Here is a 121,896-nt window from a genome sequence, read left to right as displayed (position 1 = left end):
GTCAAGATGTTTTGAATTTAAAGCTTACAATATGGAAAGTCAGTCCACCCAAGTAGATGTCATCAGTACAAATATACTTCGTATTCATTCAAGTGATTGATAAAAGAGTGTTTGTTTTATGCCTGGAAGGTGTCAATGTAAATGGTCTCTGCACCCATTGTTAATTTAGAAATGTTACTAACTGCTCTGATAACATTTATTACACAAAGGGAAAAATGTGATATACACAATCTAATTTTTTTTAAATTTCTTGAATACTCTCTACATATCATGCTAGAAATTGAGATCATTCAAATCTATTTTTTTTTGTCAGTCTGACCATTGTAAAACAAATGAAGTTAATTAAATAATGAGGTTTTGGAAATGTTTACTGATTAGTTTCTATTCTATTTTGAATTAATTAGGGGGGGAGAGGAAGCTGCTGGATATTTCTAAATATTTTAGGTTACAATATGGAACAAATGAAAAATAGTGTTTATAAAGTTATCACTAGAACTTAGATATCGCATATGTAATCATGCACGAAACAAAAATACATCAGTGTAATCCTTAACATTTTACATTGGTAATGTCTATTAGAATTTAGATTAGCCAATTTAGCTTATTTTCACATATAAAACACTGGATATTTTAACTTTGGAACAATCCATAGATTCATATCTAATATATATAAGTTTCAAAATGTGTGACTGCTCCCTTTACCACATTGTAACATATACTACTACTTTTTATCTTATCTTTAATTTCATAAAATACACATAAAAATCCATTTGGCATTTTCTTCTTTTTTTTTTTTTTATAAATTTTTATTTATTTATGATAGTCACACAGAGAGAGGGAGAGAGAGGCAGAGACACAGGCAGAGGGAGAAGCAGGCTCCACACAGGGAGCCCGACGTGGGATTCGATCCTGAGTCTCCAGGATCGTGCCCTGGGCCAAAGGCAGGCGCCAAACCACTGCGCCACCCAGGGATCCCTGGCATTTTCTTCTAAGCAGGAAAGTAGCTTTATATATATGTATTCTTAGATGTTCTTTGATTACCCAAGGATTGATTTTTTTCATAGTAAAAAATGTCAGAAACCAGAGAAAAAAATATAGATGATTCATTTATTACGATCATCTGGATATACATAAGTGCAGATGAATTTGGGACTTTAAGTATTTACATTAAAACGTGTAAAAATTTAGGAAATCACAGTAGGGAGACCAAAATTATTTACAAAGGATCATTTATTAAACACCTTTTTTTTTTTTTTTTTACAAAATACAAAGATTGTTGTTCTGCATGAATACATCATATATGAAAAAATAATGTTTTTACTGAATCTCATTTGAAGACATTCAGAATTTTATCTTCTACCAACGTGAGGAATCAATTTTTCTTTGCAACTTGTCTAATGCCAATACCAATCAAGGGGATACCTTTTTCGTGTTAATTAAATCATATAACAGCTAGCATTTTAAAGAAACAAAATCAGACAAAGTCTGTCATACAAAGCTCTTTCTGTAAGTTAACTGATTTGCCTATGATCCTAAATTTTTTGTCAAGCTATAAGATAGGAAGAATTGAGGAGCTAGGTAAGTTTTATAATAACATATTAGCAGCAGTTGATAGAAAATGCAACATAAGATTTGTTTTGTCTGTGGTACAAGAATATGTCCTATCAGACTCTAATGTATTTTTCTCTACTTGAACACAAGTAAGCACGTGCTGATTGTTTCTGGGATGACAAAGTGTATAAACAGACAGGAAGCTGGTTCTGGTTGTCATCGTGAGTGCCTGTTTTCATCAGCTAATATGAATGCATCGCTAAACTTAGTGAAGACAGGAAAATGACTTAAGGGTAATATATACAGAGTTAAAATACATTTTTTATCCACTTAAGAGTGATTTCAGGCACTGTGGCTATTCAGGATAAAATGTTTCATTGGTTTATTCTTGATAGCAATTTAATTGTCAGTGCAAGCAAAAGCAAATACCTGCCCACTGTCATACACATGACCTTGTACATCTGGAATGTTCAGGAATGTTCAAAGCAAGTTCATCTTCTGCATCTTCACTCTGGAGGCATCTTGAATTAAAATGTCTCATAGTTTGCTCTTGATAGCAATTTAATTTTCAGTGCAAGCAAAAGCAAACAGACCTGCTTACTGTCACACACACGACCAACACATCTGGAATAGTCTAAGCAAGTTCACTTCCATCTTCACTGTGGAAGCATCTTTCATAAGCGGCACTTAGTGTAAACCCTTTATAAATCAGAAAATGAAAAACAGACTGGAGATGCCTGAATTTAATAATATTAAAAAAAAATCACTGTCCTAGTGTTCTCTCTGTGTAAACGATGTTTGAGTAAGGCTTGCCATCACAACATTTCTTTCCTGAGAAGGGAGCCAATCCTCTCTGTGTATCATAAGTGTGCATGCTCTGAGCTGTGATCACTGTCGTGGCTGTCTTCATTTGCTAGAGAGTCCCCTGTCTGCTGGAGGGTGGCTGCACCAATCCCCGAGAGCTCTGAAGGGAGAAGTGTTCCTTTTTTCACATTCACCAGTTCCTTTTCTCGAGCAGCAGCTCCTTGTTGTCCTCCTTTTACTCTCTTCCATTTCATCCTCCTGTTCTGGAACCAGACTTTCACCTTTAACAAAGAAAAGGAACAAATAAAAGAAATAAAAAAATGAAATGGCATTTTCCCCTTCCTTTTTGGGTCGTCAATGTAAAAATAGCCCCTCATAGACTTGGACAAAGGACACTGTGAAGCAGTGACTATGAAAATAAATGAGCACTGAATTTAACCAGATACCATATTTATGATAGTAATTTAAACTTTCAGAAGATACTTACAAAGTGCTATATTTCATATTTTATGACATGCAATATAAAAAAAATAGATGGGAAAGAACTCTGTCATTTGGGGTTACTCAAAGGTACTTGGCTTTATAAAGAGTTTCTATGAATATCAGCTAACATCTAAATTATTATCATGGTCAAACTTTTTTTCCTCCCAAGTTCTTTAACCTCACATCTAGCTATTAGATGTGAGATTAAATTCCTGAACGAATTTAAAACATATTCAAAGAGCCACTGGTGAAGCTACATCATGAAGGACCATTCTGTGCCACTGCGGTCCACTGCTGCATTCACAAAGCTTTATGCGACCATTCCAGCTCAGTGTGAGTGCTCTTATACCCTATGTATTTCGAACTATATATATTTCACATCAGTTTTGTAAACATACATTTACCTTCTAAAATTTAATTGAATAAGTCTAATAAAGTACACATATCATAAAACAAAAAATAATTATGTATTAATTGACCATTTATTTTCAGAACCAGAATAGAATTGACGTCATTTCATCTTGTTTTGGAGGAATTTTATGTTCCTTTCACATTGCTTTGATCTGTCTATTCTACTCAAAGTTACCACAAGCCTGAATTTTGTGCTTATCATCTCTAAGCCTTTATGTAACAAGCAAAGATAAACAACAGTTTGTGTACAACATGTGATCAGAAAATGTACTGTTTAATTTTGCTTATCAAAATGGAATGTTTCTAACTACAGGCTTCTTGACTTATACCCATGTTGACTCAGGAGCCCACAATCACTCATTCTTTATGATTGCATACTCTTTTGCTGTGTGAATATACCAGTTTATCCATTCTTCTGTCCATGGACATTTGAATTCTTTTCTTTTTTATTCCCCTTTTATAAATGATGCTGCTATAAACATTTTCACATTTGTGTTCTGATAAACATATGATGGAAATTCTCTGAATGTATATCCAGGGTTGCATCAATGGTCGCAGAGTGTATGAACATGCAACTTAATATTATAATGCAGAAAAGTGTTTTCCAAAGTTGCATCAATTTAGCTCCCACATACACACATAGAGTCAAATGTGTAAGAGTTATTATTGATCTACACTATGTCTCTGTTTGGAGTTACCAATTTTTTTCCATTTTGACTATAAATGTTATCTTACCATGTTCTTCCTACTTTACATTTCCTGATTACTAATGAAGTAAAACAACTTTAAAATGATACATCTTCTGTGAAATGCCTCTATATGTCTTAATTGCATTGAATTTTTTAAAAAGATTTTATTTATTTATTCATGAGAGACACAGAAAGAGAGAGAGAGAGGCAGAGACATAGGCAGAGAGAGAAGCAGGCGCAATGCAGGGAGCCCGATGTGGGACTCGATCCCAGGACCCCAGGATCACACCCTGGGCCAAAGGCAGACACTCAACACTGAGCCACCTAGGTGTCCCTGCACTGAACTATTTTTAATTTAGTTTTTCTCTACAGATGTTTAAACTATGTTCTGAATGATAAATTACCGCTTTGCACTTAGATGGCTGCTACTATATTCTCTCAATTTATAGTCTTTTTTCTTTCCCTAAAGTATCTTTTGGTCAGAAACCCTAAAATTTAATATACTCAAATTTATCAATTGCTATCACTTTTATGTCTTCATTAAGAGCCCTCTTTCTGCTGAGGTTATTAAGATATTCTTCTATGTCTTCTTCTAAGAGTTTTAAGGTTCATATTTCAAACTGAAATGCTTAATCCATGAAATAATTGACCTTAGTATACATTGCAAAGAAAAGATCTAAATTTATTTTATTCCATATGGATAACAAGTTGCCCAAAACTATTTGTTAAAGAGTCCACACTTTTTCCAGTGATCACTATTTCAACTCTGTCATAAATCAAGTTTCCATGTATGCATAGCTTTATTGATGAATTCAATTTTTCTAACTCTATGACCAAATCACTGTCTTAATTTTTACATTTCATAATGTCTTTATATCTGGTAGATATAGTTCTGTTTTAGTCTACTTCAGGAATATTTTGAATATACTCCATTTCCAATGAAGAAACAATGTCAATTTCTGTAAATGCACAGTGCTAAAGAAAAGGTGAAGAGAAATAAATTTCCAAAAATGTATTTATTTTAGTGGTCTTCAAATCACAATACTCCTTCAAAATTAGTAGTTTCCTCAGATGTTTATACCAAAAAAAAAAAAAAAAAATTTAATTAACACATTTCTCCACTCTGGATTTTCATTATCTATGAGGCCATAATTGAACTCTTATAATCATACCTTACTCATACATATATATTAATCCATGTGGTAATTTTAAAAAAATAATAAAATATTGAAAAATATTGTTTAAAAACTCAGAAAATGTAGTAAAAGAAGATTTATTAAAAACTAGTTGATTGGGCTGTACAGCTGGCTCAGTCAATGTAGTATGCAATTCTTGATCACGGGATTGTGAGTTTGAGCCCCATGTTGGGTGTAGAGATTACTAAAAAAAATAAATAAATAAACTTTAAAAACAACAACAACAACTGATACTGGCTGATGGGTGTTCATGTGTTATTGTTACTTAATAACTGAATGATCAGTAGTTACCTTTTATTATATGCCTATTTAAGGTTAGACAACTATACTATAGGTGTTGTATATAAAATATTTCTAGGGATCCCTGGGTGGCGCAGCGGTTTGGCGCCTGCCTTTGGCCCAGGGCGGGATCCTGGAGACCCAGGATCGAGTCCCACATCGGGCTCCCGGTGCATGGAGCCTGCTTCTCCCTCTGCCTGTGTCTCTGCCTCTCTCTCTCTGTGACTATCATAAATAAATAAAAAAAATTAAAAAATAAATAAATAAAAAATAAAATAAAATATTTCTAATAGTCATGATTTTTTCCAGATATCTTTAACATTATTCCAATTTTATAGATAAGGAAGTTGAGACTCAAAGGTTAAGTAACTTGTTTAAGATTACTCAGAAGGGGAAATAGGGTGCCAGAATTTAAACCTGGGGTGGTTTGGTTTCAGATTAGGTTTTTGTTGTTACTGTTCCTGTTATATTTCTTTTTTTCCCGCTGTTATATTTCAAACTCCTACATTTTAGGTATTTAGAATAGAAAAGTAAAGCATATAAAATATGTGAACTCCATCCATATGATTACTATCATTCATGTAATTCTCCTACTTGATATAATTAGGTTTGTAAATATGACACTATTTCCTGTACTATAATTTAGGTAATTATACTACTCAATTTAATTACCTTTGTAAGCTTGACATTGCATGTTGTATTAGATCTTTTCCACATGAGTTGTGTTCTACTCCTGGCTTCACTTCTGAGTTTCTGTGTGAATTTGAGAAAATTATACTTTTCTCTACCCCAATTTTCATATTTGTAATATTGGCATAATGAGCCTTTCAAGATTCTCCATAGGGACATTTTCTCCATGGACAATTCCAGATGGAAGAAACACATCATCATCATTGTCACCAAGAGCTGAAACATTCAGTCAAAATAATCTTGGCAGAAAATGGGAGGAATAGATTTCTTTTAAAATCTACACTTATTTCCTTTTCTGGGAGAAGGGGTACAGTAATTCTATAATAACAGTATAAGATCTGTTATATGCAATTCTAAATGAGAAAAATGTAAGAATATGGTATTGATTTTAGAAGTTTTATAGGCTATTTTGTGTTGTTTTCTGTTATCATGTGAAATTTTGCCACTTCAGTTTTTAAAAAACAGACTGATAAAATACGTTTATAGTTTTCAATGGTAGCTATATATCTATACATACATCTATGAATATATGCATAAAGACACATATGTAGATGCATATGAAAAGCATTTGATACTTATACAGTAATTATATACTATTTTTCTTTAAAAATTAAATTACATATTTGATACCAGAACTCAATGAAATTCATAACAGAACAAAACACAGCAACAAATACATAATGGCTACATCTTATAAATATTGAAAGGAAGAATGCAAAATATCAAAAGTTAGTGTGTCCAGACTTATTTCCAAATATACTATAACATTTTGAGTTGAATTGGAATGAGAAAGATTTTGGGAAAAAGCATGTTTTTCCACTAGCAATATAGTATTAAAAACAAATCTACAACAGTAATAGATTATAAATCAATATTTCCATTAGAATATTAATACCAAAGTTTTATAAATAAACAAATTTAATTTAGTATCATTTTATATTCTAACTTCATTGGTTGAATTGAAAAAAATAGCTTTTGTTTTGTTTTATTTGTAAGTTAGCGAAAGTATTAAAATGTCTTCATTTTTTAAAAATAAACATGCTATTTATTTTGATTAAAAATTTCATGTGCATTTCATACAATAATCTGCATTTATAAACTAGACAGAGTAAAACTAATCTCACATTTCCTTGGTGACTTTTTTTAAGATTTTATTTATTTATTCATGAAAGACACAGAGAGAGAGAGGCAGAGACACAGGCAGAGGGAGAAGCGGGCTTCCTGCCAGGAGCCTGATGTGGGACTCAATCCTGGGTCCAGGATCAGGCCCTGGGAGGAAGGCAGCGCTAAACCGCTGAGCCATCCAGGGATGCCCTCCTTGGAGACTTTCAAGCTCCATTTATTCATTCATATAATTCATATTAGTGAATGTCTAGCAACAGCTACTTTGTTAGATCAAAAATAAGCGGGCTTAGAGTGAGAAATGTACAAATAAATAAGACAAAGTCCCTGCCCTCAAGACATTCAGAGTCAAGGAAAAAGACACATAAGTAACAGTTTATTGACTGTATATAAGAGCCTTTGATATGAAGATTAACTTCATATTTTATAGAATATCCTTAAACCATTTGTTGTTCTAGTTGGTATCATTGCTAATTAACTATTAAGAGATTCTCCCAATGGTCCATGATTAGTAAACAACTCTACCCCTACAGTCAATGTTCCACACTGCAATACTGCTGCATAATTATTATAGAAAATTATTTCTTTCCTCTGGGAATCTCATGTTCTTGATATTACTGGCATCCAAAATTTTTGTCCTAGCTACCTAGAGCAATACTGTAGGTTCCAGGAAATTGGGCCATCAACATTCTGCATATAATTAAACAAATATGTCCATCTTGGAGCATAATATGAAAATTTTGTGAATTTTCATTATTTTGGGAGTCCTAAAGCCAATCTTATATTGTAGTATACAATTTCTCCAGAAGGTACTAGATAAGTGAGGTTTTTGTTTTTGTTTTTGTTTCTTCAAATATTTCCTTTTTCAAGCTTGGATCTATGGGCAAGATTCCATACAAGATGCATTTTGTTTTGTTACAAAGTATGATTAACAACTCAGATAAAAATAAATTTTAATCCCAAGAATTTGAGTTATGAAAAAATACTACTATTCATGAAATCAAAGCAATATGAAACAAACTTGAGAGACTCCTAATATCTATGCATACAGCTAGCTTTCAAAAAATATGCATATTAAAAAGTAACAAATATATAATAGCCTACTGTGTTATAGTAGTGAATATTTAAAGTGCTTGGCTATACATCCTACTTTTTAGAACATTTGCTTTAGCATGAAGAAGTCATGATACTTGATATCCCTTAGTATTTACATTGCCTGGATGATCAAACTAGTTTAAATAAACAGAAAAATCATTTTTTCATATATTGACTGCTTTTACTGAAGAAAGCAGCCAAATGTCAATTTGTTAGAATGATGTATTTCAGAATTTGGAAATCATCTTTTTGTCCTTAATAACACTGTGAAATCAATGCTGCCATTTGCTAAACATTTGTTTTACCTTTTTATTTAATTTATGCAGTCATTCATATTACAGTCTTCTATATAAAAGTCCATAATACCTGTCCTTTCAGGGCTCACAATATATCACAGGATAACACAAATGAAATATGCATCTGCAACTGCCACACAATTTTCTAAGATGGCCAGAGGCAAAGAAATTGATAGCATGTTGGACTACATAAGGTCATAACCCATATTTATATAACACCATAAATGTCTGTCTTTTGAAGAAACAATCGTAACACCAAACATCTGGATGAAAACTGAATATTTCAGTGACATATCTAGAGGTTTCTAAACATCTGGAATTTGTAGATTTAACATTCTAACTGTTTTCATTTGTATCTGGGCACTTGAAATACTGTAGACATTATCTAACAAATATTTATTCACATCTTTACCACGTAAAAACATGTGAAGAATAATTTTATAAGTACAATTTTCAGATTTAATCACATGCCCTGTGATTAAATTTGGTCATGGCAGCTGATCTAGTTAGCCAAGGTAAACACACTCTAGAAAAACTTACCCAAGTAATTCAGTGGCAAAGTCAGAAGTTGAACTGAATAATTAGAACCAAGAATGCTCCATAAGGTAAGGATGAAAAATGAGGAAAATAAATACTCTTCCTGCTTGAATAGATTTATATCTGATTAAGAGAAGGAATCCCTCAGCTATTTCCAAGCAGTGTGTGGGAGCAAACAGTTGACAGTGCTGTTTCTACAGCCATGCAACATGGGGTTGGGAGGTATCAGTTTGTGTGTGTGGGAGGATGAAGGGTATTAGGATATATTCCATGGCCAAAGCCTGAATTCTTGTTTAGAGGGCTGCCTTTCATGATTATCCTCTATTTTAGTATAATGTTTATGACCAAATGAATCATTTCCTCGCCTCTCTAGTTTTTAGTTTCAAAGCCTCTTTTTTTTTCTTATTTAGAATACTTGAGAATTAGGTTTACCAATGTAGTCATAAAATATTTACTATTTTGCATATTTTGCATATTTTTAAACAAACTGGCTATTGGGAGCCATAGCAAATTATATATTCCAAAAAAAAAAAAAAACTTTTTTGAGGCAACAAATAAAATTCTCCATATTAAATTGTACGTTATGGGTATTATTACAAGCCAATAGCACAGCCTCCTTTCCAAAAATGCAACCAAAGTAGCCATTTACATGATAAGCAAAATTCTCAGAGGAGTGATTCCTTTTAATTGACTTTTAGGAATGTCATGGTAGTAATAGATGCTAACAACAATACCTCTTTCTGTCATACCTGAGGAAATTCAATACAAATGGCCTATTTCAATAATATTATAGTGAAAATTTATTATTTCCTAATCCTCCTTTTTATGCATTTTATTTTTATTTATTTTTATTTTTTTTATTTATGATAGTCATACAGAGAGACAGAGAGGCAGAGACACAGGCAGAGGGAGAAGCAGAGGGAGAAGCAGGCTCCATGCACCGGGAGCCCAACGCGGGACTCGATCCCGGGTCTCCAGGATCACGCCCTGGGCCAAAGGCAGGCGCCAAACCGCTGCGCCACCCAGGGATCCCTTTTTATGCATTTTAAAAGTAGGTATACCTTTTAGTTATTTTAAGTGAAATATTGTTTACCTAAGCATAGTATGAACATATGACTTTAGTAAATTTGTGTGGAAATATCAAAACTAAATTAGGCACCTTTGCCCTTTATTTGTGTTAAAAAATTCCTGACTAGCAAATCTTTAATACATAGAATTTGTGTATCCTGAGCCACTACTGGTATTTGTTTTGTTCACACCACTAAGATGAACTAGAATGATGGCCTTTGCTCTCAACGTTTTGCCTAATCTCTGGGATGATGTTTAACAATAGTAGAATATCACAACCAGTATATACCATTTTGATATGGTATATATGGTATATGAGCAGACTCTTCTAGTCATATCTAATTAAGGGAGACTCCTCAAATACAAATATGTGGTTGAAACATAGGAATACACTATTTTTATCAAGACAGTAGAATAATAGGCAACTTCCTATGGTTCAATCTAATGAAATTAATATTCTGATTATTTCCAGACAAGCTTAAGTTCATTATTATAATATCATAATATTTATGAGCCTTCACTACACTCATCATTTCATTTATTAGATTTAGGGATCACTTTCTTATATCTAATATTATTTTAAGAAAGTGTAATAGTAATTACTATCATATTCAAATGCACTGACCACAAAAAATAGTCAATAACCTAATATCTGGAGAAAGTTCAAAAATTTAAAAAAAGAAAAAAAAAAAAACCTGCCCAGAGGTGCCTGAGTGATTCAGCCAGTTAAGCTTCTGCCTTCCACTCAGGTCATGATCCCAGAGTCCTGGGATGGAGCTCCATGTTACCCCTGCTCAGCGAGGAGTCTGCTTCCCCCTCTTCCTGTGGCCCTTCGCCTGTCTATGCTCTCTCTCAAATAAAATAAATAAAATAAAATAAAAAACTTTCCAGCATTAAAAATGAGAAATGATAAAGAGATTTGAGGTTAAAAACTATTCCAAATTGAATGCATTTTTGAGGTTCTCATGACAAGTGATGGAACTATGGCAACCAATTGGTAGAAATTCTTTAACAGCCAGATTCTCTACAAATTGTTCTCTTAGGTCTGTATTTATTAGTTTATAGATGTCACAGACCATATGAATATACTGCCGTATAAACATATGTCAATAATAGAACATCTTGGGCAGCCCGGGTGGCTCAGTGGTTTAGCGCCGCCTTCAGCCCAGGGTGTGATCCTGGAGACTGGGGATCGAGTCCCACATCAGGCTCCCTGCATAGAACCTGCTTCTCCCTCTGCCTGTGTCTCTGCCTCTCTCTGTGTCTCTCATGAATAAATAAATAAAATCTTTTAAAAAATATATAATAGAACATCTTTTTAGAACTGAAAATATCCAGCACAAAACTGGCTCCTCAAAATTTCTAGAAGCTTATTAGTTTTAGAATTCCTTTAGATGACATGAAAAAAATCACATGTATGCAAGGACAGTGTGGAAAAGGAATAATCTTTCATAGTAGAAATTTCTTTCTCTAGTATTACATTTTAAAATGGTGATCCTGTGATGCAATGCATGCTATGTTTCAGAATGTTAAGTTGACTTACTGATTAAGCATAAATTTATACATTTGTTTCCTTATTGAAGAAATTGGGAAATAAAATGTGACAATTCTGAGATTAAAAAGAACTATCTTTATTCTTTCATTATATCAGTTTGATGAATGCTCATAGCAAGAATCTATAGAGCAAGTTTAATAAAGTTTCTAAAATTTTACATATATAAACATATATACACAGACATATATGTGAATGTATGTGTATATATACATATAGATACATATCTGTATTTGCTTCTCTATCCATCTAACATTTAAAAAATTGATTTGTTATATATTCTCAAGGCTATATTATGTTATTATATTCTCAAGGCTATATTATTTTTCAGAAATTTTTTCTACATTATTTCATGCTGGGTATTTATATTTGTAAATTATTAGAGATCAATTGCTTATTTCTCAGTCTTCTACTTTATACAGGTAATATCTCTAAAAATTGATTTAGGAGAGGGTTAATTCATTGAACTTTTCTTTATAGATCTTGTTTTATAATTGATTGTCTTACATTATGCTTCTTACACTATAGCCTTGGTTTTGTAGTATGTAAGATAGTTCTGCATTTGCCTTTTAGACTGTCCATTGTCCCAGGACTCCTGGGCAGTTCAGTTGGTTAAGTCTCTGACTCTTGATTTCAGCTGAGGTGGTGATCTCTGGATTGTGGGATGGATTCCTGTGTCAGGCTCCTCACTCAGTGGGGAGTCTGCTTCTCTCTATCTTTTCCTCTCCTTCTGCCTCTCCCCCTGCTCACATTCTTTTTCTCTCTAAAATAAATAAGTAAATCTTTTTTAAAAAGTAAAGATTGTAAATTGCCTATCTGCATTTCTTTAAAAAAAAAAAACACAATAACAGCAGTACTAGGCAATACCACTTTCCATTACAAATGAAATTTCTATCATATTCCACCATCAACTCCTCCACCTTATGCTAATTATCATTTTTCCAGTAAGAATCAACTCATGTTAATTTTTTATTTTTTTACTTTTATTTTTTTAAAGATTTTATTCACCTATTTGACAAGAGTGAGCCTCAGCAGGGGGAGGGACAGTGGGACAGGTAGAGAGAGAGAGAGAATCTCAAGCTGACTCCTTTCTGAGCACAAGACCTGACGTGAACAGTGATCTAACATACAACCCTGAGATCACGACCTTAGCCAAAGCCAAGAGTCGATGCCCAGCCAACTGAGCCATCCAGGAGCCCCACATGTTTAATCTTTTAGAATAGCAGATACCATAATTTAAGCAAAGAAATGCCTTATTGTTACTAGAGGTGACTGTTAAATACTACTTTAAAGAAATGAGGAAATATTCTGACATAATTGGCTATACATGTAGTCCTGAATTACCTTAAACAGACAATATATCTGGTCATTGAGAATAATTTATTAGCTAAATAACTAAAAGTATTTATAAGAATTTGTAGAAATAAACTTGCAAAGCACAAGTATTGTATAAATTGATGAGCAAAAGTCAAAACCAGTGTTTATTTGGCACATGGAAAATTCTCCTTCACAGTGATCCAAAAAATGGATGCCTATTTTGAAAATACTTGGCATTGAGCCATTTAATGATTTAGGAGTAACAAACAAAGCATAATCCGTCTCATTTCCACTAATGAAATATGATCCAACTAGGTGGGATTTTCCATTTATCTTGGCAGAGGGATCCTGAATTCGGTCTGTTTATTCCAGTAATCTTTGCTAGTTTACAAATCTGCAACATTGCACCTTTGATTAGCTTTGTGAAATGAAAGGATCTCCCATACTTTCTATGTTTGGCAGCCTTGGCCATATAAAAATGTCCATTTTGTCACTCCTGTTATAGTTTCATGCAGCTGCCTTCTCTCTTCTTCCCACTGTGAGATATTAAAAAATTGGCAGCAGCTTTCTCCAAGTGTGTCTGGATGGATGAAAAGGCCAGAATAAGCATGTCAAATGTAAAAATACCTTGGGACAGGAGGGTCTTTAGACTGACTGGCCTTCAAAATATTCCAGGTAGCTCTGCCAATTGAGGATTATTAGCTGTTGATTGAGAAGGGTAGACAAGAATATATTGTAAAATGGAAACTCTAAGTGAGAAGCTGGTAGATACTGGAGTGGTAACTGCCACACAACAGCATTATATAACTAAAAATATATGAAGCTCGACTGTGTTCTAGTATCTCCATTTTTATTTAGCATAAAGTAATCTTCTTTAATACTTAGGTGCTAAGGTGGAATAACTTCGTGGAATGAGCCTCTTTTTCTTCTTCTTTGACCAGATGGAGTTCAAAGGGGATTATAGACTTCCCTGACCTGTGAAGGCATTGCATTATGGGAGAAACAAACATTAAGAATCTGACTTCTTTGTAAAATTACAGAACTATTCTTCAGGGAGGGTGTTGAAAGTTCAAGGACTCAGTGATAGTTAAGGATTTAACGTATCTTACTTTTTCCTTAAAGGAAATCTAATCATCATAGCAAATATGTTTTATTTATAGTAAATATTTATAATGAAATGTATGTGGCCTAGAATAAAATGTAGTAAGTATATTGATTAGTGGTATCAACAAAGTAAGAGTATTTACAAATAACATATCAGTTATACATAGGTATACTTCATAGGCAATTATATAAAATTCCTACATGAAAGTATATCTAGAGACTACTTCTGATTATAAATTAAGTTTTCATTTAGGAGAAAGTTATTTCTGTAAAACTATTCTGCCATAAATTGTTATAAATTATTTAATATTATTTTTTTCTCTTTACATTATACACATAAAAGTTCTGCCTTTGCATTTGAGTTTTGAAAAGCTTTTACAAAGTCAAGAAAAAATATTTTAGGAGATTGAAATTTTTATTAAAGTTAAGGAAAACACTGCTCAATATGGAGTGAGATCTAAGTCTCAGGTTATTTTAAAGTATGGAAAGATAAATTTTGCAGAATGGAAATGAATAAAGTACATGTCTACAATTAGAATATTTTACATATGGTAATCCTGTTAAAGGGGTGCTATTTAAGAATATATAGGGCTAGGATAACAGATTACATAGATAAGCAGGCACTGCATTGATGAAAAATTAAAATAATGGAATTGCTATGTCACAACTAAAAGAAGATGAAGGAAATGGGTTTAGTTTATAATTCTACATTTATAACTTTAAAAGTCCAAGCTTCAGAAAATAAACTGAAAATATCTCACTGGGACAAGAGCTCTGGCATTTTGGAGAAATATGCATTCAGACTTTTAAGAATAGTAAAATTGATGACTGATAGCATACAATGTTTTTCTGATAAATTGAGCATAGTAAAATCCATCCCAGAAAACATACATAAAGTCTTCAGATTCTCAGCGTGAGATAGTTCATGTTATATAAAAGTCTAGGAAAAAAACAAACATCTGGCATAATCAGGGAATGTTCTCCCATTCAACTCTGTCATTCCTTTCTTATGACAGTCAACACTCATCACAATTGCTAGTATTTGTTTAATTTTTGCTTCTTCCAAGAGTTCTAGCAGAGACTCGTCTAGCTTATTTTAGCAAGATTTTATTTCTAGCATCTAGCTCAACAAATATTTGTGCTACAAAATAATTAATTCACTATGCCTTGAATGGCAAAAAGTTTTCCTTCCTCTGATTGACAGTTGTGTTTTTCAGTTTATGCTAGAAATTCTTTCATATTCATTATAACACATAAACCTGAGTAGAAGCAAGAGAAGTTAGCTTTAATTTCCATTTTGTGACTTAGGGAGATTGTTACTTGCCTAAGAATCCAAATTCCAATGGAAAATCTAGTTGTTCTATTCAAATTTTTATCATAATAATTCAATTTTTCTCACTGTCACATAGTGGCCCTCTGAAGACTTAACTTTGACTAGGAATTTAGATTCCACATGTATACATCTCTTTTTCATATTAATCTGAAAAACTGGAAATAAAGATTTATAGGATAAAAAAATCTTCACGATATAAAATTTCAATTCTTTCAAAATCCAATTATATCTCAAGATTTGTTTGTTTGTTTTTTCCCCTATGACACTATAGTTAGATCATTTCGGTAACGGCCTCCAGCAAATGTCACCTTCCTTCCATATATCCATTCCTTAAATGATCTCCTTCTACATTGACACTGTGCTTGGTCATATGACTTGCTTTAGACAATGAGTCATCAGTAAATATGAGATAACGAGAGTCCTTGAAAGCCTTGGTCCATTGGAGTTTTTCTTCTATTCCTGACAATGCTTCTATCCCCATTTGAAAAGTCTCAGAGAGCCTATTAGAAGAAAATGAAACCACATACAACAGAGACAAATGTCCCAGCTGAGACTATTTAAACCAACCAGCTCTTCAAACCCAAACCTGCCACGTGACTACAACTCTATGGGAGATTTAGGTAAGGTAAGCAGCTTAACCATCCAACTGAGCCCAGTCAAAATCCCCGACCCACAAAACTGTGAGCAAATTGAATGTCGGTTATTAGTTGAAACCACTATGATTTTTGAATGTTTGTTACATAGTCAAGGCTAACTGATAACAAAATTGAAAAGGGACCTTTGATAAACAAAAACAAAGATTAGAATTGTATGTGTGTGTATTTTGCTTAAAATTACATATCATCCTTTTCCATAAATGACAACTCAGGAAGACATATCCAAAATACCTAAAAAATTGCCAGACCAAATTTATAGAATTGCTTTTCTAAAAGAAATTATTTTAAACCATAAGGGAAACTTCTGCTTTATAATCAGAAAATCACAGGTAACCAAAGCCATCCCCAGAATAGCAAGCACAGAATCTTCACATTCCCTCTTGGCTAAGAGTATAGTACTGCATCCCATTATTTCTATAGCTTGGAAACAAGTCTTAGCTTGTTTCCTTTATGTACCATAGAAAACATGGTTGCATTTCCTAGAATTCACTGTCTATGGATAAGAACATTAAAATATGTAATTCTTTCCCTCCCTTCTTTTTTTATCTGCTCCCAGTTTAAAAAAAAATGAAAATAAAACAGATGTCCAATAATGTAGATTTTGGATTCTCCTTTCCAGCATGCCAAATGTTGTACACTTATGGAGAGGAGTTTGTCTGTGAAGTTCAAGGGAAAGAAAATGTTGTGCTTCACAACTTAGGCACTAGTCATAATATTTAATAAAATATAAACTGCCAATAAATAAAACCACATAAAAGTGTCTCTCTCTATATTCCCAATCCCCAGAAATACCCTACAAAAGCTGAAATCCAGAAATTAACAGAAGGAAAGCAGATGATTTAAGAAACTGGATAAAATAACTTGCTGTCCTAAGATAGTATTCATACGTCCACACCCTGTTGGTATTTCTTTGGTTCTGATGGGATCCCTGGAGGAGGTGCATACAGTGAAAGGAAATGAGACTCTAGTCCTAGGAGTGCCAATCATAACTGCACTGTCCATAAAGATGTTTGGATTTGCCTTTCAGGAATGTTTTCCTAAAGATTAGCAACTGTTAACCATCAGTAAGCTAGATTCTCCCAGGGCAAATCAGAATCCATAAAAAGAATGCACTGGGAGCACTACTGGAGCAAGTAAAATCCAAGAAAGGACCTTTTAGGTTTTATCAACTGGAGTCCACAGATCGTTCATAATTGCAAAGTGTTCTCTAAATGAGTCAATGTCAGAAATTTAAATTTTTGAGACCAATATCAGTTCAAAAATATTTGGGAAATATTTACGAAAGACCTATGGGCCCTTGCTCCCATCATTTCCCAGCCCCCCTTGAACTTAAGTGGCACCACGGATGATTTCCGGACCTTGGAGTATAAATGGAAGTGACATGGGTCATTTCCGGGTGAAAACATTTAAAGGTCAGTGCATGAACCTCCACCTCTTTCTTACCTCCTGTGGTTACCAAGGACACCACATGTCGAGATGCCAGAGAGTCAGCCTGGGTCCGTGAGTGACTGATTGTTTATAATGCTGAACTTGTAAAGTTAGTATGGAGAGTGAGCAAATAGTGAACTTTTTTGTTATGTCATGGAGGTCCGGGGGTTAATGTGTTACAGCAACATAGCAAACCCTGTCCTGAGCAATAGAGGAAACTAATATGGGGTTGCTGGCTTTCTATTATACCAAAATAAGGAGATTTTAAAATATAAGCAAAAAAGAATTGCTCACTATATGCCATCATTATATACAAGAAATACTATTTTAAACCAAAATATATAGGAAGGACACAAATACAGAATAAAGAATGATACCTTAAACTGAATAAATGTAGTTTTCCTTAAAAACACTGCTATCTTATCCTTAATTTTGCCATTTTGCCGTGCCAAAACTTCATCATGGAACAGAACACCTATCTTACAAATGGCATTTAAGAACCACAGATCTAGATATTTCAAAAATGGCGAGAGAAGATTGTTGACTCAACACAATTAAAAATACCATATCACAACAATGTCCAACTTTACCTGTCTTTCAGTGAGATCCAGATTCACTGCTATCTCATATCGCCTCAGTCTGGTCAGATAATTATGATGGGCAAATTCTGCTTCAAGTTCTCTGATTTGCTCTTTGGTAAAAGCTGTCCTTTCCTTCCTGGGTTTGCTATTGACTTCTGACTTGTAATTTCCTTCCTGGGAATCTGGGGGGAATGTAAGAGAGAATTAAATTGACTTTATTCATTCAAATGCATACAATCATATCATTCATACCAGAAGCATTTACTGAATAACTACTTTTTCAGGTACTATGTTAGATATGGAGAAACAGAGAGCAAAGGCAGAAGACTGATCTCACAACAGGATAAGATACATTTCTTACTTTTTCGATCTGCTCTCCTGTGACTCAGCCTAATTGGCAAAGTGTCTAATATTCTTTCAAAATATGAACAAAAAATGTATTTGCTCTTAATATGATAAAAAGATAAATAAATAAACCACCTCTAGAAAACAATTTCGGATGTAAAATTGTGTTTAATAAGTTGTTTAATATGTATACTTGGGATCTAGGTATGATTGAACTCTTTAATTCCTAAGAAAAAAAGTGTTGACTTAATATGTGAATATTTAAGCAATTTGAATGTTTAGCAACTGGACCATAAAAGTCAGTTCAAGGTCAGACAAAGCATACATAAAAGTGTGTGTGTATTTACTGACTTTTTAATTTCTATTTAAGTTTAGTCTCTTTGAGGGCAATAGCAATTCTATTCTCTTATTTTATATAATACCTATTCTAATGTGGAATCTATAAATAAAATTGTGTTCATAAGACTCAAAATATGAAACATTTTTAAAATGTTTGTTCACTATATATGAGATAGACAAAGATGCACAACACTGGAGGGCCGGGGTGGCTGAGTGGGTTAAGCAGCCGATCTTGATTTTGGCACAGGTTAATGATCCTGGGATTGAGCCTGGTGGCAGGCTCAGCACTTAGTGGGGAGTCTGCTTGAGGATTCTCTCTCTCCCTCCGCCCCTCCCTGCCATTTGTGTGTGCATGCTCTCTCTCTCTCTAAAATAAGTAAATAAATCTAAAAGAGAGAGAGAGAGAGATATGCACAACACCTAAAAAAGCTATCCAAACACCAAAGTTTATAATGCCATTTAGAAATAATAAAAATTTGGAGCATAGTGTTCCATTTTTATTCCTATGCATTTAAGGTATAATTAACATATAGTATTTTACTTATCCTTATCGTATCCCTGAGATGTAGGTTAGAAGACATTCTTAATATACTGAAGAATAGAATATGTGCCTATATTGGAAAAAATTCCACATAAACCAATAACAGGTAATCATACCAGCTCTAGTAATTCATGTTGAATCTATTTTCAGTGAAATAGCAACATGATCAAGGTAAAGTCTCTTAAAAATTACGGTCTCTTAAAAATGACTTCAGTTCTCTATTTTTGTGCATGTACACACAAATTGTGATGTCTTTATTAGGTGGGAGTACAAAGAACCCAAACAAGAAAAGCAATATAGGAAAAATGATGGTTAATAAAAGGTTACAAAGTGTGGGGCACCTGGGTGGCTCAGGTGGCTAAGCCAACTTAATTTTGCTCAAGTCATGATCTCAGCATTGTGAGATTGAGCTCCATGTTGGGCTTCACACTGGGCATGGAGCCTCCTTAAGATTCTCTTTCTCTCTCTTCCTCTGCCCCTCCTCCATCTCTTAAAAAAACCCTTAAAAAAGGGGTTACAAAGAATGACATTTTAAATTTTTTTAATTGACAAATGTAATATGGTATACTTTAGGAAAGATCTTTTTGGGCAACATTTGTTTCTTCACCCAGTGATGTTTAACTATGATAAGTAATATACATATTATATACATATATGTGTATATATGTGTGTATATATATATATATATATATATATATATATATATATATATTAGTGTTCTTTTCTGTCTGGCTAAGAAAGTCTAACTGAAGTCAAGAGGGCCCTGGATAATGGGAATCCACTAGACAAGGCACTCTGATGTAAACAGTTTCATTCTGACTCTTACTAGAATCTCTGTTGGCCAGATGTAAAGTTGTATAGGTCCAGCAGCAGCAGCCACTACAAAAAGTCTGCATCAAAATTTTGGCACACTGGCCATTACTTTTCCTCTGAGGGATGACCATATGATTCACTGAAGCAGTGGCACAGTCGGAAATTCCTCAGATTTCACTGACCACATTTCTGGGTGTGTCACTTACCCCTGTGTTGACTGGCTCCCCACGTTGGCAGAGCAAGCAGGGCTTTATTCAGAGCAAAAGTGGTTTGTGATATGTCACACATAGGCTTTACCTTATAATAAGCCACTAAGACCAGGTAAGTTTTGTAATAGATGATGTATGAACTCTCGGGTAGGGTATGCCTACACAATGCCAACTTACCTGACTCAAAGTGGAAGCTTCAGTCATTATTATTATTATTTTTATTTTTATTATTATTATTATTATTATTATTATTATTATTATTATTATTATTTAGCTACAGATTTACCAACCTCTACATTTTTAGAGCGTTTATAGCTATTAGGTGTAAGCAAACCTTGATGACTTTTTTTTTTTTTTAATTTAATGTTTCCATTGACTGTCCTGGCAGACTGCAAACTCAGTCATAGCCTAGAATACTCAGATAAGTACCTCTCAAAGGATCTATATTCTGTGAATCAAAAGTATTGATGCCAATTTGGAGCCATGCTCAGTCTGAAATCTGCAGCCGATTATTCTTTATATGGGGACAACACTCTTTTCCTTTCTGTAAAGCAACTCTGGAAACTGACAGCAAAGCCAGAGCATTTTTTCTCATAAGCAATTCAATTTGAATGATTCATGGTTAACACAATCCCTTATATAAGCATGAATGAACAAATTCACATGGAGGAAAGCCTATTAATTTATATTTATTTTTGAAATACTTTAACTTTTGTAGTATTCAAAAGTCCTTCAAAATCAGTACACACATCACACACAAATACACAAGCACACAGAACTTGGGCCAATACTTGTAAAAATGGTCATTTGGAGTGGATCTAAATACATGCCCATTATAACTAGAAATATACAACAGGAGGTTTATATATCCAGTGACTGAATTTAAACAAAAATCTGGCTATAATTCAACATTTAAATCCAAAAGCAATTTACTGAATGCCTGAGTTCCAGACCAAAGTAGCTCACAGAGTATAATCCAGTGACTAAAACAATGCAAACTGTGCACACTTACATTTACATTTACCATAATCACACATGGGATAGTTATATTGTAATTAACTTGATGAAGAGTGGGTGTGTGCTTCCTGAATTCATCACCCGAGAGAGAGTGCCAATACAGTTGAGGTATCACCAATGTCAATTAATTCTGTGTACACTTTCATCCGTGTATCTGTGATTCTGTTGTGGTTTTCACCCACATTGCTCCCACTTTTGCTTCCTACTATTGAAAACATGCTCCTTGGAACTACATTTCTGCACTTATATTTCCTATAATCTCAGATTTTTAAAAATTTGTCTTTCTTCTTTTTCCCTGTCCATGTCCTGAAGCCCATCATTTGCTAACCCTAAGGCCTCCACTCCTATCACCTGACTAGTTTTTCTTTGGTGGAAAATGAGTGGGACGCTTGAACAAGGCTTTTGGCAAATTGCACACCAGCTTCCATCTGTTTTCCAGCTGTTTCAACTGAGGCAAATATCCCTCCGTTTTCTTCAACCTCCTGTATCCTATGCCAAATGGTAGGTGTTGAGGGGGGAATCTGGAAACTGCCATACTTTCTTCCCTACAGCCACAAACAAAATGTCACCATCTGTACAGTATATTCCAATGTAAAATATTACAATAGTTGTTTCTCGTCTCAGATGCTTTAAGGCACATGTGGGTGCACTCTCACACTCCCTCGCTGCTTGGAGGAAATGTTGACTTATGTGTTCAGGTAGAGTTGGCAGTCCCAGTTCCCTAACCTTTTGCTCCCTGGGACTATGCTAATGGAAGAAGTCTGCAATACTTCCGTGGAGGATAAAAATTGCCCTCCAAGGATCATTTCTGTCTAGCATTTAGAACTTCTCCACATGTGACTTTTTATTTCCCCTAGTGCAAGAGGATGCCAAAAGATAATAATGTTTTATTGAAGACAAGTAATGTAAGGGCTTGGTCTGTTCACTAGTGCCATAGAATGCTTTTTAGCAAAAGAGAAATATTAAAGTATGATTGAGTATATTTTTTTGGCTAACCTGGGTAAGCTTATTAACTTGTTTAAATGAGGAATATAATTTACCTATGTCTGTAAAACATCAAAATGTAAAGGAATGTCTCTATAGCTTAGACTACAATGAATATTTATTCCATACTCCAAAGGAAGATTGAATACTAAGCCATTGTCTATTTTAGTCCTTTGCAACTTCTTGTATCAATGTTTTTGTACTCTATTCAAAATGATAGATATTCTGTTATTATTAACAAAGCTGCACAAATGGTTGGTATCGGAAGCTAATAATTATAATTACATGGGCATAAGGATTGTGGATGGAGGCAGGGAAATTTATAGAATAATCCTATTGGTGCTAGTATTTTCACATTTAAATGGGAAATAGCCTACCTTATGGAAATTTATCCAACTTGCTACTCCAGCTTCTTAATGACTAGGAATATCAGCTTCTCCAGACTTTTTTCCAGAATAAGCAACCTTCCCAGGGGTTCTTAAATCCTCTTGCCAATCCATGATCCACTCTCCAGATTTGAAAACCATAGCTTAGTGATCTACTATTACTAATGAATATTATATACTGAGATGTTACAGGAAAAAATATGATTGGAAGCCACTATACTCATTCTCGAATAAGAATTAGTTCTGAAAACATTCACTATTTCTTGCACCTTTGATGTGAAAAACATAGAGCTATAATAATTGTTTCTCTTTACTTATACAGCAAACCCAAATTTCAAAGACCATTTTTAGTTTAGTATTGGTAATAGTAATGGCAATTCAACATGCAAAAATAATTCTACAGAGCCTCCTTGCTCATTGCTCCTTTGATTATCAGTCAATAATTCATTTCAGTTCCCTACTTTTTGTGCACATAAATACAGGAATCCATTTTTACCTTGCAGCCTCCTCTTAGTGGAGTCCCTTTGTTTTTAAAGAATGACACGTTAACAATTGGTTTTAATTTCATTACCTTGCCCTTCTTATTATTTAATTACTATGTAGTTCTTTCTATAATAAGAGTATGTCAACCTAATGGTCCTTCCTCTATGCCACAGAAACAAAGTAAAATACAGAAAGAACTAACAAATTTTGATAAAATTAATATTGTACAATTCCAAATATTCTTAAACAAAAGAGTATTTTGGTTAAAAAATTAAACAGAGGCAAAGACACACAAAATGAAAATACAATGCAACTTACTCGAGTCAAATTTAGCATAATTTTAGTTCTCACTACCAAGTTCAAAGTATTTAACACAAAAACAAAACCAGCATATGTCTTCTGGGTAAATGTAAACTTCTTCAATCTTGCTACATACTTCTAGGATTAGAAACTGGTTACAGATGCCCAGAATTGACTTTATGCCTCTTGCTATATTCCAGAGAGAAAACATAAACTACAGAAATATCATGGCCATCTGTCCAGCAAAAGAAGGCACACATACATGTTTGAATTGTGCCTGCTAGCAAAGGACTTTACAATAATCACCATTTGCACTCCAATGGAACACCTAGTGAAGAGCTTTTGACATACATTTTCCTGATCTTATTAGTTTAAAGAATGCACCCTTCCTGTGAGATCTCATCAAATGATCTGTGCTCCTTTCTTCCAATGATTACCACATTCTGTGGTAGTCGTGGATCCTTTGTTTCCTCAAGTAGGATATAAATGTTTCATACATACTACTGTCCTCATTTATTCAGTAGTTGGAGGCAAATATAAAGATAATCCTAGCATCCACGTTACATCCCAATTCTTGCAGAAGCAATGGACAAGGGCATGCAGAAGATGCAAACTTCTATAGGCATCCCCCATTCACCTCCTCCTCAATTCTTATGTCAGGAAATGGCTTTGTGTTCCATGGTGTTACTGTAGCCTTGAGAGAATAAAGAGGGAAACAAACTCTTTTCAGAAGTTAGGGATAATAAGTAACTTGGCAGTGCCAGAATTGTGACATTTCTAGTTTACAGCTGTCAATATAGCAAAAAGGATGGAAATCTCTTATGGCTTCCGAAAACACCACACCGCTTTTGCAGTAAGGCACCAAAATTTTCAGTACCAATTCTGCTAGAAGCTTGGAACAGGAGAGCTTCTATAAAGGTTTTTTGTTTTGTTTTGTTTTGTTTTTTATTCTGGAAGACAAATCTATATCCTCTAACAGTGTGAGGGCTTGCACTTATGTCGTGATTCTGAGACTTTTTTGTTAAGCCACCAGTATCTCTAATGTATTTTTATAGCGGTAACTCATAATAAATTGAGTTTCTTATTCATCTTCATGTTTGCTTTGCTTCTCGGAATTCTAGACTCCAGCTAACTTAAGATTAAAAAATGTTCTTTACTCATCTTCATATTCCCAATATTAAGCACCTAATTCCGAGTTTTTGCTGGAACTTGGATTTTCATGCTGTTTGTGGATTATGATTCCAATGATAATCCTAAGGGGTTTTGTTCATTTATCAGAATTTAAATTATCTTCAGCTTAAAAAAAGAGAAAACACCACAGCAATATTACTTTATATTAGCTTTTCAAAGCACTTAATTAATAGGAGATGGGAACAAGGAATATTATTTACATTTTATATCTGTAATGATATCTCTAAACATGTTCAGATAGAAAAGCAGCAATTTAAATTATAAAATTTAAAACTGAGGAGGCTGGAGGCTTTGGGTGGCTCAGTTGCTTAAGTATATGACTTAGTTTTGGATCAGGTCATGATCTCAGAGTCGTGAGATGGATGTCCATGGGTAGGGCTCTCCTGCTGCGTAGAGCCTGCTTAATATTCTTTCTCTCCCTCTCCCTCCCCCTTTGCTCTTAAGGCCTCCCACACTCTCCCTGTTTGCACAGGTGCATGCATGCTCTCTTTCTAAAGTAAATAAGTAAATAAAATACTTAAAAAAATGAGGATACTAAATGTTATACAAATGAAGGAACAGACCGTACACAGATTATAATTACTATTCTTAGCACTATTAATTGACATATTGGACTAGATAAACCTTGTTAAATTTATATTCAGTGAAATATGAATATAGGGCATTTTAGGATGTTTGGCAGCATTCAGGTTTGTACTCACTAGATGCCTGTAGCAACTCTCAAGCCCATTTTGGCACTGTCAAACACTACACAGAACTTTCAGTTCAATTTAAAATCCAGATAAACAACAACAAAAATCAAGGTAGACAATGCATTTTTTAGTATATCCCAAATATTGCATGGAATGTATTTACATTAAAACTATCAAAAGTTAATCAGAAATTAAAATTGAACTGGGCATGATGTATTTATATTGGCTAATTCCTGGCAACCTGGTCCCAGTTATGGCATTCAAAAATGTTTACAAATATTGTCCAAGTCTCCAAAGGGAAAAATCTCTCCCAGTTGAGCCCCACTGCACACAGGTAATACTTGAGACAAGATATCAGTAACTCCGTGGTACACAACTCTCTCTAGGAGTGATCAGCTTGATTCAGAAGTTAAGGTGAATTTCTTGTGTGTAAATAATACCTTCTTTACGCTATGGCCAATCCTTGTCTCTTTCAACTCAACGACTGGATTGTCTCATGATAAAAATTGCTCAAAAAGTGTTTTTGCCAATGCTAATCTATCCAAATATATAACTGCAGAATAATAATTTCTAAGAATTTCTGAGATTCTGAGAATTTCTAACAATTTCTGAGAATTATCCAGACAAAACAGTAAAATGGTGCATATAAAATCGTTAAAGCATTTTTTTTGCCATTTCTCTAAACTATCCTGTTAGAGATGTGATGTGTCAATAGATTTCAGAAGAGAGCATTATGTTTCTCTAGCACATCAAAGCACATAATACTAATTTAATTATTCTATTATAATAAATCTGAAACAGCCTGACTTAATATGCATGAATTTTAGAGTCTGAACAGTCCTTACAAATCATCTATTTGGAAACCCGCTCTATTTATAGATGGGAAAAATGAGACTCAGTGACTGAGGGGCTCACTCAAGGTCCCATACTGTCATACAATGTTTCTGGCTTCCAGTGTCAGTTATAGAAACAGACATAAATCCATTTTACAGACCTCCCTAAATATCCTTTACCCCTTGCATGGCCTTTTCATAAGAACAAAGATTGAGAAACATCAGCATTTTTAATTGTGATACTAAATATGGCTAAGAGCACCATCTCTGCCACTTATCTGCTTATTCCACTAATCAAATCATCCCTTTTTCTCATCTTTAACACAGAATTAAAGTGAAGTGGATTAACTTAAGTAAATCATTCGGCACAGTGCCTGAATATTGTGGAAACTCAATAATCAGTTGTAAGTTCTAGCCATTATTAAGGAAGGACCTTAATACTGCATCTCAGAATCTCAGTAATTGACAATGATAGATTAATAGAATCAGGTTTTAGAAGTTTTTTTTTTTTTCCTTTAAACTGTAGGAAAATTTTCTCTCTCTAAAATAAATAAATAAATAAATAAATAAATAAATAAATAAATAAATCTTTTAAAAGGGGGAAGGAGAGTGCCTGGGTGGCACAGTCTTTTAAGTGACTGATTCTTGGTTTCAACTCTGGTCATGATCTCCGGGTCCGGAGATGGTCCTAGTCGGGCGCTGCCCTAAGCACAGAGTCCTCTTGGGTTTTTCCTCTCCTCTCCCTCTGCCCCTCCCACCACTACCTCCTGCTCTCTCTCTCTTAAATGAATCAATTAATCAATCAATCTTTAAACGGAAGGTAAATCTCATTCTGAAAACAAAACTCAATATAAAACCAAAAAAAATTTATAATTTGCATAGTAACTAGCAAGCTTCTATTTTACACTGACAATTAATGAATCCCTAAAAATACCTCTGTTACTTTTGATTAGTCTACAAATGAAATTAAGTTTAAGATTGAATTATGATTTTCCAGTGAAACTGTTGAGGTGACAGTTTATCTAAGTCCTGCGGGATCAATGTCTGAATTTTTTTTCTCTGAAAGCTTTTATTTAAAAATTTGATAAAACTTAACTGGCATATCCAATGAACTGGAGTCAGGTTGTGTTTGTGTTGTGTGTGTGTGTGTGTGTGTGTGTATTTCTTCTCCTTTAAAGAATCCTAGCAGCCGTTTACATGGATTGAGATAGTTTAGGTAGATAGGAGTCACATTCTGTTTTGATGTTAAGGCATACAAATGTTTATTAGCAAACACTATTAAATAGGTTTAAAAAAAACAGGTCAGGGGTATTTATTAAACAAATAAACATACAAACTTACTCTCTTAAATACTGTGCACTTATTTACTTCCTTAGAAATATTATCTAATAATTTTCCTCTCATATAGAAGGTTTGAAAATAAATTATTTGTTTCTTAACCTCAGATATAATATTAGAAGATTAATGGCAAATAATTTATAAATTGATTTTGCTTTAATTTCATAGTAGAAACTATAAAAAAATAAATAATACATTAAAATAATAAAATAAAAACAATCATAAAATCCCAACCAACCAGGGGCTCTGGTTCAGGAACCAAGCAGCAGTTAGTTTCCTTCTGATTGCTGTTGGTAGGGTTAAATGCTTTTGTCATCTATTTCTTTATTGCAGCTGTACCAGCAAGAAGGAAAACAGTCTTCGGATGACTCATCTGCATTAAAGTCAATTTGTGATTATTTTTGTAAAGGGATTTTCCCAACTGGAAGAAGTGTAAGAATTTAGAACTTACATTTATGGAACACTATTTAAATCCCTTCCACAAATAGAATTCTATTCACACTGACTAGGGAACACCTGCTTTCTATTAAATAAATAAATAGGTGAATAAATAAATAATCAGCTCTCTTATTAAATCATCTACTTGTGTGATTTGACAATTTCTCTAAATAACAAAGAATAAAGAATAAGTCTGATGTAAATATGCTTGAGCATAATATGAAAATGACACACGTGCTGATGGATCTCAAAATGTACAAGTCATATTATCCTCTTTCTCCTCAGCATCATTACTACTATTCACTACTTATATATATTTTGAGTTAAAAAAAAAAACAGCAATGAAATTCACTTGGAAAAAAGTCTGAAACATGAGATCTAAGTATAGGGATCAAATGGTAACTGAAAAGGATTTTTGACAATAAAATGTTTAGAACTTCTGGCCTGTGCCATAAAGAATATGCAAGCAAAGATCGTTGGTGGCAGAGACCAGTGAAGCTAGAATGGTTGCAAGAGTCTAAAAGACTATGAATAATAGGAAAAGATGAGGCCTCCATTTAGTTCATAAATATTATTCTGAGAGGTGGAGGAAGAGGTTGAGGCCAGAGATACTGATTCTAGACTTCTATTTCTTGGACAAAGGAAGATAAGAATGATACCCAAGTCCAGAATCTGCTTGCCTATAGAGAAAGGCCATTAGGAATTGACAATATTGTTGAACTGTGAGGCTAAATAATAAAGTGTCATTTACATACCAATTTATGCTATAATTCATTTTTGAACCAGGTTTCTACAGCCTATACTCTTATGTTGACAGTGGTGTGCTATATATATATATATATAAAATTTATTGTGTCATGTGCTAGCAAATGGGTCAGTCCAACATAATAATCAGTCCTAAAGTAGTTTATAATCAATTGGGAATAAAAGCTGATACAGATAAATCTATAAATAATTATAAATAGTTATTTGGGGTATAACATCACAAGCACCTGTTTATTAAATTTAATATTTGGGGATGTATAGCTTGTGTTTTCATAAGACCGTTTTGTGGAAATATCTGAATAATATCACTATTACTACATTTCATGGGGGGTGATAATATAAAGATATACATATATATTTGCATATATAACAGATTCTAACCACCTACCCATGAAGCCTTTAATCCCACATATGGTATGAAACATTCTATAAAGTCTTAATGATTGCTATATAGGAAACTTCTAAAAGACTTTTTGAAGGTCTTAAATGCAATTATACATTTGATATAGAAACTTAAGAACTTAAGGGCAATTATCATCTATCCATCCATAATAATTTAAAGACTAACTTGAACGTAAGACTAAAAGAATTACACTAGGAAAATTTTTACTGAAGTCTAAAAGATAAAAATTATCGTAATACCTCCTATATTATACTACATGTGAAAAAACTTCTACATCTATTTCTAATCTCTACCAAGTCAGTATACCGCTTTAAGCTAGGTTTGGCAGATAATTCATGGCTTGTAACTTTACATCAAATTGAGGCACTCCACCAAAACTCACAATTTAATAAAATATTTTATTTTTTTCATATGTCATAGATCACAGACTATAGTTTTTGAAATGTTTCAAAAGCTTTTGAACGTTACATATCAAATAGCATTTAGTATTCCACTACACCCTGGAGGGAAAGGGTGTTTCCCTTTTCCATTTCACAAACATTTTTGTTGTACCCAGTACTTGAGAGTCAACACCGTGTTGTACAGAAGACATGTATAGTTTGCTCCTAAAATGTAATTTTCCAACACACACATACACAAAGCATATCCTCTGCTTATCTTGTAATAATTTCAATCAGTGGACAGATCTATGTACACATTTTTAAAAGTTCTGCATTGATTAAACAGAATTGTGATTATAATTAGAGCTGTATAAGTTTACAGCTTTACATACTTACTGTTTAAAACTTTTACATATTTAGAAGGGAAGAATGACTTGGGGGAAAGTAGCAGGAGCTTTGAAGTCTGCCAACCTGAGTTGGAAATCCACTGTTGCTACTTACTGTGTGGTCCTCTGAGCCTGTTTCTGAAATTCAGATTCCCCATTTACAGAATCCACATGGGATTGTTATAAAGAGAAAAATTAGGGAATTTAAAGTGTGTATATCTAAGATATAGAACCAATTCACTAATATATATTTATTATTAATAATATTATTAAACTAAAGAAGTATCATGAATCAGACTTAATTAACTGAAATTTTTACTAAATCACATTTATTAGACTTTTAATTTTATATGAATCACTTAACTGTCATTTCACACCTAGCCTTTAGCGAAATGTATCTTGATGTGTTTTTTAAAATGAAACTGATTTGAAAAAAAAGGTGATCATATTTTTTTAGCTTTTTCTACCCATACATATTTTAAAAGACCCAGCTGTGCTCATAATTTCTTTGGCCAATCAGCAAGGTTTAATTATGTTTCCTTTAAAAAATAAATGGGTTTTGCAAGTCTGTATGATTTTATTTTTTTCATATTTTCTTTTTACAGCTTTGCTACTAAAAAGTAGAGTCAAAATTATACTTTTTTTGAGTATAATTAAATGGCACTATCTTTTATTTTCAAAGTAAACCAAATAAAAAGTGTACATTTGTACGTACGTAAGTAAATACATATATATGTATACTTTAAACATTTAAAATATTTTGTTTGCTTCAATCACCACTGGTCACATATGCATGTAGTCAAAGTCATGCACATATCTGGCACATAAATAAAACATTTGTAGATTTTTACATTTTTGATCACTTGTGCAATATTTGAATACTCTTTTTGAATGATTTGGAATGAATCACTCCCAGTTGTGTACTGATAGGAAGGGAAAAATCCTATGGTAGTTCAAGTTGCCACTTTCCATGATGTATATACTTTCACCTTAGGGAATTTCAAGCCACTAAGTTAAGGTGATATCAACTGGTTCTCAAACTTCCCCAAAATTTAACAATTGACTCCAGAAAGTCCCTCCTTAAATGGCCCCAGCACAGCAGTAACACCCCATTTCACAAACTAAATTCTGATATCCAGAAACTATCATAAAATCATAAATAGCGATGTCTACAGTAATAAAGTCTTAGAAAAGAAAGAAAGATCAATAAGGCTAAGAGTATATGTTTAGCTAATTTGGAAATGATCTCAAGGACTAGACAATAGTATTTACAACAGTATTCTAAAGTTCATCTATAAACTAATAGTTTGATCTGATAATCAATTCACCAAAATGTGTAAGTCACAGAAACTCTGCTCATGCTATTTTGGGCAAAGAAAGGCTAGGAGTTACTTTAAATAAGTAAAAAAGATTTATTTTTAATCTTATGCAATACATAGTAAACCACCACCAATCATAAATTTTTGGGTATCCAGCAATAATCACTACATCTAAGTATTTTGTTGTTTAAATGATATAATAACTGTGCCAAACCTAAAGAATACTATAAAATACATCAATAAGAAAGAGGACCATCCTTCAGTATCCAAATACTGGAAACTAAAAATATACACATAGTCTCATACCAGTGAAAAGAAACTCCAAACTTCCCACAACTGCAATACTTTCCTTTTAAGATGGAAATTGAAATTATTTTCTCTTGAATATATTTCTACGTTGAAATTACTTAAGGAACTTATAACTGAAAACAAAGGAAAATATTTAAGAATTGTTTGGAAAAAGACCATAGAGTACCTAAATTTGGGGGGCTGTCAACAAAGAAAAAAAGCATTTCTCAGAGGGTCTCTGGACTATCATGCTATTTTAAGTACCACACAATGTAAGTAAAAAATACAAAGTACCTGGTGTCTAGAAAGATGTTGGCTTACAAATAGCAAACAGAAGGAAAATTACACAGAGGGATATAAACCTTGTATTCTGAGGAATGCATATAAGTAATTTTGTGTCACATGCATTTAAGTGTGTGCCTGTGTGTATGCACATGTGGCAGTACTAAAGGGGAAGTTTTCTTATTTTTAAGCTTACATTTAATTATAACATCAGGGAATCTTCCATAATGGGCACTTGCTATGAAAAACTGGAAATGAAAAAGAATGTGTTTATAATTAAGCTCCATGTTAGCAGTCCCACAATAAATGTTCATTAATCTATTCTAAAACACTAAGCTTTCTGGGGATAGCTATGGAAATGAAAATGGCAACAGGCTTGGCATAAAAATCTCAGCGCTCTCATCTCTCTGCACTGACCTAACAGTTGTAATGCCGTTATTCTCAGTTTACTGCCAGCCTTGTAGATTTCCTAAACAGACTAGTGAGATAATAGACATAAAAGTACTTCATAAACTTCCCCATAAATAAATACTTTAACCAGAGATAAAGTTTCTAAAGCACTTTGAGATATGTTTTCACAATATAATTGCATTTTTTTTCTCCCCAGATCTCAGACGAAGTGACATTGGCTTTCTATTATCAGCTCTTTCACATACTACACACTTACCTCTTTCCACTCTGGAATATACTATTTCTCAACTGTAGAAGAGACTATCTTTGCAACATATGAAAGTTTTGAATTCCAGTTTGATAAAGTATATTAAGCTCAGTAAAATCCATGCTATTAAAGATCTGGGCTATGGGAAATACTGTATTTAAGCGATCATGTTTTAAATGCTTATTATATTACAAACAGATCTCCATCATGTGCTTACTTGGCTATCAAGCAATGTCTTATTAAAAGTACTCCATGGAACATGAGAAGGTTTTCATAATGAAGAGAAAAAGCTCTATAATTCCTAATTATATTTAATCACCAATTTGAGAACTCCAGTATTTTTCATGTAAATAAATCACACTGACATAAAATTAATATCCGAAGTATGAAAGAATAATAATTTAGTGAGTCCATGTTAAACATTGCTAAGATAATAATTGATTTAAATAAGTGTTTTCTCTTTACCCCAGCTCATAATCCTCAAGGTACTATACAGAATGTTGTTCATAGGTCAAAATGTATTTGCCATACTAAATGCAATTTTGTCACATATTCTATTTTTATATACATGTGGATACATACCAAGACACAAATATAACAAACATATTTATTATATGTTAAGCAAACCATAGCTAAACTTAATACTTTACCTAATGTTCATAAGACTCAAATATAAGAAAAATTCCTTAATTTAGGTATTTCAATAGTTTCATAAGAAGAAAGTTTTTAATAGCTTAAGTAAGGTCTTTTCTGATTGTGATTATGCTCTAAAAATATCAGTTGACATTTCTCCTGTGAAAAAGAAATCATCATACAATTCCCACAAACCTATGATACTTAGACATGCATAAAATGACTGTAGGAAGAACTGTCAAGGCTGATTTTAACCAATAATCCAGGTTTGTCTCATGAAGCCATGAGACATACCATGTTATGGTATACCATAACATTATCTCAGTGAGGTCTCTGTGCTTCCCACATTAAAATGGTAGGACATTTCCAGACATATGGCTCAAAGATATGTTTTAGTAAATTCTATAGCTAAATTCAACAAGCACTAAGATTCTGCTTGTTATGCAAAAGTCTGCTTTGATGGCTTGATTTCTTTGTCTTCTCATATTACACTATTTCCTTTCCTTAAGTAATTGTATGCATTAACATAGCAAAATCTCAAGGATCACAATCTAGGTTCTAAAATGTAAAGACAGGAAGCTCAATTTTATGGAACATGTAACTAAAGCTGCTGTGAACAGTTATTATATACTAGTGGCAATGCTATAAAACGGAAACTTTATAATTGTTTATAATAGCCAACAACAACAACAAATCACAAAAAGTTTATTATTGTACTTTTCCTTAAATTGCTAGAACATGAGCTCTCAGTTTTAAAAGATAATCTTTAATAAAACAATAAGATTTTTAAAAGTTAATTAACTTCATCTTTTTTAGGATTATCATGTATACGTTAGCTCATCTTCTTACAAAGATATCACTTCAGAACTGTAGTTTACTTTTAAAGCCCTCAATTTACAAACCCTGTTTTGGAGAACTCATAAGACAAACTCAGATAATGGAAACATAATAATCTCAAAAGAATTTCCTTTTTTCACTCATTGAAGTGGAAAAATCTGGCCTTCAAAATACTAAATATTAACATGTTGACCCTATCATGACAGTGGTATTCCCACAGCATTCAAATTCATCCTTATGACATATGTTTTTTTAAATTAAATTAATACACATTGGAAAATAAATATCAAGAATAAGCAAACTTGGGGCACCTGGGTGGCTCAGCGGTTGAGCATCTGCCTTTGGCTCAGGGCATGATCCCAGGATCCTAGGATCTAGTCCCTCATTGGGCTCCCAGCAGGGAGCTAGCTTCTCCCTCTGCCTCTCTCTCTGTGTCTCTCATGAATAAGTAAAAAAAAAAAATCTTAAAAAAAAAAGAGAGAATAAGCAAGCTTTGTCTTCCTTATATTTAAAAAGTCTAAGATTTAATGTAATATTGGCTTCTTTGAGTTATTATCATTAGCAGTATGAATAATAAATATAGATAAAGCATGGTTACTTTAAAAGATAAGACTTTATTAGAATTATTTCACTGAACAACAAGACAATTTTGAACACTTAATCATGATTTAGAATGCCTTCTCTTTCTTGAAAAATGTAGCTACCCATAAAAAAAAATGATTTTATGCTCTTGTGAAGAAAGGAAAAAAAAAAAAAAAAAAGACAGGAAAGTGAGGATCACATCACATCACACAGTAAATAAATGACAGCTTTCATTTGGAAGTTTTAAGATGGCTCTCTTGTTGGAAGCTGTATAATCACTGCCGGGACACAGAGAAAAGGATAGCAAGCCAGAGAAGGGGATCTGGGTCCTTTATTGTTACCATTAAAGTCTTACATAAAACTGTCTCCACATTCCATAAAAATGCCATGGTGCTTCAGGAAAAATACAGACCTGAGACAATAGTTTATTTTGGCTGGAACTAAAGTTCCAGAACTGAAGAGTTACTGCCAGAAATAGGAACCAGCTTTGAGAAAAATCTAACTGACCTAGGATGCAGCGAAAGTGCTGCAGCATTAATACCCTTGTGCTTGGAGATCTGAATCAAGGCTCCTTTGTTAAGAACCTTGCAACATAATTAATCATCCAGAGGAAGTAAAGAGCTTTGAGGTTGGAGTCTAGTTACCCAGGGAATTCCCTCTTCCTCTGGCACCCACTTGCCAGCAGAACTATAAAATAGGAGCAGAAATATCTCACTCTGTAAATGATTAATATAGCTGATTTACATGAAATTAAGTTGTTCACTAGCTAAGCCACAGTTGACCTGGGTTCCAGGGAGGCCCTCCCACAATTCCCTGAATAACCAAAGCAAGTCACCATGTCTGGGCTGCCCCATTGCCATTCCCCTTAATCTTCCCTCTCAAAATGGGGAATCCTCCAAGGGCTGAACTTCTATAAAGAATTTCCATAACTAAACAGTTCACAATTTTCAAGGCATCAATTACCATATAATTCCACTCCACAAATATTTATTAAATGCAAACAAATTGGTAAATAATAGATCATGTAACTTCATTCAGGAGCTTATAAAAATTGTGTGTGTGTATCTGTGTGTATGTGTGAGTGTTTGGGGCAGAAATCAGAAAGAATTTTTTTTTTTAATTTCAAAAACAGCTCAAAACATCAAAGAACAGCTTAGTGCCAGAAGAGAGATACAAACATCTATGGATAATCAAAGAAGGATTTTAAAAATTTGCATGAAATTGAGGGATCATGAAGTTTCCTGAATAGATTATATTTTTGATGGTTTTGGAAAAAAAAGGCAGAGCCTCTGCAATGGGAGAGAACGTAAGAGGGCTTCTCAGGTGACAGGGAAACTCAGGTTAGAGACTGAGTAATGAGTACAGAAAACAGTGAGCACCAGTTGTATGAAGCACAGATGAGAGCAATGATTGGGATCATCCCAGAAAGATAGGGTGAAGCCATGTGGTGCCTTGAAGGACAGGCTGAGGGAATTAATATGTTTTTGAGCAGAAAAAAAGCTGTATTGTCACAGTGGTAAGGAAGAGATACAGCAAAAGTATACAGCCTACAGGATCAGGGTTGATCAGAACACTGCTGCAGACAATCATCTAGAGTTCTGGGGAGGTTCTAGTTCAGCAGAAAGCTTGATAGCCCACAGGAAAGTCAAACAAGACCTTCAACTTGAAACACTACAGAGATTAAAGGGTGGGATGGACCTGTGTATTTTGCAAAACAATTCATCCTAACCTCTGGAAGTTTGTAACCAAATCAGCCTAAAGATAAGATCAAAGGTTTTGGAAATCAACAACAAAGAAGGGGTGGAGAGATCTCATCAGCTCCACCCTTCCAACTGCCTACAGGGCATTCCCAGGAGGTTCTCTTGCCAGCCCCTATGAGGCAACCCATTTTGAGTTAAATTCTTTCCCCAAACTAAACCAGCTTCCTTTTCCAGCCTAGCAGTGGTACAATAGTTAATCCTTAAAAGGATTTTGATTCTATTTTTCTCCATCCCTCACAACCTATTTCACAATGTTCTGTATAATTTTCCTTTGAAACAGGAAACAACCTGAGTCAGGTTCGGCATCTTGTGCTAAGAGTACAACCGTAATTGCCTAGTCCAATCCACACTTGTCTGCCTGCTTTCTAGGTATTCTGAAATTGCCCTTATGCTGCTTTTTAAAAATATGTTCATATTGTGTCAAGGAAGGTATCATATCTACAAAAGACGCTGGTCTCATTACTGTATCTCAAGAATATCTCAAGCCAATTCCATCTCCTGCAAATGTGATGATTCATAAAATGTTTACTGAGTGTTTCCTGTGTGCCAAAACTGTGCAGGATACCAAGGGGACACAAACTGGAATAAGCAATCATCCCTACCCTGGAGGAGCTCACAGAATTGAAGAGGGAGAGGGAAAAGAGAGAGGAGGAGGAGAGGGATAGGGAGAGGGAGGAAGGAGGAGGCGGAGGAGGATGAAGAGTGGGAGGAGAAAAAGATGAGATAGAGACAAAAAAAAAAAAAAAACCTTGGATTCCAATTATTCTCTTATTTTTACTTTTCTGTACTTAAGAAATTTTGAAATATGAACTCAGACTGAAAAATAAAAAGACAATACAATGAAGGAGTTGCTAGTAGAGCAGAGGGATTGCCACTGTGGTTTGAAAAGAGAAGAGAAGCACTCAATCAGCCTGATTTTAGTTAAGAAGAAATCCTGCAGGAGGCAAATATTAAGCCAGAACTTGGACATGGAGAAGAGTTTTTCTGAAAGAGAAACTAGGAATTGCATTAAGATCAGAGTGAACAGAGGACCTGATAGAGCACCTGAAATATACTGGGAAAATTAAGTACTTCATAGTGCTGGAAACAAGGATTTGGGGAAAGATGGGGAGAGGAGGCCAGGGCAAGCCCATGAGAGCCTTTGATTTCCATGTTGAGTGTTTCCTCTTGACACTAGGAAGCCACTGATGATTTTATACCCCCCCTCCTTTTTTTAGTTTAAATTCAGGTTGAGGGACACCTGGGTGGCTCAGCAGTTGAGCATCTGCCTTCGGCTCAGGGAGTGATCCCAGGATGTGGGATCGAGTGTCCTATTGGGCTCCCTGCGAGGAACCTACTTCTCCCTCTGCCTATGTCTCTGCCTCTCTCTGTGTTTCACTCATGAATAAATAAATCTTAAACAAAAAAATTCAAGTTGGTTAGCCTATAGCATATTATTAGGTTTCAGGGGTAGAATTTAGTGATTCATTGGTTTTGTATCATAACCATCACTGATGGTTTTAAAACTGGGAGTAAAAAATAAATAAATAAATAAATACAACTGGGAGTAAAAGATTGATTTTAAATGCCTAATTTTGGTTACCTATAAATAAAGTATAATACATGCTACCTCTCTACTGCTATGAAAATCTTCATGCTCCTAAACAGAGTTGTTAAAGGCAGGGATCATTTAATATGTCATCACCAGTAAACAGTACATGCTAGGCATTGAACAAAAACCAATCAAATAATTCTAGCATAATTTTGATGGCCAAAGATGATAAGCTGTTTATTGTCTCTGGTAAAGTTCCAATGGAGTATCATTTCTAATCACTAAAAAAAGGAAGGGAAATTCTTTAGAATATAATATTTCTACAATGTTCTTAATGTTGGCATAATAATAATGGCTAATCCCTAAGTGGTGTTTATTATGTGCCACGCTGTATTCTAAGCACCAACATTTAATGGATCAAGTAATCTTTCATTTTAGGCATAAGGAAACTGAGACACAGAGAGATTCAATAACAAATGCAAGGTCACATGGCCAGCCAGCAAGGCACAAAGCTAGGCTTTAATCCTGATGAATCCTCAATCAAAGTCTGTGCTCTTATTCATTGCACAAGACAATCTTGTGCAACTACTCCATTTTGAACCCATATCAAAAGACATCCTACTGAAAGAAATGCAAAATAAGGAGAAAAGACCATTATGAGCAACATTTAATGGCTTGTACCTTCTCAATCTAAAAACTTTAAATCCATACATGATCTCAAAATTCTCAAGGTCTTTAATTACTAAGTAACTACATCATTAATAGTCCTACATGATTACTTCTTAATTTCGTTCCTCTAACATAAAACCACTAGACATTAACAAGCATATCTTGCGAAGAAAGGAATAATCTAGAACCCATCCAATGATTAACTCATCTTGTTCTCAACCTTATATTCTACCAAGAAGGGACTGAAACAGCTTGCAAAATACCAATTTTCATATTTTGATATTATTATTGAGTATTATGTTAGGGTATTAGGTGTTAACTGTTTTGAACTTATAGGATCTCATCAATAAATTTATTTTCTTCTGACTTAACTGAAAATTTGTTTGCAAGTGCAGTTATTTTTTTTATTATTATCCTGCTCAAAATAAATTATGATAGATTAATAGGTGAACTAGCTGTGAGTAGGATATCCTTAGGGTGTCTCTTTAGAACACTGTCACAAAGTGTAAAACTACTATGTAATTACTCATGCTTCCTGAATATTCTCACTTAATATTCTCAATTAATATTTTCAACAAAATATATATGACATAAAAGCATGGAACATATGTTGTGACATCTTTGGTAAACACCAGTCATGTAAACACATCTTCTATTCTGAGCCAAAAGTTGTTATTTGAAAGCAGCACAAAAAAAAAAAAAAAAAAAAAAGGAAGAAAGAAAGAAAGAAAGCAGCACTAACATCTCCACATGGGAAAAGAAAGTATCTACTAGGAGTATGAATAGTATCATGGCCCATATAAAAAGTTAAATAAACTTTATTATAGTAGAGTATATATAAAGATATTCTAAAGAACTACTAAGCCATCATATTTTTTCAATTAAATGAACCTTTTTGAGATAGTTGTTGATTCACATGCAATCCATAAATAACACAGGGAGATTCTACGTACCCTTTATTCAGTTTTCCCAGTAGTAATCTAGCTAAACTAGAACACAATATCACAAGCAGGATATTGGCTTTAAAACAGACAGGATACAGAACATTTCCAACACCATAAAGATGCCTCATGCTACTCTTTTAGAGCCACACCCAATTCCCTCTGGGCTCCACCACTTCAACTCCTAGCAACCACTACTCTGTTCTCTATTTTTATAATTTTTGTCCTTTCAAGAATGTTATGTAAATGGAATAATATGGTATCTAACCTTTGGGATTGGCTCTTCTCACTAACCATAATCCTTTGGAAATTCATCTAAATTGTTGAGATTCATGGACAGTTCCCTCATCCTTAACTGCATGCGAGTTAGATCCTTTATTGTTCTATAATTATTCAAGTATTTATTTCACTCTTTTATCAAATATTTGAAAAGAATCTTTTTGCCAGACATGCCATATGTACTTGGAGCTACAGACTCAATCCCTGCTATCAAGTTTAGAACATATGGGTTAATAAATAATTTTAATGCAAAATGACTCATTCAAAAATAAAGAGATGCACAATAAGCCAAAGACTAATGTGAAGAAGGCAGTGAAAATCTTTTCTTTTTTGTTGGTTTATTTCAGTGAATACATTTTATAGGATAAGTCAAGGATGGCTTCAAGGAGGAAGCGATCTGGAGTGTGATTTAAAGAATGAATGAATTTCTGTAGATGCAGAAAGAAGGGTTTTCCAGACAAAGCAAGAACAAAATCTTACAAATCCAAGACCAAAGAATGCCCTTTTCCTTTGGAAAGCAACAATTCGTCTGGGATTGAAGGCCAGTGCATGCAGAAGGCTGGAGAATTGGAGGAAAAAAATGCAAGAGAGTGTGGGCTATATGTAACATGGAATTTACTTGTAAAATTTGAAGATTTTAATCAGGGCAGGATTAGATGGGTGAGCCTAAAGAGCAGAAATATGACTTTATTCTTTAGACCCTCTCATCTATATCTCTCCACAAGAATTTCTGAGCTCAGGCATAATTGACATATTAGACCCAATAATCCTTTCTTGTGGGGACCGTCCTGTGCACTGAAAGATACATTGCAGCATCCTTGGCCACTAACCACTACTTGCCAGTAGCATTCCATACACAAAGATGACTTGCCTCTAGATATTGCCAAATGTTTCCTGGGGAACAAAGTCATCCTGGTTCAAGAGCAGCTGATGCTGCCTTAAAGTTCCAGCACTGAGCTTGACACATATCAATAATCAATGAAAGATGTTTAAATTGACAGTTACACTTGCATTAAAAATAAGTTATATTTTAGTCTTTTTTTAAATTTGTATTTATTTATGATAGTCACACAGAGAGAGAGAGAGAGAGAGAGAGAGAGAGGCAGAGGGAGAAGCAGGCTCCATGCACCGGGAGCCCGACATGGGATTCGATCCCGGGTCTCCAGGATCGCGCCCTGGGCCAAAGGCAGGCGCTAAACCGCTGCACCACCCAGGGATCCCTAAAAATAAATTATAATAAGGAAGGAAGAAGCCTTGGGATAAATTGGAGACAAACTCTTGTAATTATACAGGTGAAAAAAAACTATATTCTAAACTAAGAGGTTAGAGTATGAGGAATATTAAAGTGATTCAGAATGTAAAATCAGTAGTTTTTGGTAACTAAACACATGGATAGATCTGCTATTGGTAATTGGCTTATCAAACTTGTCATGATCTGTAGCTGAGATCTTTAGAGCTAAACTAACAAGCATGGTTTGAGAGAGTAATATTCAAATTATTTCAATTTTCCTCTTAATTGATGAATACATTTAACATTCATTAAATTGACTTAGTTAAATAGGCTTCTACATAATATATGGGACCGAGCTTTGAGACACTTTTTGCTTTTTAAATCAACCACATTTTTTTTTTTTAAGTACAGCACTTTGCCAATGCGAGGCACTCAATATGCACATTATAAATGATTGAATGACGGAAGGAGTGGGGGGGGGGTGAATCAATCATCCTAAAAATATATGATCAACCAGTTCAAACTGGCATTCTTAAATGGGTTTTCCATTTATGGCTGGGCAAACATACAATTCCCTGTGTAACACAGAATGCATTTATTATACGGCTGGCAATGATTAGGGTGGTGCTCTGGAGAACCACGAAAGAAAGTCATTCTCTGAAAGATGCTAATGTCACCAAACCTAAGCCTATGATTTTGGCATTATTAGCACCCTCTAACCACTTAAGCTAACTGACAAATTTCTGGAACAGATAATGACTGTCTGAGTAACAGATACGGGTCCTAAGATACGGGTCCTACTAACATCATGGTTTATTTAATCACATGAGATAGCATTATGAAATGAAGAAAATCAAATTAAATAAGGTAAGATGAAAATAATTTTATTGTTAGGGCTTGGAAAAGTTAACTATTTCATTTTTACTTTAGGCAAGACTATCCTTACGCCCTGGAATTAAAAAGGACAAAATTTTACACATTACAGTTTATTCTCTTTTCTGGTGTTGACTAAGGAAATCTAGAACAGAAAAATCAATACTGCTACTGCTGTTTGTCCTCTGGATTACTTTGGAGGAAAAAAATAAAATAAGCTCTATATAAATATAGAGCAAATCAGTGGCTCTATATTTAGCAGCTTTGAGATCTTCAAAGAAGGGTACCATCTTAATGTAACACATAAAACTTTTTCTTTAGGAAAGTGTTTGAGTTTTAGTGTTTTTTTCAGTTCTCCATTTTCCTAAACTAAAAACAGTTAAGTATATTTGGGAAAAAAAATCTCAAGTTGACTCTACTTATAATCAACAAAAAGGTGTATACATCAAATGGCTCCTATAGCATGAGAAGATTATTAGCTGTACAATATTCTAATGAAGTTTTCACTACTGGTAGATCAGAACTTTTGAATGAAATAGATTCAAAATAGAGAAATAAAGATAGGACCGAGAAAATCAAACATACCTTGTAGTTGCCAGGCAATAATATTTTTCAAGGTTAAGTAATGTATTAATCCCCTATAGGAATATGCAGACTTTTAGTTTCCATAGTTTTATAAGCCAAATTTTGATATTTTTAGCTTGGAACAATGAAGCAATCCCCCATTCCTTCAAAATTTTCCAATCCTCTTTAATATTCACACAGAGCAGTGACTGATATTTTTGGTAGTGTATTTGTATTTCATCATGATATTTATAAGGAATGAAGCCACTCCAAAAGATTTATGATTGCATATAGTGCATATAAAAATTTAAAAACACAGTTCTATTAGACCAATAAACATTTCCCATAATTAGAAATCAATAACCTAAAAGACAATATATTCTTCATGTTCTGGATTATCACTGTAGTAAGAACAAAAGCCCAAGAATTAAAAGGCCTCTCTACCTTTTTATCAAAAAACTCATAGATAGATGTACATTATTCAGTCCACAAATATTCTAACATAGTGGTCATTCCCACAACTCTACATGGCCAAAGCTATATCTATGAATAGAAAATCAACTTTCCCGGCAGCTCCCAATGACCAGGGCCACACAGAACATTCGCTTTCGCAGCCACGAACTGCATTTTCTTTAAAAGTAGCAGGAATCTCCAAAAACCAATATAATTATAAATCTATTGATAAAAAGGTGATGAGTGGATGATTCAATTTTCAAAAAAGCATAATGAAATAAGAACTTTCATACTGTGGCCAAATCTGTTACTGTCAAGTGAGAGAAATTTCTACAGTAATCTATATTTTAAAAATATCTTCATTTAAACATAATTGACATATATTACATTAGTTTCAGGTATTCCACATAATGACTCAACATTTGTATACACTACAAAATGATTACCACAATAAATCTGGTTACCATCTGCCACCATACAAAGCTATAAAACTGTTTTACTTATGAGAACTTTTAAAATTTACTTTCCTAGCAACCTTCATATTTGAAATACAGTATTTTTGAGGTATAGTCACCATGCTGTACATTATATCCCCATGTAATGATGATCACTACTCATCAGGAAAATGCAAATTAAAATCACAATGAGATCCTAGCTCATACCTATTGGAATAGCTATTATCAAAAAGAAAATATAACAAAACCTGGTGAAGTTGCAGAATACAGAACATCCTTGTGCACTGTTGGTGGGAATGTAAACTGATGCAGCCACTATGGAAAACAGTATGGAGGTTCTTCATAAAACTAAAAGTAGAAATACCATTTGATCCAATAATTCCACTTCTGGATATTTATCCAAAGAAAACAAAAACACTAAGTTGGAACATGCACTCCCATGTTCGGTGCAGCATTATTTACAATAGCCAAGATATGGAAACAACCTAAGTGCCTGTAAATGGATGAATGGGTAAAGAAGACGTGGTACATACAATGTACCAAATACAGGGGATCCCTGGGTGGCGCAGCGGTTTGGCGCCTGCCTTTGGCCCAGAGCGCGATCCTGGAGATCCGGGATCGAATCCCACGTCGGGCTCCCGGTGCATGAAGCCTGCTTCTCCCTCTGCCTGTGTCTCTGCCTCTCTCTCTCTCTCTCTCTCTCTCTCTCTCTATCATAAATAAATAAAAATTTTTAAAAATTGCATTTAAAAAAAAAAACAAACAATGTACCAAATACAATGGGATACTCTCCAGCCCTAAAAATGAATGAAATCTTGCCATTTGACAACATGGATGGACTTTGAGGGTATTAAGCTAAGTGAAACAAATCAAAGACAAATACCATATGATTTCACTTGTATGTGGAATTCAAAAGACAAAACAAACAAAAAAATACAACTCATAGATTCAAAGAATGGTAGAATGGTTTGGTAGTTGCCAGAGGGGAAGGTAGTGTGGAGTGGGCAAAATAGGAGAAAGTGATCAAGAGGGACAAGCTTCTAATTATAAAATAAGTAAGTCAGGGCAGCCGGGTGGCTCAGCGGTCTAGGCACCTTCAGCCCAGGGCCTGATTCTGGAGACCCTGGATTGAGTCCCACGTCCGGCTCCCTGCATGAAGCCCGCTTCTGTCTCTACCTGTGTCTCTGCCTCTGTCTCTCTGTCAAAAAAACTAATGAAAATAAAAATAAAATAAAATAAGTAAGTCATAGGAATGTGACTATAGTCTGACTGTAACTGACTATAATACTGTATTGCAAATTTGAAAGTTGCTAAGAAAATAATATTTAAGGGGATCCCTTAAATATGCGCAGCGGTTTGGCGCCTGCCTTTGGCCCAGGGCGCGATCCTGGAGACCTGGGATCGAGTCCCACGTTGGGCTCCCGGTGCATGGAGCCTGCTTCTCCCTCTGCCTGTGTCTCTGCCTCTCTCTCTCTCTCTCTCTCTCTCTCTCTGTGTGACTATCATAAATAAATAAAAATTTTAAAAAAAGAAAATAATATTTAAAATGTCTGAATGGTATAGTACTAAATTTATTTTTAAAACAAAAAATGTGCTAACGTTTTGAAGGCAGAACTATTATAAATAATTGCACAGTGCAGGCATCCTTAAAATAAGGACAGACTAGTATGAGGCAGGCTGTGGGCATAGATATAATAGCAGCAACATAGCAGTCCCTGAGCTACTGGCAGACAAAAAAAAACAACTTGTAGTTTCGGTCTCCCAAACTATACTCCTAGGCCTTTCAACATCATATATTTGGGAAAAATACGCACACACACACACGCACACACACACATATATATACACACCTGAGTTAAGAAGTTTACCAAAACCTGAGATGAAGAAAAATTTTAGTTCAAATGAAAATTTCAGTTTGGGTCAATTGTTTTTTTTGTTTTTGTTTTTAGTATTATGATTGTTTGTCAACCACAATTATAAGTGCTCAAAGAACTAATGACTACACAGAAAAGACATGGGTTGAGAAACTGGCTCTGTTGTTGAGGCAAATACATTCCTTAATAAAAAATAATGGATGCAGAAAAAATTTAGAAAAAATAGAGAAGTATCCCTCTTTTAAATTTAATTGTGGGATATACATTAAGTTTTTCTTTTAATGGCTGTTTCTTTCCTTTGTATCTTATTTGCGTTTGGCCTTTCCAGGAGTTTAGCATTTTCCTTCCCTTTTTGTCCTGCCTCTTATGTGAACTTGTATCTCTTTAATGGATTGATGGTTAGAATGTGAATTTATTCTAAAAGAACTCATGTATTTTGGTTGAGATAAATAAAAATAAAACCTAACTCTGTAATTCTGAGATTAAATAAGCAAGCACACACACACACAAAAAAACCCTTGACAAAGGACGCTTGATGTTTACTCCTTAACCAAATCCTTACCTTTCTAATAAAAGTTCTTATATATGGATCAATTACCATTTGATTTAAAGTAGAATATGAAGTAATCTAGAGATAAAAAAAACTATAGGGCTAATTCAGTTGAGGGCCACTGGATTTCTAGCCTTTCCTCTTTAAATTTCCTATGTTCCCTCAGTTCAGGCTTTCTATTTAAGAAGTTTCCAAGGGCCCTACAAAAGTTCATTCTTGGCTTTGCCTCTGCACTTGTGCTGAATGTCAAGGTTTGAGGTTTGTTTGAATTCCTGCTCTGTGAATATCTGCTGGACTTTCTAGCAGGTGTGAAGACCCCACGGCTCCTTCTGTTGCATCTCATTTCCACTTATTAAATACTTTATCTTGGAGGATGAAGCAAAAGTGACTTTCGTGTTTCCTGACAGTCTCTTGCTTCAAAGGACTTAATAGTGATTTGTTTATTTCAGAGGAAATGGAGACCAGTCAGTGATGACAGATTTATTAGTTAAGTGGACATCACACACACAAAAACCTTTTCTTACAGTTCAGGCTCCCTTCTAACTACACTCTAAATGTTCAAGACAATGTCATTTATTTGCCAAATCAAACCCATGTGATTCAATATAGTCAAATTTGTGAATTAATATGACCTCCTCCACATACATTTTCACAATAACTCAGAGAAGAGAAATGAGCAAAGAAAACAAATATTATCCTAAATTAAAAGAAAAAACACCCCCTGATGAATTGGTGACACAGGATATCTTTTGGAAAATCACTGAAGGAATATTTAAACAAAGAATGGTGAATTGCAAGAATTCATGCCGGGGATTTGGAAAGAGTTCTTACAACATAGAAAAAGCCTCAAACTCAGATCATGAAGTAATTTCATGTGTAACAACATTATAGATTTAATTGTTATATTAATCACTGACAAAATATTTGTTACTGTTTATATTTTCAGAGTAAATTTGAAAAACAGACATCAACTCCAGAATGACCCAACTTATTGCTCCTCTATGAATGACCAATTTTATCAGGAAATAAATGTCATGTAAGGCAGACACTAGGCTCTCATCAATGGAAATTCTATCCCTTCCAGATATTTTACAAATCAACTAAATAATGTTCAGTATTCATTCAAGTCAAATGGAGAGTGACAATTCAATGATAATATTGCAAGTCTAAAATAGTAGATTTGCATGCTATCGTTACTCCTACTGTAGAAAGTAACCAGCTGAGCAATCCTCAAAAAAGAAAATCTCAACAATTTGACATCTTAATAAATAAATGGAATGAAAATTTTGGGTTATAGAACTAAGATAAAGATACAAAATTCGAAGTTACTAGTTCCAGCACTGCACACATTATTTTAGGGATGCCTTCTCTGAGCTTCCATTTTCTCATCTTTAAGATTAAAGGGATGGTTTTGATGCATTCTAGAATTCTTTCCAATTCTAATGTCCTGCGTAATATCCTACGTAGGCACTTGAATATGGCCTAAAGGAAAGTCCTAACAGCTCTAAAGATAAAGTTGGAGAGAAATGCTAAGAAGCTTGAAGAAAGAAAACCTGGAAAGGACTAAGAGTCATTTCACTTGTTTCACAATATTCCTCTAAAGTCAGTCCTTGAAATAAGGGAGAGCCAATAACATCACTGTCACACTGGTAAATTTACTCCACAATGTCTTCCATGGACCTAATTCTCACTTGCCTTGTCAAAATGACATCAATTTCATGCCAAAAATAATGCAGCATATATACTTAACCACTGAGTAAATAAAATCTCTTACCTTTCACTCTGATTTTATCAAACGATGTCTGGGGAATAATATTTCTGAATTGCCAAGTTTATCTATCTATGATCAATTATTGCTCCACAAACCTTGGTGCATAAGAAAAACAAAAGCTTCAATCTTAAAACTGAGGATATGAACAAGGATGCCCGAAGAACACACTTTGTGCATCAGTCCAAGAACCCAAAAACCTATTTTCCATTTCATGTCTTTATGATTCAACAAGGGTCTTTGTATTTTTCACCAATGGTAATTTGGTCCAATCAGTTCTAACAGATTTTCATGAATTCATAACTTCCAAAGTAGAAAGTATGAAGTGAGAGGAACTGAGGCAGGTGCCATACATTTCCAAAAACCTTCCTGGATTTCTCTGGATATTTTTACCACCTTTGCTACATTATTATATTCTCTATCGCAGTGTTGCATCCAGTTGTTTCCATCTTTGCCTTCACCACTATGCTCTGGACCCCTTCCAGAAACCTCAAGGTGTTCTATTCATCTTAGTGTACCCACTGCATAGAACCAAGACCCAGCACGTAGCAGGCACTTGGTGAAGTAAGTATGAGTTTGCGAATTAGGATCCTACTGAAACACCTATGGCATTGGTGTGGTCCGGGGCCAAAGGGAGGATGGGCTACAGTATGACACTAATTACCATTTATCTAGTTAGTTCTTCTTCTCTGAGCCATGTTTTTGAGGAATTCAACTTTATTTAAAATACTAATGCTGCTTCGTAACATTAAAAGTTAAGTGATTCAAAATGAAGTGAAATTCTATTAGAAAATAAAAAGTGAGGTTTGTTTTTTTTAACATTAGGAAAAGTAAAGAAAAAAATGTGAGAAAGTATTTATATCTGACCTAAGAACAGCACAACTACCTCATGAAGAAAAGCCTCCAATAATATTTCTGCTTGTAACTCGTGTTAAGTACCTCTCCCCATCTCAGTTCAGCACCTCTTAAGGACATAGTTAAATTATGGATCCACTTTATTCCATCCATTTTGAATAACATATTTAAATTTCTTATTGGTTTAGTTTGGCTTTCTCACATTCTGAGTTTTCAAGGTAAAACCATTTAATTTGGAAGTCCACTATTTCTACTATGTACTAACATGGTTTAACTAGTTTATTGCATGCAACTAACATATTTTAATTAGTGATGATTTTTTATTTTATTTTTTATTTATTATTATTATTTTTTAAAGATTTTATTTATTTATTCATGAGAGACACAGAGAGAGAGAGGCAGAGGCAGAGACACAGACAGAGGGAGAAGCAGGCTCCGTGCAGGGAACCTGATGTGGGACTCAATCCCGGGTCTCCAGGATCATGCCCTGGGCTGAAGACGGCGCTAAACTGCTGAGTCACCCGGGCTGCCCAGTGATGATTTTTTAATGCAAATGCTTTGCATATGGAGACTTTCTTCTGAGTGGCTTCTTCTAAGTGGTCCTTAAAAAAAAAAAGCCCAAACCCCCTCATATCTCTGCTTACTGTGTTCATGGAAAAGCACACTTCGTTTTTAAATGAGGAAAAACTAATAATTATTCACCTAAAATGAAAAATAATTGCCATTAGTAATATAGATTACAATATCTACACATTTATGCACCAATGGCCACCAAAATAATATGAGCAAATTTTCAATATAAAAGTAAGCTTACAAATTTCACTCGCTGAAAACTACTAACATGTTTTCCCTACTCTTCTGCGATGCCTACAATAAAACTTTATGACAAATTATATTTGATCCGCCCTGATTCTATTCCAAAACATTTTAAAAACAATGAGAGCTACCTGGACCCTTGCATTTGCTTGCTTCAGAGCTATACCATGTATATTTGATTTTTGTATCCATAAGATAGCCTGAATGTAATTATTAACATTTTTCTACATTTTCATACTTGAGTGTACACTCTTAATGCATATATTCTTACATGAAAGTATCCAGTGAAATCTTTGCTTACCATGTAGTGTCAGTTTGCCTTTTCCTTCACAAAGCAATTGTCAGCAGGTCAATCATCAATTAATTAAAATTAATCCCATTAAAAATTAATCCACAGGTGAATAGTCCTCCTGCTTCCCACATATTGAAAACTTTGAAATTGTGGCAACTTAATTGTGTAATGTATGGCCACACCAAACATGCCCAGATGTTTCACAGTACAGACGTGATACTCCCTATACTCCACTCTTTGTTGCATTTGTTCTCTTCTAATGCCAAAAGGAATGTTTTATCCTCATCTTTCCCCCTAAAATCTTAAAAAACTCCTGTAATAGGTTCCTCTGTCGGCTACCTGACTTGCAATTCCAGAAATCACACCAGGGATTGTGAAAGACTAAATCTTTTGAGAGGCTTTAAAAGTTAATAATTCTTTGTCATTAATTGCCACTGTCTGATTCTATTAAGTTTTCATACTTTCCCCCTGGAAAATCTAGCCTAATTCCTGGCATGTTCCCCACCCTTTCCCAGAAAAATGTTCTCCTCCCTATTCCTCAAGAGGCCTAGAAGAATCTCCCTAGTTGACCTTACATTTTTGAATATGCTTTGTTTGCCTTCCCTCTTCCAAAATTGTTTTTTGTTTTTACATTTACATCCATTGTTACGTTGTGTTTTATTTTCTTTTAATTGTGTTTATAACTCAACCATTTAGTATCTCTGACTTTGCTTTTATGCTGATAATTGCCCAAGTCCCAGGCTTATACATTATGTTTTATTAATAATTATTTTAGGAATTATTTTAGGATACATTTTGGCCTCTTTGAAATCATGAATGTATTTTATTTTAGTAAACACATAGTTGACTAAGCATGAATTTATCTAAAAATAAAAAGTCTTTGAAAAAAATAATGTTCTCTACATTTTACTTTCAGATATGCTTCAACTTTTACAGATAAACTTTCAATCGCATTTAGTTTAGTGTGGCATTTAAATTTTCATCATCTCTTTCTCAACTTGAGGAAATGCTAAGAAAGTTTGTCTTTTTGCCTAAAAGCACTGTTCAGTTGAACTTTCTAACAAATGGAAATGCTCTATATATGTACTGGTTAATACATTAGCCAGGAGCCACATATGGCTGGTAAGTATGTGGAATGTGGTTAGTGATACTGAGAATTGATTTTTAAATTTTACAAATTTTAATTAACTAAAATTTAGATAGATCTATGTGGTTAGTGATTACCACATTATACAGCATAGAAAAGTATCATGATTATTGGTGACACACACAGTTACATAACTGGCCATTTTTAGCAAATCCATAATTTTTTATTGAACAACCAATTGCTCTCCCATATGCAGAAAAGGATAAGATTTAAAATACAAAGTCCATGCTTCTCAGATCTTTTCAACTTAGAAACAATATTTTAAATCAGTAATTCTCAATCTCAACCCATAATCACTTTGGAGTTTTTTAAAATAGTGATGTTCAGATGAAATAAGATATCTGAGATGTGTTTCAAAATAATTAAAACAAGGTAAAGGAGGAGTGGGATTGTATAAATGAGATAAGATTCATAAATACTGAATACAAGGGATACATGAGTGTTTGTTATATGATTTTCTCTATTCTTTAAAGGTTGTAATTTTCCATTATAAAATTTTAAAAATTCCAGCTGTACTCTAGATTAACTTAATTATAACCTATAAAGCATCAATATTTTTTAAGAGCACCTCAATCATTCCAATGTAATATCAATGTTGAGTTACTGTTCTGAATAATGTAATCTTATGATACTACATTAATGAAAAAGGCCAGAAGCATGGAGAAAATGCAAGTTACTTTTCTTCATTAAATGAAGGACTTGTTGAAACAGAATCAATATCAGAGTCATGGGTACCAAAATTTTAAAAAATCATCAAAATATATCACAATATGGATTAATTTTAACTCTTACAGAAATAAAAGCTAACTCACTCACACAGGTAGATTTATTGCAAACTTTCTCTTCCTTAGTTTATATGAAATGTAACTAACCTCAGAACTACAAGTGAGATGATTTCTTTAACGTGCCCACCCCTCATTATCGTTGTTCTTTCCTTACTAGGTAGGCCACCTTATGTGTGGTCATTTGACAGTATCTTAGATACACATTTTCTCATCATGTAGGATTGTCTGAATATGGTTAACGAGTCTGCGTAAAGCAGATTCCAAGGCGCTGTGGATTGAAGCAGCATCATTGTAACAATGTCCTCATAAAAGGGCATATGAAAATATCCTAATTTTCTTTTTCATATCACCAACTATTTGTGCCACTACCTAATGCAACAATGCAGATTAATTAATATTCCATATTTTTCCCAACTGTCCAATGATTTCAAGTTTAATTTAATTTGGGGGCTTTGTTGGACAGACATTTTCAATACTACAATTACTTGGCTGTATGTAATGTGCAAAAATTCAACAATGCATGGCATAACTTCACAGAATGTTTATAGAATCTCATATTTCACCCAAAAATAATGGAATGAGGCATTCCCATATATTAACAGGAAGTTAGGTTTAACAATCGCTGAACTGTTGAAAATATAGACACTTTAACTTTTAAAATGTCGGGCTTTTTTGGCTAATTTATGATAAAGTTTTAATAAATGCATATTTATTTTTGTCTTGATTTATTCATAAGCGGTAACTATATACCACATAATCACAGGTATTTGACCTTGGAAAGTGTCCATAAAAATCAATTAGAAATGAACACAGATTGTTATTTAGGCTGGATATTCATTATATTCTCCTATGGACTGCCTAAGAATCTTCCAAATTTGCCTGACTACTGAAAGCTGGAACCAAGAATTAAAAAAAAAAAAAAAAAAAAACTAATACAGATAATTCATTCATCATTAGTGAACTATTTTCTATGCCACAAATAGGATTTACTAAACATTTCTGCATGCCTAAACTGATGCTCAATATCACACTAAAAGAAAAAGGCAACACTGATTTTTCCCTAGGGAGTATATATATATAATTCAAGTTAAAGACTAGAGTTGTGAAATAGGAATAGCAAAAAGAACCTCAAGGTAAAACTTAAGTGTATTATTATGCAGTATAGAAACATTAATGTGGTAAGGGAAATGCAATGATTAGCATAGGACAGTAGTGACCTGAGAAGGTATCATAAGCCAGCTTTTATTTTTTTTATTTTTTTATTTTTTAAAAAGATTATTTATTTATTTATTTATTTATTTATTTATTTATTTATTTATGAGAGAGAGAGAGAGAGAGAGAGAGAGGCAGAGACACAGGCAGAGGGAGAAGCAGTCTCCATGCAGGGAGCTTGACGTGGGACTCGATCTTAGGTCTCCAGGATCAGGCTCTGGGCTGGAGGCAGTGCTAAACCGCTGAGCCACCTGGGCTGCCCATAAGCCAGCTTTTAATTAAAATAATGAATATGTATTGAAAAAGGTATTACAGGCTATGAGATCAAAATTCAAAATAAATCCTGCAGGCAGCTTAGAGATAAATACACACATTAAGTACATGTAAAACTAGTGAAATGTGAATAAGATTAGTGGATGTATCATTATCAGTTTTCTGGTTAAGCTACTGTATTATAATTAAGCAAGATATTACCACTGGGGGAAACTAGGTGAAGGGTATACAAAATCTCTGTATTATTTCTTACAACTACATGTGAATTTACAGTTTTCTCAAAATAAAAAGGGGGTAGGCATAAATAAGTTTATTCAAGAAATATTGTTTAAAATAAAAGAAAAACCACTAACAGCAAAACTGACCCAGTTGATCAATAAAGTCTTTAATGATGGAGTGGGGAGACTTCACCTGGAAGCCCATTAATAATGGCCCTAAAATTTTACCAAAGGAAGTCAGATAATAGGCAATACTTTGCATACCATGAGGGTTCTTGACTAAATGGGAGATGCACAAAATCTTGTGGAAAACTTCTTGAATGCAGCTATGATGATATATTTTTAGGTACCCACACAAGGAATAAGAGAACACTGTTTTAAACTAACACAAATGCCAAGAATTGTGTTCCAAAGACTAAATGAAAAGATCATTTTATCAGAAAAGCACTACTTTAAATATCTATCTATGTGGTTTTATACATAATTGAGATTATACAACATTATTATGTTATATTATATCTAATTATATCATATATGTATATATGATATTAAGCAAAATTTGGTTGCATACCAGAAACAGTACACGTAAAATCTAATAGTATATTGTTGATGGATGTTAGCCACCCCATGTGCCTTATACATCAAAGCCTATAATTAAACATTCATACTGTGTGAAATAATTTCAGTTTAATGTAGAATTCCAAGAAGAGGCATGAAAGTCAAGATATTACTGTATGTTGAAAGTAAAATTCCACTAGGGAAGGATGAAATAAGATAAAGAAAGATACTCAGAAGAGAGCTACATCAGGAGTCCTAGAAAGAAAATTAAATTAAGTGCAAGAGACATCAAAGTACAAATAAGAAAAAAATACAGAAGCATGTGGAATAGTATGGATTTGGGCCAAGCTTTGTGGGAAGAGGTTGCATGGCTGAGTCCTGAATATAAGTCTAGCAGAAAAGGAGAAATTATCAACTGAGACCATTAATGTGAAAGCGTTCTGAATATAAAATAAAATTAACTACATAAAAGAGGGATCATGTTTTATTATTTTGGAAATGGTGTGTTTAGAGAAAAAAAGGAAAAGAATTTCTTGAATGAACAAATTGTATTTTTGATGTTTAATTTTGTGTTTTGAGGGACTAGTAAAAACTAAGGATCTGGAATCATTACAAAAGGTGAATGTTAGAGTGATCCAGAGGTTGTATGGGTCAATGTATTGGGGAGGAACAGATGGGTCTGGTGTTTACAGATTGTGGGGAAGATGGGTGTGGGCAGGAAAAGAGGGGAAACAAGGAAGGTACAATTCATTAGCCAAGGTAGTAAAATGGTCAGCCACTAGCATTTCTGAGTATCTTCTATGCAAGAAGATTGCATTCAAATAAAAACTAAGAGTAATACTTATCTAAGAATGGACTTAAGACAAAAGAGAGTTGCTTAGTATCTATTTGTAGCTATTCATTTCTTTGAACACAAAAAAGCAAATACATTATAAGTAAAGCTCAATTTAGCAAAATTTGCTTGAGTTAAAATTAAAAATTTTTAAATAGAGGGCAGCCCAGGTGGCTCAGCGGTTTAGCGCTGCCTTCAGCCCAGGGCCTGATCCTGGAGACCTGGGATCGAGTCCCACGTCGGACTCCCTGCATGGAGCCTGCTTCTCCCTCTGCCTATGTCTCTGCCTCTCTCTCTCTCTCTCTCTCTCTGTCTCTCATGAATAAATAAATAAAATCTTTAAAATAAATTTTAAATAGAAGACAAATTCTTCAATTCACAAATGGCTATCCAAAATATGATTCTGTTACCTAAATATCTATTATTTATAGATATAATTCGGCAAAGTCCACCTGCACATTACCAAATATTGAACTTTAAAATGCTATGGTTGATTATATGAAGGTGTCAAAAATATATAGGCAAACTGGTACTTGATAACAAGAACTATGTTATTTGAAAACCGAAGCTAAGAAAATTTAACAGTGTTTATATTCATAAAATAAGAATGAAAAGTGACTGAGGTAACCATAAAATCAGATTTAGAGAGAGGTAGTTTACACCCAAGTGAAGCACTTTGTCAAATTCCATTTTATTCACTCAAAAGCAGTAGCCAATATTTTAAATGATGCTGAAATTTATTTTTATTGGGAAGACTAAAAACTTAAGGTTTCAAAAATATTTTATGAGATTTTCCTTTTAAGGGCACTAGGCTGAAGTCAGGATATGGAAGTTCAGCTTCCACTACTTGGCTGAATCTACAGACATTACTTAATTTCTCTGGGCACATTCTCTCATCTAGGAAATACATTCATTGAACTGGGTGATGCCTTGGGAGTCTTCTAGTGTCTTGATAATTCAGTTCCTAATGATCTATTTAAATATTACATTAAGAAAACTGACCAATCAAGCCTACTTTGAAATCTAAAAATCAGGGGCACCTGGGCGGCTCAGTGGTTGAGCATCTGCCTTTGACTCAGGGTGTGATCCTTGGGATCACAGGGTTCCTGGGATGGACCCACATCGGGCTCCCCGTGGGATGTCTGCTTCTCCCTCTGTATATGTCTCTGCCTCTCTCTGTATGTCTCTCAAATAAATAAATAAAATCTTTAAAAAAATCTAAGAATCATGAACTAAACAATGTCATCTGTCCTTTCTTGTCATTGCAAAGTAGTACGGAACATTTAATATTCTGTTCCTCCTGTACCCCCTTCCCTACTCACTCCCAGCTCTTCTGTTATTCAGCAGAGAAGCAATCACTAGTGATTTGAACTTCTCTAATTTTAAGGACTATATTGCTTTGAATCTAGGAACTCTGAAGTGTTAACTCTGGCATTTAGAATATTAATACAGTATTTGATTCTACTATTCATTCAAAAGCAACTGCCTCAGACCATTGAATATAATAAATTTCCCTGAACTACTTCTCTGAATTCCTCATACCGAGCTGTGGGTATAGGAAAGGCGACTAAGGTTACCAGAGTGAAATCAACCAATCATCTAGGACTTGCCACTCAGGCCAATAGTCTGTAATTCTCAAAAATTTATTAAATTTAAATAAATACACAAGTAAAATATTGCTTTTTTCTATGAAAAATAAAATTATAAAATATAACTGTTTCTCTACATTTTATGAGGGATCTAATACATTCTTAGCTTTCAGTGGTATCTGCATATTTGCCATTCCTATTTTTTTATTATTTTTAATTTTTTATTGGAGTTCGATTTGCCAACATATAGTATAACACCCAGTGCTCTTCCCGTCAAGTGCCCCCCTCAGTGCCCGTTGTGTATTTACCATTTGTGAGGGGCTCCAAATGAAACCACCACAAATAACAAGGAACTCCAAAATATAAATTCTGTCTGCAATAAACTTCATAAACATGGCAGAAAAAAATGTCATGCCTCTATCCTTCTAGTTAACAGCTGAAAACAGAAACCTGAAATTTCATTATAATGTTGAAATCCCTTTCGTTTAAGTTCTGCTCCCTTTTGACTACATGTGCCTCTGTATGTTCCTCTTGAAGGGAATTATTTGATGGAAAAGTGGCAGGGGACACCTAAGAAAGGAGGTTAGGAGATGCCCAAGCAAAAGAGGCTATGGAATGAGAATCTCAAAAGGATGATTAAGTGAAAGAAACTGGGGTCTCGTGGTCTCGAAGTCACTCTACATTTCAGGAAAAAGGCAATGGGACTTAAAATTCTAGCGACAATGGCAGATTATTTTAAATCTTTAGCCATCTTTTCAGCAAGCAACATTTCCAATAGCAATCTTAGTAGTAAAATACAAACAAACAGGCAACATAAGAGAGAGACTGTTTTCAGATGGGGCACAGCCATGACATAACTGCACCTACACCGATGTGTGATAAAAATAACAACACTACTGACCCAGTCATTGTTCTAAGTGCTTTATGTTTATTAACTCACTTTAATGTTTAGGAAACTAAGAAACAGAGAAGTTGAATAACAGCTAGTGAGAGTCAGAGGAAGACGTTGGGTTCTCCCAGATTTACTATTGACATCTCTTCCCTGTAGCCTGCATTCCTTTATGACTTCTACAGATTTCATTACCAAGACTAGTGTGGTCTGCTACACTGTCTTCTGATTATATTTGGCCAATGGAAGGTAACAAAAGAAGACTGGAAGGCATGGACATCGTTTACTGGATGATATTTGATATCAGCTGCAATCCTCCACCTGAGGTCTCCACTTTGCCAGAAGGCTTCTGTCCTACTGCTCTCATTAGATTCTGGATTCTTGTAATTGCTCCCTCTATTTGTTGCTTCATGTTTAGAGGAGCTAATGTTTTCCAAATGTGGGCAGACCCTGGACGATTGAGCATTTCCTGTTGCTCCCCCTACGTACTGCTCACCATCAAATAGTCATCATCAAACTCTCTTCATCATCAGTTATCTCTTTGAGTGTGACATCTATTTTCTTGTCTGATGGGATGACTAAGAAATAAGATCCTTTAGGATTTATCAACTAATGACTAATCTAGAAGAAAAGATACCTGTAATTCCCTGAATTCTGAAGGCAGGCATCCAAAAGATGATAATCCTGGAAATGTGGGCAGCAAGATCTCAGATTTGGATGCCTTACCTCTGGCTTTCCTGTCATTTCAATCTGTCTCAAAAGTTTACTTCTAGATGCTGTCTAGTTTAACATATCCAGATCTGTTTGTATTTCAAATTTAAAAAAAACCTCCCAAAGTAAACATAGCCTGTAGTTGGAGAGATTTTAATTGTTAAAAGCAGTAAACATACTGAGAGCTCATTTTACATTTGAAAAATATTAAGTAAGGAAAGATGTCACTTAATTTTAATCTACCCAGTTAACACTAAAGCTCTCTTTGCATGGTTCTTAAAATGTGAAAGCCATTTGCTAAATTATTGGTGTCCTACAAAATCAAAGCTACCTTTTATCTATGTAGTTCCCACTAAGTTTCTGACGACACAATTCTATTTTCCTGAACTTCATGTTTTAGCTCTCAAAATAAAATCAATCATTTGTGAAATTTACTTGATGTTCACAGTTTATTTGACAAGAATCACTGCCTATTGTACTTTTTTTTTTTTTTTTTTACTAATAAGAATACATTTCAGTTTAGTCTGCTAGTTTTTCAGGAGGCTAAGAATGATCATCTGTAAGTTTACTGAGCAGTCTAGACAATATAAGAAGCCGCCTCTACAGACACTGAATACATTTCACCAGTACATTTGCAAATAACTATCACTTTGCAAAAATAAGTTTTTATTTGGGTGTCATTTCTGGCAAAGCTTTAAGGCTACATTTTCAAAGAGCAAAATTCCAGGCCTTTAAAATTCTACTGGCATCCACTCGCCTAAGCTGGACCCTCCTCTACGTTTCCGCAGAGCCCGAGAGAGAGATGACTTCATCTTAATCATTTTCTTGCCCATAGTCATGTAAGATACTGAGAGTTTTTTCTTCTCTTAGAGCATTATGAGATCTCTTGAAGTGTGGGGAAAATAATGAGCTAGAGGAAGAGAAAAACAAAAGAAAACAAAAACTGCAGGGGAGTTGGCAGATTTGACTTTAATGACTATCATTGATTACCAGTCTCAGCCTGGTGGACTCTCTACACAGCTGTATATGCTTCAAACCTAATATTTTATTTTCTAACCAGAATATGTAACGTCGTCATGTTAAGGTCTCTAATGAGGATGGTCTACTTCAGGTCATCTTTTATCAAGAAATTGGTATTCTATTATCGTGTATGTGTACCTGTATATATTTCTTTTTTTATTTTATTTTATTTTATTTATTTATGATAGTCACAGAGAGAGAGAGAGAGGCAGAGACACAGGCAGAGGGAGAAGCAGGCTCCATGCACCGGGAGCCTGATGTGGGATTCGATCCCAGGTCTCCAGGATCGTGCCCTGGGCCAAAGGCAGGCGCCAAACCACTGTGCCACCCAGGGATCCCTATATATTTCTATATAAAGATTATTTCAAAGCACGCTTTAAGAATAGCTGCCATGTTCTAGTTAAATTAGCTCCCTCCCTGTTTTTTCCTCAACACCAACCTTTTACTAAAATGCAGTAGAAACGGAAAACTATGAATAATAAACACTTTATATTCATAATTTCAGGCAATCTAGTTTATCTAAAATTCAAGAAATATGCCTAAAACATCTTAGTAAGAGAGCTTATGAAAACAAAGAATACACTTAAATACATTTGAAACATTTGAATTTAATAGATTCTATATGATTTTGAAGAACAGTAATTTTTTAATTTAATTCTTTAATCAGAACCCTAATATTTTTACCACTATGGCTTATTACCTTGTTAAACTTATATTTACAGTAAAAGTAAAACTCCAAGGATGTAAGAATGGAGTCACCGAAATACACAAATATTTTTGAATTATTAAACGTTTAGGAAATGCTAACTTTTTAAACAGTATTTTTAAACCTATATAGTATAGAGAGAACTGATTATTTCTGAAAGTAGTTTTCTCTCCTTCATACAAACTCTTTCCAAGAATGTACGCATATAATACAGATTTTACCCAATGATTCTTGTTCATATGCACATGTAAGAGATCAAAAAACGTATCATAAAACATATCATAAAACATTTTCAGAACCCTATGAAAACCAGGATTCTAATACATAGTACTAAGTTTACAGAGGGCAATGTGTAAATTCAGAAATATTATATTGTTGTGGAAAATGTAACATTATAAATGAAAGTTTCATGAATAATTACAAACATTTTTATTGCATATTTAAAATTCCAAATACAGGCAAAATAAATAATTGACCCATTCAAACACATATGAATGTATACTCTCACTAAGTAACTTTCTGTTAATTTACTACTAAATACATCAAAAGGTTTCAAACAGAAATGCTTACTCTGAAATATAAAAACTATGTCTGGAATTTATACAGATAGATCAATAGGTATATTGTTGGTTGTTTTGTATCTTAAAATACTACCTAACACAACTTACTTGAAATAAATTCCTTACACTTTTATAATGTAAATGAAAAACCATTAGAGAAATGGGCATTAGATTTAAATTAATTCTGTTTCAACACAGGTAACCCAAATTGAAGGCTAAGACCCAAATGACCTTTACCATTGTAAGTTTTACTCCATGAGAGCAATAAAATATTCTGCAAGTTTTTCTCCAGTTGGATTTTGAACCTCACCGATGACTATGATTTAGGAGTAGTGTAAAGTGTCACAAGTAACTTTTCTGTACTGTGTTCCTCCATCCCTATTTAGACGTTTCAGTTTAATAGCTATTCCAACAGTCATATGAGTATCATAACAAAAATAGGAAAATTGTTAGTGCTTCATTTTCTTTACAACCTTTACAGAAAGCTTATCATTGATAACTAAACCATATTAATGATTAAAACACATAATCTAGAAAAATAAGCTGTGATAATAAAATGTTATTTATTTATTTATTTATTTATTATTTTTTTAAATAAAATGTGTTTTATTGCTTAAATACATTAAATAGGAAATACATCATACCTACCTCAATTTCTAATTTGTGGACTTTGGTCTTGGTTTGTATTTCATCTTTTTTTAATTTTCTTTTTATTTTAACCACTAGAATCAGTTACCAGTACCATACCACAGCAAATATAATTTAACTGGCCACTCAAGAATTAATCCTTCTTATTTTATGATTTCAATCAAGGGGGAAAATGCTACTTCTGATAGTCTCACTTCATGTGCTAATATACTTTCCCAGAAATTGTTTTATTATTATAAAAAAATTATAGCAAAAATATAGAAAACATGATAGAGATAAATCATCTACAACTATTAACTCAACAAATATTAAGTAATTCCTGAATGTATTTTGTTTTCTAATAATTTCCCATCCTTAACGGTCTCATTTATAGATGTTTCTAATCATTATAGCAATGCTTAGAAAAGAGACATGCTCTGAAACTTTAGAAATGAACTACCTAAGTGAATAAGGTCTAAAAACTAAAATATATTATTGTATTATATTGGTCTTTCTCATTTGAAAAGAAACTCTAAAAGGCGCTCACATCTTTGTTTCTGGCTGCCATTTTTAATACAGTTAATAAAACTACCCAGTATATATATATATATATATATATATATATATATATATATATATATAATTATTATAGTAAATGAATAAAATTGGCACCATTACCAGGCCAGGTATAAGAAATAGATTTATACACGGCCAATTTTTATATTTATTCAGCTATACATTAATCCATAAGTTATTTCTCAAATGAAAAAAAAGTTAGCTTTTCTATTAAATATGGAATTAGTCTCCCAAATTTCCCTGAATCTGATGAAAAAGTTTATCCACTTTTGCGATTTCATTTTTGTTTAAAATTAATTTTTTTAGTGTGTTTAAGTCTTATAATAAACATTATGTTATTATACATGCCAATGTTGTGATAAAGGGTCGATATTTTCACATCACACAGAGGGAAAACAGAGTAATTCTCAAAACTTTTTTTCAGTTTATTAGTAGAGATCAGCTTACAGGGCACCAACATAATGGTTTCCATTGATAGCTATTATAAATAAAGATTATAATTTCAAATATTTGAGTATTGGGTTTTTCACCAAAATGAAAGTATTAGCAGTGCCATGACTCGCATTTAATGCTTTTCCTTTTTAAAGTAACTATAAATAAAGATAGTCACAAAGATCTTGAAACTATTGCTATTTGCATTCTTCCTTCCATTCATTGGTAGCTTTCAACAATAAAGCACCTTAATTCTAAAGGGACTGCTACTCTTGACTTTTTTGAGTGTAATCATTTGAAATCACTCATGTAGGTCAATGGTTCTTAGAATTTTTTTTCATGTCAGGTCACCATTTTAAAATGTTCACACGTAAAATTAACCTACTACTACAAAAAAAAAAAAAAAGACTTAAATGACATTTTTTATTCCATACATTTGAGACATTCAATTTGTTCAATCAATATTCTTCTTTAATTATCAGGATCCAATAGACTTTTTTTAAAATTCTAAAGCAAATGCTGAAAAGCCATAATCCAGTAACACAGAGATGAGTAATAAAGTATTTTTTTCCTTTCAGAAAACATGATACTTGAAATATCTAAAAAAATATATAATATAATACCAGTGTTAGGGTGGAGAAGACATTACCCTGTATTTAGGTTCCAGTTTATTAAGGTAATACTCATTATTCTGCATAGCCAAGCATATAGACAGATATAATTTGACAGCAAATATTTTATGATATTGTAGCTAATAAATATTTGTCATTTTACAAGAATCTAATATTATTCAAAACCTTGTAAAATCCATATTCCTAAATCATTTCCTTCCTTTTTAATATAATTTTGATTTTTAAATAAAATGTATACTTATATTAATTCAACTCATTTGAATACGAAATATTTATAAGTTTATACTGTATTTTACCTGCATAAGAACTCAAGTTAGATTGACTAATTTGTTTTAGTTATTTTAGCTAAAAATTGGACAGTTTATACCTACTAGTACATTGCTTGAAGAACAATCAAATGTAATTGAAGCCAAGTAATTCACACTATTTATAGAGTTTTTTTTTTTCAGAATCACCTGCTTTGTATAGATTGTTTTAAGTGCAGTTGTAAAGTTTTGATTTTTAAGAGTTCCTTTGAAGACGTCGCAGATGTTGGCTTTGCTAATAATGCTGGAAAGCATGGCAGGTTCAAAGTTGCAAAAATGTTTAACACATATAAAAATAACAGTGTGCTTTTCCATTAAACTCGGCTATTTTCAATTGTCAATAAACTATAATGGAAGCCCAAAGTCCATAAATATTTGTTTCTAAACCCTCAAGCTTCTTGAGTTTGCATATGTGTGTATTTGGGAAGAGAAATGCATGTAAAGGCATACTGAAAAATATTACACATTGTAGTTTCAGCATCATTACCATGGATAAAAATTTGGGTTATTCTTCAATATTTTCTGTTGCCTAAAGTTCTATTTGAATTTCAACTTCACAGGGCCATGCACACATACACATACACATATATTCTGGGTCTTATATGCAAGGATAAAGAATTTTGGTTCTGACTTTGCCCTGGATTTATGTATTACATTTACTTTCATTATAAATACATAGTAATTATAAACTTCCTAACAAAATATAAGTAGTCTGTTCCACGCATGATATGACTTTCGTCTAATACAGTTTTAAAATTTTGAAAGTTCAGAAATTAACCTAATTTTTGGAAATATTGAAATATTAAAACTGTGCAATAAGCAATGAGAGATATATGTGTTAATAATATGCCAGAATTATGTGATCTTCTACATTGCTTTAGTTTCTGCTAGATCAGGATGCCTTTATAATTCTATGAAATGAAATAACTGTAAACATAAACATGGAAGACCAATTGAAATATCACAGGAGAAAGATATCTTGAACCTAAATCTATCGAAAAATCTAACAAATATTAACTCAAATAGTGAAATTACCAAATTAAATTTACGAGTATACATATATTTAACTGGAACCCATTGTGATATTTCCTTTTAGTTAGTCAAAGTGTTCTTTAAAAATATCCTACCATGAATAGAAAACTCTCACTCTAACTTCCCAGTGATTCTAACCTTGGTGATGACTAATTATATTTCCCACTCAAGATCAATTGATTAATACTTTATGTAGCAGATGCAAATTTTGTATTTGTTTTTCCAGTACTCTAATTAGTTTCAACATGTAAATATAAACTAATTTTGCTATATGGTCATTTTCCACCAAAAGAGAATAGCACTATTAGTATAACCAGTTTTCTTAAGAAATTTGTTATCAAAATACTTTAAGGGAAGCAGTTCTTGGGTCTCACTTTTTTTGTTTCCCACTAACCAAAATAGTATGTGCCTATATGAAAATCCAATTTCCCCTAAGAAGCTTAGGTGCATTGATTCAGTCCAGGAAGGAAAAGAAACAGTCCATCATAGGTTTTTCACTGCTGAAAGTAAAATGAACAGTAAGAGCCTCTGTTAATCGCAAAAATGGACCGACCAACCTGAACTGGGATCTGCTTCCAAAAAAGTTACATTGATATCAAATGCTGAGCCCAGGAAATGGAACACTGTATTTTAAGAGATTTTTTTTTTTTTAAAGAAATGAAGATGGAAACCTTAGTGCTACGGTTAACCTTTCAACTCTGTCTTAAAAGTTTCGCTTATAGTTAGTAAAAACCGTTAAACGTGAATAATACTGCTGGTAACTTTCTTAGATATCAACTAATTTGTGATGGAGCATAAAAAGTTCACCCTTGACCTTGGAAAGTAAAAGTTAGATTTTAAGTGTGTGATAGAAGAATCCATCTCTTACTAACGCTGAAGAACAACTGATACCATTGTTGCAGAAGAACACGAGATACGCAGCTCAATCATTGCCATTTACGTGGGATCTTACCTAAAGCATTATGAAAAACAAACATCTTCCAATCCTTCGCATCAATACCTGTCATTGCCTTCTAGGACTGTTAAACCAATTCCACAAAAGAAGAAAAATGTGTAAATATTATATTAAACAAATGACACTTTCCAAAAGGGATGGAACGCAGGGCACGCTGTAGCTACAGAAGAAAATCCACAAGTCCCTTAATTGTAAAGTATCTCTTAACAATTGGACGATGATACAGATTGTGAAGGGCTTTAAGGAGTTGCTTGGAAAGCTTTAGTGTCTGGGATTGCTACAATTTACTTGGCAGTCTGCGCATTCAAGCATCTGCATTTAGTAAGGTTCGCTTTTGCGTGGCCACTCAAGTTATCCCCACATAGATCAGCGCCTCCTGCGCGCACCCTCGAATACCAGCCTTAAGCACGTAGAGAACCAGCACTACCCCGGCTGCTGTTTGTTTCCAAATACTTGCCTCCAATAATACTCAACAGAAAGATATTTTACTTTCCACTTTGAAACTCAGATTCCCTATTTAGATTAGCACCACACGAATACAACTACTATTAAAAATCGTTTTTTTTTTCCGCAAGAGTCTGAGCATGTATTTATTTACCGTTCTTTGACACATTCCTTAAAATCCTCTGAATTCCTAGATTGTCTCCTTCCCCAAGAAAGGGATTTTTTTTTCTTTTTTTTTACCATTTGGAATAGGGTGCTATTTAAAGAACTCTGAAATCAGAATAAAAAAAAAAAAACTAAAACTTTTTTTTTTTTCTCATACGTTCTGCCAAGTTCCACTGCAAGTTCCAAATATTGTGCAATAATTTGGAAATCCAGTTAACGATGGGAAAAATCGAGCCAGTCGGAGTCGGGAACTTGCAAGGGAAGAGTCAAGGAGCGGCACCCGCACGCACGCCCAGCGGACGCCGCAACCCCGGGTGCGCTCCCCTCCCCACCGCTCAGATGGAAGGTCACGCTTTGCAATCGATTTCACGTACTGTCACTTGTCCTTTTTTCTTAACCCTCTGGTAAACTAGTTTGAACCTTGGAGAGCTTATCGCTGTTGGCTGCAGTGTTGCCCTTGGAGAGAAACACGTGCCCCCAAATAACAGGACCAAAGCAGCCCCCGCCGAATTTGGCGGCGCGGAGCCAGAGAGGGCGAGACGCGTACCCTATTCCCCGCCGCCTCACTGTAGCGCCAGAAGCTTCTCTGTCCTTTCCCCGCCCCCTTTCGCCGACCGTGCCCGGTGCGCTCTTACCTGAGCTATCACTTTTCCTTTTGCCGCCACTTCTCTTCTCCGCCTCCGCGGGTGACAGCGCCTGGCGGCCGTAGTCTCCTGGCGCGCACGCGGCCCCGGTCGGGGTGCTGGAGCCCAAGCTGGAAGAATTGGAACACAGGACCGGCGGGCTGCTCCCCAGCTCCGGGGGCCCTCCCGAATCCGGCTGGAGGCAGAGGCTGTGACGAGCCGCGCTCGGGGGGGAGGACATCTGCGGAAGGTGCCAGTTGGTTTGCAGAGCTTGGTGCTGCTGCTGCTGGTGGTGGTGGTGGTGGTGATGGTGGTGGTGGTGGTGCCCCCTGTGATGCTGGCTGGCAAACATGCCCTCCTCGTTGGGGTATCCCGCGATTATGCAAGACGAGGAAGAAGTGGAGAGCTCGGGGTAGGACATATGGTCAGATCTTCCATGGAGGGCGAGAGAGGACTGGGAAAACGGGTGCAAGCCTTGCGCGGTGGCGTGAGGGCTGCGCAGGCAGCCAAAGAGCGGGTGTTCCATAGCATGCACGTCTCAGGTTCCAGGCAGAAGACTTCACGATGGTTCCGAACGCTACCACCCTCTGTCACTTTTCACTGGAAACCGTGTGTTTTCCCCCTCCCAAACAAATTTTACCCGCCGTTTCTGCAGAGCTCGGATAATCCCGGTCCGGAGCCCTAGCGGCCAGTCTCCTTTACATATAAACACTCGGACCTGGAGAAGCTTCCCTTCGAGCTACTCAGATGTCAAGAGTAGGAGAGGTTGAAGCCAAAAGAAGGTGGTCCCAGAGAACTGCGTTCAGGGGGAAACGGCTCTGAGAGGTTATAAATAGAGTGTAATGTGAGCTGGGGGCTGGCTCAGGAGCCCGGAGCTGACCACATGCAAACTCCCTCCAAAACTCCCGCTCAGTCTGCGCCACGCGCTCCCAGTTCCACTTCCTATCTCCGGCTGGACGTGCGCACTGCGTCCACGCCCGCCCGCCCTTGCCAGCAGCCCAGGCTGCGAGCCGCGCGCCTGGCGCCTGAGCCCGGCCCGAGCCCGAGCCCGAGCCCGAGCCCGAGCCCCAGCCGCGCGGACAGCGGCTCTCCCCGCCCGCCGGGCCGCCGAGGTGCCCTCCGCGCCCGCCCGCGCACGCCAGCCCCAACTCTGCACCCACCGCCCGACCCGCTCACTTCTCTTGTCACTGCCACTCGGGCGCTGTCACCTGCGGGAAAGCTCGGGGTACGCCCGGCTCTTGGGCTCGAAAGGGGAAGTAGGATTACGGAAAAAAAAAAAAAAAAAAAAAAAAAAAAAAAGATTAGTTTGGCGCGCGCTCAGACAAGTTTTTCAAACTCTGCATCGACTCGTGCCCAGGGCGCAGCGGCGCGTCTAGCTTTTCGCAGCTGTTTTCTCCGTCCGGGTGGGTGGTTACCGCGCTCGGACCCGGCATCCGAGGTTTCTGGGAAGTGCCCCGCGGGTAGGAAAAGGGCCATTCTCAGCGCCGAAAAGAGAGAGACCTGCTGGGGTGCGGGGGACAAAAGCGTGGGGGCAGCAACAGTTGCAAGATGTCCCGAGACGCTGGCATCCTCACCTGCGGTGCCAGGTGGGGGTCTTTCTTCTCTTCCTATCTGAGTATGCCTTTCCTGCTTTGCACAACGTCCTTGCCCTTGCTTTCCTGGTCCACGTCAAATTCCTAGCCATTTGTCAACCCAAAACTTTTCGGGCAGGAAAACCCGAAGCGCTATCGCCGTGGTGACATGTGATGCGGTATCTTGCAAGCACATTTCCAGTCTTTCCCCTCAGGAGTCAGCTCATGTCCCCTCGTCTCCCTCCAGAAATTCACCTTCTCTTCCGCTCGAAAATAAATCAACTAATGGCACTGCTTCTGGCTCCCCCTTCCACCCCACCCCCCCCCCGCGCCTGCCGCCATGGTCCCATTTACAGGGCAAATATTACACTTCGATAACCCCCAAAGTTCACCGAAGCTGGGCGCTGCTTCAGATCTCCCTGGTTCCGCTCTCGCATCATACAAAATTAGAAGACTTGCCGTCAGTGAATCAGTGAGTAGGCGCGGCGGCTGGGCTTTAACACTGCCACTTGCTTGAGGGGTGACACTGTCTGCTGGGGGCACAGTCGTTTACACAAGGCAAGCGAGCCGCACTGAATGAGCTACAGAAACAGTCAAGTCCTGTCTGGGACGGTTCGCATCAGAAGATTGGCGCTCACCTATGCCGCCCAGGACCACAAACATGCCACCAGCAGTGTAGCCCCGTTATTTTCATTGTCTCACGTGTCCAGAGGATGGGGACCAGGTCTTTGAAGTTGTTAATGGGATTAATGAGGACAGCAAACCGGGCCAGCCATCTGGTTTGAATTAGGAAAAAGTATTGATTAATCTTTGAGAAGTGTCCCCAAGGCAGAAACTTTCCCTCAACTAGTCCCTTCAGGTTTCAGCCTATCTCCCTGGTCTTTTAAGCCCCACTGCTGAATAGTGGCCTCTCAATAAACCTTTACATCCGTGTGAAAGTTCGAATTGTTTTCCATTGCTTAGAGGTGGGATGGGGTGGGGGTGATCAGGAATTCTGAGATTTGTAAGCGCTGCTTTCTTTAACGGAAATTGAGCCCTATTTTGAGGGAAATTAGTTTTGCAGACTTCGTTAAAAAAAAAAAAAAAAGCTAAAACTTTTGTTCACCAGCTGCTCAGCTTTTCAGTCTGGGTCTGAGCTGGAACCTGCTGCAAGCTTTTGACGGTAAGACTTTCTTTGCCGATATGTTTTGGGAATCTAATATTGTTTTAGACTTCGAAAGGGGGTGTTCTTCAGGTTGCACGTTTCTAAGGGTTTTAAGCACTCCCAGGATGGCGTCCAGGGCTTAGATCTTAAGAATGTTTCTTCCTGCCACTCCCCACGCCCTTGGCTCTTTAAGGAAAAAAAAAAAAAAAAAAAAAAAAAAAAGGAGGGGGTATATTCTTCTAATATGGTCGGAATATTTTTTGAATTTTCATTGTGTTTATGGTTTCAATATGTGCTGATATTAAAAGTTGAAGTACAAAGAGCAACACTAAACTTCCCAAACTTGAGCAGCTCCTCTATAGGGATTATGGGTGAATGCATTAAAAGCTTTATCCAAAGAGAAATTTAGGCAACCACCTCCATAAACAGTAACCAGAAATATTTACATAATATAATGCTGTCTACTAAAAGCATTGTGGAAAAAGTCAGACAAGGCTAACTTAAAGATATACTAGATCTACAAAGATCAACAGAAAACATCCATAAAGGTCCCCTTTTGGTTTGCATTACAGTGGTTTAGAGGGAGCAAAGCAACTGAGAAATGAATGGATTTGAATTTAACCAGTGTGCTTCAGGTAACTAGCAACTAACAAACACAAACTTTTCATCTCCAGGAGCTGTCAATTCTTGTTGAACCTGCCCAGTGATTGTGCTGGTTTTTTCTCACTTACTGTGTCAGATGTTAACAACATGTCCAGAAATTTCTCTACAACCTGCCTCAGTCAGCCTCTAGAACTATGGGGGCTAGAAGTCTGGGAAAGCTAGAAAAGATTGGAAAAAGGAGTCTCTTTGAAAAGCACACAATTAAAACAAAGCTAGCAGGAAAGGTCTTTCTAATTGAAGACCCAAAATACACAATATCAATACAAGTGATGGAAGTCTAGATTTCTAATAGAAAGCATAATACAAGGAAAATATTATTTGAAAAAGTGTGATTCAAGGAAGAAAGACAGTCTTGATGCACTCAAGAATTAAATATTACTTTATTTTCTCTAAATTTCCAAATATATATTATTCCATAAAGTTTTTTTTTCAAAATTTTCATTTCCTTGAATATTTGGGCTAAGAAAAAATACTGATTTTTATTCTCTAGGCCATAGAAAAAAAATTTTAACATCGTAACAACAGGAAAAAAGTCCTAACATTTCCTAAAACAGCTACTTCAGTGTCTACATCTTTCACCCGATATTGAAAGATGCCTTTTAATATTTAATGACTAATTATATTAAGAATGGTAAATTTTTCAGAATTTATAGAATTTTAGTGGCTTTCATTTTAAACTATAAATAGTATAGTGTTTATCCTGTATTAAATAATATACTTGAATCTTCCCGAGGAACATTCTATTACTACAAATATTTCATGCGATGTTTTGATATCAAGCAGCACATTGTAACAAGAGCTTGAGTGTATGAATAATGTAAGCTACTAATCTTTTCTAGAAAACATAATCAAAACTATTTAAAGCGTGTCCTAGGCTCGTTAAATTTGGTAAATGTGTAGATCTATTATTCCTTTTGCTTAACAAAATGATATTCAATAGTAAAGGCAGAGACTCTTTTGAGTTAAGATTTGTTTATTTTAAAGAGACTATAACTTAAATTAAGCAATCTGAAAAATTTGTTTAAATTTTAAGAATTATGATGCTTCTTTTAAGAGTTGCCATCCTTGTGTACATTTGTGACGTGAGGTATGATGGGAAAAATATTTAAAATTAAGTATGATCTTTAGCTACAGATATTATAAACTTTGCCTTGCATTTTATCTGCCAGACAGATTTATCTTGGTAGCATATAGTTAGGATATATGGATTTAAGTTTGGAAAGTTAAACTAAAGTTGGAATTTGTTTCTGAAAGTTTTGTTATAGAAAAATATTTTTTCTGCTATATTTCTCCAAGAAATAGGAGTTATGCCTTTCTGTTGATTCTTCTGAAATAAAAAATTTTGAAAATGTATTAAAATATGCTAAATAGCCAATAGTAAGTTATGTGATTTATGATGCACTCCATGTTTAAAAACTAAGGAACTGCCTTTCTTCAGGAATTATGCATTTTAATATTTCAGGAGCAATCTTGGTATGGCTAATGCATGTTATTTGGTGACTCTATATACTTTTACTGATTTTAAAGTAAGTTGCTATTTTTATGTAACACTAATTCGTGCTTTCACAATAAAATTTGTTATGTTTCTACATAACTAAATGAATACTTAAACATTACTTCAAGAAAGTGTAAAGTGATACCCAATATTCTGTTTTCCTAATTTCTGTCTCTTCCTACATAGTTGTATGATTTCTTTCCGAAATTTGTAGTTTTCTTCGAGTATCATAGAATAAATAATGTTCAGAAAACTGGCAAGAAATATAGATTATGACTGATTAAATTTATAAAATGTAATTAAAAGTTCAAAATATATGCAGTCTTTCATTATTCCAATTCCTTAACACATATATTTTATGAAATTCCAATTACCTTTTTGTGTATAGTAGGGAGTGTTAAAATTAAGAGACACTGACTACCTTCTCAAGCTTCAAAAACTTCTAAATGAACTTCCTTTTGTCTACTTGTTTTAAAATCAGAATTTTTAACAATTTCCCTATAATGCACAAGGGAAATAGTCAGTTTCTACATTTTCATTTGCATTCACCTTGTATGTTCTTTTTGTTGATAAATGTATGCATCTCAAATTGCCCCCTGCACATATCTACCTGTAAGAAGTAAAGGCACACTAATGCAAGACAGTTCCATAATGAAATGCTATATATTACATTATATATTCTATACCATCAAACTTATAAGCATTAAATTTCTACCCAGAATTTAAGGCAAATAAACCATTTATTTCTCCCATGTCATAAAAAGCAACATTATACTTTTAAGTGGACTGAATTTAGAACAAGTTCATAAATCTTGGAGAAAAAAAAATTCAATCAAAACTAAACACAGGAATTATAGGTAAAACTTTAGTCTTCTGTTTTAAATTTTCCAACTTGAAGAGTTTACCATGACTAATGTAATTTTGGCACTATGGTAGGTTATTTTTATGTGTTTTTATTTTTCATGCTTCATCAATTTGTAGCATGTTTTATTCTTAAAGTGGTTCTTTCATTTTGAGCTTGGGTTTATGATTTGAATCACTAAAAATCTCTGTTTTAGCTTGTTGGTATAGCTCTCCCAAAATATTTAATTGCACACTCCAGTTTTATATGATTCTGACTCAGCAAAGAACCACCAGCTGCCTTTGATATCAATGCTTTTATTTGTAGGAATAAAGGAAAAATGTTGTGTATTTGTGTACCAAACAAAATAGAAATTTAAGGCAAAACACATGATCTCTTATAACAAAATATTTTAAGAGTTTAATATTAGTACCTTGATAAACTCAGATGTATAAAAGATTTTGAGAATAGGGAGACTTTTTGATCAAAATGAGAATGAAAACGATTAAATGACAACTATCTGCTTATGTCTCATTTGTCTAAGGAATTCGATGACATAAATACAAAATAGGCCACGGGAAAACCAGAAGAAGGTATGTAGTAGATAAGTCAGAGAAATAAAACAAGCCAAAATACATGAAAAATAGTTCTATATTTCATAATATAAGCATATAATTCATAAGCCATGTACCCTTATGATAATGGTGAAAAGATCCCAGGTACATGTTTTAGTTTAATTGGAATTTAAAAAAAAAAACTAGTAATCACAAAAGTTTTTGTTTAAATATATATACACACATATCTAGCATTTTTTGATAAAAGAAATACTAACAAAATACTGTTATTCTGAGAAACATTTCCAAGTAATCACGTACATATAATGTGAAAGTTAGGTAAAGATGAGGTCAATGCCTGGACATGTGCAGGCTACTGAGTGTCTAAAATTCTGAATCACTGCTTTCTTGTCTTATAAATCTGTAACCTGAAACTCATTGTAGTCAATTTTTTCCTAAATTTTATTTATTTTTAGGGGATGATTTCTGCTAAGTTGGGGTAACAGTATATGTGACGAGAATAAAGCAGTTTTCAAAAGCTTTCAGTGGCTGAGAAAAAAAGAAAAAAAAGAAAAAGAAACCTATTGGGCCAACTGCATCTTAGAACACTTCAAAGTACAAGTGATTCCAATAGAATCAAACACTAACCAGAACCCAGAAGGAGTATCAGTTCTGAGCCCAAGGGCCCGGCATAAGGCAATTACTCATACCATCAGTTAACAGTTGTTTTCACCAACTAAGGAGACCTGTGATCAGAGCGATGCTTTCTCTATGTTACATAAGAATGTATAAATACTAGATGAAACTTCTTCAACACAGTGACCGCAGAGATTCTTTCCTCCTACTTGGCCTATTCATTTTGCACGATCCTTGCCTAATAATCTCAGAGTAGCGGGAATCACCTTCGTCCAACTCCATGTTTCTAACGACTAATTCTTGAGGGATAAATAACAAACAGGGAAACAGAGCTGTGACTAAAAAAGTCAAAAACAATCCTGGAATACGTTATGATAAATACAGTAAAACTTAATTACTGATCTTGAAAGTAAGCTACACAGTAATGGGAAACCTGACAGTTCTTTCCTCTAATTTATAGCATTTGTAGTGATCTGCAGCAGCATTTCTGCAAATAATTTATTAAAGATAATTATATGTACTGGCTACAGGGAGGTTCATGTTTCTATGAAGACATAAAGTCAATTTAAATAAATTTCACCCATAATCAAATACAGTAACACCTCTACTTATTGCAAATAACTTTAATATTTCCCTGATGTAGTAAATACAAAGAAAAAAATGGTACAGTTTTGACTTTTCAGGATAATTGTTACATTTTGCTTCATAACAGTTCTCATCTGTGCATCAGCATTACCTGTCAATAGCTTATGAAATGCCTGTATTCTCCCAAGTTTTGTTCTTAGTCAAAATTTATATCCTATACTGTCCAAGTGAAAAGCTGAGTCCCTTTGGATTTTTAAGATCAGATTTCCAAATATGTGGCATATCATCATCTCATAGGCTTTGCCAAAGCAGATACCCACGTGGCAACACTTGGAATTGTTCTTTCAGGCCCAAAGATAAATACATAATTAGAAAACTCTGTAAAAATCTCCACTGTCTCATGTGTGGTGACAGAGCTGAATGAGTGTCTTTTAAAAAGACATAAAGAAGCACACAGAAGCTAGTAAATGTTACACTCTGCAAATATAAAGTTGTTGAATTAGCTGTTGGTGTTCCTCTTTCTGAAATAATATTAAAGACTTGCCAATCCATGTGCAGTTCCTTATGTAGAGTCATTTAAAAAAATAGTTAGCAGATGCCATTATCATCTGGCATTTGTGACCAAATGTAATATAGACATGGTTAAAACAAAAAAGTGGGTAAGGTTCCTTGCACTGTACTGCCAAATCCAGTGATCAAATATGGCTATATCCTACTTCAGATTAAAAGGCCCATGTCAGTCTCTCTCTAAATGACATCACTGCCAACTCAGTTGCTCAAGTTAGAAGAACCCACCCCCCAAAAGCACCTCCCTTTCTACTCTTCCCCAATATGCAATTAATCATCAAGTAGAATAGTCTCGATTCTGCTTTAATATTCATTAAATCCATCCTTCTCTCCATCACCAATGCCACTGCTTTAATTGGGGCCCTCACCTTTCTTGCTTGGATTACACAGGACTCCCAGTTGTACTCTGCTTGCCTTGTGCACTCCTCCATCTCCAGAGGCAGGAGGGAGAATTGGTTTGAACCTTAGCTCTGTCACTTTCTGTGAGTGCATTAATTTACTAATGCAAGAGAATATTATAATGAATAAATGACAATGTTGTGAGTGTACCTAAAAAGATGCCTAACAAAATGTGGAATAAAGGTACATCATGTGGCTGTTGAGCATTTGCAATATAACTTTTCCAAATATATGCTTTAAGATTAAAAGACTATATGTGAAATTAATAGTTTTATCCTGATTGCAATTAAAATAATTGTTGGATACACTGGACTAAATAAAGTACGTTACTGAAGTTAATTTTCTTTCTACTTTTTAAATGTAGCTACTAGAACATTTAAAATTACACATGGGGCTTGCACTGTATTTCTCTTGGATAGCACTGATCTAGAGGATGCCACTTAAATTTTTCTCTCATTCCCAACCCCCTTGCAAATAGGTACCAAATTACATATGTATCTGTCAAAATGATGTAGGGTTTGAAATATCTCTGTAAGTTGAACCTCTTGACCCCATGATTAGGAGCTTCACAATGTGATACAACACATGGAAACCTCCCGAACAAAATCTCAAGGAAACACAGGAAATTCCTGGAGTGGCAAAACATCCTATTTGAAGACATTCAGTTATTCCTTTGTGCATCAGGAGTATCATTATTAACCAACTGTTGATAAGCTTGAAAGAGTTCATTTAGCAACAGTCTTTACAAAGAAAGAAGAGCCATGTGTATTATTCAAGATGGACTAGATGAGGTTGTTACAATGTGTTAACCTCTATCTCTTAAACCTTTACAATAGTTCTTATTCCTACAAATTCTGATACAAGATGGTGGGCTCTCCACGCAGCAACTGATTTTGTGAATTAGTCACCTCAATATGTTTCTCCAAAATACCACAGCAGGGAAAAGAGATGTAGAGGGTTACACACGTGGTCTTACATACTTTGATGCAGAGGTGATATATATCAAGTTTGTAGGTCAGAACCAAGCCTAGTATACCTATAAGGGGACTGAGAAATAACCTAAAGCACACAGCTATTTTGTGAGCAGTAAATGTTTCTGCTGTATCAGGCATTATCAAACTTCAGTTTGCTCCTAATAGGCCTAATTCACTCGACCAAACAATATATTCCTGGAGTCTTCTTGGCATCTTATGTGTCTGGCACAGAGTAAACACTCAATAATTATACTCAACAGAGCACTTAGAGCTGCAAGTTTCACTTTATCAGTAGGCTTTAGTGCCCATCGAGCTGCTATCAAAAAAGTCTATCTGTTATATAACTTCAAAGAAAATTTAACTGATAAATGTTCAGCCCAGCTTCAGTTTTTGTTTTGTTTTGTATATTTTTGCTTTGATTTTTGCACTGGAACGGAGAGATCTCTTCCTAGTTTTCATTAGAATTAGAACATTTGTGTCCATATGTAGTGAAAATGGTTCAAATTCTTTGGGGGAATTTGCCTTCAAATGTCTATAGTCATATTGTGACACAAATCTTTGTGTAAATGAGATTCATTTGCTGTCAAATACTGTATTTTCAATCAATACTGTCCATTCTATAATGGCTCACAGCACAGACTTTGAATATGACACCTTGGGTTTCTTTGGTTTTGTCACTTAATAGCACTTTGATCACACCAAGACTAAGGTTTGCTTACCTAGGTTTTTTTTTTACCTAGGTTTCCTCATCTCTAAATAAAGATGTTTCTATAGTTTCAGACTGACAAATGATATAAACTAGAAAATCAACCTAAGTCTAGTAAGTATGTCTATAAATAACAAATATTATTATAATTTTTATTATCATCAAGTCTTGAGGATCTTATACTATCTAAAAAGGAGTTCCTGTAAAAAAAATTTGAGAGTATTTACTTATATCTAGCCATTCATTCCACTTTTCCTCCAATTTATACTCTAACGATATCTCATGACATCTTATCCCAGAAAAAAATTCCATAAATGTCTGTTGAATGAGTAAAAAATGTTCTAATGATAATTGTAACTTAATTATCTCAACATTTTATATTTAATGATCAAATGTTCAGGCTGTACATTTTTCACTTGACTTTTCTATTTGCTCCAAAATATGATTTAAAAAAAAACCTGTTCATCATATAAAACTTATACTGGGATGAGTGACAAAAACTCTTCATTATGGCCAAAGGACTATTAATTTCTAAGGAAGAAGCTACATGATATTGCTTAACTAGTACGCTGAAATTAATTTATAGTAGCATTTGATACCTTTTATTTTAGGCTCTACTGGATCTAAATTTGTTTCAGAGATAATGAATATTTCTTTAATAAGAAATGCTTAGTAGCACAATAACAACTGAATTAATCTTACCTTCAATTCTATTGAAATATGTAATTCCCTCAACTCCAAACAATAAAACATAATAGCAATAAAATATCCCTGAAACAAATAACATCCTAGGACTTAAAATTTAATATCTTTGTATATAACTGATGCTTGATTCAAATATGTAGTATATATAAATTAGGCTAAAAGCTAATTGTTACATAGGTAATGTTCAGATACTGCTATATCATCTATACCTGAATAATATGAGATAGCTATAGTAGATAAATATGAACCCTATCTTATTATTCTGATTAAAATACATATTATTGTAGAACTGAATCTCTTCCTAATCTCAGAAAGGTTTTGTGGTGATTTATAGCAAAATCTGACATAACAAGATAATTTCACATAAAGATACGAAAACTTTCTAGAGTGGTCAATATTATCAGATAAGTTCTCTTAAAAAAAAAAGGAAATTTGTTACAGAAATACAACTCTGTAAAGTGACCGGTAAGAAGCACAGAAGTTATGACAAATACAGGTAAAGAGGCCCTGGTACACCTGCTTAATGTTTTCTCTTCTCCTCACAAGTGTGTGTGTGGTACCTACAAAGAAACAAAGGGTTCTAGAGACACAGTCTGAAAACCACTCATCTTTAATATATACAACCGGTCTGATAAAATGGCCCTTGAAATGCCACACCTGTGTTTCCTTGGTCCATTAATTTATTCGATAGGCATATTCCTGGGCAAATATTTGAGCCACATTACTTGCTTTATTTTAGTTTTCAAATTTCTAGTTATTAATCCTTCAGATTTTCTAATTTTTTAAAAAAGATATAAGATCATATTGTCAAAAACTATATGTGTAGAAGTATTTTTAGTGAAGAATATTCTAATTTAATAATCCTGTATTTATCAAGAATACAGTTAGAAAAAAACAGCTATGTGAGAAACATCTCCATAAGGTATCAACAGCATATACTATTTAATGGAATCCAAAAAGGACCTCATTGTGATAAGCACCGGGTATTACATGTCAGCGATGAGTCATGATTGATGAGTCATAATTGTTACTTCTGAAACTAGTATTATAATACATGTTAACTAGAATTTAAATAAAAACTTGAAACAAACAAATAAAAGGATCTGATCTGTATAGAATTCAGTGCTAGGAAACCATATTATCAGATAGGAAAAGGAGAAAGGACACACATTGCTAAATCATAAAGGAAGAATATATATGATCAAGAAATATAAAATACTGCATGCTTACCTATAATGAACATGCAAGTTAAAGAAGATAGCATTTTCCACCTACCAAAATGACAAAGTTTAAAAAACAAATTGGTGGGACGCCTGGGTGGCTCAGTGGTTGAGCATCTGCCTTCGGCCCAGGAAGTGATCCTGGAGCCCCAGGATCAAGTTCCACATTGGGCTCCCTGCAGGGAGCCTGCTTCTCCTCCCTCTGCCTATGTCTCTGCCACTCTCTGTGTCTCTCATGAATAAATAAATAAAATCTTAAAAAAAAAAAACCAAATTGGTTACTGTGATAAGGATTTAGGAAAGTAATACATCTCATACACTACTGGTATGCATATAGTTAAAACAGCCAAGACGAAATTAGCAATACATAAAAGATTAACTTTTGATTCTATAATTCCAGATGAATATATTCAAAGTTAATTCAGAATTTTTATAATCAGATATATCAAAAAGTTTGTGTATAACCAAGTCTCTGAAATAATATTTGTTGTATTGAAAATATATATCAAAAAATAAAAATTCATTAAACACTTTATGGCAAATCATTATGATAAATACAGTGCAAGTATTAAAAATTATGTTGTAGGGGCAACTGGGTGACTCAGTGGTTTAGCGGGTCTGCCTTTGGCTCAGGTTGTGATCCTGGGGTTCTGGGATCAAGTCCCGCATCAGGCTCCTTGTGGGGAGCCTACTTCTCTCTACATATGTTTCTGCCCCTCTCTCAGTGTCTCACATGAATAAATAAAATCTTCAAAAAAAAAGCTGTTTTATAATATTGTGTAATGAATATATATCAATTTTAAAATCAAGAAAACATTTTTATTTCTCTACAAGTAAAAGGTGTCCTGTGAAGTAGAAAAAGCCTTTGTGGTTTGAATAAACCATATGTGTGTTAAATAATTCCATTATGTATAGACATACTCATCACAAAATTATTGATTGGCTGGTAGTTTATGTCAAATGCACTGATTATCTTTGCTATATCTTTGCCTTAAAAACTACTACTCAGATTGGCTGGGTGGCTTAATCAGTTAATAGGCTGCCTTTGGCCCAAGTCATGATCCCTGGGTTCTGGGATCGAGCCCCGCATGGGGCTTCCTACTCAGTGGGGAGTCTCCTTCTCCCTCTCCCATTCCCTCTGCTATGCTCTCTTGCTCTCTCTCAAATAAAATCTTTAATATATATATATATTTTTTAACTATTTCTCTAAGTAACATCCATTGCTCCAAATCTGTATTATTGTGGTATCCCCAATTTGCAACTTATCTGAAACCAAAACAAATGTAAAAGATCCAAATGTCTTCCTACACGGTATGGTGAAGCATATGGAGTGCATCCACCTAAGGCTCAGAGTTCACACTGGAGGCTTAGCAGTATCTGGAGTACAAACTAAAGTTTGTCTTGGACAAATAAAGACCTTAATTTAGGTTTTAGTTACCATACATTTAAAACCGATTCTTCTCCCATGTATGAAAGTAGAGATTGGGTGAGGGAATGTTTTTGGGGGGAGGGCAGGCAATGGCAAACTTTAATCTTTAGTGAAGGTAAGAACAGAAGGTGTTTTCATATTAAGGTATAACAAGAAAAACTTCAGGGCATCATGTGACACTATCTTCCAAGCAGTGTGAGTTGCTACAGTGTTAAAGCAGAAGTTTACAGTTTCAATGTCTTGAGATTTTCACACAGAAACTACAGAGTTCAAACCCTTACCTTTTCTTCTGTTGATATCATTTTGGAAAATATGTTAACTAACAATGCAAATATAGCACATTCAAATGTCTAACATATAACCAAAGTTCTCTTTCCTTACTTGATACTGAGCACGTTGAACAAGAAAACACAGTTTAACATTCACTGGCAGTAAGAAACATCCTCTCTCTCTCACCTTCTTCCTTATTCTCCTCTCTCTAGCTCATGACTTAGATAATATTATTGGTATCTTTAATATAAAATACCCTTGGCATTATCAGAGCTTAAACCATGGTTTAATGCCGTGAAATGTAAAATTAAAAACAAAGCTTAGAGTTGTAAGAGACTTTAGAGCTCATCTAGTACAATCCTTTTTTTTTAAAGATACGAAGGCTATTGACATCTGACAACTTATGAATGACCAATAAAATTCTAAATTAAATTAGTAATTTGTTAAATTAGTAATTTGTTTAATATCAGAGAGCCAACAAATCTGGTATTATATTTCAAAGCAACACTGATGTTTGCTGTTATTTCATTATTATCCATCTCAAACTCTCATCAAGGATCTAAAGAGGTCTCTCTCACTCCTAGTTACATATATTACATATATTGCTTAGCTGTGGAGGGAGAACTATGAATACAAATGGCATTCATAAATATAGGAATTCACAAAACCTAGTTGGATGTCCCTCAAAAATGTTAGCACAGTTTTTTATTTTCCAAAATTCCTTACTGAGGTATAACATATATTTTTAAAAGTGGGCATGGTTATATTTTGATGAGAAAATTGTTCTAAGAATTTCTTTAACAGACCCAATATAGTTCTCTAGCCTATAATGTACACATGGAAAAACAAGAAATTTACCAAATGAATTGCTCATTATTCATTGTGACTTTTTCACCAAATACCACCAGATGTATATCCAGCCGGGCCACAAGTGGCAAAGTAACTCCTTGTTTGGTGCTTGCCTTTGCTAAGGACTTTGGTATAACTACGGTCCTCTCAAAACTGTGATGTCACTTAGAATTGACACCATAATCAAGTTCATATATAAGGGTACATGTATACATTACCTATCTAATGTGTCTATAAAAGGAATTTTATCTGAGAATAATAAAAGTGTAATTATTGAAGCACCTGCAACATATCACTTATCATTGATACAAATGCCCCAAATTGTCTTCCACCCCACTGCTATTACGGCATGCACATTTTATTTTTAAGTGCTCATTTTTGGGGGGCACCTGGGTGACTCAGTTAGATCTCTGACTCTTGATTTAGACTCAGGTCATGATCTCAGGGTCCTGGGATTGAGACAGCATCAGGCTCTGTGCTCAGCGGGGGATATGCCTGAGGATTCTCTCTCCTCTCCATCTGCCCCTCTCCTCATTAGCACTCTCTCTCTTTAGAGTGAATAAATCTTTTAAAAAAATTTTTAAAAAGAATGCACATTTTTAATGTGTATTTTTCAGCTGAAGAATTTTAAAGCAAAATTTGTTTTATATTTAATTACAAAGTTAATTCTATTAATAATTTGACTCAGAATTTCTAAGTGGTCTCGGTTACTACATGTTTACATCTTTTTTTAAAGATTTATTTATTTGAGACAGAGAGAGAGAAAGAGAATGAATGGGTGTGGAGGAGTACAGGAAGAGGGAGAGAGAAACACGAGCTGATTCTGCACTAAGCATGACCCTGAGATCAGACCTGAGCTGAAACCAAGAGTAAGATGCTTAACAACTGTGCCACTCACGTGTAACATGCTTATACCCTGAAAGAACTAATCTGAAGATTGAAAAAAGTAGACTGCCCTAATTCATACCAAAATGTATGCACGAAATACTAATATTTTATTGTCCCCTTAAATTCTTAAAAGGTCGTTCTTCTGTTTTGTATAACCAAGGCCAACTAAAAGTAACTGTCCATAAAAGCCTCCTTACAAATATATATTAGTGAGGCACTATTATGATTTATACTTAAGGAAGGTTAATAGAAAGTGTTTTCCATTGGCTATAAATTATTATATCAAAGCCCTATCATGTATTAAAGCATCAACATTCTTTTTTTTTTTTTGCATCAACATTCTTATACTCTAAGAGAACATTTTAATTCATGTTAAAATAAATCTTACATAAGTAAGCACTTTAGTATAAACATAATTAACATGCATACAGGGAGGGTTTGTCCCATGATACCTACTGGATGTATACTTTTTTTATTGTTAAATTATAAAACTGATAGGTTTGTGGGAAAAACTATGGCTTAAGGGAGAAGAGGTTCAAGATTCCAGAGCAAAATGTGTGCTAGATGGAGAAAAAGCATACCATTTTATTTCCCTGATAAATGTCAGCAGTGTTCCTCTCTTTTTATTTTGACTTATATTGCTCCCATTCAAAAAATTTATTATATTTGACAAATCATAGCTGTGGTAATAGTTTGTTTTGTTTTTAATATACATGACACAATTATGGGAATATCTGGCTCTAAAATAGGCCATGTATTTCAACCTTCATAGGTCAGATATGGCTTGGGTCCAAAGTTGACAGCAATAAATTTATGCAGTAATTTGCTATCAGTTCAGCATTTATAAAGGTGGTGTCAAGAATATGAATATAAACCGCTTATTTATTTTTAAAAATTAACATTATGCTGATAATAAGATTTCACCGAAGATTTGAACAAGTGTGACATTTAAGTACATGTTCTACATAGGCTGTAGAATTAGACAACCCAAGGATTGAATTTCTACTCCACCATTTAACATCAAATGATCTTGGAAAGGGAACTTGACTTCTTTGAGCCTCAATTTCTTTTCTGTAAATAAAACAATTGTAGTTAGGATTAAATGAGATTGAGCACATACAAGATTTGCACAGTACTTGGTACTGTACAAAGGATTTTATTATTTTATTTTTATTTTTTTAAGAGAGAGCCAAGTGAGTGGAGTGGGGTGGGCAGAGGGAGGGGAAGAGGAAGAGAAAGAATCTTAATATGAGGAGGGCACTTGATGGGATGGACACAGGGTGTTATACTATATGTTGGCAAATTGAACTTCAATAAAAACAAAACAAAACAAGAAAAGAATATTAATCTCCAAGCCAAGCTCAGAGCCCAACACAACACAAGCTCAGAGTCCAAAAGAATCATGAACTGAGCAGAAATTAAGGGTTGGATGCTTAACTGAGGCACCCAGGCACCCCTGGTACAAGATTTTAAAAGTATTTCTTTTTTTTTTTTTTTTTAAAGATTTATTTACTTTTTATTTTATTTTTTCAATGATAGTCACAGAGAGAGAGAGAGAGAGAGAGAGAGAGAGGCAGAGACACAGGCTCCATGCACCGGGAGCCCGATGTGGGATTCGATCCCAGGTCTCCAGGATCGTGCCCTGGGCCAAAGGCAGGTGCCAAACCGCTGCGCCACCCAGGGATCCCAGAATATTTTTTCTATTTCAGGCACTTCAAATTAGACTGAAGTGATATTTGCATTTTTAATTTTTTTTTTTTTTTAGATCTTATTTATTTATGAGAGACACTGAGAGAGGCAGAGACACAGGCAGAGGGAGAAGCAGGCTCCATGCACTGAGCCTGATGTGGGACTCAATCCTGGGACTCCAGGATCATGCCCTGAGCTGAAGGCAGGCACTTAACCACTGAGCCACCCAAGCATCCCAATATTTGCATTTTTAAGACTCCAGTGGCTCCAGTATATAAGAACGCATGGATGGCGAAGCATGTATTAAGAGTATAAATGTATTAGTGCAAATGTATTCCTAGGTTGCCATAACAAATTATCACGAATTGAGTAGTTTAAAACAATTTATTGTTTATTTATTCTCTCACAACAGTCCAAAAACAAGGTACAGCAGGGCCATGCTCCTTCTGAGAATACTAGGGAAGGTTTCTTTTTTGCTTCTCCCTACCCTTTGGTGGGTTACCAGCAATGCGTGGAGTTCTTTGGCTGCAGGTGCATCATCCCTGCTCCATCATTATCTGACCTTGTTCACTGTGGTTTTTTTCTTATAAGGACACCAGTTATATTGGACTTAGAGCCCACTCTAATCTAATATGACCTCATTTTAACCAATAACATCTGTAAATATCCTATTTCCAAATAATGTCATATTCTGAGGATCTGGATAGACATTTCTGGAGGGACAATATCCAATCCAATATAGTGAATGAAAAGTATTCCATAAAAGTAGAAAATGGAAAAAAAGTAACATTTCTAAACCATATACTATTTTATATAGTACGTAATTTAATGTTTTTGAAAATTTATACATTAAAGAATATAAATAGACATAGGACTATTTGCCTACATTTCCTAAAATTTATATATCCAAAATGGCCAAAATATTTACTTTGCATCTTTTTTTAAAAAAGATTTTATTTATTTATTCATGAGAAAGAGAGACAGACAGACAGACAGACACAGGCAGAGGGAGAAGCAGGCTCCATGCAGGGCACCTGACATGGGACTGGATCCCGGTCTCCAGGATCACGCCCTGGGCTGAAGGCAGTGCTAAACTGCTGAGCCACCAGGGCTGTCCTATTTTGTACCTTTCTATAAAAAAAATCACCTTATATTCAGGCACAAATGGTATCGTGGTGAATCAAATGGCTTATTATTATTTGCCTCCTCAGGAATGTTTATTTCACCTAATAACTGCCCCCCCCCCCCCGTTTTTGACACCACAGAGGTTGTTCTTAATCTTCAAGGAGATAATTATATCTGGCATGCTTTCCAATGGAAAAACAAAATAAATATCCTTTTTTCAAAAGAGAGTTCACATGTAATTTAATATACTTTAGCTTCCACAAATGGAGTTTCAGCAAAGTTTTTGTGTCTGCCTCATTTAAAGACTAGAGTGCATCTATCATCCTAGATGGATACAGATATTATCCATTGGATACAGCAATGTATCCATGTCTTTTCACTCTCTCCCTTCCCTCCTCTTTTTTACCCTTTTACTAAATCCTTAAAGGTGCAGTCCAGTATTCATTTTTGTCAGGAAACCTAATAATATGTTATTTGCTTAACCTTCTACTATATCATCTATTACTTCTCAAAAAAAAATCCCTCTAACATATAGTTATTTCTCAATCATTTCACCAATGACATGTTAATAGTTCATACAAATTTGCATAGCTCTTGGGAGTTGAGGACCACATAATTGCTCAATACTTTCAGATTGCAATCCATGCCTTCTGTAAAACCTCCATTATTTTTATTTTTCTAAGCATTTACAGCATTTATGATTGATATTATGGAAATAGAAAGTGTTTCACCCTACTTGTTTTCAGTTAAGCTTCTTATCTCCCTAGATCTCTGTGGGAAGCAGCAGATTAATACACTTGGGAGCAAAGGACTTAAGAGTCTAGGTTTGTAGCATGGCCTTACCGCATTCTAGCTATGTAACCTTGGACAAACTACTCCATCTCTTTGTGCTTCGATATCTTCATCTGCAAAGTGAAAATAATAATACCTGAAGTATTACTGGAGTGAGAATTTAATGAATTATTCCATGTCAGCTAAGTGGAATAGTACCTGGCAGACAGTAAGTGCTCAATAATTCTTAACCATTGTTCTTACCTTAGATCCTCAAGCATTAAGCAAACATTAAGCATCTTATGTATACTTTGATTTATAAAAGTTCTTTGAAATATCTGATTTGATTTAAAAGCTGCCTTAGTGTTGAGTCACAGGATAATTTAACTTGAAAATTAACTGAAAAATGTATATTCCAAATATTACTTTAGTGAATTTGAGGACTCTGATTTCTAGCTTTTGAAGAAATGAAAATTCATATAAAATATTCAAAAAAATAATTTGGCTTTTGGGCACATTCTTTCAGATGTACCTGTTTTAGCATTCCTACTTAAATTGTATTATTTTTAACATTGTAGTAATGTGATAGATACAAGATCCTGGACCTGATTTCAAAAATGCCATTCAGTAATATCAATAGATTTCTGAATAGAAAATACTGATAAAAAATACTAACGTATTAATGCTAAATAAGCCAATACTTAATTGTGTATGATACATATAATAAAAAGGTATAGAATATAATTATAGCTATGGAAACTAACATATGAAAAGAAATACATACCAATGAAGTATACTATTTGTACCTCATTAACTGAAGGCAATAAAAATTCCTATGGAAGAAGAATTTCCAGTTAAACAATAAGTGCATGAAAAATAAAAGCTGGGGGACTGTGATTAATGAAAAATATACACAATAGTTTTACACCCTTTGAAATAAAATTCTAACTATATTACATGATAAGAGTATCAGAGTTCACATACTTCAAGTAAATAGATACAAGGCTTTTACTTTTATTTACTATACCTGCTCAATAGAAAAATTTTAGTGTCTAGTTTCCTCAGAATTCCAATGAAGTCTGTATAAAATGCATTTTCTTTGTTAAATGAAATCATCTGAATTACAATGTATAATTGTTAATCCTCATTTTAGGCAACAGAATAAGGAGAAAATTTGAGTAATTTTATTCCTATAGCATTTGCTTTGTCCAACTTAAGTTCATGACAAAAACCAGGGCCAATCAGTTTCACATTCAGTTCAATTCATTTTCACACAGACTTAGTCAAATATTTCCAGGAAATAGTTTATTCTAGAATTTTCCATTTCTCTAACCATAAAGCCCTAGTAATTGTCAAATTTTACCAATTCTATCTCTTAAATATGTTCCGATTCTCTTCCCTTCAGAATCATCTATATCGCATAGTTTATAAAATAACTTCTAAGTTCTGTTGTTTCTAGTGCATGCCTCATCAAATCCAACCCACATACTGTTGTCAAAAGAAAATACAAATCTGCTTGTAAATATTTTTTTATGCACGTGTGAGGCACACACATAATGCATGACATATAAAGAAAGATACCATTTCATTTTAAGGTAAAACAACATTCCCCTTTAAAATTTATCTTCCTAAATTGGCTTATTATCTACTTTTTGTCTTCAAAATAAAAATCTTTGCCTTGATAATGAACTAATTGAACTTGGCACAAGAAACTCAGACTCTAAGTGGCTTAACAAGAAGAATATTTTATATTTCACATACCAGTTTAGACATATAGTGGGCTCTTGCTGGGTTCCAGCTCCACTTTTCAGGTTTTTGATTCTGTCTTATATCAGCTAATGATTCTCACTGTGGCTCCTTTCACGGTTGTGAGACTTTTGGCTGTAACTGTGGAACATAATTTCCACCATACATCTAGTTGGAGAAAAACTGTTTTTCTTTTCCATGGAGCTAGAGTAAGTTTCTCACTGATTTCAACCTGTTTACATATACTTACTCTTGAGTCAATTATTAGAGAAGTAATGAAATTACAACAGTAAGCTTATTGATTTGTGGGGAGTAATCATCTGGAACATAATTAATATTGAAGAATACACATATTCCCTTCATGTAACATCTAATTTTTGCATGTTATAGCCCGATTTGCCTACACATACTCTAAATGCTAATCCGTGACCAACTACCTCTTGCAGTCTAAATGTAACATGCTCTTTTCTCCCCATTAGTCATATTTTTACTTTTCTAAGAATGCCCTTCATCATGTCTCCATTTGACTCATCTTATGCATTCTTTAAAGGTTAGCTTAAGTACCAGCTTTTCTGAATAAATGTTCCTGATTCTACCAGACTGAATTAGAAATACCTTTCTTATGACCTTGCTTACTTCAAGCATAGTACTTCTCAACCTCTGGAACGTTGGTTTACTTCGTAGAGCATTTCAAAATACTAACTAGGTGTTATGCTATATGTTGGCAAATTAAATTTAAATAAAATCTTAAAAGTTAAAAAAAACCTCGCAAAATACTAATGACCAAAAATAAAACCGCTTCCAAATATTCTGATTCAGTTGGTGTGGGATGAAGTATGGACAAGGGAATTTTTTCTTTTTTAACTTCTCAGATGATTCCAATGTCAAGTCTGGACTGAGAATCATCTGTCATATCACTTGCCACATCTACTACTAGGTATTTGTCTTTCTCTCCTACTGAGTTGTGAGTTGTTGGAGATGAGGCTGTGTTTTCCACCTCTAAAGGAAAGCTAAGCACCTGAAAAGAGTATCTGATACAAAGTCAGCACTCAAAATTAGTTGATGAAAAAAGCTGTTTCCAAAGGATGGTTATTTCAATTCAATAGCTATTAATTGCTTACTGTGTAAACTTCATAGGAAGTTTTGCTATACAAAGGTAAACAATGCAGTTTCAGCCTTTCAAGGAGTTTTTATCTAATGCAGTGCTCAAAACTGAGCATACCGATGTAGTATCAGGCTACCACATGTTAAATTACTCTTTCAGAATTCCGAAATTCTCAATGAATAAGGTAAGCAATTTTTCCCTTAGATAATACTCCTTTATCATAAGTAGTTGAATGTATAATTTTTAAAAATAGGGTCTTATAGGTATATATTTATGACTATGTAAAGTCTAAATATGCATTCCCCTTTTTTATACAAATATTTAAAATATAAGTTTCTCTTTTATCTGAGCTCCAAAATAAAAATGCTAAAATAATTCAGTAAGTTTTACTTCAGTTCAGTATTCAAGGAAAGGCAGGTGTTCACCAAACAGAATGAGAAAATTAAAAGCAGTCTAACTGTAGAAAGTCCCTTTGAGCCACAAGTTTAAATTTTTTAATGGTTTTACAATCTTCTCAAGCTGTCAATGGAAAAAAGTGGCTTGACATTGAACACATACCAAGTCAGTAGCATAACTATTTTATAATGTCTGATTGGTCACTGAAAAAAATAGTTTAAAATTCAATCCATGTGATGGAAATGCCACTTAGAAAAAGACCATTCATACTGCAGTGCTGCAGGAAAATTGTGGTTATAACAGTTCCCATTTCATTCAGCAGCGGGATTTTTAAAGAATTACAAATGGAATCGTTCCTAGAATATTGCATGTTGAGTATTAACATAAATTTTACCATCATAAAATTCACATTAATAATAAGAAAATGTTATCTTTTCATCTTATAGGTTAAAAAACTTTATATGCTAAATGAAGATTCTCAGGTTAATTCATGGAAACCCTTTGGGAATACCCATTCATAATTCCTCTGGGACATTCATATTAGTTTAACTGAAATGTATCAAATACTTGTTTCTCATAGTGGAAGGATTTGCCTAGTCATCTATTCAAGTTTCATTTATATCAGTCATATATTTTGAACTCTACTTGGGAAGTCTATGAATGGATATTAATGATTAGAGGTTGCAGTATTAGAGATGACCTGAAATAGAAAGGTTTATATGTTGAATAGCTGTCTCTGAAACAGAGAGAGAGGAGAGAGAGAGAGAGAGAGAGAGAGAGAGAGAGAGAGAATCAAAATAAATCAACTGGTGAATTTTTAAATGGACATCAACCATGTTTAGAAATAAGATATATCTCCTATATCTCAGTATTAGACAGTTTTGAGGCCTGGAAACTTTCAACTTCTAAATTTGTGTTCATTTCAGCTAAATGTCAACTGCCTAATTTTTAAAAATCCAAACTCACTGATTTTCTTTTATTCCTGTTTTCCTATCTACCTTCGGGCTTTTCCCTTGTCAATTAACAGTTTCCAAAATGAAAAGGAAGAGACAGGGAAAGAAAGCATTACAAATAAAACAGAATTGGCTCTATCTTGGTAATCAGTTTTGAAAAATGAGTTAGTAGTTTTACTTGGTTTCTTAAATAAAACACAGTACTAAGGTTTTGTTTTGTTCTGTTTTTATAAATAGACTTTATTTTTTAGGTTCATAGCAAAACTGAGAATCAAATATAGAGTTCCCATTTAATCCCTGCCTCCATACACACAGCCTTCCCAGAGTGGTACAATGAGGAACTTACATTAACACATCATCAAAGTCCATAGCTTACCTTAGGGTTCTCTCTTGGTGTCGCATATTCTGGGGTTTTGACAAATGTACAATGACATGTATCCACCATTACAATATCATACAGAATAGTTTCACTGCCCTCAAAATCATTCGTGCTCTGTCTGTTCATTCCTCCCTCTCCACAACTCGTGGCAACCACTGATGATTTTACAGGGTCCATAGTTTTCCCTTTTCTAGAATATCATACAAATAGAATTATCTGGGCAGCCTGGGTAGCTCAGAGGTTTAGCGCCGCCTCCAACCCAGGGTGTGATCCTGGAGACCCAGGATTGAGTCCTGCGTCAGGCTCCCTGCATGGAGCCTGCTTCTCCCTCTGCCTGTGTCTCTGCCTCTGTGTGTGTGTGTGTGTGTGTCTCATGAATAAATACAACCTTGAAAAAAAAAACAAGTAGAATTATCTAGTATGCAATCCTTTCAGATTGAGTTTTCTCGACTTAGTAATACGTAAAGCTCCTCCATGTCTTTTCATGGCTTGATAGCTCATTTATTTTTGGTACTGAATAAAATAGTATTTCATTGTCTGGATGTATCACAGTTTAACTGTACATTTTCTGAAGGACATTTTGGTTGCTTCCAAATTTTGGCAATTAGGAATAAAAATGCTATAAACATCTCGTATGCAGGTTTCTGTGTGGACATACATTTTCAACTGACACTAAGGAGTGTGATTGCTGGATCACATAGTTAAGACTATGTTTAGTTTTCTAAGAAGCTGTCAAACCATCTTCCTAAGTGGCCGTACCATTCTTTGATCAATGAGTTTCTGTTGCTTCGCATTCTTGTCAGCATTTGGTATTTCGACCATTCCAGTAAGTGTGCAGTGGGATTTCATTGTTTTTCCAATTCCTGAATGATTTATGATGCCGAGGGTCTTTTCATATGCCATCTTTATACCTTCTTGGTGAGATGTCTGTTTAGGTCTCTGGCTCATTCTTTAATTAGTTTATTTTCTTATTGTTGAGTTTTAAGAGTTTTTTGTAGATTTTGGACAAGAGTTCTTTATCAGACTTCTCTTTTACAAATACTTCCTCCCAGTCTGTTGCTTTTCTTCTCATTCTCTTAACATTGTTGTTCATAGAGCAGAAGTCTTTTACTTCAGTGAGGTCCAGCTTACCAAGACTTCCTTTCCTAGATTGTGCCTTTGGTGTTGTATCTAAAAAGCCATCCTCATACCCAAGCTCATCTAGATATTCTCTCACATTATATTCAGGAGTTTTACAATTTTACGTTTTATATTTAGGTCTGTGATCCACTTTGAGTTAATTTTTGTGAAGGATGTAAGGTCTGTACCTAGATTCATTTTTTGTATGTGGATGTTCAGTTGTATTAAAGTTTTATTTTATTTTTTTTATTTTTTTTTTGTATTAAAGTTTTAATGTTTGTTTTCTGACCTGTGTCTTCTGTGATAAAAACTTTGAAAAAAACTAAAACTATTTTTGCAATACATTTATTTTTAAAATGTATTGCAAAGTTAACATTAGCAACCGCTATCAAAGCCAAAAAAATCAAGAATTATAACCACAATGCTCATGAAAAGAATAGACTTTATAAAGACATCAGGCAAATACACAAGAGAACACTTTTACAGGAACCAGAAGAAACATTTCCCTATTGCATTTTAAATATCTTACTGGGAAAATAGTCACTAGTATTTCACTTTTAGCTTGGGTAGTATTAGTAATTATTAATCAGACAAATTCACACTAAAACAAAATGCTGTTTGTAAATAGGATGGCAAGCCACTGGTTTACAGAAATGCTGAGAAAAAGGAAAAGCAAGGAAAAGAAATATCTAGCATATTCATTAAGCCTCTAATTTTAATAATTTATATATCAATCTTTGCATACCCACTTTAAGCATTACTGCTAAAAAATTCTAAGGCTTGGAACTTCTCTTAGAAGGTAAACATTTATTCTTTAAATGTGAAAAATGCACATTTAGCCTAAGAAGAGGTATGGTGTGAAGGATTAAGAGTCATTGTTGATACCATGATACACTGTCTTTTCCTCAGTAAGCAGGCAATATTCTTTTCACCGTTCATTCTTAGGATGAGAAGTCAAAGGCTGTGGTGAGAGTGTGTGTGTTTACATGTGTGCGAGGGTGCCTATGTGCATATGTGTCTATATGTATACACATGCTCTCTTTCCATGTAAGTGATGAGGAGATAAATATAGAATTTTTTTCCAAGAGTTTGAGAACTGCATATTTATATATCTTCCTAAATCAAGCCCAAGTTAGTATTTCAAATGATGACATATACCCAGAAATGAAAGGAACAAAAATCACTGACAAAAAAGTTATGTGATATAGAAAAGAGAGTTAAATATGTGTGTGGAGAAGTTACACTGATTCAAATTTTGGTGGACATAGTTCCGTGCACACATTATTTCAATAACTTTTCCTTTTTGGAGGCATAAAAGAACGTATTTGGTTTTTTCTATCCTAGGTATATTATTAAAAGAAGCAGATTTCCCTTTCTCTTTCCTTTCAACCCTTGATCCGTTTTCCAGTTCCCCAGTGATTCTATGTCAGCAGGCTCTGTTTTTGACTAGACAAATAGTACACAGATTTATTCCTACAGAAACAATCTCTGGTAAAATCGTAGAGTGTCTGCTTGAATAATGCCCAAAAGTTAACTGCGTGCTTTCCACTGGCCAGAAACAACTCACAGAAAATAATCCACAAAGCAGTCAATGGAATATTATAACCCTCTTAGGGGAGCCATTGTACTATGAGAGAAATTTGAGGTGGAGAACCAGCCTTTACTTTTTACACATACACACACATACACACACACAGTATTGTGTATGGTACAAACTCTAGTAAGAACTAGTCAGACTATTAATCTGTGAAAATTTTTTACTTGAAGTCACATAATGTTATCTTAATATTCCTTTCATCCACATAGTATCTTGGTGATAATATTAAAAATGATATCCATTTATTACAGTTTTAACAGTGACAACGTCCTGGATGGCAGTCATTCCAAAATGAAAATGGACTGATGTTACTTCTTAGATATAATTTGATATGCATTGGAAAGTTGGTAATATGGGATGTGTACTCCTTATGCATCCCAGAACTTATTTCAGGCGAAAGAAAAATCTCACACTTTCAATGCATACGGGGATTCTGTATTTCTGAGATTGCTTATAGGCATTAATTTGACAAATTTCTTTTACTAGAGCCATTTTGAATTTGGTGGCAGGGTAGTGCTAAAGGTATGGACTGATGAAGACAAAAATAAATTTTTTAGAAATAAAACTCAAATTTGTCACATGGGAAAAAAACCATTAACTTTTCAAGTAAGAATGTTTGACTATTGTTATACCATGGTTCTGTCAATGTGCAGATTCACTGTTTTATGCTGACATGTTGCGTTCTAATTTTTGCATTATTTTGGGGAGTTCACACACTTTTGAAACTTTCTGTGAACAAATTTGAATCTAATATGCCTGAAAACAAAGAAAGGTGATTTTTTATAAAGGAAATCAGTGCACAATTAAAAGTGGAGACACATTCTCAATTTACATCAGTACAAATTAAATATGTACCTTGATGGTAAATGACATAAAGAATTAAAGTATTCTAAAGCCTGGGGATTTGGAAAATCTTTTCCCCTTCCAAAATGATATCCAAGGGGATTTCCAGACCTTTCTTCTCTATTACACTTGATAGCCTCCTATCTTATCACCTCAAATTCTGATATTTCCTAGAATATCTACAGATTTATACACAAACACACTAATTACTATATCTACACTGTGCTTCCTTTTGCCCTACTTATATTTGTCACTTCATCTATTTTCTGGATGGTCGCTTTTTTTTTTTTTTCCTCTGACTTCTGGGCAAGGGCAGTATTTACCATAAAAAGACTGAGAGCAACAAAGAGCAGAATGAAGGTAGAAGAACATACCCATGAGAATATGGATCTCATTCTATCACTCTTGCATCAGAGGTTATGCTCCAAGAGACAAAAAGAAGTGATCAGGTTTGCTGCCAGTTACAGTGCCTCTGAGAACACAGGACCTCCACAGTTTCTACACCCTTTATAATTATTTCCATGCACTCGTATGTCTCTATATTCTTAATGGGTAAGACAAATTTAAAAAAGGAGGAGATCGAAGGTAAAAATGGAGCCCTTACTCTCCATTTGTTAATAAGTATGAAGATTTTTTCAAACATCAATGAGCTTCTTTGTTCTTCAAAGACAGGAGAGAAAAAAAAGACATGGTTGACTTCACACTGTTAACGGACAGAGACAGAATTCAAGAGTCTGGTGGGAACAGGCAAAGCCAGTAGAGGGTAATTATGCAGCCAAATTCATGCCTTGAAGGAACACGAAAAGTATGAAAGACAGATCCTGGACAGAGAAGTGTGCTCCTAGTAGAGCCTTTTTCCCCAATTCATATTTCCACTTCTTCCCCAGCCCTTCCAGAACCATTATCACAGATGTAATGCCCCTAGTAGCAGCTTAGAGCTCATGAAATCCCAAATCCTGCAACCAAGGCAGGGTGTCCTCATTCCAGGGTCAGGCTGGGGTGTGATTAGAGCCACTAAACATAATATTTTGACTGAACATTCCTTGGTTTAATTTTTTTTTGCAATGTTATTCTTTATGCACAATACCTAGGCTAAAGAGAACATTGTGAGTCAGGATGGAAATACAACCAACCACTACTGACAACAATGCTTTTATTCATTTGCTCACTAAATATCAATAAATACTTATGAAAGTACTATAAGGATGTATTCCAATTTGCAAAGGAAAATAAAAGGTTTCTTAAAAGACAACAGGTTGGTGGTTATCTGAATATGGGAATATGGTGGGATTAAAATGTCTATATCAGTTATTCATTTTTCAACTTAGATAAGATTGTTTCTTCCCACAAAATGGCAAAGAATGAATTTCAATTCTTTTGATCACCACTAATAATATATTATGACTTCTCCAATTACATGTGCTGGGATAAGGTTTTCTTACCTTCAAAACATAGATAACTTATATACTAATTATTAAGACAAATCAAATATTCTAAAAAAATATTCTGTCTCTAACTAGATAGTTATATATACACACAAAGATCTCTCTATATAGATATATACTAACGCATGTAGAGAAGATATATTTCTATCATGTAACTGATACATATCTTATATCTAATATATGTCTTCTATCTCACATCTAGAGATATCTATGTTTCTAGAGATAATGATCAAGAATCTTTCATTTTTCTTAAGAATTAGGATATACACACTCACTGTCTCACACACACACACCCCTACTAATAAAGGTGTAGGGATGCGTGTGTGTGTGTGTGTGTGTGTGTGTGTATGTACCTACTACCTCAAAGTGGAAGATAAACTGGGAGAGTACTAAAGATTTTTGCCATAAAAATAATAAATAGAAAATGACATGATCTGAAAGGGACTTTATTCCTATATAATTTTCATAAGATTTTAAATTCACAATATGAAGAAAGCAAGCTTGTATTTGAAAAAGACACTATACAAAAAATTTTTTTCTGAATCCAGTTTCAGATGCAGAGAAATATTAAGAAACATTTTACTGCTAATCATACAAATTTAACTTTCACATCAATAAAAAACACTACATGATATTTAAAAATCTCCATACTACCACAAAAAATAGAATAATATTTAATGTTTATCTATTATCAAAACTTAATTTTTGCCAGTGCATATTTTAATTAAAAACAATCATAAAGATTAAGTTTATTTTAAAAAGAAAGGAATGAATTAAGGCAAAATAATATGATATAGTTGAAGAACTACAGTGAACAGTTGTAATCAATAAACTGAATTTCTGACTTCTTGTCAAATTCTAATTAATTGTTTTGACTTTAAATTTATATATCTGAATATACAATATTTTAATATGAAAGAGTTTGGCTTAAAAATGTTTGGCATTTCTCATAACACCTTAAAAATATAACATTTATATCTGTTATATTGTACCTGACACTACAGAAAAGTTTTTTCTTGATCTCATTAAGTTGAGCATAAAACTTCTATCTAAAAAAAATTTTAATAGATTTTATTTATTCATGAGACACACATAGAGAGAGAGAGGCAGAGACACAGGCAGAGGAAGAAGTAGGCTCCATGCAGGAAGCCCGATGTGGGAATTGATTCTGGTACTCTGGGATCATGCCCTGAACCAAAGGCAGATGCTCAACCACTGAGCCACCCAGGCGTCCCATCTATCTACAAAATTATCATCAAAATTGGAAGTATTTAACAGTATAATACCAGCTTATCGTTTACAAAGTAATAATTTATCATCCAATCTTAACTATTTTCATGTAGTAACATAAAGCTCTTTTCGTAACAATGATATCTATTTTGATGACCGTTTCTAAACAACTGCATTTTCCCATATAATTTCATTTATTCAAATACTTATTTCCAGTTTTCTATAAGTAGAATATTTACTGTTTTAGATAGTAGTTCTAGACAGACAAATTATCTTAAAAAGACTCAATCCTGGAATTTGTATTTGGACAAGAAAAGCTCATTAAGGTTTGTGACATGGAGGCTGACATAGCCAGGACATTCTCAATGTTCATGATTTACAAATACCATTACTATGATGAAAAATCTTCAAATAGTCTTGGAATAATTTAGACTTCTGATATTCTAGAACTCTAAATAAATATTCTAAATACATATATAAATATTACTTATGCATACAATCAATGCATATATGTGTATATGGATATTTTCCCCCAAATAAATAGTATTATAACAGAAAAGAAGTAAAAACCTAAACCTAATGAGTAACTAAAAGCCACTAACTTGATTTAAAATCAAGTCAAAAAGATCATGCTTCTCTGTCATTGAAGCAGCACAGGCTGTATGACTACTGTCTCATTCTTTCCCACACTAGTATCTGATGTCAGGGGGACATATATTTGGATTCCCAAATTCTTGCCTCCCTAAGGGAATTTTAATTTCCATACAATTCTCAGTAGTGAATATGAACCATCATTTCACATCATAGAACATTTCTTTCAATGTAGCAGATGCTAAAGATGACATATTTAACTGAATCACACTTCCACATGATACAATGCATTGTATTTGCATTATAGTTGGAAATAAAAGTAACCTATAGAGGCAAAGAAAATATTCTAATAATATATTTAATGTAGATGATAAAAACTTTTTTTAAAAAAATTGCTCCTTTTCTATTTTCATATTTTTTGGCAAGAAGTAAAATACTTAGAAATCTCCCAGGACTGAATTTTAAAATTTAAAATCAAGATGTTACTTTTTTAAATTAAAAATGTTAAAATTTGCATTGAAATAGTATAGGTTTTAATGCTTTAAATTTAGAATGCTTCTTGGTTTCCCAGTTTATACATAGCCTGTATTAAATACCACATAATCTTTGTAGAAAAAAGAGAAACTAAAGATACTATCTTCAAAAATATTCCTCATTTGCTTTTAATATGGAATGTCAATCTAAAAACTACATATTTTAGACAGACTTTGTAAACTTTTTCAGCTATAATTACTAGGAAATGGTAATTCTTAGGTGACAGATGAGCCCTATTAACTTTGTAATCCTTTGAACAAAGACATTTTGCTAATTATTGTACATGTACATCACTTTAAAATTTATATTTTAAGTAGAGAATAAAAACCAACAGGATATAACTTCTCCAGATAATTGCCTCTTAATTTATAATTACAGTATATCTAGGAAAAAAACTTCTAAGAAGCATTTTGTTATTTTTGTTGTTGTTATGAAATGATCCATAACATGTAGATGTGGAAAATCCCTATTTTTCCAATGGTCAGATGTTTTGAACCATAAAAATGGCTGAGTCTACCACTACGGAAATTAAACCTGAAAGATATATTTCCTTGTTTTGTTCCTCTTCTTTCTTTTTCCTCTGAATTACCTGCTTTTGCTACAAATTTTAGATTCCCTTCATTTACATTTTAAAATTTATTAACCTCTTAAGCAAGTGAACAAGATAGTCCAATCCAGTTATGTGGCTAAAAGGTGATAAAAAAGAATGCTGCACCACAAAGTTGTTTATTATTATTATTATTATTATTATTCCCTGTGTTATTTTAAATGTTTAGATGTTCTGGAATGGAAAAGTTGTACTGGGAACAAAATATACTTAGAACTACAGGCCATGTTTCCTAAAAAGACTACTTTCCACACCTGTATGATCCACCACTGAAATCTGAATGTAGGAAAAAATAGAAAAAAAAAAAACAAAACTTAAAAAAAGAAAAATTGGAAAATATACTTAAGTGTTGGAGAAGTTAAAGTCTGTCAGGGCCACTAGATTTAGATATTTTAATTACCAGGAATAACAGTCCACCAAAAGTATTTCACAAAACACAATGACATTTCTGAGAATTACCTAGAAAATCAGTTCTCAATATGTTTAATACCTAAGAACATTCCTCCAATAGATTCTGCTAATATGAAACTGGCTTTTGAAATTCTGAGAAGATTGCAATTTCACTTGTGACACTGAATTATACCTTGTCAGCGCCATCTATCAGTTGCAGTTTAAACTGCAATGAAAAAGAGATTCTAAAGGCCTCTGACTAGAAATAACCAAAATAATTTCTTAAATCATGTAATATGCAGTTGTGTCTAATAGGAAACATTTTATTTTGAACTCATTTTATATTTTTTCTATGGCCTCATAATATATGATGTTGGTGGTTTCCAGTTAGTTGAAAATATGTAGTCACATAATCTATGAATATGTAGAGATCTACATGTCACACAAAAAATGCAGTTTCCTAGACCAATTACTACTTGAAAATTCAATTATTTTCATAACAGTGGAAAATCTTTTTAGGACAATATAGTGTGCTAAGAGTTTTTCCATGTCTTTCTAACCATGATGGTATGTCACACAGTGAATATTTTATATCCTGCTGGCCTTCTCTAGGGTCTAAAAAAATCCTATCTGCTTTGCTAGTACAGATATGAACTTGACATTTAAAGGCCTAGGAGGTTAGTCTTTACTTTTCTCTTGTGATACTTGATAATAAAAGAAATGAAGCTTATTACTAAATCATTATAGCATTATTACAAAATGTTTTCATATTGGTTTTGAGCCTGCGGAATGGGAAGCACGCGTTGGAGCCTTTGCTTCAGTTACAAGACATTAAAGTCTGTCATGGGCATGTGGTGTATAAAAGCTTTCCCAAAACTAAGTCAATTGGCTCCATTCTCATTTCCTTCTTTCCTTGTCTTTTTCCTCTTTCTCCTCCTCTTCTGACAGAAGCAGAAATATTTGAGCATTTTGAAATAAATGTCCTTCTGAGGCCCAACATGTATCTCTTTTCACTACACAATTAGAAAAGCAGAAGAGGCTATACAAACTCGAGAACCACTCCAAACTGAGAGGCTGAAGGGTGAGCAGGTTTTCAAGATGAAACACAAACACTGCCCCATGGGTAACTGAATTGGCTTTGGCACTTGAATCTACACCAAAGACTGAAAAAGATAATTTGCTTATAAGCATAAACAATAAAAAGTTGTAAACATTAGTAATTTGCCTCAAGGTATTTCTTCTTTCACATGTAGTCTCCATTATGTATTACAAATGAAATGAATGAAAATATTTGTTGGATTTTAAAGCTCTATTTGGTTGACTTCTTTAAAAACTTTATAAGTTTAAAGGCCCACAAATAACGCTCCAATTGTTTTTGTTTTTAGCAAGAGTCTTCGGTTTGCACTTTCCAGAACTCAGCAATACAAAGGCTTTTCATTTTTGGGAAAGGAAGTTTTTTATACCCTTGGTTGACTTCAAAAAAACAATATGGGACATAAATGTAGGCCATTTAAACTAGTCGTTTGGGTGAAAATCTCTCTGTCTTCATCTCACTCAAAATATTACCTAAATGTAATCTGAACCATTTAGAGTAGCTCTACTTAAACCGTGTTATGTTTTCAGTAGTAAAGACTGATAACTTGATAGTTCCCAAGGGTTTGATTCTTACAGTTTAAGTAGAGAGTTGACATTACATGCTATTTTTCTGAAAATCCCCAAGGCTATGTTAGAGATGAGATAAGTAAAGATGTATAGAGCTGTTTAAAAATTTGTGGGTATCTTCAAACCAGTACTATTAGTCAACCTTCCTATAGGTCTATTCATTTCCACTCTAATATTTTCATTGGTAATTAAAAGAAGATAGTGAAAAAGTTCTAAATATATATGTATATCTTGATTGTACTCTAAAATTTGCCATTAAAAACACTTTGTAGGCATTATTTTTTTGGAGGTTCTGAGTTCATTTTTTTCATTCTCTAACACCAAATTTGATTTTTGTTACCAGAAAGGCACTTAGTTCAGGCCATCATAAATTATCCTCTGGGTATGGCTCTCCTTCTAACTATGTCCTTAACCTCAGTCTCATCATTTGTCAGTAGATCCTTCCCAGATTGATCTTTCTAAGGTGTTTACCTCACCATCACTGCATAAAAATACATACTGGTCCTCAACAACACTCCCTCATGACAAAACTTCATATCCCTACTTCTCTATCTCAAACTTGAAATTCAGCTACATCGAACAGATGACAATTATTTTAAAGATTCTGAGCTCACTTGCACTCCTTTCCCCACCCTCTTCCCCACACACTCCTATCTTCCAAACTCCTATGTTTAGAACTTCCTCACTCATTTTTTAGTACCTACTAAAATGACACTTCTATGAGAAATCTTTCCTGACCTCTTAAACCCATCTACCAGAATGCATGCCTGATCCATTTAGTAACCCTAGCACTGGACAATGCCTGACCAGAGCGTGTTGATCAATGTAAGTTTACTGAATAAATGGATAAAAAAAAAAAAAAAAAGTCAACTCAGTAACTTTAGAAACAAGGAAACTGATAGGTTAAGAAACATAAGTCCAAATTGGGGGAATAAAAAAAAAAAAGCATTACAACCCAGATAACAATTATCATTCAGTGTTCTTCCCTTTCTTATATCTTGATAGTAATTCCTAAAAATTCTTAGTATCAATAACATTAGTTTATGACTGTATCTTAATTATATACAACGGCCTGGTAAGAATAATATGCTATGCTTTTTTTTCTTTTTATTTAAACAAAGTATCTAATCTAGAACAGTGAAATTTGAATTTAGTAGTCTCCGCACCATGCCTGGGGTAGAGAGCACAGCTTTGGGAGCTATGATTGAGTGACAGCCCTACTTATGAAGTAACCAGGCTGCCCACTTAGCCCTCTTTTCCATGGTTTCTTAAATACTTGGGTTTTCCTGACTTTTTTTTTTTTTTTTTTAAGGCTGGAGAAGTACAGCCAGCTGGCTAGAATCTGCTTCCCATGTGTTCTTAATAACTTTTATTTCCCTAAGGGCTAGCCTATGCTTCTCAAACCTGGCTACACATGAGAATCACCAGGGTAACTTTTAAAAAAATACCAATGTGTGAACCCATAACCAAAGATTCTGATTAAATTGGTCAGGGGTGGATCTTGGGCAACAGGTTATAAAATCTCCCATCTGATTCTAATGTGTGGCTATAGCCCTGACCATCTCTACTTTTCACTTTTCCAGGTGAAATACCAGAATGCCCTGACCTTTTATTCGATCTGCACATCATTTCTGCACACAACTTCCAGGGCAGGGGATGCTGCATGCTCCATACATACTGACTCATCAAATGTGGAAGGAATGATGCATTTGAAGGGATTATTCTTCCCTTTTCCTTCTGTTTTAGTTTGGGAATGTGGATAGTCAGTAATGCCTGTGACGACCAATTGGAAGAGAAGAAATCATTGTAGTCTTCACCATCAATGTGTGACTCTGTCTTAAAGAGAATATACTGGGGATCCTGGGTGGCTCAGTGGTTTAGCGCCTGCGTTAGGCCCAGGGTGTGATCCTGGAGACCCGGGATCGAGTCCCATGTTGGCCTCCCTGCATGGAGCCTATTTCTCCTTCTGCCTATGTCTCTGCCTCTCTCTCTCTCTCTCTCATGAATAAATAAATAAAATCTTTTTAAAAATAAATAAAAAATAACAAAAGAATATACTGCAATCCTACTCAGCCTTGATTTTGGAAAGCCCTCCCCTTCCCCCAGGCTGAGGCACGTGGTCAAAAGAACATGAGCACAGGACAGGTAACCAATTCCTCTTAATTTATCTTTAATTCCCGGTATTTTCTTACTAAATTCCCATTGCTCTAAACTCAATTCTCCCTTGATTGGAACAAGTGATCTGAAACAGGTCCTACATACATATTACATGTTAAAAAGATACTACTAGTATTAATAAAAAATAGGATAACGATCTACACCTCCCGTAACAACAGAAGAGATAATAGCACTTTCATGCCTTACGACTGCCTAATTGGTGAAGCATCTCTTGAGACCTTAATTTTGGTGTTCGTGGGGCGGTAAAGGGAAAAGGGGCCGCCGCCAAGCTGCCACTGGCACTCAGACGGTGTTGGACACCGAAACCTTCGGGCTATATATTCTGAGCGCCGGTGGCCAATTTCAGCACTGTGTAAACTGACCACTCAGCAGAGAAATCTGGTTGCGAATTAAACGTATTGAGGATCTGGCTTAAGGAGCATATGCTAGAAGGTGCGACTAAGAGAAAAGGGGGAATTACCAGAGTGATTCGGGAGGCCCCAGCCCGCGGCCACGGGGCCAGGAACCCGCAGGGCGCCGGCCTCGCCCCCGTGAGCACGCGCGGCCCGCTCCCCTGGCCGACGACCACGGCTGCAAGAACTGCCACGGCGCAGAGGCCCACCTGGCGCACACGCGCGTCGCCTGCGCCCACACCCGGACGCCCCTGAGGTCTACTAAAGCCCTGATGGGCGTAGACCGCGTCACTTCCGCCCGGCGCGTTGCAGGCTGGGAAGGAAGCCTCACGCCGGAAGCCGGCCTACGTGGCCCGCTCTTCCGCGCAGGGCTTGGCACCCCCTGGGACAGCGTCAGAGACCAAGCGCCCGAGTGGCCCCGGGCCTGGCAGGATGGCAGCCCAGGGCCTTCTGCTCAGGCCGCGGCATCTCACCCTTGAGCGGACCTGCTTGTCCTTGCAGATGACGCCCCCTCGCCATTCAGAAAAGGCGTCCGCCCCCCCCCCCCCCAAGAGGACCACAGCGACTGCCGTGTGCTTACCTGCGTCGCCGTCAAGCAGTCTTACTACTGTTCCTCGCAGGCCGCCGAACGTGTGACGTGAGCCGGCTGACACACGGCGTCCGGAAGACCACTGTCCTGCGCCAGCTTCTCTATCCGGGAGCGAGGGTTGGCTTGTCCGCTCTGGCAGAGACGGGACGACCCCCCGCTCGGGCCCGGGCTGTCCGTGACTCGTGGTCCTAGGAACGCCGCCACGCAGAGATACCTGCAGTGCGGCCTGCTGCAGCCCCGCCCGGACCCCGGGCCCTTAGAGGAGTCCAGGTTGATGAACCAGCCTCAACAGCCTGGAGCTGAGGAGCAGCCCATGGGCTCCTGGCGACTTTCCGGTTCCCGGGAGCCCTTGCTAAGTTGCATTCAGATTAGTTCGGGAGGGATCCCCGGGTGGCTCAGCCGTGCAGCGCCTGCCTTCGGCCCAGGGCGTGATGCTGGAGTCGCGGGATCGAGTCCTGCATCATCGGGCTCCCTGTGTGGAGCCTGCTTCTCCCTCTGCCTGTGTCTCTGCTCCTCTTTCTCTGTGTGTCTCTCATGAATAAATAAATAAAATCTTTTAAAAAAATTAGTTCGGGGGCTCCCTGGGTGGCGCAGCGGTTTGGCGCCTGCCTTTGGCCCAGGGCGTGATCCTGGAGACCCGGGATCGAATCCCACATTGGGCTCCCGGTGCATGGAGCCTGCTTCTCCCTCTGCCTGTGTCTCTGCCTCTCTCTCTCTGTGTGACTATCATAAATAAATAAAAATTAAAAAAAAAAATTAGTTCGGGAGATTTCCCTGTATTTATCTGAAACATTCATTAGCTACTTTGGGTTCATTAAAATAACAGTGTTCTTAACTAGGAAGAATAATAAAGAGTTCCGGAATATAGATATCTATCGAGTTTGATTTTTCTTTTGGTTTAAAAAAAAAAAAAAAAAGAGGTGTACTCTAGGATGGACAAGTTTCCAAGGAAGGCTTTTCACCCAAAAGACCAGACTGTGGAAAGAACCACAGGTTTATGTGATGCAGGAAAAGCAAGAACTCAAAGATGAGGAAAGCATCTTACAAGTCACTGATAACTTTGTATCAGTCAATTATTTCTTTTTATATAGTATAGATCAGAACATTCTTCACATGAACAAACATATTGTGTGTGTACTTTTAAAAGGCTTCATGCGTACACTGGTAAAAAAAAATGCTGTCATTTTGAGGAATTATAATGATGAATGTTAATATTTATGTGCCAAAGCAATAACAACAAATGTGGAAGATAACATTGAATTGTAAGAATTTCATGAAATATTATTCTTTTCATAAGGATAAATAAGCCTAGGCTTGGCCACGTGGGTGGGAAGATCGGGTAACTGGGTGATGGGCATTAAGGAGGGTGTGTGATGTGATGAGCACTGGGTGTTATGCATAACCGATGAATTATTGAACACTATCTGAATCTAATGATGTACTATGTGTTGGCTAATTGAATTTAAATAAAAAATAATATTTTTTTTAAATCAGGAAAAAAGTAAAGCTTGGCTTAAATGATTAAATCACATGTCTAAAATCATATAGCTGAAATCTGAAAGATGCAAATCGCAAAACCAATTGAGTCCTGTTTTAGAGTCTGTGATCTTAACCACTCTGTTTTGTTATACTTAGAGGAAAACTTTTCTCAATTTCTGGAGTTACAGAAGTGGAAAATTATCCAGACTAATGGCCATGCAAACCATCTGAGAAGGGAGAGTCAGAGAGTCTGGCTTTCTGAAAAACAATATTTCATCACATCTGGTATTCTTGGGAACCCTAATAGAGACTTTATAAGAAAGATTTAACATGAAAAAGATTTTCTTGACACTTTTGTGGAGGGTTGATCAGAAAGAAGATAAGTGAGAAGACTTTTAGTAATTAGAATGAAATAAAGACGTGTGGACTTGGGTTATGGTTTCAAGATTTGTAGAAGTTGGTAAAGGAGGAAAAGTTATAGACAACTCTAAATTTTGAGACCAGTGGACTTAAAAATTATGGTGCTGTAGGAGCAATTGGAAATTGTCATTTTTTGATGACAGAAGAATAATTCATATTTTACTGGTGGTAAAATCAAATAGTGAGCAAAGGTGTAAGATAGATCTTTTCTTATTCAAATGCATTTTCTACCTGTTCTGTTCTAGACAGGTCATCTCAGTATATAGCTCAGAATCTTAACATCAAATTAATACTTTAGCTGGTCTTATTGTCATCTTTGTCTTGTTCTTCGGGACTGTGTCTTCTCATCCCTTATCTTTATTTCAATAGTAGGAGAGTACACTGTGTTATGCCCTGATCCTGTCTTGATTCCCACATATATCCAAGGTCATAGAGACCTGTAACTTAACCCAGTGGTTAGAGTTTCTAACTAGCAGTAGCCCTTTGGTGCTAATTTTGAAATACTTCGGACCTTTGCTTACTGTCTGATATGCCTAACTCTCATGGTGCCATATTTTGCCTGTCACCTAGTATTATCACCTTGAAAACTGTCTAGTAAGCTTTATTCCAAAGAAATATCATCTTAGATATCTAACTAGTTTCCAAAGACTAGCAGTTTCCAGTAGAGCTAATTCCACCTGGGCCATCGTCTGAATACTTTCTTTGATTCCCCCACATACACAGAATTCCTTGATTTTATTTAATAGAGCAGATGAAATGTATTGCTATAAATCTATACATTAATAGCCAGTATACCATCATGTTGCCTTTCTCTTACTTTTTAAACTGGGAGTCAAAAAAAAAAAAAAAGGAAATCATCAATAACCTCAAAATTTTTCTTTGTTATTTACACAGGAAGTCATTCTTATGTTTGACTTGGTCAAATCCATCCCCCGTTAATAACCACTACTGAATTTGCTAAATATGTTTTTCTAGTTTCCATATATTTATACATATGTACATAGTCAGCTTGATACATTTATTATATTCAGTAATTAGTTTCCTTATTTATAAGTTGGAATCGTGCTGCACATATTGATTTGAGTTCTTTTTTTATCCACTTAAAAAATTATAATGTGTAGCTTTAAAGGCCAATACCTCATTCTATTTTGTACTTTTACTAAACTTTGAATGGAGGTATTATAATTTTTTTCTAATTGTTTACTGCAAATCATGTTTATAACAAATATTCCTCTGCATGAGAGTGTGAGGGAGTGTGTCTTTGTGTGTCTGTGTGCTATCATTAGGCTTGTATAACTGAAGAATAGATTCTTAGAGGTATTCGGGCAAAGGATAGTCAAATTGTAAAATTATATACATATTCCCAGATTACCCTTCAAAACCACATCTAATATTTATCAGTGCCCTCTTTACCACACCCTTGCCAGCACTGAATGTTATCAATTTTTAAAATATAATTAAGTAGCTGTGTTTTAAAAAAATTAATTATGTTAAATTAATGAAGATTAATGAAGGTCTTTTTATTTTTGCTGACTTATTATATTTCTTATTACATTAATTTGTGACTTCATTTCCTTTGTCATTTTATTTATTTAATTTTACTAAATTATTTTGGAAATTACTAAGTTTTATATCACAGATTTTACTAAATATTACATGTAAGAACTGTTCTTTATTAATATGTTATTGACATCTTTGGTATAATTTATTAGGATTAAATGTATTCTTCTGTTCAAATATATTTTAAACTTTATATTTAAAACAATTGTTCTTGGAATGATTAAAAATATATTAAAACAGCCACAGTTGATTTTCTTTTTTGGGTTGTAATTAAGCAAAGACTGCATAGACAATTAGATTTCATTTATCCAAATGCACATACAATTACAGCAAACTCCCAATACACACATGCTAGACTTTAAAAACATGTAAAATATGTCAGCCATAAACTGTCCGCTCTTAATCACTGCAGTATGTTAAAGGATATTTTGAAAGTACTTAACAGACATAATTGAAGTAATTTTAAACAAATAATTTAAAATTTGAGATTATGCTAGGCTGTTTTATACTTCATATGATTTAGATAGATGATAGATAGATAGATAGATAGATAGATAGATAGATAGATAGATAGATGATAGATAGATTTAAAAGATTTTATTCAGCCATTCATGAGAGACACACAGAGAGAGGCAAAGACATAGGCAGAGGGAGAAGCAGGCTCCATGCGGGGAGCCCGATGTGGGTCTCGATCTCAGGACCCCAGGATCACAACCTGAGCCAAAGGCAGATGCTCAACCACCCAGGTGCCCCACATACACTATATTTTTAAGGGACAGCTGATTTTTAGCATATTTATAAGAGGCATGTATAAACAAGTATACCCGTGTTATCTCCCTACAAAATATCGTTTCAAAACTTTATATTGGTTATAATAGTTATTATAATGGGAGCTTAGGACTTTATAGGCAATAATCAAATTGCAGTGAATATATCTTTTTTTTTTTAATTTTTTTTAAATTTTTATTTATTTATGATAGTCATACAGAGAGAGAGAGAGAGAGGCAGAGACATAGGCAGAGGGAGAAGCAGGCTCCATACACCGGGAGCCTATATCTGAGGGATCCCTGGGTGGCGCCACGGTTTAGCGCCTGCCTTTGGCCCAGGGCGCGATCCTGGAGACCCGGGATCGAATCCCACGTCGGGCTCCCTGTGTATGGAGCCTGCTTCTCCCTCTGCCTATGTCTCTGCCTCTCTCTCTCTCTCTCTCTGTATGACTATCATAAATAAATAAAAATTAAAAAAAATGAGAACTGAGGAGTTAAAAAATGAATAGGAAATGAGAAATTATATTTGGAAACAGATGCTCAGGGAGCAAATCTTGAATTACTAAGGGAATCAAGATAAATATATTTGTACAGAGATTTCCTTTACTCATTTTCTCATCTTTATTTCAGCCCAATCTCTCAATTCCTCTAGAAAAATGAAATTGGTGGAGTTGAATAGGTATATCCCCATATAAATAGAAATCTATACCATTCTTTTATTATTACTTTTTTTTTTCTATGAGTAAATTAGATCAGCTAGATACTTCCTTCACCAGTCCAGAGCATCTTGGGTCACAAAAAAGTTATCTGTAAGAGTTTTAGAGGAGGTGATTCTTGGTATCAGAGAATTATAGCCAACACAAATGCCCATTGTTTTCTAAGTGAATAGTTGATATGCAATCAGGTTAAACATTATGTACATTAAAATCAATCAATAGGGACACTTGGGTGGCTCAGTGGTTGAGTGTCTGCCTTTGGCTCAGGTCATGATCCGGGGTCCTGGGATAGAATCTCATATCAGGCTCCCGAGAGGGAGCCTGTTCCTTTTTTTTTTTTTTTTTTTTTTAATAAATGTATTTATTTATCCATGAGAGACACACAGACAGAGGCAGAGACATAGACAGGGGGAGAAGCAGGCTCCCTGCAGGGAGCCCAATGCGGGACTCAATCCCAGGACCCCAAGATCAAGGCCTTAGCCGAAGGTAAACGCTCAACCACTGAGCCACCCAGGTGCCCCGCCTGTTTCTCCTTTTGCCAATGTCTGCCTCTCTCTGTGTGTCTCCCATGAATAAATGAATTAAATATTTTATTAAGAAAAGAATCAATATATGTGAATTGATGAGTGAATATCCAATATTTACTACAGACTTATGATATGCTAAATGCGATGATGAACCAAACCAGAGAGTTTCTTTCATGAAACTCAAATATATTTTAACAAAAACACATTTCAATTGGTTTTATAACAATTTATAAAGAATATAATTGTATATTATAAATAATGGGCTTCGGGTTCTCCGATTTCTAGATTCTTGTCCCAGCATTGCCACTTACTAGCTATATGACCTTGGACAATGTATTTGACCTCTTAATTATGTTGTCCGAGATTATTCCCTTTTGTCAAAGTATCATGGGAAGAACACTGGACTAGAAGTAGTATTGTGGCTTGGTTTCCACTCCCAGCTCTTTATACGTCCTCACGCCAGGCTTCAGTTTCCTTACCTATACAGAAAGGAGATTTGATCAGGAACTTTCTTAAACCCTTCCATATTTTAGAACACACAGAATCTTTGTTTTTACACTCAGTTTCACATTCATAAGGTAAAAGTAGCTTTCTTACTGTTCCCTCATTCTTTTATTTTTAAGATTTTTATTTGTTCTCTTGCAAGGCTGTAGTTGGAATCGAGGAGCAAAATATGTTGAAAGTTTTAAAGTTTCAAAATCATTTATTTACCAGAAAAAAAACCTTTGCCATTAGATTTCAAACATGATAGGAGTTGTTTTAAGAAACATAGTCTATGCTACAACTTATTTCCCAAGGGCTCTGTAAGAAAGACCTCTCCTAAAACTTACATTTTTGGGAAAGGTGGGGCTGAACTCTCATCTGTAGAAAACATCTGTCAGAATATATGACTCATTGCCAGAAGCCCTCTTTTGGAATCTTCTTAATAACAACAATGTACAACAAAAAGATGCTTTGTATTTCAGTAAAGCCTTTATTTAGACCACCTTTCCAATCCATTTATAAACATGTCTAAGAAACACAGGCTATGTCTAGACTATCAAACAAAAAAGGCACCAAAATTGAACAGGAAGAGTGTTACAGCATTTCTTAACTATTGCATTCAGTAGTCTGAATATTCACATGAGTTTATTCCATTGAAAACTTTTGTAAAGACTATAGAAAGAAATACAAATTCTATGGCAAATTTCATTTAAATTCTTTTCAATAGGTTTAGACATAATGTAAAACATCTTTCCTAACTATGATTAGTGCTGGTATCTCAAAGAAATGTAGGCTATGCAGGGTTCACTCACATAAAAAGATAAAAATCAAAACAAGAGTGTCTATGAAAATCTCTCACCCATTTTTAAAATGTATTATCTTCTAATTATTGAATTAGATTGATTCATATATTTGAGACGAAAGTTTTTTCTTAGATATAAGTCTTGCAGATATTTTCCCCAGGCCTTTTTGGGGGGATCTTTTGTTTTTATAAGTGTCTTTTGAAAATCAGATGTTTTGTAATTTCATATAAATTTTAGAAACAAATTGTTAATTTCTAAAATAAAATCTACTGAGATTTTGATTGGGATTGCATTGACTAAATAAGAATTTGCAGAGAATTGATGTCTTAACAATACTGAGTTTTCCAAATTATGAATGTAAGATATTACTCCATTTTTCAGATATTTCTTTTTAAATATTTTATTTATTTATTCATGAAAGACACACAGAGAAAGGCTGAGACATAGGCAGAAGGAAAAGCAGGCTCCCTGCAGGGGATGCAAGACTCTATCCCAAGACACTGGGATTAGGACCTGAGCTGAAGGCAGATGCTTAACCACTGAACCACCCAGGTGTCCTCAGATCTTATTTTGCCCCAGGTAAATTTTATAATTTTCAGTGTATAGAATTCACACCTCTCTTATCAAACTTCTACCTAAATATTCCATATATTTGATATTAAGTGGCATTATTTTCATACTCTCAATTTCCAATTTTTCACTAATACAATAAAAGTATAATTAATTTTGTAAATTGATCTTGTATCCTTGAATTTTTGTTAAATTTACTAGTACTGATAGCTTTCTTTGTAGATTTTGTAGGGTTTTCCACAAGGATGATTGCCTTTTATTTCTCTTTCCATCTGAGTTCACAGGCTAGAACCTCCAGTATAATGTTGGATAGAAATAATGATAATGTACCACGTTGCTTTATTCCTAATCTTAGAAGTAAAGCATTCAGTCTTTTGCTATAAGTTATTAATTTTTCATAAATTCCCTTTGTCAGGATTCAAAGATTTTTCTCATTGTGGATATTTGAAAGCATTCGACCAGACTCCACAGAAAACACATATGTGAAACTATTACTTAGAGGCAAAGGATAAGGTACAAAAACAAAGAGAATGCAGGCAAGCAACAGGTGTCTGAATAACATACCACAAGGGAGTTCCCCAGAGCCACTAATCATGTACCACACATGGACCATCCTATGTCTTCATCTTGAACAAGCTGATCTGTGCAAGGAATTTTGGCTTCAGAACAGTTCCTTGAGAATCTTTTGTTGGTCATTTAATTGGTCAAGCAGTCTTGTCAAAGTGGTTAGGCCAGTTGCAAGCATTACTAAAGAAACTGACCAGTAGGGTCATCAGGACAGTCTCAGACCTTAAGACAACATTCAATAAACTCTGATGCCTTGAAGATTCTCTCCCTTTGCCCCTCCCCTTATTCCTTTGTGTGCATGTCTGCACACTCTCTCTGTCTCACTTTCTCTTTCTCTATCAAATCAATTAATCATTCAATCATTAAAAAGAAAAAGAAATGTATACTTGAAATGTATATACTTGAAATGAATGTGTATTCTGTTGTTAAATAGTGTTCCATAATTATCAATTAGTTTACGTTGACTCGTAATTTTGTTCATGTTTTTAGTATCTTTAAGGACAACATATTTATATTATCAATCATTGAGAGAAGGATGCAATCTGGACCTACATAGGTGGATTTCTTGATATTTTTTCTTATAGTAACACAGGCTCATTTTTCATGCTTTTTGAAGCTCTGTTATTTGGTGCATACACATTTAGTATCCTAGGACTGGATGAAATGATCCCCTTTATCATTATGAAATGACTGTCTTTACCCCTTTCCATATTATTAGTTTTGAAATCCATTATGTCTGAAATTATGAAAGTCATTTTAGCATTGTTTTCACTGATGTTAATATGTATCCTCTCCCATCTCATTAATTTTGGCCCATTAATGACTTTATTTAAAGTGGGTTTCTTGGGGGATCCCTGAGTGGCTCAGTGGTTTAACGCCTACCTTTAGCCCAGGGCATGATCCTGGAGTCCCAGGATGGGGTCCCGCATCGGGCTCCCTGCAGGGACCCTGCTTCCTCCTCTGCCTGTGTCTCTGCCTCTCACTGTCTCTCTCCCTCTTTCTCTCTCTCTCTCATGAATAAATAAATAAAATCTTTAAAAAAATAAAGTAGGTTTCTTTTAGCTCATGATAGTTGGATCTTATTACTTTATCCAATCTAACAATCTCTGTCTTTTAATTGGAGTGTTTAGACCATTTATATTGAATGTCATTATGATGTTATTAATTAAATGACTTCCTTGTTATTTGTTTTTTAACTGTCCCTTTTTTGTTTCTTTCAGGTTGAGTATTTTTTTTTAAAGATTTTATTTATTCATTTGAGAGAAAAGAGAGGGAGAGAGAACAATTGGGGGGAGGAGCAGAAGGACAAGCCGACTCTCTGCTGAGAGTAGAGCCTAAGGCAGAGCTCCATGCCAGGACCCTGAGATCATGTCCTGAGCTGAAGTCAGACATTTAATTGGCTGACCCACATAGGTGCCCTTAAGGTTGAGTATTTTTATGATTCCATTTTATAACTTTTTTGGGTTACTAGCTATAATTCTAACTAATGACAAATAAGCATATGAAAAGATGCCCAACATCATGAGTCATTAAGGGAATTAACACTACAATGAGATATCACTATATATTCAGAATGGATAAAGTTAAAAAGTTACATAACAAGTATTGGTAAGAAAGTGAAGGAACTAGAACTCCCATGCAAGGCAAGTGGGAATATAAAAGTTGTACAACCACTTGATAAAACTGTGTGGAAGTTTCTTAGAATGTTAAACACATACTTATGTTATGATCCAGCCATTTAACAACTAGGCATTTATCCAAGAGAAAAAAAGTAGATGTCCATATAAAAATTGTACATAAATGTTCAAAGCAGTTTTATTCATAGTAGTAATCTGAAAACAATGCAAATGTCCATCAAAAGATGAATGAATACATTGTAGAATATCCATGCAATGGAATTCTATACTGCCACATGGATGAATATCAAAATAATTATGTTGAGTATAAGATACCAGATAAAAAGGAGCTCACAGTGAATGATTCCTGTAATAGTTAATTTTATATGTCAACTTCACTAGGCCATGGGATGCCCAGATAGCCGATTAAACATTATTTCTGAGTGTATTTGTGAGGGTGTTTCTAGAAGACATGAGCATTTAATTTGGTAGACTGAGTAAAGCAGATGTCCCTGCACAATGTAGATATCATCCAAACCACTGAAGGCTTGAATAGAACAAATAAATACCTTTTTGACCTAGGATATTGATCTCCTGCCCTAAGTGCTCTTGATACTCAGGTTTTCAGACCTGGACTAGAATCTATACCATTAGGTCTCTTAGGTCTCTCTCTCTCTCTCTGTTTTCTATCTCATTAAAGCAGTAAAAAAAAAAAAAAAAAAAAAAAAACCAGCATAAGATATTTTATACATATATATGTATATTATATGTATGTATATATATGTATATGTATTATATGTGTATATGTATTCTATTAACTTCTTCAACATCAGAACTTTTATATTCTGATGAATATAAAGAGCTTGAAAAAAAAAAAACGGTTTTCATTTTTGTTTCCTTGCTATTTTCTTTCTAGTCCAACATGGGCAGTATATCACCTCAGTGTGGAATGTGGAAGCACTTGCTCCCTATTGTTTTCTTCATGGAATTTGAAGTCTCGGCCAGAACTAAAACAGAAAGGTTTTCATTTTAACATCCTGTCAGAAGAATGTATACTGCCAAGGATAGGATATGATTGAATTTGACTATTAAAATCCATGGCTCTCAGAACATAAGGTTACAAGAAGCATTATTTATGAGCATCTTGAAAATATGTGTGATTAGAATTAGGATATATATATTTTTTGTTTATTTGCATTTATTTCAGACTGTGTCAATATGATATTAGGATTTGAATTGGAGAACAAAACAAGGTTATGTAGAACTCTGAAATTGCCAAAATGTTGGAAAACAATCTTAATAATATAATAATTTTCCATGGAAGCTTTCAAAATAAAATTATATTTTGAAAAACAGTTGTTCTTTATAATATCACAGATTTATCTAAATTGACACTTAAATCATGATTTGCTTCTTGTAACAAATAATGCATGATTGATTATTTTGGGCATGGGATAAAATGAGCAAATGTCAAATAGTTTTATTATGTTTTGAAGTTATCAACCAGAGTTTGCAGTTGAAAAATTCATAACAAATTAAAATTATAAAATCTTTAAAACTATTTCATAAAGCACGGGAAGTATGTATAAGCATGTGAGAAGGTGTGTCAAAGACAAAAATCGAGACAAGTAAGGATAATGATTTTATTCAGGCTATTCCAAAAAGGAGAGTGCCCAAGATCTCAATATCAGAGTTTATTAGCAGTGTGGTTTTGCTTTGGATATATATAAACAGGAATAAACAATTTATAGGTAGGACAAATATATATAAAGATTGTTTTTATAATCAGAGAGAGTCTCAGTCAGCTGAATAAGACATATTTATCTTTGTGTCTAGCTCCTGACCTTGTAATAATTAAGGAAGGGGGTTATCTGCAAGTCATAAGGGAGTCATGAAAAAGAGTAAATTGTGAGTATTATGTAGGTCATGTGGAGAAGAGTGGTTAACTTTTCTGTAAGCCACCTCCTGGGACACAGAAGGTTGGAAGATTCTAGAAAATAAAGTAATGGTAGAGATTTCCTCAATAAAACAATAAAAACAACAACCACAACTCTACCTAGAATCATCAGAAAATTGGAGTCACATGGCAAGCCAGTGCCATGAAAACCGAAGACAAGGGAATACACTAATTCACATTTTACCAAGAATGGTAGAAGCTATAGGCAACAATAGGTTTGGAGTATTTAAGTGTACAACATTTTACCTACGGTTAATAACAATATACACCTAATTTTTTTAAGAAGGTAAATCTCATATTCAATGTTCTTTGCACAATAAAATATGTTTAAAAAAACCATGTGTAAGTGACTAATTGCTAGAAGCTAATTTTGTACTACCTTGAAAGATTAAAAACTCCTGAGCTCAGCCTGAGAGGGACTGCCGCATGTTCTGTGTTTTATCTCCAAGGTTCTCAAGGAGAAAATCAGAGGAAAATTCTGTCATGCTTCTGGTGAGGGGTTGTGGGGGGTGGGAATAACTAATTGGAAGTATGCTTATAGTATTCTGTCCTTTATAACAAAGGTCTGGCCTCAAAGAAACTGCTTTACCAGAAGCAGTGTCATCCACAAGTGAAGATGAAATAAAGATTTTCTCAGGCAAACAAAAGTTGAGGGAATTTGTTGCCAGTAGACCTGCTTTGTGAGCAATATTAAGTTCCTCAGAGATAAGACAAATGATATGTCAGAAATTCGGATCTATACAAACAGAAGAGCATGAAAGAACAAAACAAGTGAGGGTAAAATATTTTTTTATTTTTTTATTTTTTTAAATTTAAAAAAGATATAAAAAATTTTTATAGAGAGCAAGCATGAGCAGTGGGCAGGGCAGGGGGAGAGGGAGAGTAGGAGAGAATCTTAAGGAGGCTCCACACTAAGCATGGAGCCTATCTCAGGGCTTGATTTCATGATCCTAAGATCATGACTTTCACGTGAGAGGGATGAATTCGAGGTGCTGTTACAAGGAATCTGCACTACCCACAAAACACTATAGTGTTGTGCAAAAATGGACTTTAATTACTTATACATGCATGTTAAAACTCTAGGGAATCCCCTAAATTTTTTTTAAAAGAATATAATCAATATGCCAAAAGAAATGAGAAAATGGAGTTGTATTAAATGCTGAGCTAAACCAGAAAGGGGAAAAAAGAAAACAGCAAAGGACAAAACACAACAAAATCAGAATAAGACCCATGAAAGAAAACAGTTATAGATATCATAGAATTTAAGACTTAAGTAGGCTAAAAATTAAGGGACTTTTGGAAAACATAACATGCTAGCACTAATCAAAAGAAAGTTAGAGTCATGATATTCATTCCAGATAAAGCATACTTCAGAGCAAGGAAAACCATCAGGGATAAAGAGGACACCATGTAAGCAAAAAGGGATCAATATTCCAAGAAGACATAACAATCTTTAATGTTTATGCACCTAACAATAGAATGTCAAAATACTCATGACAAAAACTGAACATCAAGGAGAAAGAGATATATCCACTACTGTTGTTACAAACTTCAACATCCCTTTATTGATAATTGATAGCTCCAAAAGGTAGATAGATGATCAGTAAGCACGTAGTTGAACTGAACAGCACCATCAATCACATGGATCTAATTGACACTTATACAATATTTCATCCAACAATGTCAGAATGCACATTCTTCTCAAGCTCAGAAAGAACATTCACCCACATAGACCATATTCTGGGACATGTAACCCACCTTAACAAATTTAAAAGAAGAGAAATCATATAAAGCATGCTCTTGGTCCACGATGGAATGAAACTAAAAATAACAGAATGATAGCTGGAAATTCCCAAAATATTTGGAGATTAGACAACACACTACTAAACAACATATTAGTCAATAAGAAATCCCAAGAGAAATTAAAATGTATTTTGAACTAAATGAAAATAAAAATACAACACATCAAAATTTGTACGATACAGTGACAACAATGCTTAGAAAGAAATTTATGACATTGAGTGCATGTATTAGGAAAGAAGAAAGCTCTAAATTCAGAAACTGAAGCTTTCATATTAGGAAACCAGAAAAAGAAGGGAAAATTAAATCCAAGTAAACAGAAAATAAGAAATAATAAAAATAAGAGCAGAAACAAATTAAATTAAAAGTTTGAAAAATTAGATAAAACCAATGAAATGAAAAACTGATTCCTTTAAAAGATCAATAAAATACATAAACTTAGCCAGGCAAACCAAGAAAAAAAGAGAATAGATACAAATTACTAGTATAAGAAATGAAAGAGGGACCAATACTACTGATTCCATTAAAGGGGTAATAAAGGAATATTTTAAATAATTCTATGCCCACAAATTTGATAACTTAGGTGAAGTACAACAACAATTCCTTGAAAAATACTGCTGTTCTTGGGACCACACTTTGAAGACAGTTGCTTGAAATGAACTTAGACCACCATGACTTTTAAATGTTTGCAATTTTTTATGACATCTTCTTTAACATTGAACTTCCATTTGTCACTTCTCTTACATCTTAAAACAACAACAAAAGCAAACATCTATAGCTAGATATCCATTTGTTTATTCTTTTTCCTCTCTCAGTTATCTGTTGGTAAGTCTTCACTCTGGATAGGAATCTCCCCAGTCATGGATAGGGGAAATCCATCTACACACTAAACCTCAGCACAAGGTGTATCAACAATTCTGTAACATAGAGAGATAGTATGTCTTGGTAGATTTAGGAAAATAAATGTCTGAAAATGATTTATCTTAACAATTTATAGAAAATGGAAGACATTTGGAAAGATCTATTTAATGTTCTTACAAAAACATTATCTGTATCCTTTCTTTAAAAACCTGACTTGATTATATTATTGGATAGGAATCACAAATCAAACTCAAAGAGAGTTCTGTTAGACTCCCCTATATAAACAATAGGCAGAATGCAATTCATCATAAAGGCTCTGTCAAGAATCATCACTGGAGACTGCCTGGTGGGCTCAGGTCATGATCTTAGGGTCCTAGGATCAAGTCCCTCCAGGGGTTCCCTGCTCAGCCTGCTTAGCGGGGAGTCTGCTTCTCCCTCTCCTTCGCCCCCCCCCCCCGTGAGTGCCTCTCTCTCTCTCTCTCTCTCTCTCTCATTCTCTCTCAAATAAATGAATAAAACCTTACAAAAAATAATCACTGGGGACAAGTGTAGTGGAAGGATTGGCCACATCATTGAATCCACATGTACGCACAGAACAGTACCATACTTTTTACAGGGTAATTTGGGTAATAGCTAAGGGAAACAATTTCCTCAACTCTGTTGTTACCAGGTCCTCCAACAAATTTTGCTACCAGATTCTAAGTCCAGTGAAATATTATTATAGCTGGGTAAAAAATAATGTCACTTCTGTCTCCTAGTATATGTGCTGCCGAAGCGAGCACTCACTTCTGTCTCCTAAAACAAAGTTCGTTTATATTTAATACATATCATTCTAATAGTGATATTATCTAGCATGATATTAATCATGTCTAATTTACCTAGTCATACATATTAAGGTAAATATAATAGAATAGTTATTCCATAGTTACCACTAAATAAACTCAATAATAAACTCTTGAAGCAGTAATATATAATGTTCTCTGATTAAATGCATATTACAGAAGGCATAAGCAGATCCTTTCAAAGTATCTCCCTGTGAGATTCTGAGGTGTATATGATTTTCCTAAATACTTCTATGCATTCTATTAAGTTCAAAATCAGTGACATGTTTAACACTACCTGTTGAGAAAATCCCAAGTTTATATTAATAGTTAAACAAATATTTAGAAACATAAAAGACTCTTATAAACTGTCACTACATGTCACCTATCAATGTATTCACTTGCTGGAGTGATCACATAAAAACTATACCCAGACAAAGTTTGGGGAAATGAACATAGATGTTTCATGCCGAAGGAAGATGATAAAAGAGAAAATTTGGAGCAAACTCAACTGAGCCTCTTCCCACTTTGTGTGCTGCCTGAGTAGGATGGCCAGGAGCCTTCTTGAGTTCTGAGGAGGGGTAGGGGATGTTCTGCCTAGGGTAGTCATCTTAGGGTAATCTAGAAGTATCTGAACTGGCTAGTGTGTGTGAGTGACATAATCAATGTGTATGCTGCCATCGTGCATAGATTTGTCAGGATATAAGTGCCATCGATGTATCTAGACTCTAGAGTATCATACCAGTCAGACTGGACTTCCAGTTTATCCAGAAAGGCATAGATACACAAGTAGTTGGTTCATAGTGATACATTTCCTAGCATCTTTGTTGGCTTAGAGTGGTCTTGACTCTATAGCTAAGATTTTGCCAGGGGCAGATTGCTGCTGAGGCAAGATACTTTAAAGATATCATCTTGGAATTCAAATTCCTACTGTTACAGCAATGCTCTTCTGGCTGGGTACATCTGAACTGTCTATCATCCTCCCCTATAGGCAAACAGGCAGGGAAACAATCTCTGGAACATACTTTAAGTACAGGTAATCTAGACAATAGGAATCTCTTCTTCCCCAAACTCTTCCCAATAAGAACCATCTTAAACCCATGGGTGTGTGGGTTGCTCAATAGTTGCCACCTGTTACCTTTAGAATTTGACTGAACCAAAGTCTCAGTTTTACCAATTACTGGTTGAACAACTCTTTTAACCCCTCCATGCCCTAGTTAACTCATGCAATAAAGGAATCAATAGAATTTGAAATAAGGGCTCTGGAGTTAAAACTAACAGCTCCCGTATTTTCTAGCCGAGTGACATAGACAAGTTATTCAACACTTCTGTCCCTCAGTCTCTGAGGTAGAGAAAATGGAGACCATGGTAGTTCCTACCTCAGAGAATGGATATAAAGATTAAATAAGTTAAGCTATATAAATACTTAAGACAGAATCTGGTACATAATAGAAATTATATAAGTCTTTGTTACTATCTTTATTACTATTATCATTATCATCATGGCATTTTCCCAATAACAGAAAGTTGGAAAGGTTTGCATGTGATTATTGAATGTCTCCACATTCATTGGCCAGTATGATCATGTAAAAATTACAACCAGGTGAAACCTTAGAAACATAAGTAAATAGGGAAATAAGCAATATAGAATACAGATATCAGTACTTGTGTGGTATTTCAACATTTCAGTGGGGTACTTGCTCTTCTAACTTTCCTGTCTTTAAAAAAATGTATAAATAAATGCATCATTTTTAACAAAAATATAAATGAGAAAAATACATTATAAAAAATACTGATAAAGAGTAATAATAAGCATGTGGAGAAAAGAACTACTATTTAACATATGGTGACTAGACAGCTGGCAAGGAAATATTTCTATCAAAAAAATTCTAATGAAGAAAAATTTAGATTTTGAGAAATTAAATAATATAAAAGAGAGAAAATACATGGGAAGAACTAAGAAATCTTTAAATAAGGACAGATTTTATGAGGTTAAAACTTATCACCACAATGTTTGAGACTTGAGACAGGACTTGTGGTATCATGGAGTAACTCTCCACAAAAGCAACACAGTATCAGCAAAATCAATTCTTTCAAAACTCTAGAAATTAACCAAAGACTTCCCAAAATCTGAAGAGTGATTATTCCAGAAAAAACTACTGAACATCAGTAAGAACAGCAGGGTCTTTGATGTGTAACTTGGCTTACTCCCATCTCCCTGTCCACAACAATGCAATTTAAAACCACAGTAAGGTAGTATTTCACATCTACAAGGATGTCTGTAATAAATAAGAGAGACAATAACGAATGTTGATGGGAATGTGTAGAAGCATGCTGTGAGAATGGAACTGGCACGGCCACTTTGGACAATGTTTGGCAGTTTCTCAAGAAGTTAAACATAAAACTATCATATGATTGAGCAGTTTCACTCCTAAATATCTGCACAAGAGAACTGAGAACATATATCCCCACAAGAACATGTTCATAATTATCTTATTTATCATATCTTAAAACTGAAAAGTTGCTCATCAATTGGATGGACAAAATAGATGGATAGACAAAACGCAACATATCCATACAATGAAATACTATTCAGCAGTGGAATATGCTATGTCATGGATGTGCTTCAAGACATTATGCTAAGAGACAGAAGACAGGCACAAGACACCATGTGTAGTATGATTCTATTTTTTAATTAAATATTTAGAAAAAGGCAAATATTTAGAGAAATGTTTCCAGAAATGATTGCCTGAAACTGGAAATAAGAATGGGGATTAACTATAAATGGGCAAGAGTGATCTTACTGGAGGAATTAAAATGGTCTAAAACTGATTTATGATCATGGCTGCACCACTCAATAACATTAGTAATAATTACATTGTATACTTGAAATGGGTATATTTTATATGTAAAATATACCCCAATAATTTTTTTACAAGAATATTTTAAACTAACTCTCATTCCCAGCAGTCAGGGAACACTTTGCTGGGCACATTCTGGGATCAATGACCTAGAAGCCTGATTGGACAGAGAGGCAGAGTTTCATTTGCTAATAATCTGCTATGCCAGGTAGTGAGAGCAGGGATAGAGAGGAGAATTTATAAAGTTGTGTCTTGGGGAGGCTTTGAGTGAAAAACCTATTGGGGAAAAAAAGGCCTTTATTTAAAAAGGGAGTTCTGGGTGCGAAGTCAAATTATGAGATGACAGAGAGTCAAATATGTATGAGAAGGTTTGAAGACTAATTTAGGAATCAGAAACTGGACACATATTTTAAATCACAAGGATAGCTAGGTGGCCTTGGACAGCTCCGTATAAAAAGGAGCTTTATGATTGCCATGCATATTTTCTCTCCTCCTAGTTTTTGACTAAGTAAACATTCGTGGATCAATAACCAAGGGGAAAACAAAGTAGAACTTCATTATTATAGACAAGCATCTTTTATTAGTGAGGCTAAACGTAGGGGAAAATTCAAAATACAAACACAGCTCCTGTATATTTTATTGATTATTGTCTATTTCACTCTTCTTTTTCAAAAAAGGGTGACATATTCACTCTAGAGTTCAAAACTATTTAATAAACAATTATTGAGCAAGTATTATGTTTCAAGTAGTTTCCTTAGAACTTGGGATACAGGACAACCTACAAATGTTGCCTTCACTGAGCTGACATTCTAAAGGGGAAAGAGAAACAATAGCACATAAATAAATTATCAAGGATGTTGTATAGCAATGCTATAGAGAAAAGTAAACATAGAAAGGCATGGGTCGTGCTACGGGAAAAAAAAGTTGCAATTTTAGTTAGGGTGGTCAGGGATGCCTCAAAGAGAAGGTAGGCCATTCTAGGAAGGTCATGACCTTGGGTAAGGCAATTCTCTATATTTGAGGAATCCCTATAATGGTTGACAGCTAAACACTGTTCACCAGCACCACTGCCAGTTACACTGGCATCTAGGCCTTCCCTGAATAGATATCTAGGTCCACCGTGTAATCATTATTCTCAAACTATGGAATGACCAGGATGAGATATTCGTCAGTGGTTTACATAATCTCCACATATATGTGTTTAGGTACCACTAGACTCAAACCAGATGAGGAGGTGAGGGTATGTTATTTTAAAGCTTAAGATGATACACACCTTTCTTCTGAAGGATCTTAACCAAGTAACTAGGGCTTTATTACTTAACATAGGTAAAAATAACCTATGTGGAACAATGATAAAAAAAACTCACGAGTACAATACTTTACTGCTAAATTATTAGGTATAGACTATGTATAAA

At 34.7% G+C, this 121,896-nt stretch overlaps 1 protein-coding gene and 1 long non-coding RNA gene across 2 annotated transcripts; one reads left to right on the top strand and one right to left on the bottom strand.

Annotated features, from left to right (window-relative positions):
• Positions 1-1,212: 1,212 nt before the first annotated feature.
• MEOX2 (mesenchyme homeobox 2) lies at positions 1,213-66,754 on the bottom strand. The gene is made up of 3 exons (XM_072783950.1): positions 65,849-66,754; positions 18,202-18,374; positions 1,213-2,636 (listed from the first exon to the last, which is right to left on the bottom strand). The coding sequence occupies exons 1-3, from the start codon at positions 66,360-66,362 to the stop codon at positions 2,412-2,414; spliced, it is 912 nt and encodes a 303-aa protein (XP_072640051.1). The 5' UTR covers positions 66,363-66,754; the 3' UTR covers positions 1,213-2,411.
• Positions 66,755-68,506: 1,752 nt separating this feature from the next.
• LOC140608949 (uncharacterized) lies at positions 68,507-101,567 on the top strand. Its single transcript, XR_012010940.1, has 3 exons — positions 68,507-68,569; positions 69,124-69,186; positions 101,098-101,567. It is a non-coding gene; the product is annotated as an uncharacterized lncRNA (long non-coding RNA).
• Positions 101,568-121,896: the final 20,329 nt, after the last annotated feature.

Source organism: Canis lupus, chromosome 18, assembly GCF_048164855.1.
Source record: "Canis lupus baileyi chromosome 18, mCanLup2.hap1, whole genome shotgun sequence".
NCBI classification, from domain to species: Eukaryota; Metazoa; Chordata; class Mammalia; order Carnivora; family Canidae; genus Canis; species Canis lupus.
Note: the sequence above shows the minus strand (reverse complement) of the source record. Positions and strands in the feature narration are given on the sequence as shown.

Bases quoted from the DNA above. Each gene is read 5' to 3' on its own strand.
- MEOX2 (XM_072783950.1), bottom strand. From the start codon at position 66,362: ATGGAACACCCGCTCTTTGGCTGCCTGCGCAGCCCTCACGCCACCGCG. The intron at 18,375-65,848 runs GTAAGAGCGCAC...CATTCCCCCCAG, and splicing joins AAGGAAAAGTGATAGCTCAG to ATTCCCAGGAAGGAAATTAC. The intron at 2,637-18,201 runs GTAAAGTTGGAC...TCTTTGTTAAAG, and splicing joins TGGATCTCACTGAAAGACAG to GTGAAAGTCTGGTTCCAGAA.